This window comes from Schistocerca serialis, chromosome 2 (assembly GCF_023864345.2).
Source record: "Schistocerca serialis cubense isolate TAMUIC-IGC-003099 chromosome 2, iqSchSeri2.2, whole genome shotgun sequence".
Classification (NCBI taxonomy): domain Eukaryota; kingdom Metazoa; phylum Arthropoda; class Insecta; order Orthoptera; family Acrididae; genus Schistocerca; species Schistocerca serialis.
In genome coordinates this window covers 263,603,056-263,747,234 of record NC_064639.1, presented here as the reverse complement: position 1 = coordinate 263,747,234, position 144,179 = coordinate 263,603,056, and positions in this window count along the sequence as shown.

Genomic DNA, 144,179 nt, shown 5'->3' with positions numbered 1-144,179 from the left:
AGGTTAGTTAGGTTTAACTAGTTCTAAGTTCTAGGGGACTAATGACCTTAGCAGTTAAGTCCCATAGTGCTCAGAGCCATTTGAACCATTTTTGAACTGTCTTGTAGACCTTTGATGACGACGCGGAATGCCAGGCGGTAGTGACTCACTGTTTGTAGTCTCAGGCGGCAGAATTTTACAATGAAGGTCTTTCAAAGCTTTTCCACCGCTATGATTAGTGCCTCAATGTGTTTGGTGACTATGTGGAAAAGTATTATGTCCGTCGCTCTTTCAGATGTATATAATAAAATGTATTTCTTATACTTAGTCTTTTTTTGATGCCAAAACGTTCCATAGTTTCTGAATAGACTTCGTATTTACTCGTATGTAGATACAGGCAGTTGTACAAAGGAAATCACTATCCACAAACAAGAGTTACATACAAGCAAATTTTGTTAGTCCTTTTTAATATAGAAATTTAGTAGTGTTGAAGTCTCAGTCACATGGTTTCTGGAGTGATCTGATGTTCAATCAAGCAGCTAGTTTCGATGTTGGTCGATGTCAAACTATCCCGCTGGCTGTAGTTGCGCAGAGTTTCTCGCTAGGGCGTGTTTGTATATTTTGGACCTGAATCCTTAGATAGTGTGTGCCTCTCGCCTTTAGCATACCAATTCGCAAACAACAAAGGTGAAATCTGTTGTTTTTTATACGTATGAGCTCATACCAAATTGGCGAAGCCAACTGGATTTTTCCAGAGGTACAGTATGTTTGAATTTCAATCCAGTGAATGACCCAATATGACACTACAGCCAGATTACTCTATTCAAAGTGTAGATCATGAACCACTGAAGTGAATCACTACATGTGAACACGTTGAATTATAAGTAATATTTTCATGATTCCATGATTCTGAATTTTCTTGAGATACTGTACATTATGCCCTCTAATCCCCACGAGTGCCCTTAGTGCCAATATTTTAGATCAATGCATTCGACCACATTAACAAGTGTATGACACTAAGTAACATGCTGTACATCTAGGAAAATCCTCTCGGTATCTGAGTAACAGATCTCTTCTTTTTCCAGTTTGGGTGTTGATAGTGGAACGAATCCCCGAAAACAATCTGCACTTCTCTGGAATTTTCGACTGCTCTATGACGTCTTGAATAATAGACTGCTGCTGAGTAGTAGAGTAGTTATGCAGTTTTCTGCATGAAATGCCTATGATTTGAATGCTATAGTTCCCGATATTCCAAAATGGGGGCACTGTTAATCGATGTATTTACAATTATGCTTTCAATCTATTTTTATGAGTAGTCATGCACCGAACTGTTCGTAAGAGGTCTGGTAACAGAGTAAGAAAACTTACGAAAATAAAGTTTTTCCTGAACCATGTGAATGTCCTGTGGTGGCACGAATAACAGTATTTCATATCTGTCAAGTACTAAAGCCATAGTTGATATCTCCATCTGTCGGTGTTCCAAAGCATCCTCAAGCTGCATGTCCTCAATTCCACTTCAGCCCATATTTTATTCTGATGTACTATTGTATGCAATACCAATAAATGTGCTAATGTTGGGAGAGAAGTCCAAATGTTTATAAACAAGTTAATATATTCGTCTGTCACGAGCCATTTGTGCATCAGCTTTCCGATTCCTCACTCACTTGTCAGGAAGTTAGTCTTCATCATCTTCATCATTTGAGTTATCAACTGTGTGTAATAAATATTAAAATTATTTGATGTAAGGGCCGTTTCTTGTATACAGGGTGAAGCGAAATTCACACACTCGGGCTTCGCACTGCGACTCCTCACATGCCGGCGTTAAAAAAATGTCTGTCACAAAATTTCGACTGGAGAGTACATCTGGCAGAAAAAGGACGTTAACGAGTAGCAATCTGGCAACACTGTAACCACATGTATGGAAGGTACACCTGCCAACACATGGTTCAAATGGCTCTCAGCACTATGGGACTTAACATCTGTGGTCATCAGTCCCCTAGAACTTAGAACTACTTAAACCTAACTAACCGAAGGACATCACACACATCCATGCCCGAGGCAGGATTCGAACCTGCGACCGTAGCGGTCACGCGGTTCCAGACTGAAGCGCTTAGAACCGCACGGCCACACCGGCCGGCGCCAATACATCATGCTCTAGAATTGGTGCAGTCGACAGAGTTTAGGGTTAGCAAGCAGGAAGTCGATTGTTCGATCCTGGGTTGAGGCATATCATTTTATTTGATACACGTAGTCCATGGTGGTACGATATATGTCATCTTAATCGTCAACAGCAATTGGAGCGGGTACTCTAGAAAACATTGGCACTTACATACTACAGTCATGGAAACGGAAGATTGGTCAGCTTTGAAAGAAGCCCTGTCCACGCTGTGGGCATGAATTTATTCGTACCACTTCATCTACTAGATGCAAAACCTGTTTTCTTTGTACCCTCCTCCAACGGTCCCATAGATTAGTACTAACCTCGTTCAGGTCCATTACATTTTGTTAGGGCATTAAGTTATGAGTTTGACTAGCAACATGCTTTGTGAATAATGTCCAAACTCGGTTACTATTTGTATGTGTTATCACCATGGTCCCACTAATTATGCCTTTCAACGTTGAGCCTGGTAACTCCATGCATGTCAGTGCATTATTATTAATACATAGATGGCATTGTGGAAATATCACATCTGTTACCAATAGGGAAATAGTGTAATTCGAAACTGAACATTTCAAAATTAGCAGTGTCGCAATGACTCATGCAGAACAATATCTGTCAGAGGGTTAATGCACATTAGGCGGAACAGTGCACAGGACTGATGGCTGTTTACACGGTATGCGCTGTCCACCAGACATGGACTACTTGCGAATGGAGTAACGCACCCGCAACAGACTCCAGTTTACATGCGTACATGTATCGAATTTTCCCATTGTAAACCTCTAAACCAGTGTGGCAGATGTAGGACATTGAGAAACGATGAATATGTTGATATGCTTCTGGTTCTTGGTGCATTTGATAATCGGGCTGGTGTTGCCATTCGTGAAAATGCTGCTAGATATCCTCGTTATTGCCATCCAGATAAAAATGTGTTTCGTCATCTGGAGCTGCACCTTCAGCAGTTAGGTTCTCTTCTTACACCATTACGTGACATAGGTAGTCCACGGACTCACCATACTCAAACTGCTGAGGAAGCTATTCTGGAGGTCATACACCAAGAACCTCAGCAAAATACACGTTGCATAGCACGGCACCTTCGTGTCTTGCAACGCACGGTCGTTAACGTGCTCCACGCATGGGCTGCATCCCTGTCATTATGCTTTCATGCAACACCTGCATCCTGCAGATCGCCATCAGCAGATGCAATCTTGTGAATGGTTCTAACAACAACAGGTAGCCAATGACGACTTCGTAAACTGCGTAATATGGTCAGATTAAGCAGCAGTCATTCGTGGGGTGTCTTCAATAAGCACAATGCCCACCATTGGTGTTAGGTTAACCCGCACATCACTCGCGACCTTGGATATCAAGTTCGATTTGGTATCAATGTCTGGGCTGGAATATTGGGCGACAGGTGTTTGGGCCCCTACATGTCGCATGACCGGTTGACTGCACGAAGGTATGATGAATTCCTCTCAAACTATCTGATCGATGCGCTGGAAGATGTTCCACTACATGTTCGGCAGAGAATGTGGTTCCAACAAGATGGTGCACCTCCACAATCTGGAATTTATGTACGACGGTATTTGGACAGAACATTTCCAGGGAAATGGCTCGGACATGGAGGTCCTGTTGTACGGCCACCGTGTTCACCTGACCTGAATCCCCTGGACCTCTTGTAACCTCCTCCTCACTTATCGTCCTTAATGACAGTAAAAATTAAACCGCGAGTACCTAATGGAAATTTGGTAAAAGCAATCATCACCGAAGTTAATCTGTCGGTAAAGAGGGAGGAAAGGGTTACACCTTAATGAAAGGAAAAATGCAAATGAAACTGGTGGAAATTAATTTTGAAAAAGGATAAAGTTAATAATGAAAGTAAATGTGCGGTCGTTACGTTAACAATTAACTGGCGTTAATTAGATATTTGATATTTGGGGAAAATTACGGTCGCCAGTTCTATGACAACTACTATAATAACTAAAAAATAAAGGTTATCGCACATATAATTAGCACTAAAAGTGTAGCAACTGACAGTTGACACGTGTTGTGTGAAAACTGAATGTTTGTCAGAAGTAATAAATTTCGCTCCACTCGGACTTAATTTAGCAAAAGAATTAATAAAACCCGAAAATTGAAAGTTAATTTAGTGACTGAAGTTAATAGTGAACTTTGTTTCTGAAGCACTACGAAATTCAATAAAATAAGGTTAGTCTTGGGCTACCTCGACAATCATTTCAAAAGCTACTTCAATCTACGCAATTTAGAAATAAGAGACTTAACTTTGAACTTGAATTAAATGATTCTGAACAATTAAAGGTAACAAAATTTAGTACGTACCAAGGTGTGTTGCAGTCACAGGTAAGCTAAAATATGGTAACAAAAGTCGTACTCTTAATTTGTGCTTGTGTAATTTAAATATTGTAGCCAGCTATGAATACCTTAACTGAACTTTGAAATTAAAGCAGTGAAATGGAATGATATTACTTTAATACTGGCGTTTGAATTTCAACGACACTCGAGTTCGTTTCTGAAAAGGAAGGGACCCTGCTTGGTAATGCAATTGGGACAATGAGCAACAAAGATTCATGCTAAGTTGCTGTATTTTAGTGATGCTAATGGAATAGTTTGAAAAGCTGAGGTCTGCCATACAGTTCTAAAACTTTACATGCTTTCAGTCTTCCTTGTTGGTTGAATGAAGGTTTGAAGTCGTCGATCGAGCAGGTGGTAACAATCACTCATTGTCGGCCGTAGCTGTTGCACAAGCTGGATGTTGGCGCGCCTTCTTCTCGACACGGTCACCAGGCGAAACGGGCTCTTGATGTGTGCCTGCTAATCTTTCCCATCCGCGACACCCTGCCAGAAACAATCATAGCAAGTCGAGCGCAACTACATGCTGTCAAACTCCGGAAGCGCGGCAACTCGCGGGAGCGTCACTCAACACACCTGCTCCACCACCCTACTCCAGCCAGACTCCGCTCTGCCCGCGCTCCACGCGGCAGAGTTAACACTACCAAAGATCCTAAAAACTTTGGTTCTCCACACGACCTATCGATGTAAACGTTCGATAGCATAGTTTTCCACAGGCAGGACCGAGAGTAAAATTACAAATAGTATTTACAAAACAAACCAATTATACATTGACATAAATGCATATATATATATATATATATATATATATATATATATATATACATATATATATAGTAAAACGATAACAATATATAAAGACACAGAAATGTCATATCTTCAGGTAACGAAATAAGGAAAAAAAATTATAGTACAATAAATGGAAATAGGAGGATATGCATTCCCGGCGTTACACTCTTCCTGCGGGACATCTGAAGGAGCATGTATACTCTGCTCCGCTGATGAATATGGAAGAATTGGTAGTGAGTGTTCATGCAGCTCTTGTTACTGTGGATGCTCCTTAGCTGCGAAGGGTCCAAAGCTGTATGATCTGGCAGGTTGCGCAATGTGCGCACGTGCAGGGAGTCGCTTGAGCATCTGTTGTTCTGAGGACAACATATTCAGTTGTGAAAGTCATGCAGTCATTAATACGGACATTATTATTGTCACTGGTTGATAATGTGCAGCATCTGAACGTTCATATTACATGTAGTCTAAACAAGAAGTTGATGTGTTATTGTACTGTGCTATCATTTTTAGCATCTCGAAACTGATATCATTTTTGTAGTTAATCTGTCCTATGACAGGTCATTTGTTTCAACTATCTGTTTCTTATTTGTCTAACGACGTATTTGTTACGTTCACCGTTACAAAATGTTGTAAATTTAGGATACTTGTGACATAAGAACGGTGTATACTACAGTATGAAATTAGCAAATAAGAAACAATGCGCTCCAAGCCAGGATCGAACCCTTGACCTGCTGCAGGCTAACCCAAAACTCTATCCAATGCTCGAATTGTTCAGCACGACTAATATGTGCTGACAGACGTAGTTACCATACAAGTGTTTACAGTGTTGCCATATTGCCACTCTTTAACGTCCTCTGGACGAAATTTTGTGAGAGAGCTTTTTTTTCCGCTGGCCTGTGACGAGTCGTGCTTCGAAGCCTGAGTGCGTGAATTTTGGTTCATCCTGTATAAACACACATTATTGGCCGATAGGCATGCTGTCGGTGAAGGTGATGGATTAGGCTACGTATTATACGTGTGGTACTACATCGAAAAAACAGTCTGGATGTTATCCACCAATAACTGTACCCGGAACTGGGTTATTACTGATCAAAGTACGGATAACTTACATTAGACCACCCTTCCGCTGTCTACAAATTATTATTATGGCTTACTGACGTTTTTATACAAGTAGGGTGGTGATTGTATTACATGAGGCGGTTTGGAAATGTGGTTTGAGCGTTTCTACTTCTCAGTGTTTTAGGTGTTCAGAGTATCTTATTCTGAAGTTTATGCTTGTGTTCCACACGTATGTTGAATGGCAGCCGTTAATTACTGGTTTGATGAATTTATTTGAGGTTGTGCAGAGCCTTTTTAACCTTTCTTATTAGTGTCATCGCGATTCGTCCGGAGCGTGTAACAGAACGAGTCTTTTGTCGTCTCATATACTCGTAAAACTGGTCTGGTTATTCTATTAACTGAGACGAAAGTGTACAGTACTCATCACGTACTCATTCACACGTATTCGGCCTCTTTTTAATAGCAAAAACTGTAAAGCAGTCGCGCCGGCCGGTGTGGCCGTGCGGTTCTAAGCGCGTCAGTTTGGAACCGCGTGACCGCTACGGTCGCAGGTTCGAATCCTGCCTCGGGAATGGATGTGTGTGATGTCCTTAGGTTAGTTAGGTTTAAGTAGTTCTACGTTCTAGGGGACTGATGACCTCAGTAGTTAAGTCCCATAGTGCTCAGAGCCATTTGAACCATTTTTTGTAAAGCAGTCAGTTGAGTCCCATAGTGCTCAGAGCCATTTTTTGTAAAGCAGCGCTCACCTCGTAGCACTGATACGTCGTGCCATCCACCCCGATCGGTATGGTTAAAATGTAACCTCCTTGATGGATTCTCACCTAAGCTAACCTGCCTTCCTTGATCCCGTTAAAAGCTGACGAAGGAAATCGTAGACACTTTGTCCAAACTGTCGGCCAATGTTATCGGACGAGCTGTTACGACGGCGTCTGCCTACCGTTGTCGGTATCACTGTGAACACAGCCTAACTCCTACACAGACGACGACCAGAATCACTGGAGATGTGGCCAACGACGTGACATCTCTTGCAGAACCGGCAGCGTGAATGAGAACATGTAGGTCAGTTGTGTGCGTCTCCCAGAAAGAGCTGGCTGTGGTGGATCCTTTAAATCCAATTGATGGATCCCGCTGGATGAAAGCGCCAGCTCCCATGTGCTCACATATGAAGGCTGACACGCGGTGAGTTCTGAATTGTCTGAGGATGGTATGGGCTTCCTAGAAGTAATTTTTTAGAGTGGTAGCATGTTGCCCCCTGCAAAAAGTATTCACTTGCACAGGCGTAAGTGACGTTGGCGTATTTCATAGATGTAGAATTTTGCAAAAGTGCCCTCCTGGGGAATATAATCTCCATTCCCTTCAGACGTTCCCGTGATTAAGGTAAAGAACCGCCAGTAAGTTAACTTACATCTCCGTCGCGTTTTGGTAGCACAACATAATTATAAATGAAAAAGGTAACGTATCCCATGTGCGCCACTTAGCAAACAAAGGAAAGGCCAAACACTTCAACAGCTGGAAACCCAAGAGATCAAGAAACATCTGACCCACAGTCCTGATTTAACACTAAGTGACCAAACGCAGCTGAGTACTTCTAGCCTCCTAAACTACATTTAATCCTCATAGTTTGTCAAATGTTTCCCACGCTGCTTTTTCCTTTTCATTCCTTCATTTTCCTGTATATATTTATTTCATTCTGTTTGCCTATGTATTCCATGTATTCTGTTGTTACCTTCGTTAGTCATATCTTTTACTCTTGAAGCCATTCATTGGTACTCTTATCAAGTACTAATCTTATTTTAGTGAAACTATTAACTTAATTTTAGTTGTTGTATTGGCACTCTATTTCTTTGTTAGTATGAATGTTTTCTCTTGATCTGAACCGTTTAGATTCATTTAACTTTCTACACCTTTAGTTACATTACGGCTGCACTGCCATAAATGACGTTTACTGTGTGTTCGTTCCTCATCCTAAATGAGTTACATCTTTTCCTATGCTTTTATAAATATTGTAACTTCCTTGACGACGATAGTTACCTAAAGTCCGACAATGTCCTTGTGTGCCTAAAATTGGATAGCTAAATCAATTAATCTTGCGGAACATACGTAATACTTTGTTGTACATTTACAACTGTCAGTAAACCACTTGCTGCGAAGGTAGCGTAGACGATCATAGAATGTAGTGGTACGGTTAACGGTTTTGGGTACTTTTATTTTGTATTTAATTTCATCTTTAATTGTAAATGCTTAAACTACGTTATGAATCAGAAAGCGAATGTTTGATTACAGTTTTATAAAACTTTCTGTAATTATGTAGACATACGAGTCACAATACATTCCACGTGATGGATATGGAGAGTGTATGCAAATATATAACTCCTTACATAAGGTTTCTTAATTTTATTATTATTAGTTGAAAACAATCTTGGTTGCAATTTTAGTGTTTTTTTTATTTAGTAACTACGCGTTTCACCTTATCTAGGCATCTTCAGGCTGATCATCATAGAAAACAGAGAACAAATAGATCTATTTAAGGATCGCGATCGCGTTGTGCAGACTTGGATAACCTAAAAGCATATATAAACAAATCACGTACTGAAACAGCAATTACCTTAATTTAGTATTTTTTAGGACGATCGTTTAGGAAATATAACTAAAGGGCATCGTCGAGTACACCAGGCCAACATCGCCTTTGTTAGTCTCAGTAAATACTAGAAATATAAAATAGTAAACACGGATAAGAGAATTGACCAATGATCAGTCACTCAGAATTGCCGAAGCCTTATGATAAGACCATACCTTTCTAGATGGTCGTGAGCTACTCCAAGACCTGCATAACGCGTACACGTTCACAGGAGCAAATAATAGAATAACATGGGGCTTAAGTAGTACGCATAATGCACCACAGGGTCGTGTGCTAGTACTGACGCCTAATGCAGAATCAACTCATTAGATGGCTCTGCCACGCAGATGCTGGTAAGAATAAGAGATCGTAAACCGGATATACATTGCCATTGGAAGAATTTTGTAATCTTACTTGAAACATAATTGATTATAATACATAAAGAGCAAAGGCTGTTACCAAAAATGTTTAGAAGTTCCTGGTCGATTTACTTCAAATTTCTACGCGATCCCCTAATGAACATATAGGCGGACACAGGCTATTTAATTCTGTATATTTCCAAAAGTCAAAACCGGAAGCCTAGAACATGATTTTTATGAATGCCACAGATAAAGAGGTATTCATTCCTCACATTTCGTTGACACACTGTGATTCAAATATGCCATTCGATTGAAAGTGACTGTAGTTTTCCATGCGGCTTGCGTTCGTTATTAATATCGACAAGGCACCTGGCCAATCACTTCGTGAAGCAGATATTAAACACCCCGGTCAACACTGGGTACTGCCGCCAGTAAATAATTAATAATAAGCTACTCCGCACCAGTATTCTATTTGGAATTTGTTCCATTAACCGAAATCGTATGACAGAATAAACAGAAGCAGTGTAAATGTAACCGATTGCCTGCAGCTGACCATCGTTACGTCTATAATCTAAGATCTAAAGTATACGCATATCCACCCATTGACAAACTTCGTTTCTGCACGCATTGCGCTGTAACAGAATTTACTCACCACAAGAAAAGAAGGAGAATCAGAAAATTAATGAAGCCTCACAGAAAGAGACGAATAATGAGATAAGCTGGGAGCCTCATTAGAGAAGACAGCTTTGCTGCTCTGCGTCGGTGAGGCCGGAGGAACCAGCCCCATGCGAATTCATTAAGAAATAACTATCGCCCTCCACAAGAATAACTGAGGACATGCACAGAACGTCTCGCAGTGGTATCTGTCACTACACTTTAGCGCGTTACCGCTGTATATTCCAGGTTTCTGTAAACCGTTTGTTTTAAAGCATGTCTAGAGGGTATTCTTCATCCAAACAAGTCTCACTTCTTTTCTGACATAGATTATTTTTCTTTAACTCTTTGCCACATTTTTCATATTCACCTGTTTCTATTTATGAAACCCCATTTCCGTGCACCCTACTAATTTCTTCTAAGAAAACACCTACACCGTGCAGTTGCAGCGTGATCTACATAATTGTAAGTTTGGGTGCTTGTTTTATTTTTAAAATAATAGTGTACCTATTCATAAATATGATAAATGTAAATCGTACTGTGAACTCTACAATTTATTGTTCTTCTAGAAAAAAGTTGAAAACATTAAACCGTTAAGTTTGTGGATCATGCACCCTATTTTTGATTCGAAAATCGTGCCTTAATGTTGGTTTCATGCAGTTTTCCATTCCTGCAGCTTGCCAGCTCTCCTCACGTTCGACAGTCCAGTGTTACCTAAGATGTGCTTTATGTACTATGTACGTCTAGTTCTGGATCCTTCCCTTTAACTAGTCTTTCAAACTTTATTTTCAACATTGTTTTCAATTGTAACCCATGTCGATCGATAAATGTGACCAATCGATTCGTTATGAGCCCTGTCACTGGCGTGATCAATAAAGATTAAGCTTCTGAAACGAACTTACGCCATATTGGATAATCACTTAAATTCTTGGAAGTTGATAATTGTGTAGAAACATGCAGAACAGTTCTCTAGATCCTCAGGATGGTAATGATACGGTATATCAAATTTTAATCGTGACAATCTCTACAAAATTACTTTATCAGTTTACGTGAATTGTTGCCTAAACACTTAATAAAAATGTAATACAAGTGCTCTCCTCGGCTTCCGTTCTCCAACATTATTTACAGTTTTTAACTTCTGACATAAACCACTGTTTACATTACGTTGACACTTTTTTCGTGAATAACAATAATTATTTTTCTCGTCGTAAGCTTACAGCAGTTAAACAGACGTGTTTCGGTTTTACTTGCAAAGCAGTGCACACTTCGTTGATATGTGCAGATATTGCAGTTTCACTGCTTGTATTTATGAGACCACAGGACTTTAATGCTAGCACTGATTAAAGTCATGCAGTGACTGAAATCGATCTGCAACAGAAAAAAAAGATTTCTGCTTCAACGACGAATGCTGACTTTCCTTTTGTTATAAATACATGCATTTCAGGTCTCTAATAAAGATTTCTAAATAAAGAAACCGAAACGCGTTGACGGACAGTTTAAAGCAATTTATTTAATCGTGTATTCGTTCTCTGTATCCAAACAGATAATCAACACTTATTTCGAAGCTAAAGAATTCCAGACGTACTAATTTTCTTAAGATATATACCATTTTCCCACGAAGAGATAGCTATAATATTCGTGGAACAGTGTCTAAATGTTAGGGTACCTAATATGCCTATTAATTAAGTGACCATGATAAGTTCTTTCACAGAATAACCGTTTGCCCTTGTGACCAAGTCTTCGCGCCGCTCAAGGTGCGATCTATTTCCAGATGATTACGGATGTACGCTGCAGTTAGCAGTTGAGTACGTTGATCGGTCACTATTAACGCACACGCAGCATTCGAGTATTACGCTGACTGGGTTCACTGAATTGACGGTAATTACACGTCCCAGTTCGCAGCTAATAGCGCCCTAATAGTACCTCTGTCAGGCAGGATCAGAACCTGACAAATACAGACATGTTCGCCAGTAGCCATAGTATGGAATGTACAATATTCAGCCTACTGCTTCTTTTATGTATTGTGTGAAATCAAAAGTAGACTTGTTGATCATAAGGGAGTGTCCGTGATTCTCATTTTATACAAATATGTCCAATTTCAGTCTTCAGATCGATTTTACTTATTTTTAAATAACCGGTGTCTGGTCAGCTGCCTGTCTTCAGATTATATTTTATAGTTACGAAACAACCTGTCTACACAGATCCGTAATTTCGCTGTTATGACAGTGAACTTGCAGTTCCGAATGCGTTGTTTCCAAATCGTGACGTTTCATACAGGATGATCTACCAAAAATATTACATTTTAATTTGGTTATTGCGAGGTTTAGCGTATATTTACACCAAGATAACTTATAGATTACTGTTCAACACACTTTGCCTTCAGTGAAATCATAAACACAAGTTAGTTTCTTATAAAGTACAGCACACAAATAGCATTCACCATTGGCAATTGTATGGTGAAGAAGTTCGCATGAGCTCCTCGTTACATTGTCGGTTATTTCTTGGGAAATGGCCTTTGTCTTTTTCCGGATTGCGGCTTTCCACTCATCAGCTCATCAGCATTGTGCAGTCGCCGTAACTTTGTTCTTCAGATGATTCCATAGAAAAAAATTACGGGCTGGAAGACCCAATACAACCAACATTTGCTATATCACCCATGTCACGACAGCCTGTAGGGGACGTGAAGCTGAAGTGTGGCATTCCCCCGGCAGGCTGCTTCCGCTGCTCCGTCAAGCTGCCTCATTCCCCTCCATTTCCGCGTGTCCAGCGATCCAGCAGAAGGCCACCTCTTTCTTCTGTCTGCGCACCTGAGCTACCGTATCTGCTGGAAAAATTTGCTGAATAGTCTGCAGAGCATTAGGAGAGTCAGCGCACACAAGGAACTTCTCTGCACCAAGATGTATCATTTGTTCCAGTGCCTTTCTGACCGTACACAGCTCTGCATAGTATATCGAGAAGTGGCCTGGTACGCAGCTTTTAATTACAGAATGTGGGCAGACAATAGAACAGCTATCCCGTTTCTTCGAGCCATCCGTAAAAACCATCATGTGCTTCGGATAGTCCGATGAAATGACGTTAAAAGCCCGTTTTAAAACCAAAGGCAGAGTGGTGAGCTTGCCGTACTCCATCACGACCAAGTCATGGGTCTATCCAGGGAGGAGATTTGCTCCATCCCTGTTTAAAAATTGTCATGTACTCTACACCAAGTTGTTCAAGATATGTTTTGCACGAACAGCCCTTTAGGTAGCCGGGCGACCGGTAAACCTGCGACACATCGGTTGTTCAGCTCCAATACCGATGACAGAATGGTCGGAGATGTACTGCACTTTGTATACACGCCGCTCCAAGAAGGGTTCGCTCCGGACGGTAAGAGGCTGCTTACCAGCCTGCGCACAGAGTCTATGAGTGGGACTGGTTTGAGAGGCACCTGTGACCAATCTAGTGCATGCATGGTGGACTGTGTCCAACATCCGGTTGTCACTGTTGGGCCACTTGCAGCTTATAAGGGTGAAACTCTAAATCCTGTTACACAACCTTCTGCAAAGATCTGTGAGGAATAACTTATGTTCTGAAATGGCGACTGAGAGCTAGCTATCGGTTCCGTTGCAGAAATGCACGAACTCGTCGGATGTATTCTGGCGTTCCGCCTTGTAATTCACAATGGTTACAGAATCCGTCCTAGGTCATTCTTTTGTCCTTCTCTTTGGAAGGCGGAAATGTTGGTTCCTGCCAAGGCGCTTTGTGTGTTGGACAGGTCCAACGTTAAGCACATGACAAAAGTCCTCCACAGCGACAGTCACACCTGCTCTGGCCACGTTCCCTACTGAAATGCGCCGTATATGGGCCCGGTCAGATGCGGCAAACGGTGTGAGCGCAGCTACATGATAGCAGGATGGCAATCTGAAAGTTTACTATTTCCTGTGCGCCACTCTGTAATATAAAGTAAAATATTTAACGTTAATGAGCTCAAGATGTGTATCGTAGTCATATAATCCGACGTTATTGATACTTTCTCTGGATCGCCAACGAACAGTCTGATAATGCTGATCACCCTGTATAAAAAATTCTGTACACTGGATCGCAAACACTGTGTGATCAAATTTCTCTGGACACCCCCTAGTGTAATGCAGGATTAAACACTTTACGAGGTGCGAAAATAAAGTAATGAGACTAATGTGAAAAAAAAGTTGCTTACCGTTTCAGTCAAGTTTAGAGCTGTGTCCTTCAAAGTGGTTCCCTTCTGATTGCACACACTTATTTCAGCGCTTCTGCCTTTGATGGTAACATTTCTGGAACTCATGTTCTGTAATATCCTCCAAGACCCTCGTCACAGCTTTTTGGACATCTTGTGTTGTTTGAAAATGGTGACCCTTTACCGCCGTTTTGACTCTTGGAAATAGAAAAAAGGCGCACGGAGCGATAACTGGTGAATAAGGTGGCTGTGGTAGTACAGAAATTTGTTTTGAGGTTAAAAACTGCTACAATAACATGAGCAGTATGGGATGGTACATTGTCGTGATGCTGTATCCAATTATCAGCAATGTTGGTACGGACACGAAGAACTCTTTACGATGTCTTTCTAAACTTTCTTTGTAGTAATATTGGATAACTGTTTGTCCAGCAGGTACCCACTCTTTCTGAACAATTCCCTTGGAATCAAAGAAATATACAACCATGCATTTCCGCTTTGACTTTAACAAGCGAGGATTTTTGGTCTGGGTGATGCCTTTGAGTATCACTGCGAACTTTGGAGTTTAGTCAGTGGATCGTACTGAAAAAACCAACTTTCATCACCAGTGATAACACGGCTCAACAATTCTGGATTCATTTCCGTTTGCTCTAACAGATCGGCTGCCACATTTTTCCGTGTTTCTCGCTGTTGTGGTATAAGATTTTTGGGGACCATTTTTGCACAAATCTTTATCACACCAAGATCTTCCGTTATCATTAGACGAACCGTTTATGTTCAGTTCTTCTGCAATAATTTTCACGAATAATCTTCGATAAGATCGTAGGAGTTCACGCACCCTGGCCAAGTTGACATCTGTCCGTGGGGTTGATGGTCGTCCACTGTGGTCTTTATTTTCAATATTCGTTCTGCCTTCACTGAACATTTTATGACAATGAAAAACTTGAGCTCTTGGCATAACCTCCTCTCCAAAAGCCTTCTGAAGCTTACTGTAAGTTGTCATCACGTTTTCAACCACTTCAACGCAAAAAGAAATGGAATACCGTTGCGCAATACTATGCTGTTATATTTCCGTGACGAGAGACACAAACACGTGTTAACATATTACAGCACAACTCACGACTGAGCAGTTGTATCGATGTAACGCTTGGACTAGAAGCAGCTTATAGACCAAGGTCAAAGATATTGTGCCTATGCAAGCCTGCAGGGTTGCCACACCTTGCAAAGAAAATCAGTATCATTACTTTATTGTCGCACCTCGCATGCCATAGAAGCATACTCGTCATAAAGATTACAGAAGCAGCATCATCAAATGGATTGGTCCGGACAGTTCAGTGATCTTAGACGTAGGTTGGTCATAGGATGTCACTCGAGTAACATACCCATAATGGACATTTTAGCCATTCCAGGAGTGCCAAAATCGACTCCTGATGATGTCACTGTGAAGCGGAAACGTGGAGGAAAAACAACAACTAAGACCACGCAGGCCTTATTCAATGCCAGACGGAGGGTGCTGGTAAAAAAATCACATCAATGAGCGGAAGGTATCACTTGTGATGAGCAAGGTGCTACCTGCAGTTAAGTTACACAATGACTGTGCGAAGGGAGTTAAAAGGCACGGGGCAGAATGGTCGAGAAACTCACCAAAAGTCGCACATTACTGCACTGTGAAGAGCGACGCCAGTGGACAGTGAATGACTTGGAGTGATGAATCACGCTGTAAGCTGTGACAATCCGGTATACTATCTGGGTTTGGGGAATGCCTGGAGAACGTTAGCTGGCCATCAAGTGCAGTGCCAACTATTAAGTACAGAGGAGGTTGTAATACATTTTTCTTGCTTAGAGTGTGGCCCCCTTTATTACGCTTAAGAAAACTTCAATTGCAGAAGAATGTGAATACATTTACACCACTGAGTACTGCGTACAGCAGAAGAACATTTCGGACAGCTGGACTCCCTCATTTAGCGGACGTGCTTCGAGGAGGACAACACTACGGACTGATTGGCTAGTGCGTTATGGCTTGCGCAACAAAACTTTGCAAGTGGGCTGCTTCTGTGTTGGCACCACTTTGTAGCGATTTGCATTGGATCTCTGACTGCGCTTTCTTTGTAAGAGACTCTGTGGCTGGTGGGACTCACTGTTGGAAGTTAATCGCCAGTAGTGTTGGGCAGTTGGAAGTTAGTCGCCAGCTGTGATGGAAGTAGTGTTGGGCAGTTGGAGGTGAACAGCCAGCAGTGATGGATGCTAGATGTGAGAAGTTAGCATTGATGGAGGGTAGAGGTCTGAAGTGTTAGCGTAGGCTAACGATCTGTACATGTTCGACTTAGAGATTGAATATTATTCATGATTGTATACCTCTGTACTAGATGTAAATGACGATTTGTATTCGTGTCGGAATTGGATGTCACATTATTAAGGCAAAAAAAAAATACATTATTTCGTTTGCAACAAAATCTTTCCTTTGCTAACCACGTGCCTATTAGCAGTTAATGGCTTTAGTAGTTGGAATCTTTTATTTATCTGGCAGTATTGACGCTCGCTGTATTGCAGTAGTTCACGTAATGACGATTTTTGTGAGGTAAGTGCTAAATGAAACGTATAGGTTATTGTCACGATTGCTCCTTATTCAGAGCCATTCTTTTGTATTAATTATATAAAGTCAGGTTACCTTCTTTTGAGCAATCAGATTGCGTTGCGCTAGAATATTGCGGGTCAGTGTTGAAATGATAAAAAAAAGTAAAGAGAAAAGGCACAGTACGTTCAGTTTTGCTCAACTGTTTCAGAATCGAATAACGTAGAAGTTTCATCTTCTCAGTCATACTGCAGTTTAATTACAGACACACTCATTTAAATAAAGAAGTTTCATCGCCCATTACCAATATTCATGTCATGAGTCAGTACTGTGTTTCCGTTGGGAGGACAACACTTCTTCAACACTGCATGGTGATCCATTACTTGCGAGTGCATTTCCTTTTGTTGCTCAGACTTTTTGCATAAAACTGTCAGAGACTACCACTCTGATAAATGATTAGGACTGTCTTTAGGAAATGAAAGGGCAATTTTTGCTTTTGACTAACAGTGCATTAATAATTGTGTGCATTTGATCTATCTCATATTGATAGTATAACAAATTTTTAACAAATAGATCCTAGCTACTGCCCAAAATAATTACTAAAATTTTTGTGGGGAGCAAGGGGTCTATGGATGTGGGCTGCTTCTGTGTTTGCAGTGCTGTGTAGCGTTTTGCGTTGGATCTCTGACTGCGCTTTCTTTGAAGAGACCCTGTGGCTGGTCGGACTCGTTGTTGGTAGTTAATCGCCAGTACTGTTGGCAGTTGGAAGTTAGTCGACAGCAGTGATGGAAGTACTGTTGGGCAGTTGGAGGTGAAGAGCCAGCAGTGGTAGATGTTAAATGTGAGAAGTTAGCATTGATGGAGGGTAGAGGTCTGACGTGTTAGCGTAGGCTAACGATCTGTTCATGTTCGACTTGGTGATTGAATATTATTCATGATTGTATACCTTGGTACTGGATGTAAATGACGATATATATTCGTGTCTGAACTGGATGTCACATTATGAAGGTAAAAAGAAATACATTATTTGCTTTGCAAGAAAATCTTTCCTTTGCTAACCCCATGCCTATTAGTAGTTAGTGTCTTTAGTAGTTCGAATCTTTTATTTAGGTGGCAGTACTGGTGCTCGCTGTATTGCAGTAGTTCGCGTAACGAAGATTTTTGTGAGGTAAGTACTTAATGAAATGTATAGGTTATTGTAAGGATTTCTTTTTAGTCAGGCCATTATTTTGAGTTAATTTGGTAGCAGTCAGATTGGGTTACTATTGTATATTGAAAGTAATTAATGAATACGAAAATTCTGAGTTCTGTTTCCCAGGGGAAATTCAGTAGGTCCGTGTAATAAGGATAAAGACTAGCAAAGTGACACTTGCATGCTATTTGACTCAGCAGTTGAAACAAATATTTTATTAAGAAGTTTCAACTTTTAAATTCACTTTACTAGTTAAACACGACTTCATATATAAAGTTGCAAGAGGGTAAAACGTCTCTCATCAATGCACTAATTAACATGTAGCCTAATTACAAAAATAGTCTGACTACAGGTATAACAACTGATAAACAGGAGAAGATATTAATAGCCTGAAACACAACTGCATTGTCGGTGTCGCAACTGCATTGTCGGTGAACAACACCAGAAGGAAGTGATACGCGCTGGCGGCAGTCGTAGAGCGAGAGCTTTTCCGGTAGACAGAGAGGAAGCGTGTTGCCACGGGTCTTCGACACATGCCGATCAGTTGTATATTAGGAAAGTTATTTGTCGTTTGTTTGTGCATGAAAACTATATTTATAACACAAGTGGATTACTCTGCGTTTGGATCGTAGATTGTTGATCGCACGTGAGCGCACGATTGTGGTTTTACATTTTACCTATGCCAACGTCGTGAACAAAATAACTGACATCCATTGTCGTAATAAAACTGACCAATGGCCCATTTTAGCAACTTGTACCCCTCGATACACTCAAATAAATGTATGATTCGATATACAAACATTCTACATTAACCATAATTTTTGTTTTTTGATCATAATAAAATAAATTGTTGTGACCAGGTGTAACTACTTTTGTCCAGCGACAACTGTGGGCTCTTTGACTGCTCTGGGAGATGGTTCATTTGTAACTGCAGCAGATGAAATGTAAGTGGAGTTTATTGTATAAATGAAAATAAAAGATTTACTTAACTTTAACACAGTGCTTTGTCACAGCATAAGTCGATAAGCTACAACTGCTATTGTCTATTAGAGCATCAGTTGACGGACTGATTAACTAACTGTTCTCTTGCAGGGCAATGTCTACCTTTAAATGTCAAGTCCATCAGGAACTTAAACCACCACGTTGGCGCTATAGTATGATGTAACCCCTCCAGATCGTCTCACGAACTGAGGCATAGCTGCGGCTAACTCGGCTGGCTCGGCACTGAATTGACCTCAGTGTGTGGGCGCTACTACACTGCAGCGAGGAGAGACGTGTTCTTCAGGAGCGCCTCACGTCCGGCGTTGTGGATTGCAGCGAGCCCTCGCTGATGTCTGTGGCACTGATTCGCGTTGCCGACTATGGTGTGGCCATGCTGTCTCTGGACGATACTATATAAATTGTAGAGTATTTTCCACTAATGTACACACGAGGGTTGGAACTTTAATAGTGGCAACTATTTATTTACAGCTCTTACAAAATAGATACGTGTTTCAAAGTTTTATTGGCCTTCAAAGTAGTCACCAGCATTGTGTATAACCCGTTGCCAGTGATGTGGAAGTCGTAGGATACTATCAGTAATGCCAGTTGTGTTGACAGTTCGAGCTGCGCGGTCTATTGTCCGACGAATTTGTTGCAGTTCTGAAGCGAATTCCGTGAAGTGTCTCCTTCAGTTTAGAAATCGAGTTGAACTTACGAGGGCTTAAGTCAGGGGAGTGCAGTAGGTCGTATAGCACTTAGCAGTCCCATCAGTCAAACCAATCAGTAATGGCTTGCATTGTACGTGCTTGAGCATTGTCCTGCAAAATGATGGTCAGGTCCTCCAGAGAGTGTCATCACTTCTGTCTGTGTTCCAAAAATGAACCGCATTTTTTGATTGTATAAACATAGAATAGCACTGTACCACAACTGCAAAAATTAAACAATCTAAGCCTGTACGAGACATTATCCCCACCACGATCCACTTCCAAAGATTAAAACAGAAGTTACTGAATGGGTCTCCTAGAAGTCTACACACTTCAGTTTTATCGCCCAAGTGTATTTACTTTAAATATTTGTCTTTACTAAGATATGAGAATTGACTCTCAAGGTGTATCGCAGAATTTAGAAAAAAAAATGGCTCTGAGCACTATGGGACTCAACTTCTGAGGTCATTAGTCCCCTAGAACTTAGAACTAGTTAAACCTAACTAACCTAAAGACATTACAAACATCCATGCCCGAGGCAGGATTCGAACCTGCGACCGTAGCGGTCTTGCGGTTCCAGACTGCAGCGCCTTTAACCGCACGGCCACTTCGGCCGGCGCAGAATTTAGAACACCAACGTTACTGTTAGCAGTCAAAATTTATTTCATTTTACTTCTATATCTACATCCACACTCCGCAAGCCCCTGACGGTGTGTGGCGGAGGGTACCCTGAGTACCTCTATCGGTTCTCCCGTCTATTCCAGTCTCGTATTGTTCGTGGAAAGAAGGATTGTCGGTATGCTTCTGTGTGGGCTCTAATCTCTCTGATTTTATCCTCATGGTCTCTTCGCGAGATATTCGTAGGAGGGAGCATCATACTGCTTGACTCCTCGGTGAAGGTACGTTCTCGAAACTTTAAGAAAAGCCCGTACCGAGCAACTGAGCGTCTCTCCTGCATAGTCTTCCACTGGAGTTTATCATCTCCGTAACGCTTTCGCGATTACTAACTGATCCTGTAACGAAGCGCGCTGCCCTCCGTTGGTCCTTCTCTATCTCTTCCATAAACCCTATCTGGTACGGATCCCACACTGCTCAGCAGTATTCACGCAGTGGGTGAACAAACATTCCAGGGGTTTAAACCTCCATCATCAGTTGGACCTCCATGAATTAATACGACACGTATATATTCTCCTTACGACTTTCGAGTAACATGTGACACCGTCCAGCCGACGAAGAAAAGAGCTAAACACCGTATTAATACATGACCAACAGTTTCTTGATTTTAAAAAATCAACAAAACTGTAAATATAAAAGGAAAAGTACCTACAGTGGTCATAGGCCCCTTTTTACATTTTTTACAAAGCATGCAAGATAACATGCACATTTTTCGAATACTAATTCGAACTCTGATGGCGTCTATAAATCAGCAAGAGCTATGAAGATATAAAATAAAAATAGCAAAAGAAGAAACTGTATTTCGAAGCAAGTCTCAAACCATTATGAACCGCCTAAGTTGCAGAGACGAAAAGAAACATAATCGTAAATCCCCAGTGGTCAGTGATCTTTTTCCTTCGCGTTTGTATAACTTATTCCCTTGTATGGATTGAAGTAATCAAGGGTGGCGTTATGCATACATTAAGTAAAAGGAACGTATAAAATAATAATGTGACCAGAACTGTAACTGCCGCTCGAGTATGAAAAAAATGAGCTTACGCACCAGATAATATGAGCATTTTCACATTGGTGTTCACAGTCTGGGTAGATAACCGTTCGGTGGCTGGATGGAAACTCGCCTCGAACGCTTAGCTTTGTCAACAGTCCTGGAAACTATCGCTACGATTGGCAATGAACGCCAGGACGCATAAGCAGCACCGGAAGGGCCAGACTCAGAAAGGAAATAAACGAAATAAAAAACCGGGGCCAGAATTGCCTATAAAATTTTAGGCAAGAAACAGAATTTTATTTTAAAACCGAGACAATGACGTGGTCCTTCTCCTCATGAATTTTAAAGTACCTAGCTACGCAGCTCACTTGCAGTTTGCATACAATAATCGACCAACCTGCGTGCTCCGCCACATTAGTGCGCTGCCACGTTTTACGGCATCGCGAAGTGCAGGGTATAACAAGCATATTTTTGAACAGTCTACAACGCGTTTTGTTTTAACTCGTATACTGTTGTTTTGGTCTTCTGTCCAAAAACTGTCAGAGCAATTGCATCTTGTGCAAACCTCTTCTCCTCTGAATAACTACTTCAACCTAAAGTCATCTGAACCTGCTGCAGTATTCACGCTAATGTCTCCCACTACAAATTTTACCTCCCCCATTTGCCTTCAGTACAAATCTTACTATTACTTGATGTCTCAGAATGTGTCCTACGAACAGATAGCAGCTGTTAATCAATCTGTGCCAGAAGTTTCCCAGTTCGATTCAGTACCTCCTAATTAATTATTCGATGTACCCATCTACTCTTCGGCGTTGTCCTATAGCACCACATTTCAAAAGCTCCTACTGTTTTTTGAATGAATTGCTTGTCGCCCATGTTTCACTTCCTTACAAGAGAACACTCAGGACAAAAGAAATTCAGGTAAGACTTCCTAACAGTTACTTTGCATTAGATGTTAAGAAGGTCCCATTTTTCAGAAATGATTTCTTTGCTGTTGTCAGTCTGCATTTCGTATCCTCTCTACTTCAGCCACCATCATTTATTTGGCTGCCCGTATACCAGAACTCATATACTACTTTTTTGTGTCTCATTTCCTAATCTAATGCCCTCAACATCAGATGATTTAGTTTGACTGCCCTTGAAGTACTATTTTGATGTTCGTATTACAACCTCTTTATAGACACTATTCATTCCCTTCAGCTGCTCTTCCATGTCCTTTCTGACAGAATCGTAAACCGCTCGTTGAACGTTAATTCACTAACAACATTTTTCCTTTGTTTCTTTTACTGCTTACTCAGTGTACAGATTGAATAACATCGGAGATGTGACATAACCTTATCTCACTCCCTTCTGAACTACTAGTTCCCTTTCATGTAGTTCGACTCTTAAGGCTGCGTTCTGGTAACTGTAAATGTTGCCAAAAGTCTTTTGCACCCTGTTTTCTAACCCTATGCTCAAAATATCTAAGAGTTTAGTTCGGCAAACATTGAATCTACCAATATTAACGCAGCTTTGCCTTTCTTTATATCATCTGTTGAAAAAAGTCGTAGGCCCAGTATTGGCGCGTTGTTTCTTACCTTTCTTCAGAACCAAAATCGAGCTTACTTGAGATCGGTTTCCAACATTTTTTTTCTTTCTTCTGTTAATAATTCGTGTCAGTATTCTGAAACCATGACTTATTAAAGAGATGGCCCGGTAATATTTGGATCTGCCAGCACCTATCTTCTTTGGAATTTATTGCGTTCTTCTTGAAGCGTGAGGATATTTCCCTTTTTTACTTACATTACACGCGACGTGGAATAGTTTTCCTATAGCTGACTTTCCCCAGGACCTCAATAAGAGGGAATTTACACTCTCTGGGCCTTATTTAAACTTACGCCTTTCGTATGTCTCATCTTATCTTCACCTATGTCTTTATCACTTTTTATTATATTGTCATCAAATTTGTTTCCGTTCTACAGAACTTCTACATAGTCTTTCCATCCTTTAACTTTCACTTCTTTGCTTAGTGCTGACTTACGATTTAAGATTTTGATGTTCATACCGTTGGTTCTCCATTGTCCAAAAGGTCTCTTTCATTTACCCATATGTGGCACCTATCAGCTAGTCAGTAATATTTGTGCAGCCATGCATTTCTAATCACTAATTTGTGTCAGTCTCCTTTTTTGGATGTCATTATTTTCTTTCACTTCCATTTACTGCAATGACACTACTACGTTCGAATATCTTTCCATCACCCAAAACCTTCAAGTGTCTCACATACAGTGAACACAGCACCTCCATTAACATTTCGCCGCTGGGATACTGCTGTCCTCATAGACAAATCTGAGTCAAGTGGTACGAAATCAGTGGTATTAGAGGATGTGTGTGTGTGTGTGCGAGCGTGCTTGCGCCCGTGTGTGTGTGTGTGTGTGTGTGTGTGTGTGTGTGTGTGTGTGTTGTGTGTGCGTACTGGGCGGGGGGAGGATTTACACCAGAATCCTATATCAGAGTTAGGATAAAATCTATTCTGATGCAAGAGAGTCAGATGAAGTACCAATAAGCTGGAAAAACTGCAAGTTATTCCAGCTTTCTAGAGAGGTCGTCGGTCAGAAGCGCATCACTCTAAGTCTGAATCCCTGACGTCAATATACTGTAGAACTGTGAAACGTGTTATATCCTTCCATAATGCAATGTTTTTCCAGTCCGAAAATCTCTTCTGTGGGCCGCGCGGGATTAGCCGAGTGGTCTTAGGCACTACAGTCCTGGACTGTGCGGCTGTTCCCGGCTGTTCCCTCGGGCATGGGTGTGTGTGTTTGTCCTTAGGATAATTTAGGTTAAGTAGTGTGTAAGCTTATGGAGTGATGACCTTAGCAGTTAAGTCCCATAAGATTTCACACACATTTCAACATTTTTTTCTTCTGTGGGAACTATTAGAGATTCCTGTGAACCAGTTTGTGAAATTCAACTCGCCTGTTCGTGCATTAAATCCACAAGGCAGTCGATATACTCGCACAAGTTGATGTACTATGTGATGGTGAACTTATATACAATGACGCGCGAAAGAAACTGGTACAGGCATATGTGAAGACATTTGTAAAGACGCAGAAGACTTATGTATAAGACGACAAGCTCCTGGCGCACTTGTTAAATCGGTTACTGCTGAAGCAATAGCAGGTTATCAATATTTAAGTAAGTGTGAACGTGGTGTTATAATCAGTGCACGAGCGATGGGACACAGGATCTCCGAGGTAGCGACGAAGCTGGGATTTTCCGCACGACTATTTCACGAGTGTACCTTTAATAACAGGAGTCCGGCAAAACATCAAATTTCCGACATCGCTGCGGCCGGAAAAAGATCCTGCAAGAACGGGACCAACGACGACTGAAGAGAATCGTTCGGCGCGACAGAGTGCAATCCCTTCCCCAAATTGCTGCAGATTTCAATGTTGAGGCGTCAACAAGTGTCAGCGTGCGAACCATTCAACGACGCAACATCGTTACGGGCTTTCGGAGCCAAAGAACCACTCGTGTACCCTTGATAACTGCACGACACAAATCTTTACGCCTCGCCTTTGCCCGTCAACATCGACATTGACTGTTGATGACTGGAAACACGTTGCCTGGTCGGACGAGTCTCGTTTCAAATTGTATCGGGCAGATGGACGAGTACATGTATCGAGTCAAACTCATGAATCCATATACCCTGCATGACAGCAGGGGACTGTTGAAGCTGTTGGAGGCTCTGTTATGGTGTGGGGCGTGTGCAGTTGGAGTGATCAGGGACCCCTGATACGTCTAGATACGACTCTGACAGAGCATATCTGAGAAGACTTGCAAACGTGCTGTTCAGAAGATGTCTCCACCCCTTAGTACTCCTACGGATTTATGGACAGCTCTGTACGATTCATGGCGTCAGTTCCCTACAGCACTACTTCATACATTAGTCGAGTCCACGCCACGGCGTGTTGCGGCACTTCTGCGTCCTCGCGGGGGCCTTGCACGATATTAGGCAGGTGTGCCAGTTTTTTTTTGGCTCTTCAGTGTATTACTGACATAACCACTTGTTTTCTAAAATTTGAGGGAGGTGTTCTTAATGGACTAACACGATGACTGGTTCACTCACGGTTTTCGTAAGTATTCAACTAGTCATATTTTATGGCGCCTCCCTTTTTATCTTTTCTGCCGCCTTACTTCTGTTTTAATCCCTGATATACCATTCATCCTTTGTGAGGTCAACGCGAGTGAGGTGGGAGTGAGTGAATGAATCATATTTTTAAGGTTTCCTCCTCAATGTGTGGCAGCAATTTTATTCATTTTATCCACATTTGTATCTTTTAGTATGTGTGAGGGCTCTGATCACCACGCCTTTGAGCGCCCTTAAGCTCCATAACAACTAAGATGTGCGTGGTCGTCGTAATACATAGGTTACGTACTCTTCCGGATCACGTTATCACCGGACGTTAAGTGGCCCTCGCCGCCTTGCACCATATGAGTTACTCGGAGAAAATAATATTTCCTTGGAGGAAACTGATATTTCTCTTCCGTAGGAGGAAACTAATATTTCTGTGTTGCACCAGGGAAGGAAACTCTCCCTGGGTATTACTCTGACACAGCATTACTTCACCCAGCAACAGCGAGCTGAAAAGAAAGATTTGTCGAAACACGTGAGAGGATGTAACACCGCGGTTCAGTTTACAGTGATAAAAGCTATAGAAAGAATAATTTAAAATTAAGAATAGAATTTTTAGAGGGGAAAATAGTATAGAATCAGAGTTCGGTAATTGCAGGTCAAAATTATAGTATATCAGCATGTAGTTTAACGTCTAAGTACAGCAAAGCCACGGAAGCTCCGTCATGGAGAAGGCAGTGACGTTAAACTCTTGTGATGAAAAACCTATAAAAAGGCCTGGTCGTCATTATTGCCGCCTTTTTTTCCTTGATTGTTTCGTTTAAGGGCTGGGAACGCGTGTCAGTCAGCGAGACAATAATTAGATCGAACTTTATCGTGTTAAGATTCACGATAAACTGTTAGAATATTACGGAGATTAAAAGTGATGTAGTTTACGATCTCTGACTGTTGGTAGCAACGGAGTGTTAAGGGGATCTTAGGACTTTAGTGCTAGATCGTAACTTTACGGACATTTAGACGACAGAAACTCAAATTATCTGCTGATACGAGTGAATTCGGAGGTACCGGTATTCAGATATTAACGTGTGGACTTCTGAAAGTGTTGTATGCCGTTAGTTGCGAATCTGGAGGTAGTGCGCGTGCATATCGGCATTTGCGGACTATTTAGATTCCTCCAATCTAGGAACCTTTGAAATAGACCTTCATCCATCACCATCTTAATCCTTGAATATAGAGTGAAAGTGAAATACAAGAGTGTTGTACTTATTTCATTTAACTTGTACTAATCAGTGAAGGTTGTACGAAACCAAAGCTATTCAGCAGTAAGTCAGCACCATCTAGCGGATAGCGTAGGCATTAACTAACACGCTAAATGAAGTGAACGTTTACGTGTTTTACGGATTGCTGAATATGAACTTTTGTGACTCTTTGACGTCCCCACTCCCTCCGAAAGGTGGAGCAGGCTGTCTTAATCATAAAAGTGGAGAGTTTTAGGCCGGCAAATTACTAAATAAAAGCGATATTTACAAGACTCGCAGTAATAGCAAAACACAAGGCCTGCACCTCATCGGAGAGTCGTCGCTGTCACGTCGGGAGTAAAGCCGGAAAACCTACCGATGATACGTATCTACGAGCAGACGTCGACGTGGAGTACCTAAAAATGGAACCACAAGAGAGTTGGGGATGCTTCAAGGAGCATTCAGATGTAGCTTATTTGAAAATTTAGCGCAATAAAAAATAATTCATCTGTAGAGTTTTAATGCAATTTAATTTTCTCATAAAATAAAAAAAAACTCCTTCCGGACAGGCCATGAAGGCCCAACGGTACCGAGCGGCCGCCGTGTCATCCTCCGTCCACAGGCGTCGCTGGATGCGGATACGGAGGGGCATGTGGTCAGCACACCGTTCTCCCGGCCGTATGTCAATTTCCGAGGCCGGAGCCGCTACATCTCAATCAAATAGCTCCTCAGTTTGCCTTACAAGGGCTGAGTGCACCCCAATTGCCAACAGCGCTCGGTAGACCGGGTGGTCACCCACCCAAGTGCCAGCCCAGCCCGACAGAGTCATAAAATAATGCTTTATAATTTATGTTCAGTAGCTGTATTGCACAAAGAACCATGAAGGTTTTCCACTATTAACAATTTTTGTAGCCGCGTAAGTGATAAATGTGAGTGTCCGTCAATGTAAGAGCTTCTTCTACGTTCACTGGCGACGTTTATCCATCAGAAAGGGGACTGAAATCCTAAGCGATAAGTCGTTTACATTTTGCTGTCAGAGAGTGTCTGCTGTGTTGTGGTTTAGAGACGGAAAAAGCAGTTATACTATAGAAGAAACACTAACCTTGGTGCTAAAAACCTACGGAAGGCTTTAAAGATGCGGCAGCATCGTACACCAAAGAGTCGGACATAATTCTCCTGAAATATTTCACGTGGGTAACAAACTGGATGTCATGTACGGTAGGTGTTGAACCAGACCACCGAAACCATATTCAGCATATTACTGAGGTGTGGAGAACTGTGTCTGAATACATGAATGTTTTGAGAATCGAATCTGTGGTATTTGTATGAATAGCATTGTTGTCTCTGAAATAATTGATTCACATACAATGGAATATATCGTAACTCGTATTCCTATTATACGTCTCCGGCTTGTGTTGAACTGTGACTAGACGGTGCTTAGTCAAGTCCGACGATTAATTTCACCACAGCATATTTTTAACTTTCCATGAGCCTGCTAATCGACAACAGTATCTCGAAAAACTTTACAGACTTGGTTCGGAAACCATAAGAATGTCAGAAACAAACTTGATGCAAAGCATCGTGTTACGCAGCACCTATTTGACATGATATTTATATCAAGTTTGTTTTGCAAATTCTGATGATAGACTATGGCTGAAAGGGCTCAATGGAGTTCTAATAATGAGTAAATCCTCGTTATTTACCGAACTATGGTAGTCTCAACGTCGTGCTGTTAATCGTCTAGTCACATACCTCCCGCGCAGCTTCGTATCGCAAAATGAAACTACAGGTAATGAAAATCTGAAACAGTTCGTCACCTCCACGCAGCACCAGCAGAAACAACACAAGGGTGAGTAAACTGAGTTAAACTGTGCTAGCAACGGAAACCAAACTGTTAATAGCTGATTGCGCATTCAAAAAATGGTTCAAATTTCTCTGAGCACTATGGGACTTAACATCTGTGGTCATCAGTCCCCTAGAACTTAGAACTACTTAAACCTAAATAACCTAAGGACATCACACACATCCATGCCCGAGGCAGGATTCGAACCTGTGACCGTAGCAGTCCCGCGGTTCCGGACTGAGCGTCTAGAACAACTAGACCACCGCGGCCGGCTGATTGCGCATTAAGAACTCCTCATTTAATGGTTGACTCGCGTAAATTTGGTTGTTAAAAGAGATTTAGACGTAAATTTTATTAAATAATATTACTTACTTAATAACGTAAAGTCTATAAACTGTTGATACATTCAGTAGCTGGATGGTAGGCTATGGTAACGACGTTTGTTCAACTAAAAGTAAAGCCAAAACATAAATTCTTCGGCTAATCAGGAAAATTTAAGTCACAGTTGCTTGAACTTCGTGAAGGTACATTCAGTTTATTGTGTAGCAGGTAACTGTTGCTCCTTATTGTGTTGATTGTATTCTGGCATTCACTGAGCTGCGAGAGAGTTCTAATAATGAGTAAATCCTCCTTAGCACGTTTTCAGAAAGCAGTATTCGCTACTTTTCCAATATGCGACGAAAGGTACATTGAATACTAAGCACTTGTGTCATCTGTCAGAATACAAAATGCATCAGCAAACGAGTAAGACTAATCTGCAATATGTTTTCCGGAGTGGTCGCGCGGTTAGATGCGCCATGTCATGGATTGCACGGCCCCTCCCGCCGGAAGTTAGAGTCCTCCCTTGGCCATGGCGGTGTGTGTTTTTCATAGCGTAAGTTAGTTTAAGTAGTGTGCAAGTCTAGGGACCGATGACCTCAGCAGTTTGGTCCCTTAGGAATTCACACACACTTGAAAATCTTTTGTGTTTTTCCGAGTAAACAACTTAAAATCGTAGTTCTTCATTTTTCTAGTCCATATCCGACGTTCATGAATGTATCAAGAATGTTATTGTATGCTGTAAAATTTTTCCCAAGCCTTTAAAGTTATTTTCCAAGTTTGTGAAACTACACTCCTGGAAATGGAAAAAAGAACACATTGACACCGGTGTGTCAGACCCACCATAATTGCTCCGGACACTGCGAGAGGGCTGTACAAGCAATGATCACACGCACGGCACAGCGGACACACCAGGAACCGCGGTGTTGGCCGTCGAATGGCGCTAGCTGCGCAGCATTTGTGCACCGCCGCCGTCAGTGTCAGCCAGTTTGCCGTGGCATACGGAGCTCCATCGCAGTCTTTAACACTGGTAGCATGCCGCGACAGCGTGGACGTGAACCGTATGTGCAGTTGACGGACTTTGAGCGAGGGCGTATAGTGGGCATGCGGGAGGCCGGGTGGACGTACCGCCGAATTGCTCAACACGTGGGGCGTGAGGTCTCCACAGTACATGGATGTTGTCGCCAGTGGTCGGCGGAAGGTGCACGTGCCCGTCGACCTGGGACCGGACCGCAGCGACGCACGGATGGACGCCAAGACCGTAGGATCCTACGCAGTGCCGTAGGGGACCGCACCGCCACTTCCCAGCAAATTAGGGACACTGTTGCTCCTGGGGTATCGGCGAGGACCATTCGCAACCGTCTCCATGAAGCTGGGCTACGGTCACGCACACCGTTAGGCCGTCTTCCGCTCACGCCCCAACATCGTGCAGCCCGCCTCCAGTGGTGTCGCGACAGGCGTGAATGGAGGGACGAATGGAGACGTGACGTCTTCAGCGATGAGAGTCGCTTCTGCCTTGGTGCCAATGATGGTCGTATGCGTGTTTGGCGCCGTGCAGGTGAGCGCCACAATCAGGACTGCATACGACCGAGGCACACAGGGCCAACACCCGGCATCATGGTGTGGGGAGCGATCTCCTACACTGGCCGTACACCACTGGTGATCGTCGAGGGGGCACTGAATAGTGCACGGTACATCCAAACCGTCATCGAACCCATCGTTCTACCATTCCTAGACCGGCAAGGGAACTTGCTGTTCCAACAGGACAATGCACGTCCGCATGTATCCCGTGCCACCCAACGTGCTCTAGAAGGTGTAAGCCAACTACCCTGGCCAGCAAGATCTCCGGATCTGTCCCCCATTGAGCATGTTTGGGACTGGATGAAGCGTCGTCTCACGCGGTCTGCACGTCCAGCACGAACGCTGGTCCAACTGAGGCGCCAGGTGGAAATGGCATGGCAAGCCGTTCCACAGGACTACATCCAGCATCTCTACGATCGTCTCCATGGGAGAATAGCAGCCTGCATTGCTGCGAAAGGTGGATATACACTGTACTAGTGCCGACATTGTGCATGCTCTGTTGCCTGTGTCTATGTGCCTGTGGTTCTGTCAGTGTGATCATGTGATGTATCTGACCCCAGGAATGTGTCAATAAAGTTTCCTCCTCCTGGGACAATGAATTCACGGTGTTCTTATTTCAGTTTCCAGGAGTGTATATGCTGCCATGTCCGCTACAACTCCAGAAATTATCAAAAGAATTTGAAGTGATTACATTCGCACAATAGCAAAACCCAAGTCACCGACAACACACAATACATCTTACTTCACTGGTTGTAAATGGAGACAATTTTTTGCAAGCTAATGCCACACAACTCTTTAACCAGCAAGCAAATCCCTGAAGTCGGCTGTTCTGCGAGTTAGATAGGTTTTTATGCACTTGCACACACAAAGATCACAAGTATGGATGTAATATCTTGATTTGTTTGAGCAGGTAGTGAACCATCTCTATATTTATAACACACAATAGACTCTTGTGGACTCGATGTGGAATGTCAAAGAAAGCAACGAGTGACTACGCTGTCTTCCTTCGATGAAACGGTAAGATCCGTGTTAATTACTGTCACTCCTCAAGCACATCTTATACAGTCACAACGTGACAAGAATCTCAGAAACATGTAAGGTTACGAAAACAAACATTATCAAAGGTTAGTACCAGCTGCGAGAATATTCATCGTACTGATCACCGCATGAATTCAACCATATGATTCATCACGTATCCTGACTTCGTTTTGGAATGAGCATTAAATTTACGACACGTATATGTATCAGTGATACAAGATCTGCATTAGACTTACTTAGTAGTATTTAACAGCTATCATATCTACACATGCAGTGACACCACTCACTTTTTTCTATGTTTATTATAATGCCAAATATTTTCACTTCCATAGGTAAAAGGTTATTACCTCTGTGTGCAAAAGTTCATCTCAGACACTGCTGAATATGTCATGTGCTTAACACAGTTTAATACTATGGCTGGTTTTTGTGAAGAGAGTAAAAGATAGTCATGAACTGATAAAACTGAGTGAGTAGTAAAATGCCAAAGAATGATGACTGTCAATAAGTGAAAACATTTATGCTGATACAGTGCACTGTGTGCCATTAAATCTAAATACAACACAATCACACATACGTACGTGATGCACTAGCGTATATACAGAGTAAACATGAGTGGTACATTCGCACCAAAATACCATTGAGCAACATTAATGGTAGTGTGCTGCTGAGGCGAAACTTATGACTACAGCATTTTTCCTAAACTCCGTCTGATGAGTGGTTCAAATGGTTCTGAGCACTACGGGACTTAACATCTGAGTTCATCAGTCCCCTAGAACTTAGAACTACTTAAACCTAACTAACCTAAGGACATCACACACATCCATGCTCGAGGCAGGATTCGAACCTGCGACCGTAGTGGTCGCTTGGTTCCAGACTGAAGCGCCTAGAACCGCTCGGTCACCCCGGCCGGCGTCTGATGAGTGTTTGTATTGTAATTATATCAGTTCTAAAAGTGAGCACTCTGGTATTTGGCACTCATATAATTTTCGTCATGACGTGTTGTAATGACTTTCCTCTAACCTGACTTTCGTATGTATATACATATTAACTTCATGATGTAAGAATCCTAAACCTAGACAGCAAATCCCATTTTGAAGGGCTGTAAGCAAGTTACGTCAAATTCGTAAAAACGTATGAGTAATAAATGAAAATACATGAGTATATAAAATGATACGGACGGAAAATCTTTAAAGATAAAAGCCAATAGTAAATAAGAAACTACATACATGCACAAGTACGTAGATTTCTGTTATAGTGAAAACCAAACTAGTGGTGGGTTTGTGATAAACAGTGACCTGTCGTGCGTTGTGGTAGAGGATTAGTGCACTGTGTGTAATCCTGATCCATGGTGGTGTACTAAGCGAACACTGGGACAAGTAAACAGCAGTTCTGCCGTATTCAAAGATGTGCACTTACCTCGTGAAAAAATTGAAGCCATTCCTTCAGGAGGGTGTGCCACATTGATATTCGTGTGGACTGAATAAGTTTTGACCTTCGTAAATAATGTTTGATCCAAGTAAAGAACGAACTTTTAGCTCTTTATGAACATACATTGATCTTATGATATGAGCAACGTTCAAATTCTTTCGCTCGACAAATATCTTATGAAGAGTAATTGTACATTGTGACCTTATGTGGTTATCTGTTGTAGAGGAATGAACTCTAATTTTTATATATTGTATAAGTATATATCCATGCAGTTTAATCCTATATGCACCATACAAGTACATACTTTAACAGGGATACCTCATGTCAAGATACAAATGTTCCAAGAATCACAGAGCCTGCACGCATGCTAGTGGACACTGGGGTGAGAAACAACAATACAACACCATGTGCCTGGTAGTGCCTGGATGACGTCCCGCAACCCGCGTCTGATGGCATGACCCGTCTCTGACGTCACAATTCGAATATGATGGTGGGCTTGCAGCTAGCATCGTTTGGAACCAACTCTCACTCCCAGAACATTGTGTTGCTTATATAAGTTGTTGATACATACAAAGCGACAAGCCTGTGCCAAGGACTTCACTGTGGACTATCTGTACACTAATTGGTACTTCTCTCATCGAACAAGTAAAAAAAAATGTATTATATTAATTTTTTTCCCGACATAAGAAGGCTGAATGACTGCTGCCAATGAAGCAGAAAATTGTGTTGTAGCCACTCGTGGGGTATTGTAATATCCTTTCTAAAGATTATTCTGTATATAAAATTTCCTGTAAACATTTGCCACCAGACTGTCGATGTTCATATTTACGTTATCTCTGTAGTAAAGGAATGCACAGCAGCTAGGAGAAGCCTGGCTGTTCGAATTTGTCTTTCTGCCTCCAGCTATCATAATGTAAGCATCTTGGGCAGTAACTGTAAAAGACACCTAACGTACGAACTAATATATATATTTTTCATTCACCAGAACTATATTACGAGTCCTACGTTTCAACATATCCCGCAGGGAAGGGGCAACCCTTCGATATGGTACCGATCCGCCACCAGCGTGATTGCATTACTAATTTGCAATGGTCATTTTTACTTGTTGCACTACCACGGTCTGCAGTCATTCCCAGAAGAAGCCCAAACGTTTCAAATAAACACTACAGCATAGAGCCGTTATCTAATCGCGATATGCAATTCACGTTTTCTAAAAATTCCATCGTTCTCTGTTGCTCCACTCCCGGCTCCAACCTGCGACACTCACAAACCTCACCCTTATAAAATTTTGAAATGTTTTAGCTGGTGGAGGAAGAAGGCAACTCATGCACTATATTAAGTATGAACTAATTTTTTGCTATAGTTATTTTAACAGTTCACCAATATTTTTTAGGTTTCTCTGAGATATGGGCTTGTCAGCTTCTCTGTTGCACCACTCTCGTCTCCAACCTGCGACCCTCACAAACCTGTCTCTTGTAAAATTTTGAAATATTTTAACTGGTGGAAGAAGAAGCCAACTATCCCATTACATTAAGTATGAACTAATTTTTCTCTGTAGTTATTGTAACCGTTCACCAATATCTTTTACGCATCTCTCAGATACTGACTTCTCAGGTTCGAAGGAGAGTAGTCTCGCAAATAAAATAGTAAAAGTAGAATGAAAACTACTAACCTCATCCTTATTTCACTGCTTAATCAACACGTTCGTTTGGCTATCCTGACATCAGCCGCAGAGGACACGAGGACTGTTACGAGTTATGTCATATGGTCAACTATTACTGTGATGCTAAGGTGCAAACACGAAGTACGGAATCATTTGCGTACTTCAACACTACACGTCTTCCTAGTATATCATTCACAAATAAAACGCTTTATCGTCGCTTAGCTTAGTATCTCTACAGATAAATCGAAAGAATCTTCTTTTAATACGAATTAGTATCCTTTGTGGATGATGTTCTATGCACAATTTCCTTTATCATTGAAATTCCCATCAGCAGATGATTTAAGCAACATTTGGCACCAGCGGTGGTCTTCTCCGTTTACCGGAGAACATGCTGCCCAGCAGCGGGTCGGTTCCAGTATTGAATGTAACGCACTGCTGAATATAATGATATTTCTGTACAGCTCGCATCCATATCATCACATCGTTTGTATGAATGCGAAGATATTCTATCTCCTGTCCAAAATTGAATCTGTTACGAATGTGCGAATAATATTTAGGAAGCCCGTAACACAAGTAATGTTAAAAGAAAAAATCTGCAGTTTTACACAGAAAGCTCTGGTACGGTTTAGATACTTCAAAGCCGCTGATTTTAATGAAGACCCTTTGTGTGATATTCAATCCAGCAGATTATGGGATTTTGCCTATAGTACGTCTATCTGATATTCGTCGTTCATTTCATCACTGCCATAATGCGTTTACCCTGTACCTGCTGATTTCGCTCTGTTAACAGTGTATGTAAACTTCACTACTTCGTAACAGAGTTCTTTAACACAAGCTGAAGCATTAGCTCTAATGAAGCAGTTAATTCAAATCCCAGCAGTAGGCTGAATATACACTTCTTACCACAACGGTCACTGAAGTAGATAATGTTAAGTTGCCACAACGAAACACTGAAAGAGAAAACAGTCACTATGCATGTAGAACGGAATTCTTCCCTTTCTAGACTGCAAAAGAGAGTACAAAAATTTTCCTTATTACATTTTACTTTCATTTTGCCCAATAATTGTGATAACATTTTAAATTTTTTATTTATTTTTCTTTTTTTCTCTAGTGCATATGGCAATCACATGCTCGATCACTTATCGTTACGTAGCTTTTCTAACATGTTGTGCTTATGATAACAACACTCAATCTCTTGCAAGTGCCATTCCCTTAATACTGACGGTCTTACATGCAGCATACTTAAAAAGAATGGCTTCCATTTTAACAATTAATATTTATTAGTGAACACTTGCTCATGTATAAGTGCAAATTGTAAACTATGAAACCCTTAATAGTTTACTATCTGCCGGCCGGTGTGGCCGAGAGGTTCTAGGCGCTTCAGTCTGGAACTGCGCGACCGCTACGGTCGCAGGTTCGAATCCTGCCTTGGGCATGGATTTGTGTGATGTCCTTAGTTAGGTTTAAGTAGTTCTAAGTTCTAGGGGACTGCTGACCTCAGATGTTAAGTCAATAGTGCTCAGAGCCATTTGAACCATTATTTTGTTTACTATTTATTATACTACGTTTAGTTATGTTTATAATTACTCTATAATCTGATTACAAAAAGTTCTAAATTACAACTTAATGGACGTTCCAGGATAGACAAATGTGTAGATATACTCTGACGGGACAATAATCAGAGGATACCTCCTAATATAGTGTCGGATGTCCTTTGACCCGTCGTAGTGCAGTAACTCGACGTTACTTGGACTCAACAAGTCGTTGCAGATATACTGAGACGTGTTTCCCTTATAGCCATCCTTAGTTACGAAAGCGTATCCGGTGAAGATTTTTTGCACCAACTGACCTCTCGATCATGTCGCACAAATGATCGAAGGGGTACATATTGGGCGATCTAAGTGGTCGAATCATTCGCTCGATTTGTCCAAGATGTTCTTCAAACCAGGCGCGAACAACCGTAGCCAGGTGGCATGGTGCATTTTCATCCATAAAAATTCCAGCATTGTTTGGGAATATAAACTCCACGAATGGCTGTAAATTATCTATACTACTGACCATTAAAATTGATACACCAAGAAGAAATGCAGATGATAAACTGGTATTCATTGAACAAATATATTATACTAGAACTGACATGTGATTACAATTTGGGTGCATAGATCCTGAGAAATCAGTACCCAGAAAAACCACCTCTGCCCGTAATAACGGCCTTGATACGCCTGGGCATTGTGTAAAAGAGAGCCTGGATGGCGTGTACAGATACAGCTGCCCATGCAGGTTCAGCACGATACCACAGTTCATCAAGAGTACTGACTGGCGTATTGCGACGAGCCAGTTGTTCGCTCACCATTGACCAGACGTTTTCAATTGGTGAGAGATCTGGAGAATGTGCTGGCCAGGGCAGCAGTCGGACATTTTCTGTAACCAAAAAGGCCCGTACAGGACCTACAACACGCGGTAGAGCATTATCCTGCTGAAATGTAGGGTTTCGCAGGAATCGAATAAAGGGTAGAGCCACAGGTCGGATCCCATCTCAAATGCAACGTCCACTGTTCAAAGTGCCGTCAATTCGAACAAGAGGTGACCGAGACGTGTAGCCGATGGCACCCCATACTATCACGCCGGGTGATACGGCAGTATGGCGATGACGAATACACTCTGCCAATGTGCGTTCACCGCGATGTGGCCAAACACGGATGCGACCATCATGATACTGTAAACAGAACCTGGATTCATCCGAAAAAATGGCGTTTTGCCATTCGTGCACCCAGGTTCGTCGTTGAGTACAGCACCGCAGGCTCTCCTGTTTGTGATGCAGCGTCAAGAGTAACCGCAGCCATGGTCTCCGAGCTGATAGTCCATGCTGCTGCAAACGCCATCGAATTGTTCGTGCAGATGGTTGTTGTCTTGAAAACGTCCCCATCTGTTGATTCAGAGATCGAGACGTGGCTGTACGATCCGTTACAGCCATGCGGATAAGATGCCTGTCGTCTCGACTGCTAGTGATACGAGGCAGTTGGGATCCAGCACGGCGTTCTGTATTACCCTCCTGAATCCACCGATTCCATATTCTGCTAACAGTCATTGGATCTCGACAAACGCGAGCAGCAATTTCGCGATAAGATAAACCGCAATCGCGATAGGCTGCAATCCGACCTTTATCAAAGTCGGAAACGTGATGGTAAGCATTTCTCCTCCTTACACGAGGCATCACAACAACGTTTCACCCCGCAACGCTGGTCAACTGCTGTTTGTGTATGAGATATCGGTTGGAAACTTTCCTCATGTCAGCACGTTGTAGGTGTCGCCACCGGTGCCAACATAGTCTGTATGCTCTGAAAAGCTAATCATTTGCATATCGGAGCATCTTCTTCCTGTCGGTTAAATTTCGCATCTGTAACACGTCATCTTCGTGGTGTAGCAATTTTAATCGTCAGTAGTGTAAAAGTAGCCGAGCATAACAATTGCCCGTCAACAATCGGTTAAGTTGGACCAGGAACCCAATACATTCTACGTAAACACAGCCCATACCACTAGGGAGCCACCAACAGTTTGCACAGTGCCTTATTGACGGCTTGGGTGCATGGCTTCGTGGGGTCTGCGCCACAGTGGAACGCAGCTCTTACCAACTGAAATCGATACTCATCTGACCAGGGCACGGTTTCCCAGTCGTATAGGGTCCAACCGATATGGTCATTAGCCAAGAAGAGTCGCTGCAGGCGATGTCGTGGTATCCGCAAAAGCACTCGCGTCGGTCGTCTGCTGCCGTAGCCCATTAACGCTAAATTTCGCACCACTGTCCTAACGGAAACGTTCTTCGTACGTACCACACTCATTTCTGCGGTTATCTGCAACATTGTTGCTTGTCTCTTAGCAGTGACAACTCTAGGCAAACGCTGCTTCTCTAGGTCGTTAAGTGAACGCTGTCCGTCACTGCGTTGTTCTCTAGTGATATGTAATGCCTGAAATTTGGTATTGTCGGCACATTCTTGACGCTGTAGATCTCAGAGTAATGAAATTCCCAACGATTACGGAAACGGAGTGTCCCATGGTTCTAAATCTATCAACCCGTGTTCAAAGCCTGTTAGTTCCCGTCGTGCGGCCATAATCAGGTCGGAAACTCGGAAACCTTTTCTCATGAATCACCTCAGTACAAATGACAGCTCCGCCAATGCTAGCCCCTTTATACCCTATGTACGTGATACCACCACCATCTATCCCATTGTTTACGGAAGTGTTGCCGGTGCAGGATTTTGTACACTGACTGACCTCTCGATTATGTCGCATAAATATTCGAGGGGTATGTAAAAAAAAAGACTTTTAGAACGTCGCTTGTTGGTTATTGATCTACTGGTCGACTTTAAAATTTGAATTAGAAGCACAATGGCGTCCGCTGAAGGAAGGATTATGTTTATGCGTCAGTAATTCTACAACCGTTAGTAAGTGACTGTGGTCATGACGATTTTCGTCACCGTTAACAGCTTGTTGATGTTATCCATAATAAGACATAATGTTTGTGCAAAAGTAATACTCCAGATCTACCTCGCACTTCTAATGTAGGAATCGACAGAAAACTTACCAGCTGTACCAATGAAAGGTTGCTCGAAGAGAATTTTGTACAAAATGTTTGTACAATGTTCCACCCGTAAATATAAATGTTAAACTCAGACCATTTTTTAAACACCCTGTATTTTTACTCAGGCAGCATGAGGCGCAAAAATGTAAACCTCGTCGCCGTGCAGGCCCTAAAGTCAAGCCTAAATTTGCTATCTTATACTGATTAGGCGAAACATCACCACTGCCCACCGTCAGACTGGATGCGTCTTGGTGGCCTTGTGCCGGGTGAGAAGAATGGGCAGAAACGAATGCTGTTCATGTGCTGCTGTCATCAGCATTTCTGGAATAGTGACTGAAGACAAGAGTGTACTACAAGACGTTAGATGTCCACGCACCGTCACATAAGTTGGAGGGCGGACGCTTTCCAGCTCTGTAATCTAGGACAGACGCCAGTCTGAGGAATGTCTGGCAACAGAGCACAATTATGGTTGAGGCACAAGTGTTTCGAAGCACACCGTTTAGCATACATTGTTCAACATTTTGCTCAGCAGTTGAAGACCCCTACGTGTTCCCATGCTGACTCAACGACAACGTCAGTTAAAATTGCAGTGCGCATGGGACCAACGAGACTGGACCGTAGATCTCAGCGTCCGATTTCACGGTAGCGAATGGGAACCGCTACTTGTGAAACGCGTATGTATTTAGTACAGCGATGGCGAGCCATGACAAAGTCTTTGACCAGAGAGTTATTTATCATTGCTAGTCTGAGCTTGACCGCGCGAGAGCAAGCAGTTGCAGTCGAGTTGCGAGAGAGTGCAGTAGTTGTACGTAGCGAGTCGCGAGTGCATGTAGTAGCGCGCGAGAGACAGTCGCTGTTGTGTGTGAGGAGTCGGCGGGCGTCGACATGGGGCTCTGGTCAAGATTCAGGACGAGGTATATTTTTTAAATAAGGTAATGACGCAGCATTGCGCTCATCTGATAATGTAATGCATCTTAAGTGTAATTAATTTGTTCAAGAATCGCCCCAATAATAATTTTGTTTTCAAACCAAGCATTTTTAACAAATGAATCATTTAATAAAAAGAATATTTCCCATGCATTTCCTTAAAGAAAAAATTTGCTTAAATTCAAAGAAATTTTGCGATGCATTTCCTCCAAGCTATGGCGAAAAATAAGAGCAGATGCAGTTTTACTGAGGTAAGAAATCAATTCTAATTTTTTCACAGGGCCAAAGATCGACATTTCGGTCTATTTGCGTTTTCATTGTCACTGAGATTTAATTATCATTAATTTGTCTTTCATTATTTTGTGGGGAGCTTATACTTGGGTCAGATTGCTACTTCTCATATAATTGCCATTGTCAATAAATTATTTTATTTGCTGGGAGGTTACACTAGGTTCTATTCTCGTTAACATTTAAATATTGTCCATTCAAATTTCTCTGGGGAGGTTACACTTTAGCTTTATGTCCACTAACATTTAAATATTGACATTTTTCAAAATTTTTGTGGGGAGGTTACACTTGAAAGAGATATTCCGTCACGGATGGAGACCACCGAGGCCAGTTTAATGCCATGGGTACATTTACCTGGGTGTCCAAAGGAGACATGTTAGTAATAGAAGGCACCACGACTGCTGTGGTCTAAGTGGTCTTTGTTGAAAAGGAAATGCATTCGTTACTGCCATCAACGAAGGCGATGGCATCTTCCAACAAGATATCTGTTAGTAGCACAAGGCCAGAATCGTGTTACACGGTTTTGAGGAGCGTGATAGTGAACACATGTTCATACTTTGCTCTCCAGTTTCACCTTATCTGAGCCCGATGGACCACATCCGGGACGCCATCGGGCGCCAACGGTAATTTACGGGGATTGTGCTACGTGTGATTAGGCAACTGGTGCCACATTGCCCAAGAAACGTGTCAAGGGCTTATTGAGTCCATGACGGGCATAACAGCTGCTGTACAACGTTCCAAAGGTGTACCAACACGGTATTGAAAAGCTGTTCGTCACAGTGAGGTTAAGGTTTTTGAAGGAGACTTCTGTGATCTAATCCCGATTGAGCTGTTACTGAAGGAATGGTATTAGCATTTCTTTTGTAAACAACTATTACACGAAGTTGTGTATCCACAAACATATCCTGTAATTGTACACTGACATTGGGAACTTGATACCATTATTAGAGATTTTCTATCATGTTTCATTTTCGAACAGAGGAAGGCGAAAATGATTGTCTACACAACTGTGTACGGAGACTTTCTCCCTCATATTGGTATGACGAGATGCGCCTTGCCGACAATACAAAAGTTGCACTGTTATTTTAAGATACATGTTATCTAAATTTACCCGACAGGGTTATTTCTAATCTACATCATCACCAGTTTGCATTTATCCACATTAGAATTCGTTTCTAATTTTGGCTGCTTCTTACTTCCTTTCGTTGAGATATTCTTGTTGGAGGAGATCTAAGTAGACCTAATATACCAAAGAAGATGATATTTTAATTAAAATGAATATAAAGAACATAGCCTCATATTGTTTTTAACCTTGATTGGAAACGAAAGCCATATCTCTGTGCTCGACGATTTGAAACTAACCATTGTGTTACACGGCTCCATGATCGTGAAGTCTTAATAAGAAAGACCGTCTTTCCCAGATCCTTGAAGGACTTTGAGAGAAGTAATCTTCGCCTCCAAGCCGCTTATAACGTAGCTGGTCCATATTAATCGATTACACAGGAAAGCGCGAGTGCAGCTTGGAAATTAGTGGAGTAAGACTGCAGTAAGTCATTATTCGATGTACAGGGATTGCCCTAAAATATGAAAACATCGCGAGAAATACATGCTTGAATATAAATGAAGGTGCTGACCCAGTCTGTAGGTTGCGTTGTTCTATTTGACTACTAACGGCACCTGTGAAATGTTCTCAGTACCTTGAAACTGTTAGTCTTCTGAGTGTGAGCGCATTATATCGGAGTTAAGTGACTTCGAACGTGGGCAAGTTGTTGGTGCTCGTATACTGCGTGCTTCCATAACGAAGGCAGCCGAAGTGTTTGGTGTTTCAAGAGGCCCCGTAACGAAGATTTATATAGCATGCAGGGTAAGCGAAAAAACGGCAACCACTTAGTCACAACACGTGCTTTGAGTGTGCTTTGAGTGGCTGTGAGACAGGCTCATTGAAGAGGACTGTCACGAGTAATATGAGGACGAAAGTGCCATAATTTACTGCAAAACTAAATTTCGTACTCGCGAACCAGTCAGCACCAAAAGAACACGAAGCGGGCTCCGTAAACAGGGAATTGCAATGCGAGCTGAATTTCCAAAACCACTGATCGTCGATGCAAATTTCCGTAACAGGAAAACGTGATACCGAAGCCATTAAACCTCTATTATAGAGCAATGGAAGGAAGTCATTTGGGCGGATGAGTCTTGTTTCACACGGTTTCCAACATCTGACCGAGTGTATCTCCAAAGAGTTGAGGATGGTGGGAGTTCGGTGATGATTTGGGCAGCCATACAGTCGTCTTCCATAAGCCCCATTGGCACACCGCAAGAACGCATTACTACCAAGTACCACGTGATCATTTTGTCTGTCAGGTCCATTTAGAGGTCAACGTTCTTCCCCAAATGGTGATTGCTGTCTTCCAAACCGACGGGACACCTGTTTACATATCTCGTTTGTCCAAGACTGATTTTGTGAGCACAAGGTTGAGCTGTCACATCTCTTCTATCCACGAAACTCAGGTCTCATTATTAATAATCAAAAATGGTTCAAATGGCTCTGAGCACTATGGGACTCAACTGCTGAGGTCATTAGTCCCCTAGAACTTAGAACTAGTTAAACCTAACTAACCTAAGGACATCACAAACATCCATGCCCGAGGCAGGATTCGAACCTGCGACCGTAGCGGTCTTGCGGTTCCAGACTGCAGCGCCTTTAACCGCACGGCCACTTCGGCCGGCTATTATTAATCCTATCTGGTCTAAATCGGAAAGGATGGTGCGTGATTTCTTTCCATTTCCATCATCGTTATCTGAACTTGTCATTGGTTTGCAGGAAAAATTTTATAACATTCCCTTTAAAATCACATATAATCTGTATTTATCCATACCGACACGGAATTGAGCTGTTTTGATTGCCAGTAGTTTTCCTATGCCGTATTTGGAATGGTAGTGTGTAATGTTTCTGGTGTTTCCAGATTTTTGTTCATCCCCTGGTACCACTGCAAGTTATCTTTGAATACTGCCCACATGGACTCTTTAATAATGGTAAGCAGGGTTTTATTAGTGTGACAAGAAAGTCATGTGATTCGGTGGTGCTTCTACATTTTAGCTCACAAAACACGACGCAAAATGTTAGTGTGTTGTGTAAGTTGGCACTTTGGGACTGATGGGAGGCGTGCTATGGTAGTCCGTGCATTTGTGGTGACCCTGTGTCCAGATGGAGTAGTGTTCAGTGCAACTGCCTAGTAAACAGAAGACCTGGGTTCGGACTCCAGTCTAGTACAAATTTTTAGCTTGCACCATTGATATAGATCACTGGCCACTGGTAGATAATGTCTTACTGACTTCAAACGAATAAATACTCCGGCACAGCAAACTAAATGGTGCTACATCACAAAATTTCTCTACTACCAGAAACTAATGTTTGCAGATGATCTTGCAGTTTTTTCCTGCTTCTCTAGACACAATTGCAGAACAAAGCAATGAGCCAAAGAAACAAGCACGCAAATGTTTTCAGTTTTCTGGCTTTTGTTAGGTGCGTTTTCAGCTAACTCAGCAGCGTAATGTCAAGACCCGAAGGAACCAAGTTAAAATACATTATGATGACAGGCACATAACGACAACACAACACCACGAGCTGAGAGAATCTCAGATCCGACCGAAAATCGAACCTGGGCACCTTCTCTCAGCATTCCGCTTCCCTGACCGTGCAGCTGCCGAGGCGCCCAAGCACCGAAGTTGGAACGCCCCATCTCCTTCGATAGAAACCGACTGAGGAACTGCGACATCTGGAAAAGTGGCAAGAGTCCAAGATCTTCGAGAAGGTATCCTCTGCAGTATGGACTATGGAAATAGCAACGGTATATCTAGTAACCAAAATCTATTGAAGCAGAAATAAAAGTTCGTTATAACAGTATATGACAGTACGCTCAGTACCCACGACAGCAGACCCTATATGCCGCAAAATGCCATGGTATATAGACTGTGATGACAAAAATCTTTGGATACCTCGTAATATTGTATCGGACATCCTTCTTCCCTGTGTAGTGCACCAGCTCGATGTGGCATCGACTTAGCAAGTAGCTGGAAGTCCTCTGCAGAGATATTAAGCCGTGCTGCCTCTACAGCCATCTATGATTGCGAAAGTGTTGGCAGGGAAGAATTTTGTGTACGTACTGGCCTCTCGAATACGTCGTATAAATGTTCGATGGGATTCATGCCGGATGATTTGGGTGGCAAATCATTCGCTCGGTTTGTCCAGAATGTTCTTAAGACCAATCAGGAACGGTCCTGGCCATGTGACATGGCGCACTGTCATCCATAAAAATTCCATCTTTGGTTCGGAACATGACCATGAATGGCGGCAATGGTCTCCAAGCAGCTGTCATTGATATACAGGGTGTCCCAAAAACAATGACCCGATTTTGAATAGAATTATTTAGTAGGAACAAGGGCTTAACACCAACAAATTGCATACTAAATTACTCAGAGAATACAGAAGTTTATAAGTATCCATCATAAATGTTCAATATGTCCTCCATTGGCTGCACGAACGATAGCTATCCGATAGCCGAATTCATCGCAAACTGAGCGTGAGGTGTCTTCTGTCACTGAAGCTACAGCAGCTGATATTCTTGTTTTTAGTTCATCAATGTCATGAGGTAAGGGAGGAACGTCCACACATTGTTTAACATATCCCCACAGGAAGAAATCGCATGGTGTTAAGTCAGGGGACCAAGCAGGCCTGGTCTCGTGGTCCTGTACGCCATATCCAACATTGAAGCATGTTGACCTTGAGGAAACTGCACACGTTTTTTGTGCCAGTGCATTGGTGCTCCATCTCGCTGATAGATGAAATTGTCAGAGTCAAGTTGTGGGAATAACCAGTTCCCAAGCATTGCAAGATATGATTTTTCTGTTACTGTTCTTCCTAAAAAAAGTAGAGTCTATAAACCTTGCTTTGCGAAACAGCACAAAAAACATTCACGTTTGGTGAATCACGTTCGTGTACAATTGCTTAATGAGGATTTTCAAGCCCCCATATACGCACATTATGACGCCGAACCTTACCTCTAATATGGAAAGTTGCCTCATCGCTGAATATCAACCGTGACATACAAGTGTCATCTTCCATGTCCTCTAGAATATCGTTGCTAAAGTCCACTCGCTTCACTTTGTCAGTATCTCGAAGAGCCTGTAGCAATTGTAATCGGCATGGTTTGAGGGCTAAACGACGCCGTAACACACGGCACACTGTCATGCGCGATAACTCAAAAGTTTTCGGCTAGCACGGATCGTAGAGTTGCGGGGGGCTCCGCTCAAATGCTCGTCGGATTTGTTCAACTGTTTGTTCAGGAACGCGTGGCCGGCTAGGACTTTTGCCTTTACAGAGGCACCCTGTTTCTTCAAACTGTTTATACCACCTTCGAATGTTCTTTGGTGATGGTGGTTTCGCACGAAATCGAATATGAAACGCCCACTGAACTGCGATCACTGATTGAGTACGACTAAATTCAATAACACAATACGCCTTCTGTTGCGCAGACGCCTTATTGCGCGAGACTGGCTGCGCGCTCCAAGTCAGCGCTCGTAGCGACAGCTAGCGGATTTCTTCTGAAACTCTAGACCATGTCGATTACATCTAGCGCTGTTTCAGATACATAGTGACATTTGTCTCAATATTATTACAAGTTAAAATCGGGTCATTATTTTTGGGACACCCTGTGTATTTCCAGAGAACGATGGGTGCAGTTGGACCAGAGCACCGAGTCCATTCCAAGTAAACACAGTCCACGCCATTATGGAGCCACCGCCAGCTTGCACATAGCCTTGTTAACAGCCTGCGCCTATCGATTCATGGGATCTGCGTCCCACTATCACCCCACCATCAGCTCTTACCAACTGAAGTCGGGTCTCATATGGCCAGGCACTGATTTGCAGTCGAACTGATATGGTTACGGGCGGAAGAGTCGTCTGCTGCCACAATCCAATAACGCCAGATTTCGCCGCACTGATCTAACGGGTAAGTTCGTTGTGCGTCCCTCATTGATTTCTGTGATTATATGAAGCTCTTTGGTTAAATTCTCCGGAGGTAAAATAGTCCCCCATTCGGATATCCGGGCGGGAACAACTAAAGAGATACCAAAATTCAAAAGCATTAATGTAAGAAGGATAGCAACATGGAACGTCAACTCACTTCTTAAATGTGGTAAACTGGAAAACTTGAAAATGGAAATGAAATGAATGGCTATTGATGTACTGGGAGTCTCAGAAATGAGATGGCCAAACGCTGGCGACTTTTGGTCATGGTATTACAGAATCATACACACTGGAACAGCACAAGACAATCCCGGGATTGCAGGAGTGCGAATTATCCCCAGTAAAGAGAAGGGGTTAAGTGTAAAAGGATTTGTTCAACATAGTGGGAGGATAATTTATGTCCGATTGGAAACTAAACCAAGAGACACAATCATAATCCTAGTATACATGCCAACTACGAGGCACGAGGATGATGAAACCGACCTGATGTATGACCACCTTGAATAAGTAATTGGCAGAATTAAAGGAGCTGAAAACCTTGCCATCATGGGAGATATGATTGCCGTTGTTGGGGAAGGTAAAGAAGAGGATGTGGCAGGGAATTTTGGATTAGGATTAAGAAATGAAAGAATTCTGCCAAAGAAATAAACTTTGCATTACAAACACCTTCTTTAATCATCATCCAAGAAGAAGATATACTTAGAAAATGCCTGGTGACATTAACCGATATCAAATTGACTTCATATTAGGGAAGCAAAGATTTAAAAACCAAGTTAAGGACAGCAGATCATATACAGGCTGTGATGTAGAAAGTGACCACATACTCGCTATGATAACGACTGAACTAAAATTCAAGAACATTAAAAAAAGAAGTACATGTAAATGGGATTTGACAAACCTGAAAAACGAAAATACACTGAAGCACTATCAACTAGAAACAGACAAGAAAACAAATACACAGGGCTGCAATGGCATCCAAAGCAGCTGGGAAAAAATAAAAACTGGTATTTTAGAAGCAGCAGAAGAAGTAATAGGAAAAGAAAGGGCAGAGAAAAGGAAGGAATGGATCACTAATGACCTACTAAATATGATGGAAGAAAGAAGGAAATTAAAAATTCTGTTAAGAAGGAAGACCAAGAGAAATACAAGAGTCTGAAAAACAGAATCAACAGAGAGGCAAAACAAGCGAGAGAGAAATACCTTGATGATCTCTGTATTTTAGTTGAGGACAACATAAGCAAGGGAAATATCGACAAGGCCTATAAATGTGTGAGACATTGCTTTGGAGACAGAAGAAACAAGTGTAGGGCTGTGATGGATGAATATGGCAATATGTTGGATGACGATGATGAAGTTGCAAGAAGATGGAAACAATATATAGGAAAACTGTACAGCGGACCAGACCTGTCTGAAAACATCATGGAAGAAGAAACAGAAGTAGATGCACACAACATAGGTGAACCTATATTAAAGGAAGAGTTTGAACTAGTTCTGAAAAAATTGAAAAACAACAAATCGCCTGGTAAAGACAATATCCCAGCCGAACTTCTGAAATCTGGAGGAGCAAAACTGAATCAGGAGTTGTATAATCTTGTTTCCAACATGTACGAGCAGGGTAAAATTCCTACAGACTTTGAGAAAAACATTGTGATCCCCATTCCAAAGAAGGCAAATGCTACAAGATGTGAAAATTATAGGACGCTCAGCCTAGTTACGCACGCCTCCAAAATATTAACCTCAATTATCCTAAAACGCATAGAACAAAAAGTCGAAGGTACACTCTCTGAAGACCAGTTTGGATTCCGGAAAGATAGAGGAACCAGAGAAGTAATATTTGCTCTGAAACTAATAATAGAGAAACGGCTGGATAAGAACCTGATAATATACATAGCTTTTGTAGATGTAGAGAAAGCCTTTGATAATGTTAAATGGGATAAGATGTTTGAGGTACTCAAAAAAGTAGGAATAGACCATAAAGATAGAAAAATGATATGGAACCTGTACAAAAACGAGACAGCAGTTATCCGTGGACGGACAAAACAAGAAGAGGTGCAGATACGGAAAGGTGTCCGACAAGGTTGCGCACTATCCCCTGTTATCTTTAACGCATACATTGAAGAGGCGCTGAAAAAAGTAAGGGAAAATTAACAGACAGGTGTAGTAATTCATGGCCAACGAATAGATATAATAAGATATGCCGATGATATAGCTATCCTGGCTGAAAGTGAAGATCTTGTAGTCCTACTGAATAGAATGGATAAAGTTATGGGTGAAGAATATAATATGAGAACTAATAAAGCAAAAACAAAAGTAATGGCATGCGACAAAGAAGACCAAGTAAAAGTCCAAGTTCATGTAGGCAATGAACTGCTTGAACAAGTTGATAAATTTACTTATCTGGGCAGTAATATTACCAGGGACGGAAGGAGCAAGGCAGAAGTGAGAAGTAGAATAGCTCAAGCAAAGGCTGCTTTTAACAAGAAGAGAAACATATTAACATCTAAGAGCATTAGCCTTGAAATCAGGAAAAGATTTTTGAAATCATATGTGTGGAGTGTGGCATGCTATGGGTGTGAAACATGGACTCTCGGGACAGAGGAAGACCAGAAGCTAAATTCTTTTGAAATGTGGTGCTATAGACGCATGCTCAAAACAAAATGTATCGACAAGGTCACAAACGAAGTGGTTCTGGAAAGAGCAGGTGAGAAGAGAAGCTTCTGGAGTTCCATTGCCCGCATCTCGTGGTCGTGCGGTAGCGTTCTCGCTTCCCACGCCCGGGTTCCCGGGTTCGATTCCCGGCGGGGTCAGGGATTTTCTCTGCCTCGTGATGGCTGGGTGTTGTGTCCTGTCCTTAGGTTAGTTAGGTTTAAGTAGTTCTAAGTTCTAGGGGACTTATGACCACAGCAGTTGAGTCCCATAGTGCTCAGAGCCATTTGAACCATTTTTGGAGTTCCATTGTTAAAAGAAGAGTGCAATTTACAGGCCATCTATTAAGACATAAAGGACTCCTGAACACAATCATAGAGGGATATGTTGAGGGAAAAAGACCAAGAGGAAGACCACGACTGAGGTACATGGATCAAATCGTGAAAGATGTGGGATGTAACACCTATAAAGAAATGAAGAGAAAAGCTGAAAGACGCACAGAATGGAGACAAGCTGCCATTGTAGCTGTTGCAAACCAATCCTTGCATTGACCACTACAGAAGAAGAAGAAGATCAAGCAGTATCGCTTGTCTCTTAGCACTGACAACGCTACGAAAACGGTGCTGCTCTCGGTCGTTAAGTGATGGCCGTCGACCACTGCCTTTCTGTCCGTGGTGAGAGGTAATGGCGTGAACTTCGGTATTCTCGGCATACTCTTGACATAGTGGTTCTGTGAATACTGAATTCCTTAACGATTTCCGAAATGGAATGTCTCAGACCCCCTAGCTCTAATCACCATTCCACGTTCGAAGTCTGTTAATTCTCGTTGTACTGTCATAATCATGTCGGAAACGTTTTCACATGAATCACCCGACAACAAATGACTGTTCCGCAAATGCTCTTCCCTTTTATACCTTGTGTACGTGATACTAGCTCCGTATGTGTAAAAAATGGCTCTGAGCACTATGCGACTTAACTTCTGAGGTCATCAGTCGCCTACAACTTAGAACTAATTAAACCTAACTAACCTAAGGACATCACACACACCCATGCCGAGGCGGGATTCGAACCTGCGACCGTAGCCGTCGCTCGGCTCCAGACTGTGGCGCCTAGAACAGCACGGCCACTCCGGCCGTCCGTATGTGTAAAGGCATATGGCTGTCCCATAGCTTTCCTCACCTCAATGTATAGAGACTGTCTGGCAGAAAAATTAGAAATTACAGAAAGGCAGAATGTGAATAAAATACCTTGCCTACTCAGAGAAAATAGTGTTTTCAGTAGACGACAAACATAATCTCTGCTCACATAAAGAAAAGATCACAGATATGGATCATATGTGGAATATTTTCTATCATCGCCTTGCTCTTGTGAATCCTATAGTGTCGAGCAATATGATTTCCATTAATTTCTCAAACACATATACAATGAGGCATGGATCACAATGTATAAAAAGATTTGCAAGAAGTGGGGATACCATATTATGACATCCAGACACGCATTCAATAGCACTTGCGTTTCGAGGAAAAGTCAATAATAAACACTGCCGAAACGTGGACTCAGCCAGAAAGAAACAGCATAGCTGAATTTGGGTTCAAGGCGAAAGGATAAGAAAAGCAGAGTTGGAGCAGCACAGCCCGTACACAGACGTAACGTCAACGAGAATTCAGAAGGTAAAATCACTCATATGTAGGCAAAAAGTATAAATGTTAAATGTTAATGAATTCTTCCGTCGTTTCTCCGTAGAAGAATTTTATATTTAGGGCCGGAAAGCAAACAAATATGTGTTACAGTCGAATTGAGAAGTATGATAGGGCCGAAACTGTTAAAACTAATGTGACTGAGACCGAATAATAGTTACCTTCTCAGAAGTGTCAGTATCTGAAAAGAGTAGTGGTTCTCCAGCCTGCAGATGTGAAGCACTTCAAGCACAGAAGTATCTTCTTATTTAGATTACTGATGACATCGTTCTCACAAGAGAACAAAATCTTCTGAATTAGGTCTCGATTGTCGTCGTATTGTGAATGAAATCGATGTCATCTAAAATTCCGCAAGTAATTCATGAATCAAATGTTAGTATCGTTAACTGTTTATTGTATTTCTTGTTTAGAATATAAATAACAATCGTTGTTAGTTTTTATTAACGGCGTTATGCGTGTAATACAATCTATGATCAAAGATACTCGGCCACAGCGAATGTTTCGGCACTCACTTTACTAAGAGGCCGTCTTCATTCAGTTGGTATATGTTGAGAGAGCAGACCGATTTCAGAGCACTCCTGCTGGCGCCAGGAATCAATGTGGATATAAAAAGCAGAGTGCTGCCGGGGGCAGGAACTGAATTCAAGTGTAAAAGGAGGTGCGCGATAAAAGTGCTCAAGTTATCACGCAGATAAAGCCTAATAAAAAGTTTACCACTTTCTTCAAAATTTTTGCGTTATTTCCTTACTCAGACCATTAAAAAAAATCCGTAGTACTTATGTTCTGAAGGCTTTCGTAACGAGAAAACTGTTAATGCTAAGTCAATGGAATTTTTTTCTTCGATACCATACATAAAGATACCTGTGATCAATGGGGCAGCAATTTGAGGCTTGTTTACAATACAGGGTGGCTTTTTTGACGCCCATAACACATGTGACTGGTTCTGACGCTACAGTTGTATCTACGAATAAAAGTAACATGATTGTACATCGTAGTTACTTATAGCAAATAAACTATTTACATACCAGCTACATTCCAGCAAGTACGTTAGTAACGACGAAGAGTGGGATGAGATTTCAGAGGATCAAAAATGGTTCAAATGGCTCTGAGCACTATGCGACTTAACTTCTGTGGTCATCAGTCGCCTAGAACTTAGAACTAATTAAACCTAACTAACCTAAGGGCAACACACACATCCATGCCCGAGGCGGGATTCGAACCTGCGACAGTAGCGGTCACCCGGTTCCGGACTGTAGCGCCTAGAACCGCACAAAAACATAACTAACCTAAGGACAGCACACAACACCCAGTCATAACGAGGCAGAGAAAATCCCTGACCCCGCCGGGAATCGAACCCGGGAACCCGGGCGCGGGAAGCGAGAACGCTACCGCACGACCACGAGCTGCGGACTTCAGGGGATCAGCAGAATGTGTAAAGAAGCACGGACGAATGATGATGAGCGTTTGAGATTCGTTGAGGTGATAATGAATACCATAGTAAATAGTTAAGTCTAAGAGCGATGAACTTTCCTAAAATGGATAATGACAAGAGGCTGAGTAAATAGATACGCGTACAAGGAGGATAACTGCGACGAAACTATCGATAATAGAAAAGATATTGCAAGTGATCGGCTTAAGAATAAAGTACAAAACTATTCAGGAAAAGAAAGTAAAACAACGAGATGAATCACTTACGAAGCAAACCAATTGGCAGTGCGAGGAAATATTTGGAAAACGTCCAAGGAAAATTTGAAGAGATCGAAAACGAATTTGGTGTCGGAAGGATTTATTGAACACATAGAAAAGTCAGAATAACAATACGTGTATCTAGAAACAAAAGCTTTGGGGATAAAAGAGCAAAAGAAATTTCTCTGTTAGTCGTCGCGGAGTCTATATTTGGAAAGAGTACATTCAGAGAGCCTACGATGAGAAGAACTGTGTGTTGACATTGTTGGGAGAAACAAAAGGATTGCAGTTTGGATCACAAAGAGTATCTAGTATAAAAGTCTCATTTTGACAAGGTTATGGATGGTTTGCGGTCATACAACGCACAAGTAATTGATAACATGCGTGGGGATTTTATAAATTCTTTAGTGGTGAGGAGCGCAAATTCTTATTTAAGTTAGCGCGTGAAATGTATGAAACTGGAAACATAACATCGGACTTTCAGAAGAATATCATTCACACACAGCAGCAGGTAGCAAAGAGGCAGAACAACAGGCATTGCACAATAGGCTTAACAGCTCATACATCGAAGTCGATGACGAGAACAACATACATAAAAATAAGGAAAAAAATTGAGGCTCTGTTAGATGACAATCAGTTTAGTTTAGAGAAGGTAAAAGCACCTGTGAGGCAGTTCAGACGTTGAACTCGATGTGGATGGTAATAGTTTCATTTGGTCTGTCAATCTATAATAAGTATTCGACAACGTAAAAGGATGGAAGGTGTTTTAAATTATTAGAAAAAAAGGAGATATAAAGAAAGACGAATCATACTATATATGCATGAACCACGATGGAACAGTACGAATGAAAAATTAAAAGAGGAGTATATAGATTAAAAAGGGCCTAAGGCAGGGTTGTAGTGTTTCTTCTCTACTGTTCAAACTGTATATCGAGGAAACAATAATGCAACAAAAGGAAAGGTTCAGGAACAAATTTAAAATCAGAGTGAAAGGAAACCATATAAGATTCGCTGTAGGCATCGATATCCTGAGCGAAATTACGTAGTAATTGCAGGGCCTGTTGAATGGAGTGGACGTCTGCCAAGCACAGTATTTAGTTAGAGAGGAAGCCAAAGTTATTTGAAAGTAATGAGGACTAGGAGAGATGAGACAGCAATAAACTTGACATCAGAATTGGAAACCAGTGTGTACATGAAGAGAAGGAGTTCTTCTGCCTTGCAAGCAAACGTATGACGGATAAAGCAACGATGATACAAGAACGAGAATAACATAGTCAAAAAGAATATTCATTCCTGAAAGAAGCCTACTAGCATCAAAAGTAGGCTTCAATTCTGAGAAATTTCTGCCTCGAGAAGATCACTCAGTGAAAATGGATTATGTACTGAGGGAAAACCTGGGAAGCAGACAAACGAAACATTTGTCACGTGATGTTAAGCAAGGATGCTAAAAACGAAAGTACTAAACGACCAGTCCACGGGTATACTGCTGGTCCATAGTGTCCAACGGGCACCACATGAGGGCGATTTGCTTAAGAGCTTGCAATACACTTTTCAGTCTTTTGGCGTACGTCTTATTTCTTTGTTTATTCATATAAGTGCGATTTATCATTTTTGTCAAAACAAATTTTTTAACCAGTATACATATTTAAATTCTTAGACTAGGATTAAATTTAGTACTTATTTTAAGTCGTGTAGATCCTTCTATCGCGCCTTCCCTGGAGTGTTTGTTCTTTCTTGGTTTCCTCCTCAAGGATTGCAAACTCACTCCCTTGTAAATCCATTACGTATGGGCTTAATTCTATTTGATTTGATTTTAGAGGCTACTTATTCATGCACGTTGTGAGGAGTGGGCATGAAGGTATTTCTTTATTAATTGCCTGACAAGCAAAATGAGAACTTCGTCCTTCGTCAAGACTGGAAAGAGGGTACACAATGGTTAACGCTCATTGCAATTGCTTACATTCAGAGAGGCGTCCACAGGGACGCTAAATTTTTGGATTTGTCCATCTGCTTCATTCTTTAATGAACTATTTCAATCTAGATCTCAAATTTATCTTTGATTAGATGACCAGGCACCTAATTTGTGCCACACTCAGGAGGTATTCCTTAGGTAGTGGCTCGGTTTATTTTAAAATAGGGACCAGTGTGGGAGATTCGGATGTAATCACTATTTTTTGTTTTGTTTCAAAAACATTCCTTGCGCTCAGTTCACTTTCTATACACACAAAATAAATGAACTTTTTTAATTAGCTCTCAAACTTCTCTTTAATTATGTAACTTGCTATTTGATTTACGCTACTCGCAGCACGTATATCTTAGGTAATGGCAGGGCTTAAATTAAAATCGGGATAGCCACTGTTGATTCGGGTATAATCACAGTTTATTTTCTATTTCAAAAACATACCTTGTATTCAGTTCACCTTCTATGTATCCAAAATTAATGGTTCATTGCTTTAGGTCTATTGTCAGTGGGTCTCCTAATCCCGAATTAAATACGTAACACTATAAAGGAATCAAGGGGCATACATAATCATGTGAAAGAAGCTTTCAGAAGCAAGACAGCAAACCTCACGGTAATCTAAGCTACTGCAATTGTGAAATAATCATCCAAGAGCTGCCCAAGCACATAGAATCTAGCAGAATAATGCGTCATAAAATGTTTTGGCGCTCAGTATAGTATGTAACACGATAAAACTCAGTTATTTTAAAATAAAGGAAAAAAAAACTTTGGTTTGTACCGTCCAGTTGCATCTGACTGGTTATGCGATCACTCTCGGGAACACCACCACGCGCGATAAACTACAGTGGATTGGAAATTATTCATACGTTCAACAAGCTATAATTTTATTTTTAATCGCTGAAACTACTACAAACATTTCAAGCGTCTTGCGTCAAGAGGCGAATTTACGTATGGGACAACTAGACACAAGCTTACGGGCGGCAGCTTTAGAGGGCGGCATATTTTTGTACTGTATTTATTTTAAAATTTTACGATGTAAAATAACAGCCCTTACAAATGACAATAATTATTAATATTTTTAATATTTTGAAATAACTTAGTAGTATAAACAAGACATAAGACAATCGACGAAGTAAGCTTGGTGACTGAATGGATATTCAAACATTCAATTTCCGTCTTAAATCGTGTCTACGAAACTGTTTAGTAGTATTTAAAGTAAGCTATCAGGAAGACAATCGCCATACGAGCTTTGAAACATTATTTAGTCCGATAATACTGTCGGCTTCTGACTTCTGTTCATTGAGAGCAGAGAAAGAGGCGACAGTGAAATTATTCTGCACTGCCGTTCCTGTCTAAACGATTCTATTTCTTAGTACAGTTTGGTCAAGTAATCCAAGCTAGTCCGCCGATCATTGTCGTGTTTAAAGTAAAAAGCTTTCAGCTACTGTGCTCTGTGGTACTATTTTTAACGGGGTATTTTTTTATATATAAACTTATTTTCTTTTGTGTTGCTACTGGCTGACTGTCGTGCTTAAAGTAAAAAGCTTAGTGCTCGTGTGGCATGTCGAATGATTTTGAACTGGGTACTTTTTATTTACAACTTATTGTCTTTTGTGCTAGGGTTGGTTGACAATTTCTTATGCGTGTTTAACGTAAATAAGAGTGACAAAATGGAACATGCAAAATTGGCGAAGGAAACCCCAGAACGAGAAGCAAATGATCTAAAAACGCTTGGCAGAGTGGACAGACTTGTCTGTACAGCTTAGTGAAAGAAATGAGTACCAACGAAACAATGGGTAAAATGAATGAAAACAAATTGGTTCTGAATCCGAGTCTGACAAAAACCTAAGTGCCGAATCAGGTGTTACAATAAGAAATAATCTAGTTAGTGATGATCCTGCAGAGCATGAGTTAATGAATCAAAAATCGACATTCTTTTACACCGTGGCAGTAATCAAAATTGTGACGGTGAATTTTCGAATTCAGGAATGTCGTAAGGCGGTAAAACCACATATTTGATCAAAAATTTGTGTGTCGTTAACTTTTAAATGGTGAATAAACTTTACGTGGTTAGTTAGTATATGATTGTAGCATCGGTGCTATTTCTTGTGCTCCATGTAAATTGTTCAGAGGTAAGACTTCGATTGCTACTGCAGGTACTTCAGATTGAAGAAATATTTCTAATAATTTATCTCTTTACGAAAATTCACTAGAACAGAAAAAATGAGTTATTACTTTTAACAAGAAAAAAAATCACTTTGAGCGGTATAAAACGATTTAGTCATATGGTGAGATCGAAAAAAATGTACTGGCGCAGGTGTGTTGAATAGGGTGTTCACAATAGTAAAGAATATAACAAGTCATGGACCTTCCCTACATGGACAAGTTGAAAAATTCCGTTCATTTCATAAATATTAATTTATAATGTCTCTTCAACTTACAGGCGAGTTCGATCCTTTTCTCAGAGAGTACACTGAACGAAATGGAAATCCGGGCAGGGACGTAAGTTTTCTATCTTCAACAATCTGTGACGGATAACAGAGCTTTTTTCTGAACAAAAAAAAATTATCGTAAGTGATATCAAACTGGCCAAATACGGTAGGAGATTCTACTGTGGATATTTCAGACACTGTTCAATTTTCTTTCATATTAAGGTATGTGAACGAGACTGGTAAGCCTGGTGGACGTTTCCTTCTGTTTTCAACAAGCCCGGGATACAAGCCTGAAAACCTAGCAGGGTCCGTACTGAAAGTCCCGTCTGCAAATCATATAAGATATTACTGACCTTAGAGGCAAATCATACAACAACGTAAGCAACTTGTCAGGAGTGTACACTGGATTGCAGGCATGCATTAAAGAACGAAACCCGAAAGCGTATTATGTGCCTTGTGCAGTAGGATTTTTTAAATTTTGTTGGCACTAGTGCTGCAAGCTGTTATCAGGAAGCATGTTTATTTTTCTATCTAGTGCAATTCTGGTTCTACACAACAGTGAGACCACCTTCTTCCTTTCATAGAACCAGGAAGTAGTACAGTTAGAAGTTTCTCAAAAACACGGCGGTCAGCAAGAGAGGAAGCATGCGTAAGTCTAAATGTAAATTGGGAGAGGGTTATCATTGCCCTCACACATACCTGTGTCGTACCACTTGTGTAAAATGAGGCTTCAGCTTTACTGCCTCAAAACACTGTTCTTGATCACAGTTTGGAAGAACATACTCAAGAGATTCAATGGTGTAAATGCGAAATTGTAAAGTGTAAAATTTGATAGTGAAATAGTGCATGAATTATATGAATCACTTGTAGTGTTTGTTAGTTCTATTCGTGGAATGTTCGACTATTACGAAAATAAATCCGTTGAAGTTACGACAGATACAGACTGCAAATGCACCTATGAAAGATCAAGGAAACGCAAACTTCACGTTGATGAACAAGCGGACACTGAAGAAGTTCTTCTGACTCGTAGGGAGAAATTTAGAGACGAAATATTTTTCAAGATACTTCATAGTTTATATCCTGAATTAATGAGGAGGAGAGGAGGGAAGATTGTAAATCAAAGTTAGACACATTCATAGATTTCAATAAACTTACGAATAGTTCACCAGATTTCATTTCTGAACGCCCAGAAAAACTCAAAGCGTTATATGAAACTGATTTAGAACCTTCCTTCTCATCTCAATGTACCCTTTTCGCAGTACTTCTGAAATGTTGTCGCATTAGTGATGTACCAATCGAAGCGAGTAAATTTTTACGAAAGGTCTACGTTTCCGAATGTTGACACTGCTGTTAGAGTGTTTCTATGTACGGCACTTATAATTGTTCAGCAGAATGATCGTTTTCGGCTCTTCGAAGGCTGAAATGATACTTGCGTTCTGCCTTGTTCGAGAACGGATAGAATGCCTTGTCTATTCTTCACAGCAAAGCTGACCTACCTGAAGACCGTCCCAACTATGAATTTATGATTAAAGAGTTTGCTTGTCATCAAAGTCAGACGCAAACTTTGCTGACCACATTTATTGTGATTTTAGAACTATATAGTCATTATTTAAAACATACTTTTGGAGAGGCGCATATATTACGGTGTGCCTAGCGTCGCAAAAGTTTTAAATCTCCCATTGCTTGTGTCCATCATGCTACTTAGAACAAGCTAACACAAATGGTCAGAATGTACGTATGAATTTTACACACGATACTGCATACCCACATCGATTTATGCTATTATGTTCTCATAGCGAAAGTCTTAGCGTATAGTGCGCGTAACGCAAGCCCACATCGTGTAGGGGGGGGGGGGGGGGGGGGGTGCACGTGTGGAAACATTCTTCACAAAGATATCGCCCAGGATAGGCATTATGAAACTATTTAAACACACTCAATGGGCTGTAATTGACATTAAACAATATCTAAACTTATACTAACAAACGCACTGAGGGATATGAGTCAACTTGAAGCCTTTAACGGATTTGGCGCGAAGTGCACGTCCGTAAGTTAAGTATAAATAAAAGGATAAGAAGTAACGAAAATAATCCCACATTAATTCACAGATATTTCCGCTAACTAATCAGTTATTTCGTACTTAATGCCCAAATGCATCTCCGGGTGGTGTAGTCGCGCGGTCTTCAGGCGCCTTGCCACATGGTTCGCGAAGCCCCCCGCCCCATGACCCCCCCTCCCCCGTCGGACGTCGGAAGTTGGAAGTTTGAGTCCTCCCTCGGGCATGGGCGTGTGTGTGTGTGTGTGTGTGTGTGTGTGTGTGTGTGTGTGTGTGTGTGTGTGTGTGTGTTGTCCCATAGGAACTCAACAAAAATTTCCAAATTTTGCCGAATGTGCCCTTCATTGCCACCACGTGACACAAACCGTTACACTAGTAACCAAAACAAAGGAATTTCAACAAACACGCAAAAAACCTTTCTAGCACACAACGGTGAAAGAAACATGAGAATTTTCATGACTTCAAGTCCTGGTCCGTTTTCGCGCCACTCGTACTCCGTACTATGATACAGAGAAAGGTAAAAAATATTATCATTAAACCATTATAAACTGCGCACGACATTGCACAATTTCACTTGAGCTATGATTTGAAAGACCTTTAATTATTAGTTATTGACTTACTTGAGTACCAAGCTTTTGGGCAGTATTCCATCTCACGAACTTGAGTCTCTGTCTTAGCAGCAGTTAATTACCCCAAAATTGCCGAAACAAAAACCAGTTATCTAGCTCATAGTTACCAAAAATCTCGAGTTTCCCCACCGATACTGACTACAAAGCACACATTGCTCGCAAGATTAAGGATTTTGTTGCTCATTTGCAGGACAATTTTCCTACCTTCGTGATCTCGAGCGTGGAGACGTCTTCCTTCTCAGCCGGCCTGGAACACTCTCCCAAGAATACCGTGCCTGAACCCTAAGTTCTTTGAGTTTCAAACCTCCCGAACAAGAAGACATCTACTGGCTGAGCCCATGACTCCATCTCTGTCCACCCTTATCGTCTACCAATTTCTTTGCCCAGTCTTCCGAACAGTTTCATCTTTCCAAACTACCAACCTCACTGTATCTTTCGATAGTCTTTTTGGTAATAGCATAAACTCACCAACATTCATATTTTCGCACGGTATTAACAACAAAGGGAAAAAGGAGGTGTGACCATTGAAATAAAATATCACTCTTTGCCTTCCCACATCCTCATGGCCGTCGTGTGTGAGAATCTTTACGTGTAGCTAAACATTCTGTTATTACGAAATTATTTTTACACATTAGTATTAACGTCATATGCAGTTAGCCTCACGGGCTTTAAATGGAAAGAAACTAGTAGTTAAGTTTCCTGGTGACCAGCCTTCTTCCGTAGCGGACCAGGATGTTCAGTACGCTTTTGTTGGTCATTCCCGGGCCTTGCTTACGTCCGCCCAGGTCGGCTGCTTCGACGGCTGGCATCGTTTGTGCCGCTCTATCCACGACCATCTTCTTCAGGCGGCGTTTTTGCTCCGATCTCTGGGTCGTCTGCGTCTTTTTTTCCTGGCTCTGCTGGCTTTTCCTCGGTCTGTTAGGGCGTGGATGTGGTGGTGCGCTGGACGGTCTGCGCCACTCGCGACTCTGTTTTAAACAGCCGGCGGTATGTCTTCCACAGCAGGAGGCAGGGAACCTCCATCTCTGCGCGGAGTGCTGTTCTGAATCTGGACGCGGAACTGAGAGGTTTTTTTTTTTTTCACCCTGACGGGATGGAGCGGTATGCTTGAGAGCTTGCGGTGTGCTCTTTCCAGCCGATTGGTGTATAAGATAGTTTATTTACACATGTATTTAATTTTATTGCATTGACTTAACAAAATCTTCATTTTAAAATTAACTTTCTGATTTGACATTTTACGAGAAAGATGCGAAATAAAGATTCACATCTTCATATCTAGTACGTTGCTGATATTACGCGCATATTACAGATTACATAGATATTAAGCTAATATATATAATTATGCTCCAAAGAAACTGGTACACGCATCCGTATTCAAATACAGAGATATACAAACAAGCAGAATACAGCACTGCGGTCGGGAACGACTATATAAGACAATAAGTGTCTCGCACAAATTGTTAGATAGGTTACTGCTGCTACAACGGCAGGTTATCAAGATTTAAATGAGTTTCAACGTGGTATTACAGTCGGCGCGCGAACAAGGGACACAGCATCGTTAAGGTAGCGATGAATTAGGGATTTTCCCGTACGACCATTTCACGAATGTACCGTGAATATCAGGAATCCGGTAAAACATCAAATCTCCGACATCACTGCGACTGGAAACAGATCGTGCAAGAATGGAATCGTTCAACGTGGCAGAAGAGCAACCCTTCTGCAATTTGCTGCAGATGTCTATCTATGCTGGGCCATCAGAAAGTGTCAGTGTGTGAACCATTCCACGAAAGATCAGCGATATGGACATTCGGAGTTTAAGGCCCACGCGTGTACCCTTGCTACCTGCATGATACAAAAAGCTTTACGTCTCGCCTGGGGCCGTCAACACCCACAATGGACTGTTGATGACTGGGAACATGTCGCCTGGTCGAACGAGTCTCGTTTCAAACTATATCGAACAGATGGACGTGTACGGGTAGGGCAACAATCTCACGAATCCATGGACCCTGCATGTCACCTGCATCGATTCGTTCCCTATGTGCATTCCGACGGACGTGCGTAATTCCAGCAGGACAATGCGACACCCCACATGTCCACAATTGATACAGAGTGGCTCCAAGAACACTCTTCTGAGTTAAAGCACTTCCGCTGGCCAGATATGAACATTATTGAGCATATCTGGGATGCCTTTCAACGTGCTGTTCAGAAGAGATCTCGACCCCCTGGTACTCTTACGGATTTATGGACAACCCTGCAGGATTCATGGCGTCAATTCCCTTCAGCACTACTTCAGACTTTACTCGACGCCATGCTATGTCGTGTTGCGGCACTTCTTCGGGCTCGCGGAAGCCTTACACGGTGTTAGCCAGGTGTAACAGTTTCTTTGGCTCTTCAGTGTATGAATAAAGAGCCCGCGGCTCTGTCTGTCCTGCTCGAGAGATCGTTGTGTTTGCTGAGTGTCTTCTTAATTTAACCCAGGTCTGGTTCCCAACTCCTGTTGAGATTATAGCCGCCGTCACTGATAAGATTCCCCTGGTGTGAATTTTGATGGCTCCATGATGACACTGTCACAGTATTTGGAAGTCTGCCCTAAAATCCTGGTACTTTAGTATTCCATAGCGATTGTCGACGTGGCTGCGTGGCTGACATTACTCGAGTGTGCCGCTGGTGTTCGCGGCACCGATATTCTATGGTGCGCACAAACAGTGCGGCGAGGAGATGTATGGCAGTATGAATAAATTCACCAAGCTGCGCCACCGAAGACACCATTTGCTGAGTGCTCTTGCATTTCTGAAGAAATAACACGCAGAGAAAGTTGTGAAGGACTTTGCTAATGTCACGCATCACTTCGATTCTGCGGCAGCCAAGAGTACAAAGTAACGGGTCAGCCTTACCATGTTACCTGTGAGGGTACACCTTACCCACCGAAGTCTTGAGTACAAATCTCAGGAACTTTTTAAACTACATTTACAACTGGTTAATCATTGTAGCACTTGGACCTGGCACTGAATTGATGGTGTTACCTGGGTGACACTCGATTCGGCCTATAGGAAGGCTTTGGGACGTCAAACATCAAAATTTTCACGTCTCGTTCAGATACCGTCTCTGGAGACTCTGAGTAACAAGAACGTAACTGATTATGCAGAATCGGAGTTACCGAAGGAGTTGATGAGGAAGTTGACATCACAAGGACCTGTACCACCAAGACTTTATGGACTCCCCAACGTCCACAAAGATGGTGTGCTGCTATTGCGCCTCATTGTCAGTTACATGAGAGCCCGTACATATTTGCTGGCAAAACCCCGACACAGATACTAAGTCCTTATGTGGGTAAATGTCCACCTCACATCGACAGTTCTGTGGACTTTGTGAAACGCCTCAGCAACATACGGCTCAAGGACTCAGACATCATAGTGAGCTCAGACGACGTTTCGTTAATCGCCAGTGTGCCTGTACATGAGTCACTAGAGTTCATTAATCAGAAAGTTGACGGTTAGGCCACTGATCATTCAGGCTTGCTGAAACTTCCACGAATTCTCTGCTTAATGAAGAATATTATGAGAAAACGAAGGCAGTCGCAATTGGCAGTCCACGCCCACTAGTGGTTGCCAATCTTTACATGGAGTACTTCCAGAAACAGGCTCTGACTTCACCCACATGGAAACCCACCTGCTTCTTCCGTTATGTGGATGACGCATTCGTCATCTGGCCCACGGAAGGGACAAACTCCTTAACTCTCTTCTGCATCTGAACTCCGTACACCCACTATGGACACCGAAGAAGGAGGTACACCACGATTCCTGGACGTCAGGGTCAAGAAAAGAGCTGATAGCATCCTGGGCCACGGTGTGCACCACAAGAAAACGCACGCTGAGCTGTACTTTCACACAGACAGGTGCTACCACCATGTGCAGAGCAACAGTGTACTAAAACAGTGGCACACAGGGCGCGCACCACCTCAGACGAGAAGAATCTGCCGAAGGAACTGGAACACCTCTGAACTGTGTTCTGAAAAATACTGATACCCATAAAGGCAGATTAAGCGCGTACCCCTCCCCGCACCCACCACTAGAGTACAACCTGTGGAGATGGAAGAAATCATGGATGAAGAGGTAGCCACAGCCTTTGTTCCACACACCACTGGTAAAAGTCGGATGCATACTGAAAAAAGTTAAGTCCCATAGTGCTCAGAGCCATTTGATCCATACTGTAAAAGCACTGCATAAGAACTGTTTACTGCCCACCCAACAAAAAACACAGACATTATTTGGGAGTGTCAAGAATAACCTCAGTTTCGGAAGGCTAGGGTATAATAAATTCCGTGCCAATGTAGCTAGACACATCTTGGACAAAAGTGAACACTGAAACGCGTATGTATTCAGTACCAGCGATGGCGAGGCATGACAGAATCTCTGACCAGAGAGTTGTTTATCATTACTAGTCTGCGCTTGACTGCGCAAGGGTTCAGTTGTGAGTTGGACTCGGTCGGAAGTAGGATGTTGTGTGTGGAGTCGGCAGAGCGAGTAGGAAGTTGCGAGTTGTACTTAGTCGAGGTAGTGTGTGTGGAGTCCGCGGGCGTCGACATGGGTCTCTGGTCAAAGTTCGGGACGAGGTATATTGTTAAATAAGGTAATCAAGCAGCACTGCGCACATCTGATAATGTAATGTATGTTAATTGTAATTAATTTGTTCAAGAATTGCCCCAATAATAATTTTGTTTTCAAAGCAATCGTTTTTAACAAAAGAATCAGTCCAATTGAAACAATATTTCCTATGCTTTTCCTCCGAGAATTAATTTATCAGATTAATTATTGCACAGGGCCTAAGGTCAGCGCTGCTGCCCTATTATTGTGGGTTTAATGATGAATGTTCATTTCTCAATTTTTGTGTCGAGTTTACATTGGGTCATTATTATTCAGTAATCTTATAGGGAACTAACTTTTGGCACATTTTCATTATCATAGACTTTTCTCTTATTTCTGCTGGGAGGTTACATTTAGCACGATGTCCATTTACATTTAATTATTTTCATACAAATTTTGTGGGGAGGTTACACTTGGCGACCCTGCCAGGATCGTATTTCGTTGAGAAGCTTCTGAAAAATAGTCAGATATCTGCTCTTATTTACTAAAATATAATTAGCATTTGGCGCAACACTTTTACTAATTTTGTGACTTTCTTTCCTCAGATCATCGGCAATTCGTTGCCCTTTGTTGCACTTGTATTTGTTGAATTTTGCATTGTCTTTGTTTCATTTGTGAATAATTGTGATTTGTGTTAAAATGCCGCGAAAAACTATTAATAGTACATCGCGAGGTGTAATGAATGAAATTACCGATTTAAATAACTTCTCCGATAGTACTTGTGACACGCAGTGTAATGATATCAATCCTGCGTTTACTGACAGTGAGTGCGTTCCAACCACTAATGATGATTTTTGTCTTAATGATGAACAAACGAACTCGGTTGTGTCCTCTGTTGATTTGACGACAATTGATGACGCAGGGCGTTCTGTTGTAATGAGCGCTGCCCAGCTTAACACACCCGGTTTGCAGGATTTACGTGACGAACAAATAAATTTTTCTAATGAAAATGAACAGGATACTCAAAGCACGACAGATTTGTTTAATTCCGGTATAGTGGCTAACAGTGTACATCCGATTGGTAAACCTTTTTGTAAATTACAGAATGACCAAATGGTCATACAAAACGCGACAATTGCAGATACACCATCAAACAGTACAGAGAATAAAGCCGGTAATATTGACTTTGAACAAATTATGGCAAGATTGCTACAACAACAAAGTGAAAATCTTAAACAACAACTTAATGAAATTCATGAAAAACAAGACAGCCTTAAAGAAGATTTCAAACAACAACTTAGTGAACAGAACAAACACCTTAATGAAAAACTAGACAATAATAATGAAGATCTCAAACAACGTAGTGAACAGGTCAGACAACAGAGTGAAGATAACGAACAAGATAATGAAAAACTCAAACAATACTTTAATGAAAAAGTAGACACCAATTCCAGACAGCTTAGTGAACAAATTAGAGCCGTTGCCGCGCGTTGTCATGACACTAAGGAACAGTTACGCGAGGAAAATGAGGCTTGTGCTAGGAAAAGTAGCGAAGAAATTAGGTCTGTTGCACAGGAATGAAGGGATATGTAAACAGCCACAACAGAAACACTTAGAGAGGAAATTAGTACAGTCGGTAAACAATGCTCTGAGATGGCAACACAATTACGCGACGAGTTTACATTAATGACAGCAGAACTTTCGCGCACAATGGATACAAAGATAGACGCGAAATTCGACCAACAAAACACTCAGATTGACGAACGTTTTAATCACCACATACAAAACAGTAATACGCGTTTCCGAAAATTTATACAGGATCAAAATAAAGTAAAACGTCAAGTCATGGAAACAATCACTGCACAGAGACAAGAAGATTAACGTAAAATGTTTGCGAAGGCAAAAACATACGTAGACAACAATATTGCTACAGTATCGGACAAAATTAATACCATCGAACAGTTGAACACCGAATTACGTGATGAAATTTCTGATCTTAAATCAAAACCAGATACACACACAGTAGATATTCAAACAGTGACCGAAAGACTCGAACAATTAGAACTAACACAGGATTCCGATGACATCAAAGCTGACGTTAAAAAACTGAACGAAACCACACGTAAAATGCAAAAACAGATTAATGCCTCTGACACTAAAACCGATGATCAGGGAAAAATACTGACTGAAAAATACGTTGAATTGGCCAGTCGTATTGATATTATTGAAAGTAATAATGACAGCAAATCAGACGATACTGCACCGATTTTGTTTAACCAAACACCTGAATTCCAAAATTTACAGCAGACAATCAATGAGATCGATTCGTCTAATAACACATTGCGTAGAAAATTGTCAAGTTTACCGCAAGAGATAACAGAGATAAAAAATATTTCAGTTAATAACACATCACAGCAGACGCCACTTTACATACATTTTTCAGACTCACGCAGCGCGTATAATTTGGGTAATCTACAGAGAGTACAGGACTTAGATTCCGAACAGACACAGACAAATAGATTCTCTTACAATACTGAACCTGTTCCGTCATACAGAGACGATAATTTCAATTACAAACATTTTCTATCAGTGAGAAAATTTAAAGTATTCAAATACGACAGAACTCAGATTCACCCACTGGATTGGATACAAAAATTTAGCTTTGCTTTTCAACCGACTTGGCCTGTAACACACAAAGTTGAATTTATTTGCAGTTTTTTGGAAGGCGAACCGGCAACTCGAATGAGACCGATCGCGAGACAATGTTACTCGGTAGAAGAGTTTCAGAATGCTTTTCTGTCAGCGTATTGGTCGAAGACGACACGGCGCGGAATTAAGGATCAACTAATTAGTTTGCCAAATTATGAGAACTCAAATTTTCCCAGTGTGACGCAAATTTTTGAACACATGGTCCAACAAAACCAGTACTTAAGTGAACCATATAGTGAATCTGCACTCATACAATTATGCATTTCTAAATTACCACGGTCATTAAGGGTGTCACTTCTAACGGGTCTGCAAAAAGAAAACATTTCGGCATTCAGAGATCTGTTACAGCTTTTGGAAGTACAGCAATCTGATTATTCCTTTGTAAACAAAAATTTTTCATATAACAACCAAGGCCAACAAATTAACAGTAATTACGATCAACCACGCAATTTCAATAGCAAAGCTAATAGACGCTTTAGGAACGACAACCACCAGAACCTTAATAGCAGACAAAATTTTGATTATCAGTATCGACAAAATTATCAGCAGGAACAACCACATTTTAATAACGATAGACGTTTTTCACCACAACAGCATGAAAGCCAGCCGGTTAGGATACATGAGCAACAATGTAATGCACAAGGTCAACCAGGCTTTAATGTTTCGCCGCGTGCACGTATAGTCCCAGGTACATCAAATAGTAACGCACGGCAGCAAGGAAATAACTACGTACAGAAAAGACAGTATTTCAATTCCTATCGCAATGCACCGTATACGAATGACTATCACGACAGACGTAGAAACAATGAGCATAATTACCAACATACGTTTAATAACAGTCGGTCCTACCAGCAGCAGAATGATCAGCTACAACATATTCTGATGAATGAACCAGACAGTAAGTATCATCCAGAGCGTAATACGTCTGGAAGAAATAGTAGAACAGTTCAAATAGTCGAAATGCCACAGAATCGTCCTGACAATAATGACACATCAGATAGAATTTGACTAGATACTGTACAGATCACATCTTCCAGTAACACAAGCACTACTTTTGTCACGCAGAATGCTGTTCACGAAAATGTAATTACTTTTGACGATATCAGAGACACTCTTTTGCAGGAAAGACCAATTGTGCAAAAATCCATTTCACATCCTGTCATCGAAATTAAAATTAGTTCATCGAAATTTTCAGCAGCAATCGATTCCGGATCACCTATGTCAGTAATAAATGAAGAAACGTTTAACGAGTGTAACAAAAAGAGAATACCTATCCTACATAACCATTAGGCAAAACGAAAGTGAAAGGAGCAGTGTCAAGTAAAGGAGTAGATATTAAATTACAGACACATTTATCATTTTGTATTGCAGGTCACACATTTCACTCAAATTTTTGGATTGTTCCTTTATTGACAACAGACGTTATGTTAGGTACGAATTTTCTGGTACAACACGACGCAGTTATTGATTTTCAAAATTCCAATTTAATGTTAAAGGATGAAAATGTACAACTGGCTTTAGAATTTCAGCACTCACTATCTGCGGAAGAACAAACAATTAATCGCACAGAGGTCATTTCCGCATCACATAACATAGACTGTAATTCCACATTATTCACAGATACGTACGTACATAACTATAATACTCCAGACGAAGCTGGCTATGATGTAATGCAGATGATATCTGATATAGTTAAGCAAAGCAGTGCAAGTACAGACGACGAACGCACGCAACTACACAAAATTCTTTTACAGCAAGCTCCAGTTTTTGACAACATTCCTGGTACTATGTCCGGTTTTATGTATGAATTTCAAGTCAAACAGCATGATACATTTAAAGCCAAGCATTATCCCATTCCATATATTCACAGAGAACAGGTCAAGAAAGAATTGCAGGACCAAGGAATTGACCAAGGAATTATTGAACCGGCAGTTAGTTCGTACATAAACCCGCTACATATTGTTAAGAAAAAGGATGGCGCACTTCACCTTGTACTTGATTCACGTCACATCAATGACATAATTATTAATGAAACAGATCGACCACAGACACTAGAGGAACTACTACAGAAATTTCACGGTACAGCTATTTATTCCACATTAGATTTGAAATCGGGATTTTGGCAAATTCAACTTCATCCGAATTGCAGAAAGTACACAGGTTTTCTCTGTTTTGGTGACTGTTATCAGTTTTGTAAATTACCGTTCGGCTTAACTATTTCCTCTGCAGCTTTTATTCGCGGTTTGAACACAGTACTTCCGACAGAACTTAAAGACAGAATTACAACGTACGTAGACTACATTCTTATTGCAGAAGCTAACTGGACTGAACACAATCTGATTCTAGAACAACTGTTGCAAACTTTTCATGCTCAAGGACTCACAGTTAATCTCAGTAAATCGCACTTTGGCAAAACTTCTATAAAATTTCTTGGACACGTAATTTCAGCAGCTTTTTGGGCTTAATTAACTTTTTTCGTAAATTTATTCATCACTCTGCTTTAGACACACCTAGATTATGCCAACTGACAGGTAAAAACACTATTTGGTCCTGGGATAAGCAAGCACATTCTGAATTTATGAACCTGAAACATGCTTTGTTGAATGCACCACTTTTATCGCACCCAGATCTTACCAGAAATTTTTCCGTTGCCACCGATAGTTCCAACACCGCTTAAAGCGTACATATTTTTCAGGAAATTGAAGAAGATGGCTCTACAGTAATTAAAAACATCGCATTTGCAAGTCACATTTTGTCACCTGCTGAACGAAATTATTCTGTTACAGAACTGGAAACATTATGCGTTGTATGGGCTTTTACGAGATTTCGGCACTTTCTTTATGGAAGACACACCAACGTTTACACAGACCATAGAGCTATACAATTTTTACTTTCAGCTAAATTGACTCATGACAGATTAAGCAGTTGGAAGCTTTATTTACAAGAATTTAATTTTACAATAGTTCACATTCCCGGCACACAAAATATTGTAGCACTATCTCGTTCTCTCAGCAACAATCAGCAAGACATCGCAACCAACTTCTGCAAAGCAAATTTCAGCGTTATGTACATTCAACAAGTTGCATTTGAAAATTTTATTTCGTCGTCATTATAGGACATAGCAAAAGAGCAAAATAAAGACAAAGTGTGGAAAGAAATTAAACACCTTTGGCAAGAAAGGAATAATGTTACGATTAGAAACTATTAGACTGTACGCAATGACATTCTGTTTCGCCGCTCTCATCCTGACAGCAACAATTGGTTATTATGCATTCCTGACGAACTGGATAACAAATTAATCTGGTATACTCGTTTAAGTTACGCACATTACGGAGCTAGAAAATGTTTTCTTATACTGAGACAGAACTGTTATTTTACCAACATGGAAAAACGTATACGACGAGTATTAGCGTCATGCAAAATCTGCCAGAAAGCTAAGTCAGACACAACTTCACATATTCCTCCATTATATCCCATTGTACCTGTTAAATTAAGACATATGGCCGCTGTAGACATTTTTGGTCCGATTCCCAGAACTAATAGGGGTTTTTGCTACATCTTTGTCGCTGTTGAACTCACTTCAAAATTTGTTACCTTCACTCCGTTACGCAAAGCTACTGCTAACACTGATTCGAAAGCACTTGTAAAACATTTTCTATTTCATGTAGGGCATGTGATGAAAGTAATTTCCGATAATGGATCACAATTTCGTTCTGCTATATGGACATGTATGTTACGAGCTAGAAACATTTCTCCGATCTATATATCCAAGTACCATGCTTCTTCAAACCCTTGTGAACGATTAATGAAAGAAATTAGTAAACTGTGTAGAATATACTGCCATAAAAGACATATTGATTGGGACACACACATACTCTCATTCCAAGATGTAATTAATTCCATTCCAAATGAATCCACTATGCTATCACCGTCTGTTATACTGGAAAATGTTGAACCACCTAACAAAATTAAAGAATTAGTAACATTTCCTACATCTCGTCGACTACGACACCATGAAATAATCGACATTGCGCTGAACATCAAACGTGCCGCAGAGCGCCGGAGAAGACAGCAAAAACAGGTTTGTACACGCCGTGACTTTCACATTGGACAGAAAATATTAGTACGTACACACTATTTATCCAACAACGGAAAAGGTAGGTGCAGTAAATTTGAACTTCTATGCGCAGATCCATATCGGATTCGCAGCATTCCTCACCTCAATGTTGTACACGTCGAAACTTTGAGAACCAGAAAATCCAAAGGCAACCACCATTGGTCAAACATCAGACCTTTTATTGAATGAAGACACTTTATGATTTAACATGCTATAATGCCATTTTGCTAGTTTATGATCACTTATGCAATTATATTCACATGACTAATTACCAATGATTATCGTATTTTTTCTTGGCAAGTGCCCGGAAAGGTAAGGTTAGCAGGTCGCTCTTCTTGTCGTTACATATCAGACTGTGCACATTTTTTTCCAGAGAAACTTACGTATCTTACGAATAATTATGCAATGCTATCTAGTGACATATTAATTTTATTAAATTTTCTCTCCATTAAAGTCTTTAATTCTCGCCTCTATTAACTACACAACATACAAGCTGAACACAACGAACATCACATTTTTTGTCTTTCTTAGGTATATACGATTGTTTCATGCACTATGAAATAGTTAAGACACAGCAAACACCAGTTGACTTTGACAATTTGCCTTATGATATCTCAACATCGTGACTACTTTACTGTTACATTGTGATACACTGAGTACATTTTTGCCTTTGAACACTATATAAGTTTTTCACATATTTCGTTTTCTGTCATGTTATGCTGTATGCTTAATCATGTTACCATAAACCAGTCATTATTTAATGAGTATATGATTTAAATGCAAGACATTAATCTCCCTTCATCAATTTCAGAAAGAAATGATGCGTGAAAGAAATAAATTAAACAGAAATGGGAATTTCACCTTCGGAATGAACGAAAGAGAATGCAATACTTCGTGATGAAGAGTAAATGGATCAGAATTAGCAACCATTAACAAGAATATACTATACACATCGTAGAATAGCAGTCTTAACTATTTTTTTCTTTCGGAATACGAGGCAATTGATGCAGGCTGTCAGACAGAACTACACATCTTAGTTTTAGTGATGAAATATGATAGAAATAAGGGATAGTTGTATAATGAGTAATGAAGTAATTTTTTGCAGATGGTAATGAATGCTGATGAATAATAATGAAGAATATGCTACTATGGACAATGAAGTTTTTCTTTACAGGTGATGATAATATTGGAGTTATGATAATATAAATAATGAAGTGATGGATAATGAAGTTTTTTTCTTTACAGATGAGGATAATGTGGAAGTTATGTATTCATGCTATGTAGTTATTTAAGTATTTGTTGCAGTTCGCTTTGACAGCAGGTGTTATATTGCATAGTATAATGACTGAAGGTTTTGGAAAGGACAGCTATGGAATACATTTTTATACACATTTCACTACCTGTTAATTCGAGTTCACTACTTTTCAGCTTAAAATGGGTTTCTTCCTTCAGATTAATAATCCATTTTTTTGTATATTTTTTGCAGTAGAAATTATTTATGAAATTAATGTGCTATAAGCAGTTGTTCATTAAATCTATGTCATTTATGAATGTGATTACATATACTCTGCTTGTTTCATAACCATGCTACAGCTGACTCATGACGAATGACGTTACACATTTTCATTTAAAGGAAGAACCCAGAAGCAATTTTTTTCTTTTTCTCTTCTTGCTTTCCCCTATAATTACCCAAAGCAATGCACTGCTAACAAAAAAATGTATTACCATTCCCAAATAATGATACCAGTTTAAGAGAGTTCTGAGTAATACTGATTAGCTCTGAATAGTATGTCACTTGAATAATGAATGCTACTGATTACTGTATTGAGATGACCAATGATTAATTAATAATGCTTTGTAACTGGGAAATGAATGCTACTGATTACTGTATTGAGATGACCAATGATTAATTAATAATTCTTTGTAACTGGGAAATGAATGCTACTGATTGCTGTATTGGGATGACCAATGATTAATTATCATCATTATTTTGTAATACTATGTTATTGACTACCTCCTGTTTTAAGTAATGACTTCTGATGTTTTGTAATTAGGCAACGAATTTCAATGTTCTCTGTAAAACTAATGACATCTGATGATTTGTAATTAGGCAATGAATTTCAATGTTCTCTGTAAAACGAATGACTTCTGCTGATTTGTAATTACGCAACGAATTTCCATGTTCTCTGTAAAACGAATGACTTCTATGATTTGTAATTAGGGAATGAATGCCAATGTTATCTGCAAAAGTTCTCTGTAAAACAATTAATGAACATTTTTCTGTAATACTACATACATGGTACAGAAATGTTCAATAACTGGGCTATGAATGCCGCAAACTACTAATGTAATTCTCAATGAAGACTAGTATGTGAGTTAATGTCCTTCACCTTCTGACCTAACTACCCTGAATTACTGCAATATCCATTGTCCTGTATATCCTCTTGATCATGGAGCACTATATTTGGTTTTTGCACTAATTCTACGTTGGTGTGCCTTGTAAGAGCGTGGTGTTGACACGACATGCTGTCCACCACCGTGAGTGATGGAGACGTTATTATGGTCCCACTGTTTGGTGTACCTGATGTACTGCCAAAATGATAACATGGAATATTACTACAACATTTCAGAGTCTTGGGTACGCTGATAAATACTTCTGGGAAAAGAACTTCAGATTGTCTCACTTGGTGCTGTACTTCTGTGGAAAGATACGGACTTTCAGTGCAGCTGCGTGCAACCTAATGTGCTACAACCACGATGCAATCATTCCATTTCCTATCCTAATTCTTGTAACATAGTGAAAATCATTTTTTTTTTGCTAACATCATTTGTATTCATGGCCTATACATTTTTTTTTCGATTTGCTGATATATTCTACACTACAGTGCGTGTGCACATTTGTCATTTTTCTAACATGATTGCTACTTATTGTATATACATTTTGTGATTTGCTGATATATTCTGAATTTCAGTGCGTGTGCATGTTTCTAACATGATTTCTACTTATCGTATATTCATTTTGTGATTTGTTCTGACCTATAGTACATATGCACTTATGTCACTTGTCAACATGATTTTTTTTTGCCATTACGTTTATTTGTTGTGAAAATGCTAAAGAGTTTTTCAGTGCGTGTGCACTTTTGTCATTTATCTAACATGATTGCTACTCATTGTATGTGCATTTTGATTTGCTGATATGTTCTGAACTACAGTACATGTGCACTTATGTCATTTGTCAATGAGAGTTGTACTCATTATGTTTATTTGTTGTGAAAACGTTGAAGAATTTTTCAGTGCATGTGCACTTATATCATTTGTTAATATGTTTTGTACTCACATTTTGTTATTGTCTAATATGTTTTGTACTCGGTGCATGCGCACCACATTTACTTCATGTTCTACATCTGTATATTCTGTGATTGTAAAGTTAATTAATCAAGAAAAAAATTTGTTGCTCATGGCAAGTCCAAATGACTCACCATGGCTGCCAAATTTTTGCCCCCCCCCCCCTCCAGTGGAGGATTATGAAACGCGTATGTATTCAGTACCAGCGATGGCGAGGCATGACAGAATCTCTGACCAGAGAGTTGTTTATCATTGCCAGTCTGCGCTTGACTGCGCGAGAGTTCAGTTGTGAGTTGGACTCGGTCGGAAGTAGGATGTTGTGTGTGGAGTCGGCAGAGCGAGTAGGAAGTTACGAGCTGTACTCAGTCAAGGTAGTGTGTGTGGAGTCGGCGGGCGTCGACATGGGTCTCTGGTCAAGATTCGGGACGAGGTATAATGTTAAATAAGGTAATCAAGCAGCACTGCACAATCTGATAATGTAATGTATGTTAATTGTAATTAATTTGTTCAAGAACTGCCCCTATAATAATTTTGTTTTCAAAGCAATCGTTTTTAAGAAAAGAATCAGTCCAATTGAAACAATATTTCCTATGCTTTTCCTCCGAGTATCAATTTATCAGATTAATTATTGCACAAGGACTAAGGTCGGCGCTGCTGCCCTATTATTGTGGGTTTAATGTTTAATGTTCATTTCTCAGTTTTTGTGTCGAGTTTACATTGGGTCATTATTATTCAGTAATCTTATGGGGAACCAACTTTTGGCACGTTTTCATTATCATAGACTTTTCTTTTATTTCTGCTGGGAGGTTACGTTTAGCGCGATGTCCATTTACATTTAATTACTTTCATACAAATTTTGTGGGGAGGTTACAACACCAAGGAGATCGCTGATGAAAACACCAGCGGCACTTTCGACAAATCTACCCCAACAAGTCGGCGGTCCCAGAGCACCATTTTTCGCAGAATCATGCGATCCAATATGAACGTAGGAGGATTTAATTCAGACTTCCAAACACTGGGACTGCGTCGTCAGAGAAGCCATCTAAATTCGCACCAGGGATAAGCTTAACAATCGAGACGGTAGCAATAATGTCATCAAAGCTCGGGAACCAGCACTGGTTCGGATTAAGAAGACGCTCAGCAGTCACGACGATCTGGCAATAGAGCAACTTCATCGTCACTACCACAGACGCCGTTGCTTGTGTCTACGCCCACGGGTGCGGGCCGCGGAGGAAACGGATAGCCGGCGGGGGCTGGGGGGAGGGGGGGGAGGCTATAAGTCGGCAGCGTGCCTGAGAAGCTCAATACGCTAGTCCATTTGACGATGTAGACATTTCTGATCGCCCAGATATTTTATCCATTGAACACGATGGTCCTTCAGTACAACAAACACGCTGGGAGTATGACAAGCTTGAGTAAGACGAGTCTCAGGGTAGGACGAACGAGTGTTTTGCAAGCAATCACCGTTGTATAATTGTTCGAATTTGTCAGTATCCTGCCCATTAAACGAAATCTTCCACCTGGCTTACCCACGACTGAGCCTCTGTTGTCGTTCTATTTCATACCCTTACAAATTGTTACAGTAGGTGTATGCTTGTGTTGAGTGTTTCCAGTTGTGACTCATTGAGATTTTAGTCATGGAATACTACTCTTTTGTTTTGTAAAGTGCACGCTTTTATATTTCTTATTATATAAACCAAATTGGTAATCCTTACTTTACTTTGTAATCGCAACAAGATACGATCGAAAATTTTTGCAGTTTCTTTTAGGCTGTAAATAGAGTCTACTTGGATGATATTCCAAAAGTTAACACACTCAACTGAGTCTATTTTGAGGATGATGCAGTTACGTAAGTAAATTATATAACGACACCTGTTCACTACCTTCTCGATCAATTTACTTATGACACTTTCTCTGGCGACAGACAAATGTATCTATGTTCACTAGGTGCTAAAACTGTCTCAAATGTCATGTCTCCGGCGACAGATGGAACCTTTCGTGATATGTCTCGGTCAAGTATTTCGAACAAAATTGCATGTGTAGAATGTTCTTACTGTGAAAAACATCAAACACTGACAGTTTACTTAACTTTCCGTTTATTTGTCACAGATACACAATAAATACAAAATGCTGACACGCTGAACCCATTTTCAGATGACACTAAAAAAAGAAATGACTATGCTACTCGTAACACTGAAATAGGCCTACTGGGAGCTTGTTATTTGTATTTCTGGAATTTGTACATACTTTGGATGTCTCAAACGCTAAGCAACAATTTTGAATCGCTTGTTATTCGCACGCAGTCTTTGGTGAGAGTAGCTGTGTTGGTTTTTGTCATCGCTGTTTTGCAGCGAGGAGCGCGGGAGTTCTGTCGTTAGTGGAGTTGTGAGACAGACGCCGAGCAGAGAATTCGTGGCAGTGTAAAGTTAATTGCATCTGTGTTTAAGTAAAATGATTTGTGTTTAAATATTGTGGAACGGAGGAGAAAAATTCGATTAGTGATTTAGAATGAAGTGAGATGTAATGAGATTAGAAAAACATATGAAGAGGAATGAAGGTAATATTTTTTATTTATTTTCATTGCAGTCGTGCCTAGTTTGGAAGCATTGTTGAATGAGACACCCATATCAGGGAACTTTAGATTTTCTTGTTAAAGATAGTGTAATCTTCATTGTAAGGTGTTTTTTGTGTTTATCAATTATTTGTCTAACAGTTGTGAGAGTAAGAGTTTGACATCAATGTTACCCTTTGTCATTGTTAATGAGTATCGTAACGTGAATTTCATACAGTTAATAACATATCAGATAATTTAAAAACAGTTCGTCAGTGCAATACGAGCATTGTGCACATCCTTGATCCAAGTCATTTTTATTTAGAGTGTCTCATCCAATGACGTAACGAGAGAGGTGACGCAATGGTCAGCACACTGGACGTCTGAATGACAGTTCAACCCAGTGTCCGGTCATCCTGATTTACATTTTTGGTGATTTCCTTAAATCACTTCAAACAAATGCAGGATGGTTCCATTGAAAGGGCTTTGCCTTCCCCACCCTTCATGGAATCGATGACCTCGCTGTTTGGTCCCCTCCCCCAGACCAGCTAACCATCCAACTCGCTTATGTGTATGAAATAGTTTACTTGCTGTCTTAAGCCTTGCACTAAGCTCTTAGCAATTGTAGTTAGAAATGTGGTGCTGGGGCACAGAGAGCAGCAGGCACCATTTTTCCAAGCTATTAGATTACGAGATAAAATGTTTTCATTTCAGCATCAGTTTACTACGAAAATTATCAACGTACGGGGAACACTTTACCAACATCATTATTGTGCATATCCTTAACGCATAGGGACCACTTTCTTTAAATAAAGAGGCCGTGCAGCATTTAATCAGACTGCACATTTTTTTTGGAAAATTTTAAGACAGGTCCAAATTAATGTTGTATGCTCGCAACTGGAAATGTACAAAGTCACACAAAGATTAACAAGAGCCAAGTTACAACCAACCCACCAAGCCAGTACAAAATAAAAAAAATTAATGAAAATGGTTTTTAAAGGAAACTTTAACACATCTCTCAGCTTACTGACCATATCGTCGTAACATACGGTTATTGTCGCATCAGTAATGACCCAAAATAGGTATCTGACACAGGAATAACCAATACAGACGAATGTTTATCCTCTGTTGCTGCCACATACATTTGCCCCTAAGTAAGGAAATTTATGAGTGTCTTTAGACGGAAGATCAATTTAACTTAGCCAAATATTCTACGTAAAACTATGTTACATGTTCCGATACACAAATTAAGTGGTTAAACCTATGTTTAGCATGTGATACGAATTAACAGCCGATGGACAGCGATATTAGCGCTATCTCAAAAGAGGCTCTAACATCTTTGATGTCCAAAGAGGATGGCGTTATGTTGTTAGGCAACGACGTTGCATAGAATGGACTCAAGCTTTGTCTCTTCCTTGTTACGATAACGAAAGGCTGTAACTTAAGGGACACCTGTTCCTTTGTCCTGTTGTGGATTCCCACATAACCGGGTAATAATGACTCAGATTGTTTTCAGCGGTGTGTTTCCTATGTGTATTGGTTCATTAACACCCAGACCAGATTTCAAATGCTTTAGTATCTTCAAACTGCCCTTGAATCGTATTCTGAGTTGCATCGCCTCTCATTACAAACGAAATCGGTAAGTAAACCATGTATTATTACACACATACATTTATTTTCTTGAAAGTGTATGGCTGTAACAGTAACAGAGACCGGTAGTGAGTGAATATGCACCTATCTGTAGCATTACCAGCATTAGTATGTGTCTTATTAGGAGACTCATTGGCGTGTAAACCATTTATTGTTTTGGTAGTATATTCAGATCAGGAGGAATATTCCTTTCTAGTCGTCGCCTTTGACCTTCACGTCATCTTAGTGAGAAATCACATTTTGGGGAATTTTTTGAATTTCAATTCTTTATAGCGTTATTTTCTGTCGTAATTTCGATAGCATAGAGGGAAACTTGTTTTTTCATCTCTGATGTTTATGAAAACAAAGTCGTGTCTTTTATGTATGCACGGGAATTTTATCAGTTCGTTTATACGTCAATGTAGTAGGTAAATAAGGAAGCCGTTGCTGTACTGCACTTGATTTAGTGGACAATTTTTAAGGTAGTGCGAGTGGTGAAAATGAATTTTCCTGCGGACATTTCAGGGTGGTGAAGCTGGCGGAAGAATTTTTGCCTGCAGCAAGGGCGGCTGAAGTGCACTTACTGTGTCTTTTCCGAAAAATAGTTGCATAGGCTCCTAGCAGCTAAAATGTATTTTGCGATACTATCGTCCATTTACTTACGACAAATATTTATTTTCAGTTCATATGGTGTGCCGTGATGTCCATTACAGCACTGTGTGACTTATTGTGATATCTATCCTTCTTATTTCTGGAATTATATCTGCTTTTTTATCTTATTTATTAGAATATTTGTAGTACGAAGTATTTCTTTCACGATGTAATATATTTTCATATTCAAAATTGTCCACGTTTAGAACATTCGAAAAAATCGCCACTGATCTTACGGCGTTTGTCGCATGTTTAAGACGTTCTGGTCAAAGCCGACAAGTATCGAATAGTTTTCTTTATCAGTATTCTCATTACTGCGGGTAATCAACTTACCACCAGTGCTAAACTATTAATTTGAAGAATAGTAATAGTCCATGTTACGTATAATCTGTGTTTGTGGGAGTTGGGTTACGTCTGAAGACACTTACATAGAATAAGAATACTAAAAACTATGTCGCTTAAGCCAGCTACTGATGCACCGATCTTAATACAATACTCATCTAACAGAACACTAATATGTTTCGCTCGTAGGAAAAATCTCGTCAATTTTGTCAAACATTGGAAAATACCTTTTATGTCTTCAACAAAAATCAGAATATTAAAGGTCTTACTTTCTATCATATTAACTATCCAGATCTGAGAATTAGGTTCTATAAATGACAACATTTTCCACCCTTATTATTGTAACATGTATTAATTCTACATCGCCGCTTCGTCCTATTAAGTCAGTCTCAGAGTTACAGCTCGTAGTGATGGTCACATGAACACAGCCCTTAAAGAAATGATGAAATATGTTACCTCACACACTGTGGTTCGGTACCTCGAAAACCGTCTGTGCAGTTACATATCGTTCGAAACCTTACTGATCATCAAAGATTGAGGTCGTATTACTTGGAATGTTCTGACATCCTGGTGCAGCTCTGCCCTATTGGAAAAATATAATCAAGCTGTAATTGTGCAAAACAGTCATGGAAGCGTTACGTGAAGAAAGTCATCTCTCTTAAGTATAAAAAATATTTCAAAGTGATTTTCTGAAGGAAATGTTTCACGTTGTCTATGAAAAATCTGACAAAACGTCTATGAACTGGGAATTCAAATCAACGATATGAGAGAATTCAACTTGTGAATCGCAGGAATTGTATTTTAAGCGCTTTGTAACAAAACGTAAGCGATAAGCGAAGCTCCTCTCAGCAACTCTTTTCTCTTGTCACCACCGAACTGAGCAGATGCATTTTATGTATGTGTCTCTGTATAAAAATTAGTTTTGCTTCATAATGAGATATTTTAAAAACAGGTTACATTTATGTTTCACTTAAAAAGAAATGAACTCTCCGCAATTATTAAGTGGCATGTAGTTTATGATTTGTTGTAAAATTTGTTTCAGAAAGCCAGCCGAATCTGCGAGCTCAGCAGGCCATTGTAAAGAGACGCAATGTGCCGAATACAGTTCGCTTTCAGGCATTGATCCCATTCTTCTATAAGCAAAGCACGACCCTGAGATTAGTTGCATATCATTTATCAGTGACTTGGCGATCATTCTGAGCAAGCACAAATTACGTATGATCTGGCCACTGTTAACCTTCTTCACGGATCTGATACAGGAGCCACGGAACTGATAGTGGTGTTACATTATTACGCCTCGTAAACTGTAAAAACTTCAGAGTCAACTTTATTTTGAAATCAAAATATTCTTTTTAGATGCGTATCAGATGCAGGAGGAAGAATGCACGCCACCAAAAATTGCTCAATAAGAAAGAAACCATACTCATTTGATAATTTGATTTTCACTGATGTTGCCATTTTATTCAATTACCGGAGCCAACAGCGCATCACCATTTCCAGAGCATTTTCAGGTCTGTCGTTCATGCAACAGCGTCAGCCACAAACAACTAAGGGCCAAGCACTTCACTGTGAGAAATCACGCTAAAAGTAATGCGTTGGTCTTCCATGCTGCACATCTCCACATTGTTAACCATAAGCTTAAATTCTTAGATTTCGACTGTTCATCTTGCCTCTTGGATAAAACAATTCCTAATACTGGAAACCAGTTCTGGATAAAAATATTCGTCCGCTGGCTCCTTCTAGATCCAAAATTTACACGGCGCACCTTAACGTCAATGCAGAGGGTCTATGATTGTTTAATCCTAAGTAAAAAACTTCCCTGCAGTTGCGTACTCTGACATGCAAGGAAGCATCAGTTCTTTACTCGCTAGACAGGTGAACTTCCTGGGAATAGCGACAAAGCATTGTGTAATGCGACAACACCGAATACGTTTTCAGCGGCAGAAGGTTTGGTGACATACTGTCCACGAAGTCACGTGCGACTGTTGTGATAGTTTCATACACGTCAAGGTGTAGTGTACTGAAAGCCTATCCTTTTTCATCACCGCCATCTTCATTGAACTTGCACCTAAAAGCCATCATGTGAACTTCACAACCCTTCTCAACGCCAAGTTCATCAGTGTGCCTTAGCGGTAGATAACTGAATCAGTTGACTGCTGAATCACATAGTATTTCTTAAATAAACCGCACTGTACTAAAATGAAACACCCACTTCTTAGAAATGCCTTTATATGGCATGGATTCTTTCATTGCTTCGTGTCAGAAAAATTTCGTGGTGGATTGTCAAAAGTACGAAAACTGCGGCTGATTTTGTTGTTACTTTATAAATTACCTGTTGCTACCTCACGATGATATTAAAATCCGGAAACCGGTCAGCACTAAAAGTGTAGTTGGAACATAATGTAGTTTGTGTGTGTTTCTTTGTTAAACCTCATAAAGAAGACAAAGTGGATGGCAGAGTGCAAGATTACTGTAAATGTTTCTTCAGTAACAAAAGTCTGGTGACTTTCTAATTTACTGCCAGATCATCACCCATTGAGTTTGGTTTATCAAGATTGCAACCGGTGAAGAGATATTCTGGGCTACACCTCTCCGAATCATGAAGAGTTATCATCCAACAGAAAACAAGTACATGGTTGTGCGCTGACACTGCAATACACTGCGCCATTAGCCATCTAATGTAATAGCTAGCAACACATATCCTCCAGAACGCTTATTTGTCTTTGAGGAGCGAGCTGTGAGAAGGTGGCAAACTTGATCCGCGCTGCTTCGTAGGTACAGTAAGTATTATGCACAGAGATTATGAAATGCAGTATACATCATGAACGGTATTCTCTCGTCATTCTTCATATGACAGAGCCTTCGACATGTCAAATGATTGTCGACCCATGACCACTTGTATCCCCTCCGCAAACAGTCAGTTAGGCTTGTAAGTAGGCTGTTTAGGCTTTTATGTTGGTAAGGCCACGTAGCGCTCTGTATCAAAATCACTGACTGTACTGTGTGCAGGCTGTGGCTGGTTTGTATTGTTGGAATATTTGCTATTGTAGTGTTTGGCAGATGGATGTGAACAGCGCGTAGCGTTGCGCTGTTGGAGGTGAGCCGCCAGCAGTGGTGGATGTGGGGAGAGAGATGGCAAAGTTTTGAGAGTGGACGATCTGGACGTGTGTCATATATATATATATATATATATATATATATATATATATATATAATGACTCTTGAAAACTATTAAGGTAAATACATTGTTTGTTCTCCATCAAAATCTTTCATTTGCTAACTTTGTCTGTCAGTAGTTAGTGCCTTCAGTAGTTAGAATTTTTTATTTAGCTGGCAGTATTGGCGCTCGCTGTATTGCAGTACGTGGTGACTGGGTGTTGTGTGCTGTCCTTAGATTAGTTAGGTTTAATTAGTTCTAAGTTCTAGGGGACTGATGACCAAAGATGTTAAGTCCCATAGTGCTCAGAGCCATTTGAACCATTTTTTTTATTTTGTGTTTCAGTAGTTCGAGTAACGAAGATTTTTGTGAGGTGAGTGATTCATGAAAGGTATAGGGTATTGTTAGTCAGGGCCATTCTTTTGTAGGGATTATTGAAAGTCAGATTGCGTTGAAAAAAAAATTGTGTGTCAGTTTAGTGTTGATCAGAATAAGTAAAGCGAGAAGTGTCTGAGTACGTTCAGTTTTGCTCAGCTGTTTTAAAATCAAATAACGTAGAGGTTTTCCAGCACTGTCATTTATAAATTTTTCCAAGGGGATGTTACAGGCTAAATAGAAACTGAATGTTTCGACAATCGGCTTGAACGAAATGTTTCGTCTTTCTACGGTGACCAATATAATTAAAAGCTAGATCTGCTTTAGAGCACAAACAATCGGTGGAAAGTTCAGTGAATATTTCCGAGTGCTGCCTCTAACGGACACCGAGAATTGGTAGGAAGCTACAGAAAGACGAGGCCAGCGGGAATGAAAACAATAAGCCAGTTAATTGGGAGGAACTGAAGTACCTCTGCACATTTTATATGGAAGCTGCTGAGACCCAGGAGGAGGAGGAGACATCAGACTATGTGAAATACTATCATTCCATCAGCATTGTTGTTTTCTTTCAGAATGAGAGGTAATCGTCATGACAGAGGAAACACTATAAAAATAAGTGTCACGTCCTTTTACTGATTCGCTATTTTTTCTACAGAGTTGATCAGTTCAACGATTCATTATAAACCTGTAACTTGACATTTTTTACGTGGAATCCGGATGAGCAATGCAATAAATAAGTTAATTGACCACATATCGAAAGAAATACTTCCACTCACGAAGTGGCAAAACTCGAGTCGGTTTTACAAGAAATTATAAACTGATTATGAGAATAGGTTAGAGAACAAACTAGCAAAATAAACCCAACACATTACTAAAAGTAACACTGAATATCAGTATTAGTCACATGGAGAAATAGATATCGTAACGTCTACTTTCGCACCCATCAGAATGGCACATTCACGGTCTGAACGTAATACTGAATTTATAACGGTGCAACCAGAAGCACAGGGCAGGAACAATTATTCTAACGGTCTCTTCTGCAGAAAAAGTCTTCCTATAAGAGTAACTTAGTGCAAGACAACTCATCTGTACTTGTGTTATAGTAAACAATACTGCATAAAATTAGTAATGGAAAAAAAATCCTGGCATGAGTCCGTGGTCTTAATGGAAAGGAGATGACTTTGGTCTTTTCAAAATATTATTCCAGGAAATCTGTCACTATTCTTCGCGCCTTCAGAACATAGGAGACCGCAGGAATTTATCCGAGAGAGTGGGGCTGGGGGTGGCGGGAAAGACTCTAAAATTGTAATTTTTAATATAAAAGACATTTTGAAACCTAAGCAAACGTAAGTTGTACAGAAACTGCTAAAGCCAAGTTACTGTCTCACTGCGATCAGCCATCTAATGCTATATTTGAAGAAGCGAATGGTTCAGCGAAACAAAAGAAAAACGTGTCTAGAATGAATGAGAATGCTGTATTACGGATTCCATGAGGGGGCAGGGGGGGGGGGGGGGGTGGGGTACGGCAAGTGCCATCCTCTCAGTCTCTAATTCCCCCCCCCCCCCCCCCCCCCCCTTCCTGCTTGCCGCTTTGCGGAATCGTAAGCTTCTGATCATACGCTAACGAGGTCGGAATTAATAAACGATTTTTACTTAGTTCTGCTTATTAGTTTCATTTTTTTCTAAATACTGTCACCCATATCTCTGTACTGTCTTACGAAAAATGATTCAGTATTTTCAGATGCTTTTGTACAAAAACCCGCAGCTTCTGCAGTTGCTAGTTAACACTTCTGAGGAGCTGATCAACACTTTGTTGACCAACTATTACGTCTGAGTGTTCTCCGTTAGTTTTGTAAGTAACAGTTTTTACGATTTATCCAATAAAGCCCATTAATTTATTACCTTCTTTAGAAACATAAAATTTCGAAATCAAGGAGAAACTTTTCCCATTTATTTTGAAATTTTTACCCTGCTCTGTTAGACAATGGGTAAGTAATCAAAAATTTTTTTTGCATCGTTGTGCACCGTTTCTGTTCTGAAGACAACCTTAATGTTAAGTAACGAATGTCAATTTTTCTTCTAATATTGTAATTGTGTACCTTATTGTTCGTTTTGAACTATAGTGGATTATTTACAACAAACTTCATGAGGCAACAAATATACTGTAAAGTAGTACTCAGAATGCCCAACTCCTTAAACAGTTGTCTAAAACATGATTGCAGGTGAGCACCACATATTATTCTTCCTTCTTAAAGATGAGTTACCCCAGAACATTATTCCATATGACATTACTGTATGAAAATAAGCAGAATATGTCAGCTTACTGATTTCTCGCTCCCCAAAAGTTGCTGTGATTCTAAGTGCAAATGTGCATGAAATAAGTTGTTTTAGGAGTTCCAAAATGTGTTTTTTCCAATTTAACTTCTCATCAGTATCGACAACCAGGAATATTGAAGTTTACATTCTAGGTATTATTTCATCACCATGTGCAGTACCGCTTCAAGTGCAGAACTGAATATGATGTGTCTTTGTGAAATTCAGGGTGAGACCATTCACCAAAAACCAATGATACTTTTGAGAACTTTGTTCACCATTTTCCCATTTCTGTATGTATACCAGGAGTAATTACAACACTCGTGTAATCGGCAAAAAGAACTAATTTTGCTTGTTGTATATTAGACAGGAGATCATTTACATTTATGAGAAACAGTAGTGGACCTAAGATTGAGCCTTGGGGAACCCCATATATGATTTCTCCCCACTCAGAATTATTTCCTTGAATTCTGTTAGTTGAATTACTACTAAGTACAACTTTCTGCATTCTTTTGGTTAGATATGACATAGTCATAGTGCTAGTTCTGCAAGGTTCGCAGAAGAGCTTCTGTTAAGTTTGGAACGTAGGAGACGAGGTACTGGCAGAAGTAAAGCTGTGAGGACGGGGCGTGAGTCGTGCTTGGGTATCTCAGTTTGTAGAGCACTTGCCCGCGAAAGCAAAGGTCCCGAGTTCGAGTCTCGGTCGGGCACACAGTTTTAATCTGCCAGGAAGTTTCATATCAGCGCACACTCCGCTGCAGAGTGAAAATCTCATTCTGGGGGCATCTGGCAGTTGTCGAACGGGAGTATATAAGTACCGACTTGTTAACAAGAGATTTGTCTGGCAGTCGTGTTTTTTCAGCTTGCGTGAAGTAAATGCGGAAAGGTGAACTGTGGCGACATTATTACCAATTCCGTCCAAACACGACCAAAGTGCTGCTATTATTTTGCTGGTTGCTGAAGGGCAGATGCTGGTGGACATCTGTCGGAGAGTGAAGAATGTGTACGGGGCAGCATGTGAATCGAAAAGCACCGTAGTGAAATGGTGTGACACGGGGTGTCGCTCCTTCATGATACCGCATGTCGCATGCACAGGTTGTAACGAAGAAGTTACGCCAACTCAAGTGCGAGACACTCGAGCACGCTCGCTGTAGCCCTCATCTCTCCTCATGCGATTATCAAGCGTTCGGTCCTAAAAAAAAAGGCCTTGAAAGGTTGAAGATTCCTGTCGAACAAGGGCGTACAGCAGGACACGCTACATTACCAAACGGGTGTCTTCAGCCTGGTGCGTCGGTGGGATAGTTGCTTCAGTGTACACAGCGATTTTTTCTGTGTGGCATACTGATTCTGGACTGTAGGGCTTCAAACTCAAACTTTTTGCTCTGCCCTTATATTTTTATTTTCAATTTTACGACGAAAAAGGGATATGCTCTACCTACGGAAAAAAGGCTATCGATGGGTTTAATCGATAAATATACTAACGGCCATTAAAATTGCTACACCAAGAAGAAATGCAGATGATTCACGGGTATTCATCGGACAAATATATTATACTAGAAAAGTTATGTGATTACATTGTCACGCAATTTTGGTTCATAGATCCTAGGAAATCAGTACCCAGAAAAATCACCTCTGGCCGTAATAAAGGCCTTGACACTCCTGGGCATTAGGTCAAACAGAGCTTGGATGGTGTGTACAGGTATAGCTGCCCACGCAGCATCAACACGATACCACAGTTCATCAAGAGTAGTGACTGGCGTATTGTGACGACCCACTTGTTCGCTCACCATTGACCAGACGTTTTCAGTTGGTGAGAGATCTGGAGAATGTGCTGGCCAGGGCAGCAGTCGAACATTTTCAGTAACCAGAAAGGCCCGTACAGGATCTGCAGCATGCGGTCGTGCATTATCCTGCAGAAATGTAGGGTTTCGTAGTGATCGAATGATGGGTAGACCCACGGGTCGTAACACATCTGAAATGTAACGTCCACTGTTCAAAGTGCCGTCAATGCGAACAAGAAGTGACCGAGACGTATAACCAATGGCACGCCATACCATAACGCCGGGTGATACGCCAGTATGGGGATGACGAATAAACGCTTGGTGGAGTGAGGGGAATTGTGGAAGTAGTAAAATAATATCCTCTTACATAATGAAATAGTGGTAGAATCATTACATTAAACCATCAAATGATGAACAAAACACTTTGTAGTATACCTGTTGAGTCCGTTACTTCTGATCCGTTAAAATGCGAGAGCGGCTGCCCTAAAACTGTGTGTATTTTCGTTGTCTCATTAGTTGATTTTACCGGTAGATATCCAAACACCCGTGGAGTGTTGATTAATTTTCACAATACCGTGGAGGGAGAGGGGCGATGGAGGGGAGGCGTTGAGGGCACATTATGCCCACCTTTCGAAAAAAATTTTAATCTAGTGATTTACTTTGCATTATAAAATTGTGTAAAAATATTTATTATTTCTAATGGATTCTTGTACTAGATTCGATAAATGTTTTAAATCTTAAATGTTGAATCTTTAAGTCTTAGTGTAGATATAGCTTTCTCCAGTGAATGTCATTCAGAATTTTCAGGTTCAGGACTTTTCGCATAAATGTGTGCTTAAAAATTATGTTGTGAATAAAAGTCGACAACAGTGGACAAAATTTACTTTTCGTTATTTTTTATATTAATGAAGTATTACGGTGGTGGTGGTGGTGGTGGTACGTTCGTATGGGACCAAACTGCTGAGGGTGTTATGTATGAGGCGGAACTATGGGCCTCATGGAAAAAGAGTGACCCGGCTGAGTCACGCAATTTGACTCTTAGTCTGATCACGAGGTGTGGCCATTAATTGCACACGTTGTTCCCGTAGGCTGACGTGAAGATCAATGAACTATACTTGACGGGATGTATCTGGAACATCTTAGGTGATTAGAAAGTTAGTAGACAGGAATGCCGTTAAAAATTTAGCTTCAATTCAGCATCAGCGGTGAACATCGATCTTGACTTTGTACAATAATATTTACAAGTGCAGTTATAGACCGAACTCCGAGTCCTTCTTTACAATTCTGTTTGCTTCACAAATATAGACCAGTTGTCAATGTATAAACTGTATCTGGCGCCTGGCTGGGTCGTAGCTACTGACTTAGCTGAAGGCTATGCTAACTAGCGTCTCCGCATATGTGATCTCTGAAGCTTTAACAACTGAACCATTCCTATTAAAGTCGGCTGTAGATGACCGCTACGGTCGCAGGTTCGAATCCTGCCCCGGGCATGGATGTGTGTGATGTCCTTAGGTTAGTTAGGTTTAAGTAGTTCTAAGTTCTAGGGGACTGATGACCACAGATGTTAAGTCCCTTAGTGCTCAGAGCCATTTAAACCATTTGAATCGGCTGTAGAACTGGCCAGTGCGCTAGCTTGCCTCGTAAGCCCAGCCGGGTGGCGGCGCTCGGTCTGCTAGCGTCGACAGTGGCGACTCGCGGGTCCGATGTGTACTGACGGCTGATTTGAAGCCTACATCCTAGCAAGTGTGGTGACACCACAGAGGTCATCGGTACCTAGGCTTACACACTACTTAATCTCACTTAAACTAACTTACGCTAAGTACAACACACAAACCCAGGCCAGAGGGAGGACTCCAACCTCCGTCCGGGGGAGCCACATGAACCGTGGCAAGGCGCCTCAGACCCCGCGGCGAAGTTCAACCAACTTGAAGGTACACCGTTTCATTTTTTATTTGATTCCAGGATGCTCGAATCAACCATATTTTATTGGTAGTAAACGTTAGTGAATGTGCATCGATAGTTCTAACAAGGTTTTTTTTTTTTTTTTTTTGGACATGAAGAAGTATCACCCGCCTCTTCCCTACCCTCCTTGCCGGCCGGTGTGGCCGAGCGGTTCTGGGCGCTTCAGTCTGGAACCGCGCGGCCGCTACGGTAGCAGGTTCGAATCCTGCCTCGGGCATCAATGTGTGTGATGTCCTTAGGTTAGTTAAGTTTAATTAGTTCTAGGTTCTAGGGGACTGATAACCTCAGAAGTTTAAGTCCCATAGTGCTCAGAACCATTTTTGAGCCTACCCTCCTCGTACGTGCCCGTTAGGGAAAATGCGCTGGTACTGATAGGGGTAATGCGAAGGGCAAGAGTTAACAAGATCATTTCTCCTAAGAAAGCTCTAAATGCCTCAAATCTAACTAAGGAAAGAAGTGTGCAGACTACTTTTTCGACTCATGTGAATGTTGTCATATTTCTCAGGAAGGTGACATCTCCTGACAAGACGTTTCAGGATGTTCACCGCCGGTTCTGATGTACTGCGCAGATTCCTGAGACCTGAAAATATGTGGTGGTCAATCAGTGTGTCCATCAGTGTTCATGCTTTACCATGGAAAGGACTAATTTTCTAAGGACTTATTGTCTTACTGTTGTTCGTCCTTTCGAGTTTATGGATAGTCTAATAGCTATACCACTGCGGATAACCACTCTGTGAATGGCGGTGTGTCATAATCATTCACTTTACAAGTGACACTAACTGTTTAGAACTAATCAGTGTCGTAACATATACATTGAGTGACGAAAAGTAATGGGGAGGCAACGGATGTGATGTTTGGTTGCCGTATGCTGAATCCTGTGTGGAAACTGGTAGAAACGGGTTCCTGACGCTCAATTATCAATTCAGCGTCGATCTGATTCGCAGCAGACCGTAGACCACCCTGCACTGCTCTGCGGATATCGATGTGACGCCCACTAGTCAACACTTGTGGTGATCCTGTGAGGTGGTCTGCGTTTGTGGTAACATCATGTCAGCGATACTGAAGATAAACGCCAGGCTCTGCTGACCTCTGAAACCGGCATTCTTATTCCATGTCCAGTATGTTATGACAATTGTCTTACACCGATTACCACGTTCACGACCTCTCAACATGTCACTACACATTTGTCTCTAATAGACAGCGCAGATTTCGAAATTAAACTCAGGAAATACGCAGCATCTAGACGCAACATTCGGGCCTCACTGGTGACATACTTTCTGTTGGGACAACACTTCCTGTGACTTTAGACCACTCTGTACCTGACCCTAGCAAATTGTCGCAATACAGTGGTTATTGGTATAGCCTGAGCGTCTGTAAAATTTCTATCGATTAACCCAGTCGATCATTAAGACCACTACCCACGGTGAATGCAACCGGGTGAAGCATTGCTGGTACGTGACGGGGAAGGGAAGAACGTAAGCGCAGTAGAGACAAAAGAGAAATCATTCTCGCGACATTAGTGGTCTCAAGTGAGGAAATCCGCTAACATAAACAATTTTGAGGAAGGAAGATGATTGTGGGCCGGTGCTTGCGAACGAGAATCTCTGAAACAACGAATCTTTTCAGCTGCTGATATTTGGCGAGCGGCGGTGAAACCACGAGTAGATGACACGGTGGCCTCAAAAAAGGACGTGAAGGTCGCAGGCTTGCTCACTCTGTGAAGCAGGATGGGAAGAAATCTGTGGCGGACCTGGCGGCAGAGTACAATGCTACTGCAAGCACAAGTGTTTCACAGCACACCGTTAGCGCATGATGATGAACTTGGAGTTCCGCAGCAGACGATCCCTACGTGTTTCTATGCTGATTCAACGACATCGTCATTTACTACTGCTGTGTACACGGGATCATCGATATTAGGCCGTGGATCAATGGAAATATGTCACCTGGCTGAATGAATTATATTTCTCGTTGCATCATGACGATGGACGTGTCCGGATACGCCGTCATCTGGACCAACGGCATACCGTGGACATGATGCAACGAGAAATGTAATTCATTCAACCAGGTGACACATTTTTATTGACATATCTATGGGAGACATTGGTCTCAGTTTCCCTAGGACCTGTAACATTATTGAAAGGTACCGTGAGAGTCGTGGAATACATGAACATTGTTACAGACCGCGTCCGTTCTTTCACGCTTGATATCTTCTTCTATGGCAGGGGCATCTTCTAGCGCGTAGCTTTCAGTGTAACAAAAGGCCAGAATAATGGTACAGTGGTTTGAGGGGCGTAATAGTGAGGGCACATGGCTATCTTGGCTACCAAATTCTCCTAAGCCCGATGGAACGCATCTGATGCACAGTCGGCTGCCTGCAGCTGGTCCACGAACCACCAGCCCGTAATTTGAAGGAATTTCTTAAGCTGTGCGTTGGCATCTGGTGCCAAATACCTCCGAAAACTTACCAAGGGGTTGTCGGATCCATGATATGGGAAATGGCTGCTGCATTGAGTTCCTAATATATTAAGCTACTGAGCGAATAAGCAGACGGTCATAATACTTTCGCTCGTTAGTGTACGTAAGTAGTAAATTTTGTGCCGCAGTAATAAATAACAACAATTAACAACGAAATTTCAGTGGCTTACCGTATTATCGTAGTATATTGTGAGGTTTCTTTTCTTTTCCTTCGGATTAGCATATACAGCACTTTTCTATGGCAGAGCACAAAAGAAAAAAAGCTATAGTTCACTGGAATTGCCTCGTTGCTCGTTTTGTAGCCACTAGCACTCTTTGCTTCTCCGTTTAGATACCGCAGTAGATACCGTCGGGTAGACGCCATACGTTCCGGTTTTCGCTACACCCGTTTGTAGCTCTTGTTGATTATCGCACTCCACCGCCGTAAAGGAATAAAATGGGGACGCTGGATTCAGGTCTGCAGTTCCCCCTATTCACATGCCGCCCACTGCCCAAGCTCATGAATATTACCGCATAAAAGAATTGGCTGCTTTCAAAATAACTCTTTGACCAATGGCCTTCACCGTTTCTCTTGAAAGCTCTTTCAAAGCACTTTGCAAGTAGCAATACATTAGCCTAAGTAGCCGACTACATCGCGACCAGCAACATTTTACACAACCGAAACGAAATTCGGTGTTGGTTGAATGAAAATAAGGTTGAAACAATAAGTATAAGTGGACAGCCTTTGCAGTGGAAACCAACTGCTGTCATCAGTCTAGCATATCTGAAAGTTCTTTGCCACATTAGGATTACGCTGAACGCTGTAACCTTACCCTCCCACACATATCACTACTAAAGTTCTCTGTTTATAAAAGCTTCGAAAGCTTCAAGAGGTATAAGATATACAAATCAAGAAATTTTTACTTAGCTTCATTTTCTCTTCTTGTTGTTGTTGGCTGTAGTGGCTCTGAGCACTATGGGACTTAACATCTGTGGTCATCAGTCCCCTAGAACTTAGAACTACTTAAACCTAACTAACCTAAGGACATCACACACATCCATGCCCGAGGCAGGATTCGAACCTGCGACCGTAGCAGTCGTTGGCTGTAGTTATTGTGTCTAGGAGTACATTCTTGCGGCTCAAATTTTGGTTTAACGTTGTGGGTTCTTGTTGAACTGAACGACTGATGAAATTCTTTCTGTTGATATGAGTATCTTTTTATTTTATCCCATTCTTCTATATCACACTGACTTCACTACCTCCATTTCAGAACACTAGTTCACATTATTGTTGACATAATTAGAAATAGACGTTCTTTTCCATCAGATTCATGCCCAGTACACCTAACACTCTGCGGTTCTCAAATATTCCAAAGAGTTTACAAAGCAAAAGGGCTTACTAACTTTCTCGACCAAAGAAGAATCTTCACTGAAATATGTCATTATTTCGTAAATGAATCCAGAAATAAATTTAACGATTCGCGTTAGATTGAGCAATTAATACACTCCTGGAAATGGAAAAAAGAACACATTGACACCGGTGTGTCAGACCCACCATACTTGCTCCGGACACTGCGAGAGGGCTGTACAAGCAATGATCACACGCACGGCACAGCGGACACACCAGAAACCGCGGTGTTGGCCGTCGAATGGCGCTAGCTGCGCAGCATTTGTGCACCGCCGCCGTCAGTGTCAGCCAGTTTGCCGTGGCATACGGAGCTCCATCGCAGTCTTTAACACTGGTAGCATGCCGAGACAGCGTGGACGTGAACCGTATGTGCAGTTGACGGACTTTGAGCGAGGGCGTATAGTGGGCATGCGGGAGGCCGGGTGGACGTACCGCCGAATTGCTCAACACGTGGGGTGTGAGGTCTTCACAGTACATCGATGTTGTCGCCAGTGGTCGGCGGAAGGTGCCGTAGGGGACCGCACCGCCACTTCCCAGCAAATTAGGGACACTGTTGCTCCTGAGGTATCGGCGAGGACCATTCGCAACCGTCTCCATGAAGCTGGGCTACGGTCCCGCACACCGTTAGGCCGTCTTCCGCTCACGCCCCAACATCGTGCAGCCCGCCTCCAGTGGTGTCGCGACAGGCGTGAATGGAGGGACGAATGGAGACGTGTCGTCTTCAGCGATGAGAGTCGCTTCTGCCTTGGTGCCAATGATGGTCGTATGCGTGTTTGGCGCCGTGCAGGTGAGCGCCACAATCAGGACTGCATACGACCGAGGCACACAGGGACAACACCCGGCATCATGGTGTGGGGAGCGATCTCCTACACTGGCCGTACACCACTGGTGATCGTCGAGGGGACACTGAATAGTGCACGGTACATCCAAACCGTCATCGAACCCATCGTTCTACCATTCCTAGACCGGCAAGGGAACTTGCTGTTCCAACAGGACAATGCACGTCCGCATGTATCCCGTGCCACCCAACGTGCTCTAGAAGGTGTAAGTCAACTACCCTGGCCAGCAAGATCTCCGGATCTGTCCCCCATTGAGTATGTTTGGGACTGGATGAAGCGTCGTCTCATGCGGTCTGCACGTCCAGCACGAACGCTGGTCCAACTGAGGCGCCAGGTGGAAATGGCATGGCAAGCCGTTCCACAGGACTACATCCAGCGTCTCTACGATCGTCTCCATGGGAGAATAGCAGCCTGCATTGCTGCGAAAGGTGGATATACACTGTACTAGTGCCGACATTGTGCATGCTCTGTTGCCTGTGTCTATGTGCCTGTGGTTCTGTCAGTGTGATCATGTGATGTATCTGACCCCAGGATTGTGTCAATAAAGTTTCCCCTTCCTGGGACAATGAATTCACGGTGTTCTTATTTCAATTTCCAGGAGCGTAGTGTGAATCTTAAGTATACTAGAAACTTCGTAATTTCTAGTATTGTTAAAGGAAGAGTAATTTTAACTGTACGTACAGATTAGTAAGAAATTAATTTCTTTTCACATATTTTAGCACGAAACATAACAGATCTTATACAAAATCATACGAAATTCATTCAGTTAGACAGCTGATATAATGTTCTCCCATACAAAAATCGATAGTATACACGGTATCGGTTATATCTAGAAAAAAAAGGTAATCTTAGAGGAGGGGTCCCATTAAAACGCTCTCGTTTCATTAGTTGAAAAAGCGAAGATACGAATAATTTTAGGCGAAACTGACTGCCCTATCTGTATTTGGCCACAGTTCTATTGATGCAGTGGAATCCTGGGTCATTTTAAAAGATTAGACATTAATTACGTCCCTTTGGTATACATTCTCAGATCTTAACTGGTTTACAAGCAGTTTCAGTGATAGATTGCCGTTCACGTCTAAAATTACATTTAACTTAGTCTATACATGTGGATAGGTTACTTTTCGTTGTGAAAGTTACATGGGATGTCGGTTGCCCTGCAGATAAAACACTGCACAAAAATGATAATGGTAAACAAGTTTTTAAGGTAAGAGCAACGTTAATTTTGTGATAAATCGAAAATCCTGAGTCATCTTATTACATTGTGGACTGCTTTATAGACTTCCATATTTTGTGGAATAGTAACCAAAATTTAACAGTTCCCTGAACTGTGAAGAGGCGGACAGTATAGAGCACCATATATGCATCTATGTATATTTGCCATATGGATGTACATGTAGGAAAGTACCACTTTACAGAGACAGTGTGTCTGCCAGATGTGTATGTAAACAGCATTGTAAACAGTGACTGGTTACTGTTCATAAGTGTCTGCGAGGGACGGCAAGACGCGACATTTACCCCCTCCTCCACCTTTCTAGAATCAAATTTTTTTTTTTTTTTTTGAGTCATTAGTCTTCTGAATGGTTTGATGTGGCCCGCCACGAATTCCTTTCCTGTGCCAACATCTTCATCTCAGAGTAGCACTTGCAGCCTACGTCCTCAAATATTTTCTCGATATATTCCAGCCTATGTCTCCCTCTACAGCTTTTATCCTCTACAGCTCCCTCTTGTACTATGGAAGCTATTTCCCGGCGTCTTAACAGAGTCCTATTATCCTCTCCCTTCTTCTAGTCAGTGTCTTTCACATATTCTTTTCCCCTCCGATTCTGGGCAGAACCTCTTCTCAGCTTCGTTGTCAGCCCAGCTAATTTTCAACATTCGTCTGTAGCACCACATTTATCCTCCTATGTTCCCACCGTCCATGATTCACTACCATACAATGATGTGCTCAAAACGAACATTATCATTAAATTCTTTCTCAAATTAAAGCGTATGTATTGTACTTGTAGACTTCCCTTCGCCAGAAATGTCATTTTCGCAATTGCCAGTCTGCTTTTGACGTCCTGCTTTCTTTGTCCGTCAATGATTATTTTGCTGTAAAATTCCTTAACTTCATCTACTTAGTGACCATCAATCCTGATGTTAAGTTTCTCGCTCTTCTCATTTCTGCTACTTCTCATTACTTTCGTCTTTCTTCGATTTAATCCCAATCCATATTCTTTACACATTAGACTGCTCATTCCATGCAACAGATCATGTAAATCTTCTTCACTTTGACTCATTAGAGAAGAACCCATCTTTTCTTACCACCATTGCTTCTTCGATGTACAGATTGAAAAATAAGAGCGAATGTCTACATCCCAGTCGCACACCCTTTTTAATTCCACCACTTCGTTCTTGGTCTTCCACTTTTATTAATCCCTCTTGGCTCCTGTACATGCTGCAAATTACCCATCTCTCCCTATAGCTTACCCATATTTTCCTCGGAATTTCGAACATCTTGCACCATTTTACACCGTTAGACGCTTTTTCCACGTCGACAAGTCCTATGAACGTGGCTTGATTTTTCTTGGTGTTGCTTCCATTATCAACCGTAACGTCATATTTGAGTCTCTGATGTCTTAGGTTTTCCTAAAACCAAAATGATCGTCATCTGCCACATTCTCAATTTTCTTTTTCATTCTTCTGTATATTCCTCTTGTCGGAAACTCTGATACATGAGCTGTTAAGCTGATTGTGAGATAATTCTTGCACTTTTCAACCTTGTAATCTTCAGAAGTGTGTGGATGATAGTCTTCTGAAAGTCATATGGTATATCCCCAGACTCATACATTCTACACACCAACGTGAAATGTCGTTTTGTTACCACTTCCCCCAATAATTTTAGAATTTCTGATGGAATGTTATCTAATACATATGCCTTGTTTGGTCTTAAATCTTCAAAAATCCATTCAAATTCTGATTTTAATACTGGATTTCCTAACTCTTTTAAATCGCCTCCTGTTTCTTCTTCTATCACTTCATACAAATCTTCCCTCTCACAGAGGCTTTCGGTGCATTTTTTCCATCTATTCGCTCCCTCCTCTGCAATTAACTCCTAAAGTTGCCACCCTTGCTTTCAGCTTCACTGACGGTTGTTTTGACTTTTCTATATGCTGAGTCACGCCTCCCGACAGTCATCTATATTTCGATTTCTTCATATTATCCCGTAGCCATTTCGTTTTAGCTTCGCTGCACTTTCTATTGATTTCATTCCTCAGCGACTTGTATTTCCGTATTCCTGAATTCGCCTGAATATTTTTGTACTTCTCTTATTCTTCGATCAACTGAAGTATTTCTTCTGTTACCTATGGTTTCTTCGGGGTTACCTTCATTGTACCAAAGTTTTTCATGTTAATTTCTGCGACTTCCCATTTTAGAGGTGTCCAACTCTGCTGAGCTATTCCTTATTGCAGTATCTACAGTCTTAGAAAACTTCAAGTGTGTCTCTTCACTCCTTCGTTGTTCCGTATCCTACTTCTTCGCGTATTGATTCTTCCTGACTACTCTTTTAAACCTTCACCTACTCTTCATCACTGCTACATTATGATCTGAATACTTATATGCTTCTAGGTACGCCTTACATTCCAGAATCTGATTTTGGAAACTCTGTCTGACCATGATGTAATCTAACGGAAATCTTTCCGCATCTCCAGGCCCTTCCCAAGTAAACCTCCTCCTCTTGTGATTCTTGAACAGAGTATTCGCTATTACTAGCTGAAATTTGTTACAGAACTCAGTTAGTCTTTACCCTCTCCATATTCTACCTCAACTCCTTCTTCTACTCCTTCCTCTACATTCACAGTCCAGTCCCCCATTACTATTAGATTTTCATCTCCCTTTACATACTACATTACTCGTTCAATATCCTCATACGCCTTCTCTCTCTCTTCATCTTCAGCTTGCGACGTCGGCATATTTACTTGAAGTATCGCTGTCGATGTTGGTTTGCTGTCGATTCCGCTGAGAGTAACCATATCAGAGATCTGTTCACAGTAACACACTCTCTGCTCTACCTTCCTTCTTAACTAATCCTAGTCCTATTCTACCATTTTCTTCTGCTGCTGATGATATTACACTGTTCGCATTGACCAGAAATCCCTGACTCTCCATTTCGCTTCACTGATCCATACTGCATCCAGATTGAGCCTTTGCATTTCCCTTTTCAGATCTTCTAGCTACCCTACCACGTTCGGGCTTCCGACATTCCATGCCCTGACTCTTAGAACGTTGTCCTTTCGTTGGTTATTCCATCTTTTCCCTATGGTCAACTTCCCCTTGGCAGTCCCGTAGCGGAGATCCGAATGGGGGACTATTCCGGAATCTTTTGCCATGACGCTTTCTCAGTTACAGGCCCCATGTCCTGTGGATACACAATATGTGTCTTCGATGCATTGGTTTTTATTGCGTTCTGTATCCTCAAGCCGTTGATCATTGCTGATTCTTCCACCTTTAGGGGCAGTTTCTTACCCCGTGGGCAAGAGAGTGCCCTGATTCTCTCTCAGCTCCTCCACTGTCTTTGACAAGATCAGTGGCAAAGTAATGGTGACTTCGTATGCCGCAAGTTTCCGGCCGCTAATGCAGATAGTTCTTCAAAATGTAAGCGTTGGCGGGATTCGAAGCATCGACCGAGAACTATTTGATTACTAATCAAAGGTGCTATTATTTTTTTTGCTGATTTCATTTTCTTCATTTGTGTCCGGCACATTGGTTTGGAGCAGACATCCCATGACACCCGGTCGAGTTCATTGTTGATCCATTCGCTCAGTTATTTTATTACAGAGGGCAGTGAACCCTCTGACTGAGCACTCTGAGCTACCCTAGTGACACATGTAGACCCCTAGACGACAAGTCGAGACACTTTATTCAATACTTGTAAGTAGACTCTTTAGTTTTTTTATTGGTAACGCCACGTAGCGCTCTTTATGAAAATCACTGGCTGTGCTGTGTGCAGTCTGTGGCTGGTTTGCATTGTTGTAATATTCGCCGTTGTAGTGTTGGGCAGTTGGCTGTGAACAGCGTGTAGCTTTGCGCAGTTGGAAGTGAGCCGCCAGCAGTGGTGGATGTGGGGAGAGAAATAGCGGAGTTTTGAAATTTGTAAGACTGGATGTCATGAACTGCCATGTATATTATGATTTTTCGACACTATTAAGGTAAATAAATTGTTTGTTCTCTATTAAAATCTTTCATTTGCTAACTATGCCTATCAGTACTTAGTGCCTTCTGTAGTTTGAATCTTTTATTTAGCTGGCAGTTGTGGCACTCGCTATATTTCAGTAGTTCGAGTAACCAAGATTTTTGTGAGGTAAGTGATTTGTGAAACGTATAGGTTAATGTTAGTCAGGGCCATTCTTTTGTAGGGATTTTTGAAAGTCAGATTGCGTTGCGCTAAAAATATCGTGTGTCAGTTTAAACACAGTCATGTATAATTTTTCTAAGGGGACGTTTCATAAGTCGACCCTTAGCCGAGGATACCTCACTGGAATCTTCTGATTTTTTCTTTTAGTTTGTGTAATTAGTGTAGATTTTGTTTATTGCTAGCGCGTAATTGTAGAGAGAATCTCCTTTGTAGTGGCAGTCTTTCGTTGTTGTACAGTAAAACAGGTGTGGCACGCATGTAAATTTGCACCAAGTATTTCGCAGCTGCGCTTGCTCTTAACTAGATATTATTTTCAGTGCTATGTTAATGTGTTCTCTTATTTTTTCTCTTCAAATTGCGTTTTTCTGTGTTATCGTGTGAAATATCGTGACAATAATGGCGTGTGAAAAACGTAACACTAGGCTCCAAAGTAAACTGAGAATTAATAGTGACAACGATCGTAGCTTATCAGCGCCGCCGAGTAATGAATTTACTAATGTTCAAAGTAGTAATTTGGTAACTGTGCATAGGGAAATGGAGCGGGCGTCAAATAATGGTGTAGACAGTGAAACAGGTAGTGAACAGGGAAGCATTATCCATCGATCGGTCGGCAACAGCTTGCCTCAGGAATCGGGAATGACAGAACACAATATTGCATATACTGTAGACTCAGGTTTTGGGTTCTCACCGTTTTCTCAAATGAGTCAACACACATTTTCCGCTTGTCAAAATGTGAATGTTGCCGGTGCAAATTCACCGCTGAAAAGCACTGAGGAACATGTTTCAGACACCAATGCATTGTTATTACAATTAATACAACAAATGGGACAAACACAGCAAAAGCTCCAAAAGTTAGACACAGTGGAACAAAATCAGAGACAAATACAGCAAAAGCTTCAAAAGTTAGACACAATGGAACAAAATCTTCGGAAGTTAGACACCACGCTTGAACAAACACGTGCTGATTTAACTACTGAGTTACATAACATTGAATCTAAATGTCAAAAAGTTTGTAATGACGTAGAAACACAAATTTGTGAGCATTTTCAACCTATTTTTTCGCGGCATGAAAATGCATTACAGAATCACGAAGCAGCCATAAGAGAACTGCAAACTATTGTTCATGAAAATCATGAGACCTTGCAAGCTAAAATTGACTCAGTTGCATCTACCGATTCGGTTACGCAACTTGCAAAAACTCAGGAAAACTTAAAGGACACAGTAGATACTCTGAAAATTGGTTCAGAAAGACACATGGAGGAAATTAGTTCATTATCAGAGAAAGTAGTTGAACTTTCGGATCAGCTAAATAATTTATCTACGAAGGCAGATGATAATCTGAATGACACAAAACCGGTAGTCTTTAATGACACAGAAGAGTGCGAACAAATTAGGAAATTCAAACAAAATCAGAATCAAATTAATACGCACACCAAAGAGAAATCCGGGAAGTACAAGATCAGCTGACACAGGTAATACAAGAATTACGTATTTCAGAGGACCCTCGCGCCCCAATACGGGAAGAGGGACATAGAAACACGGAACAGCCACAAAATAATAACACAGCGCATTTCGTAAATTATGAAAGAAATTGGCAAGGTGCACCGAATTTTGAAATGGAACTGCTGAAACGACGTAACAATGACCGATATGCGACTCGCCGACATGATGATTTTGACTATAAGCTGTTCATTACTACACGTAAATTCAAAACATTTAAGAATTCTGGCAACGACATTCATCCACATGCGTGGCTCCATCAATTCTCTCATTGTTTGCCTCCCAACTGGTCATTAGAGCACAGATTAGAATTTGTGTGTGGCTATTTAGAGAATGAACCAGCTGTGAGAATGCGATCGGTCATTCACGATTGTCACAGTGAAGGAGAATTTTACCATGCCTTCCTCTCAGCATATTGGTCTCAAGCTACACAAGACCGAGTAAAACATAGCATCATAATGATGAAATATTTCGAACAATCTGAATTTTCCAGTCTTGTGAAATATTTTGAAGACATGTTGCATGAGAATCAGTACCTGTCTAACCCATACAGCCCCTCAGAACTCATCCGCATTTGCTTAATCAAATTACCTGAACATTTACGACATATTATTTTAGCAGGACGTTGCAAAGACGACATTGAAGCTTTTCAGGGACTCTTACAAGAATTAGAAATTGACACTGACAATTGCGGAACGCGAAAATAGGAACACAACAATTACAGGTCACATCCGTCGCAATTCCGTGATGAAAGAAATAATAACTGGACACGACAAGGCTATTCTCACAACACAAATCATGACCGAAACAGACACCACCCATTTGTTAACCATTGGCAGAGTAGTAATAATTACAGGGAAAGATCACCTCTCCGCAGTAGTGACTACCACAGAGACAATCAGAGAAACAGACAATATGGGAACCAAAATAATTATTATCAAGGGAGACAGAATAACTTTAGACGCAACGGTCCAGCGCGCAGTTACGATTCAGGGAGAAATTCTCCACCACGTGACCGACAAGAAAGAAACTATGGAATCTACCGACATGACGACAGACGATATAATCGTAACGACAGAGCTGAATTGCATCAGAACTGGTGAGATTCAAACAGAGCAGGGCACTCTCGACAAGGTGAATTTGTAGCAGTTAGGTCTCCTAATCCCAATAACGACGCACGCCAACAAAGAGACAGACAATGACTCGCACCGCAGGCAGCCACGTACGCCGGCTGGCTCAGGGAAAAAATACATAGACGCTAACCTTGAGAAAAATTCCAGTATACTTTACCGACGTATACCACATGATAATTGTGTCGAAGTTGAAACACTGCATACTAGGAAGAGTAAAGGTTTACACCACATTTCAAATGTAAAACCGTTTATTGAGAGATAATCTGCTTTTTAACTTTGTCTTTGCCATATAACTTTTCACTTTACATTACTAGTATGCTTTGTCAGACTTAGAATCTGTTAACATGCAACAATGTTTGAAGTTAAATATCCAGTCAAGAACCAAGAGAACTTATTTAAACAGAAATTACTAATGCATTGTTATTGTGAACAGACGACTTAGTGTTATTGTGTGTGTACATTCTTGCTTGTTAGTTGCATGATTACGTAACGACTATAAGGCTCACATACTTAGGACATTTACCAGTACTGCTAATGAGATTTTAATGCAACATTTTGGTTTACTTGAAAATACATTCTGGATTTAAAGTACTTTCTGTGATATACCAGACGACACAGTGGTTAGTTTATGTGACAACTACACAGTTTTATCATGACACTAATAATGAGTGACAATTTACAATGTTGCTTTTGCGGTGTTTCTGTTTTATATCTGCACAGTTTTTCTGCATTATTCTGGAAAGTGAAACATGTTTTAGTAGTAACTTTTGTGGTATAGCAACAATGAGACAGGCTTTTTCGTGGCATGACAATACGTTACTGTACAGTGTTTCTTCATCACGCCAATAAGCATAATAACTACGATATCTATAAGCAAAGCATTTCACTTTTGTTTATCATGAGGTAAGTACATTGACTTCTGCAGAACTTAGCTTTCGGCGGACGATAACTATGACACTTCCACAGAGATTATGTTGCAACAAGACGCACAGTTTAGCGCTACAGTACACGTATTTGAGTGATTAATTTTATACTTAAAACATTTATTTTTAAAGATTTTTGAATTACAAGGAAAGTTTTCCGTGATACATTTCATTCCATTGCTGTAATCTGTAACACCTGAGGGTATAATTACATTAATCCTCAGGGGGGTACACGTTTACTTTGTGTACCATGTGTCTGGCAAACACAAGGAGCCGTAGCTAATATGGTATTTGCTTATACAACTTTACACATCGATATCATATTTCTCTAACACACAAATTACACAGCTATCTGATCATTTAACTGAGAGATAAACATTTTTTTTTTGCTACATCAGTGACACATGTTTATGTAATTACACAGTTGGATAACTTCACACTTATGAAACTGTATTTTGTCTGTACTTTGTGAACTGCTCATATTTTTTCAGAACCATTGTGATACTATGCGAGCTTTGAATGATGTATTTGGTAAGGGAACATGATTTTAAAGTACGTTTGAGGTAGATGACACTATTTAAATGAGCAGAAAATTTTTTTTAGGTTTTGACATTATTGCAGAAAGCTACAACGTTTTTGAGATTTGACGGAGGTGTTATGATGTTATTTTTACGACGACGATGTGTATTATGCTGTTCAGGTATGTTCATGATCAATAAGCTGGTGTTATATGAGGAATTTGATTATGCTACCTATTTATTAAGATGAAATATTGAAGAAGTGTCGACGAATATGTATATTTGTAATAAAGCAAGGATTAATGAGTAGTGGTTAGGGACTCTGGTTTGTGGAAAAGGATGTTGGAAACCAAGAATCGTACTTTAAGAGTTATGAAATGTGTGTAAATGCGTGAATGTACCACAATGCCGCCGAAATTTTTTTGGACACTGTTTTATTTACAGGATTTTGTTTCTACAGATTTGTAACGCAAATTCTAGACCCGTGAAATTTTTTATATGAGACTGTCACTGTAGTGCAAACTGGTGTCGTAAATATTTCGGTAAGAAAGCCAAGTGACCTTGACGTAATGCGTCTTGAGCGGCCAGCTGTGTCAGACGCCTGGAGAAAAAGCCATTAGTGTGTGCCTTTTCAGAGGCACAGGTATAAAAAAAAGGGGGCCATTATCCTCGCTATTGACATTTCTTTGTAGAAAGCATCGCAAATACGACACACTCAAACTTGAAAACATATTACTACACTGTGGAGCTCTTAATTTATGATATTTACTAAAATGCCTAATGAAATGATGAGAAACAATTTACATCTATTGTCTTTCTAGTTGAGAGATTTTTTTGCCTTTGGAGACGCCTTTTGCCTAGTGAATGACGTTTCATATGTTGCTTTATATATATATTTGCTCATTTCATTTAATATCTAGTTTCTAGCTGCACTGCAGCATTGGTTAAAATAATATTTAATAGATGTACTAATATAGATATTTTATGCCTACAGATCCAGTAAATAACCATTTTAAAATCTACATCAAAAAAACGAGGGAGTACAAAAAGACATTTCCTTTCACAGGAATTGCATACATAATTTTTGTCAATGACTGGGTAACTTATTTAGTAGTGTAAGTTAAGGTGATGCATCACCCTAGTGTTAAGATGTGACATAGGTATTAAACATGGCCATTTTTACTGTAATAATTTTTCTGCTTGAGCTTTGTCATGTTTAGATATAAGTTATTGCATTTGCTGCTGCTGTTTGCCATGCATAGTGCTACTAAATTTCACTTTGTAATACTCTGTTAAGCTAGTTTTACTACTGATTTATTTTGCTTGTGGCTGCACATTGGCTCATATTAGTTGTAATGTTGCATTGCTTGGTAATTTAGATTTACTGTAGCTTGCTTTGCCAATTTCCATTTTTTTATCATTGCTGTTTGTGTTGATTGTTTTGTGCTGCTGCATTGCCTCGTCCCTTGGTATATATATATATATATATATATATATATATATATATATATATATATATATATATATATATATATATATATATATATATATATATGAGCTCAGTAGATTTAAGTTAGCTTAAGAGGGGGTAAACTATATAAGAAACTAACTATGACGAATTGGAAGAAATGCATTGAGAATCTATAAGAAAATGGTTTGGCCAAAAAAGTAGTGTACAGTGGAGAGAAACTAATTTTGAAAGAAATGTGAATAGAATACAGAAAGCAGGCATAGATAGGACTTTTTGGGAATAATGATGAATGGAGGGAGATCTCCAAGAAGTAAAGAAAGCTTTGTTTGCAAAATACTGCAGTAAAACAAACCCTGTCCTTTCCTTTGGTATTATTCCGCTATATGTTTGTGTACCCTTGTGTATTTGTGTTCATCCTGTCTTTATGCGTTTATCTGATATGATTTATGTTGTAGAATTTTTCTAATACTCAGCTACATTCACTATGATGAGGAATACTGTTATCCTCAAATATAATTTGCATTAATAATATGTTATTTACTTTGTAAAGATGCTTAGACATTATTTATCTGTTCTGTTTTGTTGCTCATGTGTGAAGTTGATGTTTCAAAAGTTATTCTGATCTTTTATGTAGGTACTTATAATTCCTGTAACACTGATGTATATGTTGTTTCGATTCTTTTGTAAAGCCTGTATTACTACAAATGTTATCTGTATTATTATGTTTTTAATGATGTTTTCTGTATCTTTGTAATTGTATTCTCATGTTATAAAATTGTGATTGTCACCATTTCATCATATTATTAACTTGTAAGTTACATTTCACTGCACATGTTTCTGTTGGTCATAGTATATGGACAATATGTGAGAAGTTGGGACTGTTTGTGCTTGCATGTGTGTTAATAATTCAGCAAGGGACTGGTTAACAGCATTGCTGGTTCTAAGGACAATTCCAAAAACTTTGTGAGTGTACAAGTGATGGTTTATGCACTTGGTTATGACGTCTTTAAATGTACGATAAAACAGTAACGGAAACCCATCGGGCCCCAGCGACTTGTTCGACGCTCTCTTATCGAGCGCTTCTATTATGTCGTCATCTGTGACTTCTCCCGCTAACTCTGGGTCGGTCGTCGCGTCGAGGAACGCGGACAGCGTTCGTGGGACCTCATTAAAAGCTGCCTGATCGTGTTCCCCTTCTTCATAGAGATGACCGTATTGTTCCACAAAGGCGTTGACAATGTCTTTTTAGGTTGTCATACGGCGACCGTCCGGCAGTACGACCTCGTGTATTAAGGTCCTGCGGCTACGTGTTTTTCTCTGATAACGTGATATATCGACGGTGATTCTCTACAGACTTGTTGAAAGGCCCTCGCACGGACTGCGACACCCTTCAGATGACGTCGCGTTGTAAGGTTATGGTTAGGTGGTTTCTTATTCTATGACTGAACATAACTGTGTAAGCTGTGATGACATCGTTTAATATTGCAATCTTGTCACGAAAATACACGCTTTTACACAGTTTACAACTAGACAATGTTAAGACAGTTGTCAAAATGACGCATCTTGTCCTCTGAAAGTGAACTAATCCTAAACAAAACAGTCTTAAATTTTAACTCTTGGAAAGTTTAATAATCCTAAACACAATAATATTAAATTTTAACTGGGAGTTTCTTTACAAAGTTATTCTTACGATTACGTTATAATGTTGGCTAGTACCACAATAAATCATCCGATTCCGGTTCAAAGTTCAGTATTGTTTTTAGGATGACAATCAAGTCTACGGAGGATGGTTAGTTCTGTGACAAGTTGGGCAAAAGATTATCCAAGGTCGCTCGAGTTTACAGTGGATGCACGCTGGTGAACCAACAAGTTTACGCCTCTGCACGTGATATTTACCTTAGCTGCGTCGAGCTGTTGTCTACCTGTCTGCTCTTGCTCTCTCAAATTCCTATAAAACTAATTAAACCCTTGCTGAATTTTCCAGAATATGTACTTCACTTTAATATTGTCAGCTTTAAAATTCAAAGGAAGTGTTCCCTTAAAGGTACCTCTAACAGTTTTTCAAAAGCTAGTGATCTGGAGTAACGTCCACCCAGCTGCTCAAGACAATGGCAGCGAAAATCATTCACTGTTGAACATAGCTTTGCTGCATATACAGGGTGGTCCATTGATAGGGACCGGGCCAAATATCTCACGAAATAAGCATCAAACGAAAAAACTACAAAGAACGAAACTCGTCTAGAGCTTGAACGAGGAAACCGGATGACGCTATGGTTGGCTTGCTAGATGGTGCTGCCATAGGTCAAACGGATATCAACTGCATTTTTTAAAAATAGGAACCCCCATTTGTATTCGTGTAGTACGTAAAGAAATATGAATGTTTTAGTAGGACCACTTTTTTCGCTTTGTGATAGATGGCGCTGTAATAGTCACAAACGTATAACTACGTGATATCACGTAACAATCCGCCAGTGCGGACGGTATTTCAATTATTCAAAAACAGTCTTCATCGCATTTATTATTATTGTTATACCGCCAACCGGTTTCAACCGGAGCACGGGCTATCTTCGACTGCTGGTGGTTGTCACTCCCGTCTATATAACGGCAGGAAACTATCAATGGTGTAAACGCCCAGAAGATGACCCCTATGTCGGGTTGAAAGCGGTTGGTGATATAGTAATAATAATAAATGTGATTAAGACTGTTTTTGAATAACTGATTAATCATACTAATCGCTGCTTCATCTCCACAACCATGTTGTCCATAAAAACGGACGGTATTGGCTTCGTGATACATTACCCGTGTTAAAATGGACCGTTTACAAAAGGTCGATATCGTGTTGATGTATGGCTATTGTGATCAAAATGCCCAACGGGCGCGTGCTATGTATGCTGCTCGGTATCCTGGACGACATCATCCAAGTGTCCGTACCGTTCCCCGTATAATTACGTTACTTAAGGAAACAGGAAGTGTTCAGCCACACGCGACACGTCAGCCACGACCTGCAACAAGTGATGATGCCCAAGTAGGTGTTTTAGCTGCTGTCGCGGCTAATCCGCACATCAGTAGCAGACAAATTGCACGAGAATCGGGAATCTCAAAAACGTCGGTGTTGAGAATGCTGCATCAACATCGATAGCACCCGTACCATATTTCTATGCACCAGGAATTGCATGGCGACAACTTTGAACGTCGTTTACAGTTCTGCCACTGGGCAAGAAGAGAAATTACGGGACGATGACAGATTATTTGCACGCGTTCTATTTAGCGACGAAACGTCATTCAGCGACAGCGGTAACGTAAACCGGAATAATATGCACTATTGGGCAACGGAAAATGCACGATGGCTGCGACAAGTGGAACATCAGCGACCTTGGTGGGTTAATGTATGGCACGGCATTACGGGAGGAAGGATAATTGGCCCCCCTGCTATTGATGGCAATCTAAATGGTGTAATATATGCTGATTTCCTACGTAATGTTCTACCGATGTTCCTACAATATGTTCCACTGTATGACAGAATGGCGATGTACTTCCAACATGATGGATGTGCGGCACATAGCTCGCGTGCGATTGAATCGGTATTGAATAGCATATTTCATGGCAGGTGGATTGGTCGCCGAAGCACCATACCATGGCCAGCACGTTCACCGGATCTGACGTCCCCGGAAGTCATTCTGTGGGGAAAGTTGAACGATATTTGCTATCGTGATCCACCGACAACACCTGACAACATGCACCAGCACATTGTCGATGCATATGCGAACATTACGGAAGGCGAACTACTCGCTGTTGAAAGGAATGTCGTTACACGTATTGCCAAATGCATTGAGGTTGACGGGCATCATTTTGAGCAATTATTGCATTAATGTGGTATTTACAGGTAATCACGCTGTAACAGCATGCGTTCTCAGAAATGATAAGTTCACAATGGTACATGTATCAAATTGGATCAACCGAAATAAAATGTTCAAACGTACCTACGTTCTGTATTTTAATTTAAAAAACCTACCTGTTCCCAACAGTTCGTCTAAAATCGTGAGCAATATGTTAGTGACTATTACAGCGCAATCTCACACAAAGCGAAAAAAGTGGTTCAACTAAAACATTCATATTTCTTTACGTACTACATGAATATGTAATGAAAATGGGGGTTCCTATTTAAAAAAACGCAGTTGATATCCGTTTGACCTATGGCAGCGCCATCTAGCGGGCCAACCATAGCGCCATCTGGTTTCCCCCTTCCAGCTAGGCAAGTTCTGTTCTTTGCAGTTTTTTCGTTTGACGCTTATTTCGTGAGATATTTAGCTCGGTCACTATCAGTGGGCCACCCTATAATATAGCTTTGAATGATACGCTCAATGGTTTCCATTGCATTGTGAATTTACACATATAATAAAATTGTAACTTGAAGACGTCTGTACGTAGGAAATATTTAAGGAAACTGAATATGAGGGTGTTTTTTATAAGAGCTATTGAGACAAAAAAATTATTTTTAGAATTTTTTTGTGTATGTCGTTACGCACACAACACAAAAACTAATGCACGGAATTGGATGCGATTTTCAGTTGTATTTTTGCAGCTCAAACTTAAAATGTTATAAAGCATTCGTTTTGACACTCCGGGTAGAATCAAAGTTACCGCAGTTTTGCCATAAAAGCATGTGTTGTTACACACCTTAGGACATTGTCGCTTGCTGCAAACAATCGAATGTGCCGGCAGGACTGCAAAGCTTTGTGAGCCGCCGCCCGTGCCGGCGTCTTTTATGCGCGGACAAAGTCACGGGTAAAAGTTAGTCACTGTATAACAATGTACAAAGCAAACATGTCTCTCGGACCAGTTACAGTATAATACAGCACGTGAACAGTCTCAAAACTATATATCACGGAAAGTGGTGAAAAAATACGTGTATAGGAGAGCGGTTGCGTGTTTGGCACTGGCTTCTTTAAATGTCCTTTGAAGGAAACTACGCGCACAATTTTCACCATTTAGGAAATTTTTAGCAGAGTGTGTTTATTAATGTGTTGTTTTCAGTCATTGTAATTTGTCCGACAACAGAAACAAGTCCGGACTTTTGTCAGATAGTCCCTCCGGGCAATGGACAGCCTTGGATACTGTCAATGCGAAGACACATCCGGAGAAGGCCAGATTTGTGACAACTCTAAACCAGTAGACAATCTTCTTCCACCTGGTTGTATCGTCATTCCGGAAACGAGAGACTCTTTAGCTCCATGTTCTTCATTCATTGACAACGTTTTGTAACCTTAAAACTATTACGGAATGAAAACTAATCTACTGTAATCTTGTATGATTTCAGAAAAAGCGTCTTCTCGCGACATCCGTCAGTATTCCTTGTCTATAAAATGACCTTTCTGCTGAAATATGATACCCATAAAACGAAATTTGCTCTAATCTACTGTAATCTTGTATGATTTCAGAAAAAGCGTCTTCTCGCGACATCCGTCAGTATTCCTTGTCTATAAAATGACCTTTCTGCTGAAATATGATACCCATAAAACGAAATTTGCTCATCTCTTTCCCCTAGCGTGTATATCTGTTCATTTAAATGTAGAAACAGAGGCGACAGCAAGAGTCGATCTGCAGATGCCGTTTGCATGTTGTGCAGCCTTATATAGTCTCACTGACGCACAGACTGCAGGAGCGTGTCGTCTTTCGTCTGTTTCAATAAGAAGACGACCATACATGATTTCTAAAGTGAAAATACCCTTATACATATTTTGTCTATCGAAAACTCACGTAGGCATAGTAGCAAGGATTTTGTTGAAAAATTCTTCACACAGTACATATGACTGTGTGGTTAGGATACCTAGTTGTTCTGTTGTAGTAAGATGCGTTAATTTTCGCACCACAATAGAACGCTTATTGAATACGTACACCCACGCAACAGATTATATTTAAAAAAATTGGGCCCACTTGTGGCTATAATGTCCCATTGCTCAATATGTTAAAGTCGCGTGAAGTCACGTTATAATGGCATACGATATTAAAGATATGTAGATCGATTATGACGACCTCTGGAGAGGCTGTTTCGTATACTCCTTCGCTATCATCTTGAGCTATTACTGACGCTTTTAAATCTGCAGAATAGTCTTCATTATCACTTCCTTCCTCATTTTAACGTCCATTGTCCTTACCACCGTTGGAGGTTGGTAAAGAAGCATCTAACGTTAGTCCATTATTAGCTTCTTCATTCGGAAAGTTCCCTATATCTGTAACGAAACTGAAACATATAAATAAGAGCCCATATAAAAGCCCATACACTTCCATTTGCACGTGAAAAAGCCGGATAACAATGATTTTAGTCATGTCTTTACTACCTCTAGCTATTTTACATTCAACCGTTTCAATTTGACCGTCCTTCCATTTAAATCTAGGAACTGCCGCACTGTAGGTCGTGGGAAGCTGGTAAGTCGAGATTACGTATGTACTTCGCGCTTAGGTTTAAAATGGCTGCAGGTTTAAAATGGCTGCAGTGTGGCAGAGCGAGTGACGAGTAACCAGTGCGTACGAGTATAGTCAGGTCTTAACTGCATACTTTCACTATATGGCCCACATTCTCAATCTAGCTCGTTTGTGGGAGCCGATATTTTACCAGCATGCTTCCCTTATTAAATATGAAACATGAAGCAAAGTGTTTGATGTTTTGTTGAGAGCCGGCCGGAGTGGCCGTGCGGTTCTAGGGGATGCAGTCTGGAACCGAGCGACCGCTACGGTCGCAGGTTCGAATCCTGCCTCGAGTATGGAGGTGTGTGATGTCCTTAGGTTAGTTAGGTTTAAGTAATTCTAAGTTCTAGGGGACTGATGACCTCAGAAGTTAAGTCGCATAGTGCTCAGAGCCATTTGAACTTTTTTTGTTGAGAGCGCTAGTTACGAATAATTTAAAGATGTACCTTAGTTTGTATTTTTGGGTAGATAACAGCTGAGAGCTCATTCTCAACTCGTTTTATTCTTCTTCCTGCATAATTTTTATGAGCAGAGATTCAAAGGATCTCGATAGGTGGGAAGCTGTAGTACTCTAAACTCTTGAAAGGCGACTGTCGGTTTCGCCCCACTCTCGTGTAGTGCTAGTGAGCAAACTCTCGCTTCTGCTTACACAGCGCGTATTATTTGCAAAAGCTCTGTGGATGAAAAATTCTCATATATATAGCTGACCATTTGCTAAGTCAACTGACACTAGCTTCAATAGAAAATGGACGTATATGATACTTATGCGTTACACAATCCGAATAAGTAGTAGTGTTCCATTTTATTTTGTAATTTATTTTCACTTCTACACAAGTAGAGCTAACCACCATGAGCAGCAGACAGAGAGATACTGGACGCCACTACGTTTCTGGAAGTGCAAAGCGGAAAGCAAGAGATAAAAAGGAGAGAAAGACACATGCTGTTTTATCTAAAACAGGGAAATTATGTTTTTTAATGTTCAGAATGATTTTGCAGAATACACAGAAAATGAAGTACAAAATGCAAAAGCTGTAGTTGATTGTAAGGATGATAGTTATACTACAGAAGATTCATCAGAATATGCAACTTTTTTCGATGTAGTGACGTTTTGCACAAGTGATACAGCAATTGAACAGAGGCAAACCTTCCCAGTTCAGCCACAACGTCTCCAAGCCAAACTGAACTGAAAAGCATAGGAAGTCCTATCGGTCCAGAGACCTCGTCTTCAGGATAAAAGAGAAGTCTAAAAAACGTTACAGGCCTCTGCTGTTACTGCATCTTGTAGAAGTGAAACACAAAGTGAAAGTGAAATGTCTGACGATATTGGTGAATGGCCCAACAACTTTGAGGGAGATTATTGGATTATGAAAGGAAGTAACGAAGTTCAGCATATGAACAGTAGTGTTTTGTCTTCAATCAAAAAAGCCAAAATTCTGTAGAAAGTCGATTTTCACATATAAACATAAACTAACGAATAAAATTTACGTGAGAGATTGATTGTACTATTCAGAAAGCAAAGGGCGACTGTTCTGTTTTGTTTGTAAAGTTGCAGCTTCTGAAAGCTCGCCACGGTTTACGGAAGACGGATTAGATGACTGGAAGAATGCAGATATGTTGCTGAAGAGACATGAAGAAAGCGGTTCACATAGAAAAGCGATAATTTCCCTGTTAGTTTTAAGAAACAAGGATGAACATATCGATTTTCAACTTGTAAGCCAAATTGAGAGTGAACAAATGTTTTGACGAACGACTTGTTGCAGTTGTATGTGTGTTTTTTTTTTTTTTTTTTTTTTTTTTTTAGGCGAGGGATAGCATTTCGATGTAGTGATTAAGTTGTTCGTTCATCTCACAATGGAAATTATTTGGTGTTATTAGGATTACTAGCCAAATTTGATGTGTTTTTGGCCCAATATATACGTATTCATGCAAATAAAGGAAAGGGGTATAAGTCATATGGTCAAAAACAACGTGCGAGGAATTTATCTGTCTAATTGCATCAGCCATATTGGATTACATTATCTACGAAATTAAGAGAAAATACTATTCGGTCTCATTGGATTCTACTCTTGATATGTCTCACGTAGACCAAATGACTGATAGTGCGCTATATCCTACCATCCGGACCAGTGAAAAGATTTGTGAAGTTTTCGGATATGGAAGGCCATACTGCTGAACAGCTCTCACAAAGCTTAATATCTTTTTTAACAGAGAGTGGCATTAATATCAAAGATTGTTGTGGGCAAGGCTATGACAATGCCAGTAACAAGAGTGGCGGGTACACTGGCTTAGAAGTATGAATTAAAGATATAAATAAGTAAGCTGAAAATATTCCCTGTTTTTCAAATTCGCTAAATGTGGTCGCCAAGTGTGCTGCAGAATGTTGTACAGAGAAGCACCCATTTTCTTTGATTTCGTTGAAAGCCTCTTCACATTTTTTTCCGCTTCTACTATCGATAGGGCCTTCTTTGAAAGCAATGCAAAATGGTACAATTCAGATTTTGTGAAGGTTATCGGACACTAGGTGGTCGGCCAGAACTGATGTTACAGAGGCGGTTTTATTTGATTTTCATATGATCGAAAAAGTTTTGAATGACATATCTACTAATATGCATCAACAGGTTTGAAAATGAGTGAGTTGGAAACGGGAATAATGTGTGTCACGTGGAACGGAGTCCTAAAATGCTAGAGATTAGCGTTTCGCTGTAGTCGTCTGATCAAGATCTGAGCACCGGATATGCACTTCATAAATCCTTACATGAATATATCCAAGCAATGAGGTTCACGTCATCAGAAATTGAGGCAAAAGCCAAATCCCTGACTAGCTGTGAAGTATCTCAGCAACAAACTTCAAGACGACACAAGTGAAATACCAGTACGACCAACTCGACGAAGTTGTAGAAAATCAAACACCTGGAGAACATTTTGAATCACAGATGTTTATTGTGATAATTTACTATACTGGCTGCATTGGCTAAGCACATGGAAAAATTGGAATATTGTGGGACTTTAAATCTCTTACAGCTGAAGAAATCTTGAAAAGAACTCCTAATATCGTGAATGCTTAACCAGATAATTTAGAAGAGTCGCTAGGTGACGGACTGGTACAGTTCGCTGAGTTATTGAAAACGAATATCGCTGCTGCCATTGCCGGAAAAAATGATAAAGCCTTGGAACCACAAATTTACAAATTTTTGATAGAAAATTCGTTAGGATCCTGTTTTCCACATGTAGAAACAGCCTTACGCATTTACTGATCTTTAATGATCACCAACTGCAATGGAGAACCTTCTTTTTTAACGTGAAAGCACATTAAAAATGAATTAAGAAATGCGATGGGATAGGAAGGTCTAAATGACTTCAATATAACAAACACTGAGTAAGATATGCTCAGATCCATTGATCTAAGTTGAATTACTTCTAAATTTGCCGAAATTAAATCGAGAAAAGTTTATTTGTATCAGTCTTGTTTCATTTTATGCCCTAACTCGTATGACCTAACCAGATAAAGCGCCCATTGTCAGAATTTGCTATTTCTTAATCCAGCGCTGTATTGTATTTGAAGAAGTTAAATAAAAATTTCCCCAGTTCTCGATTCGAAGTGGACGTTGAGGCCACTGATCCCCTTTCCAATGTTCCCTCAGGAATGAAAACTGCATATACGATGGTGACTGGAAAGGAATGCCTCCGAATTTCTTATTCTGTTCTCTTTATCATCTGAGACATTGCACGTCATGCATACTACTCGGTCGACTTCTCGGCTTCGTTGATTTGTAACTCTCCACCACTAGAGTACTCCGAATTGTTACGTATAATGACACGATGTGTAACATAATTACATTGGTGCAGGACAGACCCTCAGAAAAATGAAAGAAGGAATTCGAAGAGTTTGTCCACGGAGCACTCTGTCCTCCAGCATCATAATGCCAGACCACATACGAGCACTGCGACATACGCAACAATCTGATGTCTTGGGTTTAATGTCTTCGATCATCCTCCTTACAATCCCGACTTGGTCTCATTCGATTTTCATCTGTTTCCGAAAATTTGAGAAACATCCTCCACGACTTCACTCGGATAGTGATAAAGCAGTGGAAGCAGGGATATAGCAGTTGTTACGTCAACAAAGCGAAACAGTGTACAGTTACGGTATCAACAAACTGATCTCTCGTTGGGAGAAATATATTAGTCGCTAGAATGATTGTCATGAGTAATGAATATGTAGACCAGGAGAATAAAGAGGCAGAATCAGATTTTCACTCTGCGGCGGAGTGTGCGCTGATATGAAACTTCCTGGCAGCTTAAAACTGTGTGCCGGACCGAGACTCGAACTCGGGAAAAATTTATTTTAATACCACATTCGTATGGAAACTAGGAGAACGCTGCCAAGTTACAGATCTTCCTTTATATTTCAAGTTTATAACGCATGCATGTTTCTTCTTCTTGTGGTCTTCAGTCCTGAGACTGGTTTGAAGCAGCTCTCCATGCTACCCTACCCTGTGCAAGCTTGTTCATCTCCCAGTACTTACTGCAACCTACATCCTTCTGAATCTGCTTAGTGTAATCATCTCTTGGTTTCCCCTCTACCTTTTTTACCCTCCACGCTGCCCTCCAATGCTAAATTTGGGATCCCTTGATGCCTCAGAACATGTCCTACCAACTGGTCCCTTCTTCTTGTCAAGTTGTGCCACAAATTTCTCTTCTCCCCAATTCTGTTCAGTACCTCCTCATTTGTTATGTGATTTGCCCATCTAATCTTCAGCATTATTCTATAGCACCACATTTCGAAAGCTTCTATTCTCTTCTTGTCCAAACTGTTTATCGTCCATGTTTCACTTCCATACATGGCTTCACTCCATTCAAATACTTTCATAAACAACTTCATGACACGTAAATCTAAACTCGATGTTAACAAATTTCTCTTCTTCAGAAACGCTTTTCTTGCCATTGCCAGTCTTCATTTTATATCCTCCCTACTTCGACCATCATCAGTTATTTTGCGCCCCGAATATCAAAACTCCTCTACTACTTTTAAGTGTCTCATTTTCTAATCTAATTCCCTCAGCATTACCCGACTCAATTCGACTACATTCCATTATCCTTGTTTTGCTTTTGTTGATGTTCATCTTATATTCTCCTTTCAAGACACTGTCCATTCCTTTCAACTGTCTCTGACAGAATTACAATGTCATCGGCGAACCTCAAAGTTGTTATCTCTTCTCCATGGATTTTAATACCTACTCCGAATTTTTCTTTTGTTTCCTTTACTGCTTGCTCAATATTCAGATTGAATGACATTGGGGAGAGGCTATAACCCTGTCTCACTCCCTTCCCAACCAGTGCTTCCCTTTCATACCCCTCGACTCAACTGCCATCTGGTTTCTGTACAAATTGTAAATAGCCTTTCGATCCCTGTATTTTACCCCTGCCACCTTTAGAATTTGAAAGAGAGTATTCCAGTCAACATTGTGAAAAGCTTTCTCTAAGTCTACATATGGTGGAAACGTAAGTTTGCCTTTCCTTAATCTTTTTGTAGACAACCATATTAGTCATGACAACGTGGAGGCAGCATGGTGCGCAGAACCTATGCTAATACAATATCACATATATTGGTTGAAATATTCCTACATGAAATATGTCTGAATTCTCGGAAGCCACAGCTTCCTGAGCACCTGCATGGCGAGTACTCGCTGGTCCTCTAATAACTTACATTATGTCCACTGCACGCAATCTGGTCACACCAAATAACATCAGTGGGGTCTGAGAATCAAGTTCAGACTCCACGAAATAATTACCGTTATTAGGTCTTGTTGTTGTGGTCTTCAGTCCTGAGACTAGTTTGATGCAGCTCTCCATGCTACTCTCTCCTGTGCAAGCTTCTTCATCTCCCAGTACCTACTACAACATACATCCTTCTGAATCTGCTTAGTGTATTCATCTCTTGGTCTCCCTCTACGATTTTTACTCTCCACGCTGCCCTCCAAAACTAAACTAGTGATCCCTTGATGCTTCAGAACATGTCCTACCAACCGATCCCTTCCCCTCGTCAAGTTGTGCCACAAACTTCTCTTCTCCCCAATCCTATTCAATACTTCCCCATTAGTTATGTGATCTACCCATCTAATCTTCAGCATTCTTCTGTAGCACCACATTTCGAAAGCTTCTATTCTCTTCTTGTCCAAACTATTTATCGTCCATGTTTCACTTCCATACATGGCTATACTCCATACAAATAGTTTCAGAAACGACTTCCTGACACTTAAACCTTAACAGATTTCTCTTCTTCAGAAACGCTTTCCTTGCAATTGCCAGTCTATATTTTATATCCTCTCTGCTTCGACCATCATCAGTTATTTTGCTCCCCAAATAGCAGAACCCCTTTGCTACTTAAAGTGTCTCATTTCCTAATCTAATTCCCTCAGCATCACCCGACTTAATTCGACTACATTCCATTATCCTTGTTTTGCTTTTGTTGATGTTCATCTTATATCCTTCTTTCAAGACACTATCCATTCCGTTCTAATGCTCTTCCAAGTCCTTTTCTGTCTCTGACAGAATTATATTGTCATCGGCGAACCTTAAAGTCTTTATTTTTTCCCCATGGATTTTAATACCTATTCCGAATTTTTTTTTGTTTCCTTTACTGCTTGCTCAATATACAGATTGAACAACATCGGGGAGAGGCTACAACCCTGTCTCACTCCCTTCCCAACCACTGCTTCCCTTTGATGTCCCTCGACTCTTGTAACTGCCATCTGGTTTCTGTACAAGTTGTAAATAGCTTTTCGCTCCCTGTATTTTACCCCTGCCACCTTCAGAATTTCAAAGAGAATATTCCAGTCAACATTGTCAAAATCTTTCTGTAAGTCTACAAATGCTAGGAACGTAGGTTTGCCTTTCCTTAATCGACATTCTAAGATAAGTCGTAGGGTCTGTATTGCCTCACGTGCTCCAATATTTCTACGGAATCCAAACTGATCTTCCCCGAGGTCGGCTTTTACTAGTTTTTCCATTCGTCTGTAAAGAATTCGTGTTAGTATTTTGCAGCCGTGACTTATTAAACTGATAGTTCGGTAAATTTCACATCTGTCAACACCTGCTTTCTTTGGGATTGGAATTATTATATTCTTCTTGAAGTCTGAGGGTATTTCGCCTGACTCATACATCTTGCTCACCAGATGGTAGAGTTTTGTCAGGACTGTCTCTCCCAACGCCGTTAGTAGTTTTAATGGAATGTTGTCTACTCCCGGAGCTTTGTTCCGACTCAGGTCTTTCAGTGCTCTGTCAAACTCTTCTCGCAGTATCATATCTCCCATTTCATCTTTATCTACATCCTCTTCCATTTCCATAATATTGTCTTCAAGAACATCGCCCCTGTATAGACCCTCTATGTACTCCTTCCACCTTTCTGCTTTCCCTTCTTTGCTTAGAACTGGGTTTCCATCGGAGCTCTTGATATTCATACAAGTGGCTCTCTTTTCTCCAAATGTCTCTTTAATTTTCCTGTAGGCAGGAGCTATCTTATCCCTAGTGAGATAAGCCTCTACATTTGTCCTCTAGCCATCCGTGCTTAGCCATTTTGCACTTACTGTCGATCTCATTTTTGAGACGTTTGTATTCCTTTTTGCCTGCTTCATTTACTGCATTTTTATATTTTCTCCTTTCATCAATTAAATTCAATATTTCTTCTGTTACCCAAGGATTTCTACCAGCCCTTGTCTTAATACCTACTTGATCCTCTGCTGCCTTCAACACTTCATCCCTCAAAGCTACCCATTCTTCTTCTACTGTATTTCTTTCCCCCATTCTTGTCAATTGTTCCCTTATGCTCTCCCTGAAACTCTGTACAACCTCTGGTTTCGTCAGTTTATCCAGGTCCCATCTCCTTAAATTCCCACCTTTTTGCAGTTTCTCGTTTGCAGGTCTCGTATCAGATAGAATTGTCCCTATAGTCTTAACCAACATAATGCACGGCGACTTAACTTCTGTAAAGCGAGTACCAAGCCAATTATTTCTTAACCTTATTTCTGATATCGAATAAAGAACTCCCAAGTTTCCTAAATCCGACTAGGTAAATATCGGGCTGGTACCCACCACCCTCCCCATTTGCACGATTAGTAGGTATTCCGAATACGTTCTCATTCTTTTTACATGGCTAATACTATACACAAACAGATGGGATACACAAATTCTGTTCTGGCTGTTTTGGCGGAAGGGGATTCGAGTTGGGGAGTATGCGTCCACCCTTTATCACAAACATGATTAATTCAGATTAACAGACCGTCCCCGTGTAACTAAGGGATAAAGGCCAAAGCAAAAGAAGAAGAAAAGAATAACTCGCAACATAACTATTCTTCCTGAATGATATTACAAAACATTGGAAACCAAGGTGCTGGCAAAAGCGTCCGTACGCTTTACCAAGTTCAACATGCAGAGTACAGCTGATAGTGGTTCCAGTAACCACACTTCAAACAGCATCTGGGAAGCATGTGTATTCCTTTGCCTGATTCTGATTATTATCTTGGCAAGAAAACTTCGGACGTCAGCTATTTTCTTCCTCGCTAAACCAAACACAGTTCTTTGGTTGGGTTAACAGACGACAGGGAATGCTGTAGGGGCGAATATGTGTTCACAACTAAGACTACGGTCGCCTCTTAGATGTATAATACATGCCGTCAGATATCTTATGAGAAAACCAGTTAATCGTAAATCAGCATCAAAACAGCAGAAAGTTCCACAGAGTTGGGAATGTGAGAAGGTTTGACACGTATCCCCTTTCAGACGTTAAAGAGAAGTAATACTGCCTCAGGATTGAACGGTAGTGCGAAATTAAAAAGAGCTATGACGATCCAAAAGGCATTCAAAATCATATCGAACTAATATAGCAAAGAATAATATAGTGAAGCGAGAAATAGCGACGTTACAAGAAAGTTCTTGTTATCGGACAGACTGTACGCATCAGAGAATAACTTGCGAAGGCCATTCTGGAGTTGCAGAGATTCAGAAACAGGAGCAGAAGATTCTCAGGAAAATGTATGGACCCACATAAGGGAACGGAATCTGCATGGAAAGGAGAATATGTGTCATTTAAATTGAAATAGACTTGTTTACTAAAATCATGCACATGGGGTGCTTGAAACTTTATCTCCACATACGTAGCATTGCGAACAATACTATCGCCAAAAGATTACCCAACACTAGTAATTTGAAGGAAATCAAAATCAGCTGGTTAGAAGGAGCTACGGAAGATTTACGTGACTCGCAAATCACAGAATAATACTTAATAAACCACCTACCCTTTGGAAGACTGGTAACAAAGCAGAAACTCGCCGAGAAGCCTAATGACAAGTGTGGCAAGAAATGGTCAGAGGAAAGGAAGATGTACAAACGGAAGTCAAGAAGATATTTTGGTAGGATAAGATAGCAGAAGTAACCAATTACCAAGATGAAACGCGCTCCACTGTTGAGAAAAACGAAGACAGAAAAATGACATACAGGATGTCTGGGCGCTTTGCTGCAAACAGCAGTTCTCCTCGAGCTAATACGTTTCCTGTGTCCCTAACAAAATTTAGTTGTTATGCGGTGACACATATCCAATAAAAACAAACTTTGTTGCATAAAATATTACAATTTTTGTGTCTTGCCCCCCCCCCCCCCCTCTTGTAGACTGTAATAATCTCTGTAAAATTCTGTAGGTAACAGTGGTAAAATACAAGGAGCGAAAAGCAGTTACAAGAGCCGAGGGACATGAAAGGGAAGGAATGGATGAGAAGAGATTCAGGCAAGGTTGTAACCTGTCCCCGTTCCTATTCAATCTGTACACTGAGCAACTACTAAAGGAAACCAAAGAAAAATCTGTAGGAGGAATTAAAGTTACGGGAGAACAAATAAAAGCTTTGAAGTTTGACGATGGCTCTGTAATGTATTCTACACGATGTTGTAGTGCCTGTGTTATTATGAATTACGATGCGAAGTTCGTAAGGGCATGCATGCATGTCAAAAGGAACACGCACTGCGGTAACTACTACAACTGAGAATATGGACAGCTATCAACTGTAGAATGGAATGACGACAGTGAAGATTTGTGCAGGGCCGGGACTCGATCCCGGAGTTCCCCCAATCGCAAGCGGGAGCTTTATCATTTGGCTATCCATGCACGGGTGATCGCCACACCTTAACTTCCATATGTCGTCAGCCATGCTTCTATAGCCTGTGTTAGTACATCCATTATTATTTTATATTCCAGAACAGCAGAGAAATTTTACTTTAAAGTCACGTGCTCGACATCGGAAGATACATACGATATTGCAGTGCCTATGTTATTCTGAACTGCGATGGGTAGTTCCTCTGGACATGCATCACCAAAGAAAATTTTCATCGTAATTAAAAATCGTATTTCTCTGCCAACTTCGAACAAAGAATGCAAAAATCTGATGAATACGAAGTAGTAGGAGATCTCGATCGATGTGGTGTCGAGGCTGTGGCAGAAAGCGATGTGAGTGTCTCCAGCAAAGATAGTGAAGGCGAAGAAGGAAGGGGAGGCGTCAGCTGGAGCGAAAGGTCAAGGATGATGACTTTCTTTCTTCATAACAGTTTGGTGGTATGAATTTATCACTGTGAAGCAACCACAAAAATTCAGGTTTCATGTATTATTCAAAGTTTATAACATGTCAACAACATTATAGGCTCATCAAGCAAATTCACATTCTCTTCCAAGACACATTGTGGACGTCTTATCCTTATATGATGTCGTAAGTTTATTGTGCTCCTCCCGTTTTTAGTCTTTCAAAGCAAGTGGAGCACTGAATTTCATTGCTACAACACCTTGTAAAATATTTGCAAACTAGGGAAGTGCTATTCTGCAATACAACCGATGTCCAAGGATGACAGCGAAGAACTACCGTGTAGACCAGGTAGGGACAAGTGTTACACGCTCCACGTATATACGTACCGATAGCAGGCCACGCCACATGGACATTATTGTCTCAACAATGATGTAACGATCTTTCTGCCATATGTTTGTTGCTAGTTTCGAACTGTCGGCGTTGTAAATAAAATAGCACTGATCGCTTTTCCCACTTTCTGTAATAACGCAATATCTCAGAGAAATGGGGATTTTTCGAATTAATATGGCTCGTGTCTAGAAACGCTTTAGCTAAAAACAAAAAATTTCAGCACTGCTGTGTAACACCACAATTACATAAACCCTGATAAACAACGGACAACGGCCTTGCGGCAGTGGATACACCGGTTCCCGTCAGATCACCGCAGTTACGCGCTGTCGGGCGTGGCCGGCACTTGGATGAATGACCATCCGGGCCGCCATGCATTGTTGAAATTTTTCGGGGTGCACTCAGCCTCGTGATGCCAACTGAGGAGCTACTCGACCGAATAGTAGCGGCTCCGGTCATAGAAAACCATCATAACGACCGGGAGAGCGGTGTCCTGAACACACGCCCCTCACACCCGCATCCTCAGCCGAGGATGACACGGCGGTCGGATGGTCCCGATGGACCACTTGTGGCCTGAAGATTGAGTGATGTAATAAACAACCCTTTGTTGTAATAGAAGTAGGAAAGTTAGTAATCCTGACAGTGACAGCAGCTACTGACGACAAAATTTACACTTGTGATAATTTGTTATACAGGAATGTCACGTGAATAATAACATTTATCGTGAAATAGCGGCGGAATGAAAGAAAATGATAGTATACGCAAAAAAAAAAAACATCAAAGAAAGAATAGCAAAATTATTAATAACGAAGGTTAAGGCCCAGATGGTAAACTGGGCAAAGATAACATTTACCATAGAAGAGAGTTGTAGCCGCAGCGAAAAGGAAGTTCGATGTGACTACAATGTAACTCGGAAATGGAAATGTTAGCTTCAGTTGCTGTCTAGTCGCTCTCTAGTACTATTGCGATCGTAGCATGTATGTGAGTGCTACTAGATTGTTTTAAGCTAATCGGAAGTTTGAAAGTTTTGCGATATAGATTGAACCATTATTCAGAAGTCATACTGAAGCAAAGTCATCTTTGCCATTAGCAAGATAACGGGATACTGAGATTCGCGACGAAGTTAAATGGTGTGAAGTCTGTAATGGGACTTAGCCTTCGTGCCTTCGTGATACTGAAAAAGCACGAACATTGAATGACATTGAAAAAGAAAGATCGCCGACAGAAAAACAATTATTAGTCTCGAGTAGGTAACATATAAACTCCAACACGAAGAATTGCAAGGGACAATAAAATTGGATCAAACTTTAATTCTTCGTGTCGCCTACATAATTAATAGACGTTATCAAGTGTATTAGTGACAATTATTTTACTACTACAGTATTATGAAGTGAAAAGTGAATCTATGATTTTAAACAGTGAACAATCGTCGATTTGTCCCAAGATTACAACGCATTCTAAACATTGCCTAAGTACATGTTATCCCTGGAATTACGTCGTGTAGTTATTGAACACGCGACGTAGCGACGTCTTGACGACGGAATAACAATTTATCAACTTAACATCCTTGCAATTCCATAATTTGGCCACGACTTGGGTGATGAATTAAATATTCAAGACTTTATATTATTAATGTTCAACATCCATTATCTAACAGGGCATAATACAAAAACGAACTACAGTTAGCCAGTTCGCGCAAGCTGAAGAGTCTGTCGCGGACTCACAACAAAAGAAAACCACAAGAGGAGTTTGTGCTTTTCTACTAGTTACAGGGTGGCGTTGTCGTGAGCGACGGATGCCGTTCCACGTCATACCGACTAGGGTAACCATCACCACCGAGTCGTGTCAACTCGAAGGAGACGCAGACGCCACAGCTGCTATGAGAAACTAATATCCCCGTATTATTACCCAGTCATTAATCCTCTTGTGAATGCTGCTGTTGTTCTCAATTCCGTGCCTGCCAAGAAAGCTGGAGAGGAATTCCGCCTTACGCAAGTCACATTAAAAGTTTTGTTTTCAGCGCTGTTCGTCCTAACTCCAACGGGTTTATTTATTTATTTTCGTTCTGACATGAAGCTTTGGATGTTTCTGCTGGTAGTTTTTGGTCTACTACACAGCCCAACAAGTGCTGATATATGGCTGTGTAAAAAAAAAAAAAAAAAAAAAAAGTCTTGCAGAATGCGGAATTCCATTTTCAATTACCCAGTTATTTGTAAAAAATAAAAAAAAGACCCGTCATAATCGAGAGCGAGCAAGCAGCGGTTGTTATTGTTGTTGTGGTCTTCAGTCCTGAGACTGGTTTGATGCAGCTCTCCATGCTACTCTATCCTGTGCAAGCTTCTTCATCTCTCAGTACTTACTGCAACCTACATCCTTCTGAATCTGCTTATTGTATCCATCTCTTGGTCTCCCTCTACGATTTTTACCCTCCACGCTGCCCTCAAATGCTAAATGTCTGATCCCTTGATGCCTCAGAACATGTCCTACCAACCGGTTCCTTCTTCTTGTCAAGTTGTGCCACAAACTCCTCCCCATTTCTGTTCAATACCTCCTCATTAGTTATGTGATCTACCCATCTAATCTTCAGCATTCTTCTGTAGCACCAAATTTCGAAAGCATCTATTCTCTTCATGTCCAAACCATTTATCGTCCATGTTTTACTTCCATACATGGCTACACTCCATACAAATACTTTCAGAAACGACTTCCTGATACTTATATCAATACTCGATATTAACAAATTTCTCTTCTTCAGAAACGCTTTCCTTGCCATTGCCAGTCTACATTTTATATCCTCTCTACTTCGACCAGCATCAGTTATTTTGCTACCCAAATAGCAAAACTCCTTTACTACTTTGCTAATCTAATCCCGTCAGCATCACCTGACCTAATTCGACTACATTCCATTATCCTCGTTTCGCTTTTGTTGACCTTAATCTTATATGCTCCTTTCAAGACACTGTCCATTCCGTTCAACTGCTCCTCCAAGACCTTTGCTGTCTCTGACGTTATTCAGAAGAGAAACACCGGTATCGGTCTTAACCGGTCGTTTGTTGCTATCCCTAGTCAGTAGACGGCATTAGAATTTTTCCGTGTTTCCTCACACATCCAATAGGCGGCACAAGCCCTGATCCAACAATGGCGCACCAGTAAGGTCCCGTCGTTTCTCCAAACGGGGTGCTGTTGCCGCTACCGGTCCATTGTGCGCGGTTTGAAGTCCGGCGAGCACCGCATCGCCCCCAGCACGGGCGTATCTGACGCCTGCTAGGCGGGGCACGTCCTGCGACGTACGCGCCAAGAATTGCGCGTCACGGGAAAAATAAAACGCCGAGGGGCAAGGGGCCCGGGAGAGGATGGAGGAGGGAGGGGCAGGGGCATCCCCAGGGAGCGCCAGGGAGACGCCGTCTGTGGCAGCTAACCCCGTCTAAAGACGTCAATCAACTGCCGTCCAGGGACAACACCAGCCCCGGTAATACACGTCTTGTCAATTTGCGTCAGTGCTGTTTTCTACTCTGCAGCTGCAAGGAATGAGCAAACAGTACCTGCAGCTATTTTGAGAGCACGTGTCCGGCGTTCTAAGAAAGTAGCTTCGGCACGGTGAGGTATAAGATGCGCATAACGGCCGATGTTCCTTTGGCACTCGAAACCGAACCTGCTTACTGTCCAATTGGGAGGTGTCAGTACCGATACGAATTTTACTGGTAATTCTATTCTCACAGACCCACTACTGTAAAGAGTGTATGCGCTCGAAAAGGAATACTGTAACCACTCATGTCTGCATTGTGTTGTGTAGCGCTGTACTGAAAAAGAAACTCACTACAGCAGTTACGTTAGATCAGTGATTAACTTGCAAAATTCGAGTGACATAAATATATTTAATGAAAGCCGGACTTTGAAAGCTTTACAGCTGGGAAGAGTGTTGTAGCTTGAGGAGAGTCTATTTTGTTTTCTGGTACCTCCCATAATTGTTCCGGCAGCACTCAAAGACGAAATATTGCGACAAGTGCATGACTATGTGTTGTCAGGCCATAAGGGACGCCGGGCAGTGAACAGACGAATAGAGAAGAAGTTGAGAACAAGAAGGTCTGATGTTCAGCAGCATGTGAATGACTAGGTACCTTGTACAGAAAGAGCTGACCTCAGTTATCAAAAACTCGCTTTGCAGAGATTACCAGTGGACTCTGAACGCTTTCAAATGTTTGAAGTTGGCGTCTTAACACACTGTAGTGGGACACCTGCTGGAAATAAACAAGAACTGAAAATTTTAGATCATGTATCAAGGTTCTTGGCTAGGGTGGCACATCCCGGTCAACGGGATAGTACAGTAGCTCATGCATTGGCGGGTTGCCTGAAACTTATTTATGGATCAGGGTACAAGTTTTGTCTAAGACTTGATGGCGTAGTTCATATCCAGAAATTGTGGACAAACCCACTGTATCCAGAAATCAATGGAAGAGTGGAACGATTTCAAAGGGCCTTCTCTGAAGTTTTGAGTTACTGTGCTGATAGCCAGCATAGTGACTGGGCTACATGTCTGCAGTATGTAGTTTGTGTTTATGAATCAAACGTACATCAATTAAGACATGACCTTCGCTGCCAGTGGGCACTGAGTGAAATCAGTGAGGAAAGTTGGAAATTTGTGCCAAACCAAGATGCGAACCCGGGTTTCCTGCTTACTAGGAAGATACACTGACCAGTGCACCATCCGGACACACTGGTCCTCGCAACTACACAGACGTCTCCAGTCAGGTCTATTTCTCAACTTGTTCACATCCTCACTCTACTATTGTAGTGACCATTGGCGATTTTCCTCATTACTCGAAGCGTTTCTCTGACATCAATGAGCGTTCGAGTATGCTGTGCATCCCATCCTCACCCCGTTAATACATGTGGTGCCTGTTCTTTCAGGTATATCTGAAAGAAGAGAAACAATTTCGATCCTTATGAATCAGTCAAGACACAAAGGAACTAATGACATTAGCGGCCACCGTGCATTGGTTTAGATCGCTGGGGAAAGTTGAAAATTTGTGCTGGACAGCTTACTACTTACTAGGCAGATGCGCTGATGGATGTGCCATCCGGGCACAGTTGTCATCAGAACTGCACGGTCTACCGTAGCACGCCCCCCATCAGATCCTAATTTTCAACTTATCCATACAATTATCCATTATCGTCGGTAATCGTACAGCTTCACCAATTCCTGTGAGATTTCGAGCGCGTTGTGCATATGCTCTGCAGTGATCAATAGTTAGTCGTCCTCACCTTATTTATACACTGAAGCGCTAAAGAAACTGGTATTGGCATGCGTATTCAAATACAGAGATATTTAAACCTGCAGAATAGGGCGCTGGTGTCGGAAACGCCTATATAAGGCAAGTGCCTGGCGCAGTTGTTTGATCTGTTTCTGCTGCTACAATGGCAGGTTATCAAGATTTAAGTGAGCTTGAACGTGGTGCTATAGTCGGTGCACGAGCGATGGGACACAGTATCTCTGAGGCAGCAATGAACTGGGGATTTTCCCGTACTACCGTTTCACAAGTGCACCGTGAATATCAGGAATCCGGTAAAATATCAAATCTCCGACTTTGCTGCGGTCGGAAAAAGATCCTGCAAGAACGGGACCAACGACGACTGAAGAGAATCGTTCAACGTTAACGAAGTGCAGCCTTTCCGAAAATTGCAGCAAATTTAAATGCTGGGCCAGCAACAAGTGTCAGCGTGCGAACCATTCAACGAAACATTATCAATATGGGCTTTCGAAGCCGAAGAACCTCTCGTGTACCATTGATGACTGCACGACACAAAGCTTTACGCCTCGCTTTGGGTTGCCTGGTCGGACGAGTCTCGTTTCAAATTGCATCGAGCGGATGGACATGCACGGGTATGGAGACAACCGCATCAATCCATGGACCCTGCAAGTCAGCAGGGCACTCACTGTTCAGGCTCGTGGAGGCTCGGTAATGGTGTGGGGCGTGTGCAGTTGGAGTGATATGGGACCCCTGATACGTCTAGATACGACTCTGACAAGTGACATGTACGTAAGCATCCCGTCTGATCATCTGAATCCATTCACGTCCATTGTGGATTCTGACGGACTTGGGCAATTCCAGCAGGACAGTGCGACACCCCACAGCTCCAGAGCTGTTTCAGACTAACTCCAGGAACACTATTCAGAGTTTAAACCCTTCCGCAGGAATCTCATTGAGCATATCCGGGATACCTTGCAACGCGCTGTTCAGAAGAGATCTCCGTCCCCTCGTACTCTCACGGAATTATGGTCAGCCCTGTGGCATTCATGGTGTTAATTCCCTCCAGCACTACTTCAGACGTTAATCGAGTCCATGCCAGCCGTGTTGCGGCACCTCTGCATGCTCGTGGGGGCCTTACATGCTATTAAACAAGTGTATTACTTTCTTTGGCTCTTTATTGTATATGTGATGTGTGTTCTTTCGGACATGTCTGTGAGTTTGGCTCTGAGCACTATGGGACTTAACATCTATGGTAATCAGTCCCCTAGAACTTAGAACTACTTAAACCTAACTAACCTAAGGACATCACACAACACCCAGTCATCAAGAGGCAGAGAAAATCCCTGACCCCGCCGGGAATCGAACCCGGGCGTGGGTGTCTGTGAGTTTATTGCAGACGATAATCAAAGGAAAAATTCGGGAAGAAATTTTAGAAACAACGGAGGAATCTTTCACGGAAGAACAATAATACTCTGTAATCTTAAATGTTCAGAATTTCTACCAGACGAGCTAAGGCAGAGATGTGCTAGTCAGAATTACAGTTACCGCCCACGTAACGGAATTCAGGGCACCAGGTGAGCATTGCCTTACAACCTCCGAGCAAGGAAAGTGGAAATGCGAAGGAGCTGGAGTGCTACATAACAGGGTAATGTGAAGTAACACTTCATAATTTCAGTATCAGAGCGCCACTACCAAGTCAGTCTTAGGCAGAAGGACCTGAGCTCAGCGACCCAGAATAATTACTCAGTTAGCATTATGAGGGAAGAGGCGCTGACGAGAGTAATAAACGAGGGCAAATGTCTTCACACACTCAGAGCCGACACCTCTCGGACACGGTTTCACCCCTTTAAATAACGAGGCTTTCGTAGCTCAAAGAGACGTTCAGTCGTGCTGCCGTTCTGTCTGTATCGCAAGAACCATGGAAGACTGATCGATGATGGTCTGCCTGCTTCCTGACTTAACAACGAGACGCGGCCAAACTGATGCATAACACAGCCATGGTCTCTTATTTCTGTCTACTGGAACATCAGAGATGAAGAGAAAACTGGAATATGTCCTGGCCTAACAACCCCCCTTCAAGGGGAAACTGATTCGTAATTACTACTGAACTCGTGTCTTTGTGATTATTGTTTGTTCAGCTGCAAATCATTAAGAAATCAATTCCCAAGTATCTGACTGTGAGTTTTAAAGTTTTCTCAAACAACTACTCGCAACTGTTCCGCAATGCTCCTGTACTCAATGGACAACTACCTCATCTTGCCGTTGCAACTGCACGATCTGCAACATGCTAAAAATAGCTCAAAAGCAGTACTGCGATCCATGGAGTGTGCAATGCATGGTCATGATAATTGGAACAAGTATTGCCATATTTTTTTGTATAGAGAGATTAAATGATCAAGAGGAGCATGGCCAACCACCCTCAAACGACGTAAAAAAAAGAAAGAAACCAATTGGGCCGTAGTAAAGTTAGCTTTGAAAAGCGCGCCTCAGCGCGTAGCGTGAAGCAGTCACCCTCCGTTTTCTGGCGGTGGCCCCATTCTCGCAATTGAAGGCTTGGGTGTCTCCCTCTAGCGGGAAAGAAGAAAAGTGGGCTGTTGGCGTGGGTTTGTGAAGTGGCTGTATGGGCTCTCGTGGAGAGTTGGCAGTCGAGTAATCAAGAAGCGATTTCTCTGCCGGTGCAAGAGGGACAGCATGCAGACCGCGGCATCAGCGTAAGCGACGCGAGCAGCGGCTCCGTCGTATGGGGCGTTAACTGCTCGTCGCGAAAGGGATCTTCCTGAGCGTGCGTCCGCGAGGGGCCTAATCTGCAGTTCGGCCGCATGCTGTCGACCGGCGAGGAGGTTCTGAAAACTGGCGCGCCTTCCTGCGTCCGTTGAAACGGCTGGTAGCGGGCGGCTCGGCAGAACATTTGGAGGTGCTCCGTTGATTCAGTCCTGGGAGTCTTAACGCACCAGAAGTTAAGTATTGATTGTTAGCAGATTTTATAAAATTTAACTGAATTCAATTTACTTATTCTTGTTAATTATACCAGCCATTCATTATCGTCTGCCCATCGGCGGGAAGGTGGTAATATTAGAAAGGGTGGTCAGTTTGTCCCCTTTTGAGGACGAAGGGGGGAGTCAGAGTAAATCTGTGGTTCGGATTGCTTCCTTCCCCTCCCAGCTTACCTACGGGTTTATTCGACTTTTAGCCTCTGCCATGGCTGTGAAAGTCTAAGGCACCAATGACTGTACTGTTTAAAATGCAAGACACTAAGACCTGATCCACACCCTCGCCTGCCATAACTAGTATTACTAGACTCACGTGTGAAAGTACTCTAAGAAAGAAGAAAAATTTATTTTGCTTCGTGGTAAGAACTAGTCAATTGCATAACGAGTTCCTGCTCATCTGGAAGCTGTAACTTACGTAAATTTGTGTTTATATATTTTTGGCTATAATCAAGCACGGTTGTTAATGTACGCGATAGAGGATTTTTTATATTGTTTCTAGTTAGCAAAAACTGTTGTGTATTTTTCCAATTCAATACCTTTTAAGGCTTTTACTCAACGTGCTTATGTGCTTTATAGAGGTAGTTGGTTATTAGTGAATTTTCTTGACAGGCAAAAGTTTGCCATTTTATTACAGATAGAAATTGTTACCTTGAAAGTAGAATGTTGTAAAAGTTCGCAAGTCCTACCTGGCGAGCGTGTATGTTTGCCGTAAGTTAACTGGCACAAATTTGTAAAATTTGTTTTTTATATATTTCAGAAATGTTGATGTTATTAACTGTGAGTGACCCCCCGTGTGCATGACTCAAGCATTTTGGTGTTTCTATTTTGAGAACTTTTGTAAACAGGATTGTCTTTATATGTTGCTGACAAATTCGATTCGGCGCCATTTAATGAATGGAGTGAAATTCACCTGTAATTTAGCTGAGCTTCAAATATTATACAGCGTCGTGTTGTATACGTTAAATTGTTTGCTTGTACTTGCCATTTACTGACGTCAAATTTTTTATAATAATTTAATAATTCAAAAGTCCTTTCCTATCGTAAATTGTGAATTATTTGTTAAATGATTGGTGGTTTTTTTTTAATATCGTTTAGTCTTGTACAAAATTTGAATAAAGAGAATTACTGAAAATTATGTGCCGGCCGTGGTGGCCGAGCGGTTCTAGGCGCTAAAGTCTGGAACCGCGCGACCGCTACGGTCGCAGGTTCGAATCCTGCCTCAGGCATGGATGTGTGTGATGTCCTTAGGTTAGTTAGGTTTGAGTAGTTCTAAGTTCTAGGGGACTGATGACCTTAGAAGTTAAGTCTGATAGTGCTCAGAGCGATTTGAAACATTTGAAAATTGTGTGTAATTTCACCAGTTATTCCTTGGCACCTACATCCACTTTACATTTTGTGTGTTGTTTGAGATTTAAAACCTTTTGTGAACCAGTAGTAATTTTACAGTTCACTAATAAACACTTTAATTTACTATATTCGCAAAATAGGTTATTTAAACACAGACAAATTTTACACAGACTTTAATTATTCCACAATTTCTATACTCAATGAACACATATCTGGCCACAACAAAGACACGAATATTACTCTCAGTGTGTGCATACACAAATCTGACAAAATCCCTCCAGTGCGGAAACAAGCAACATTTACGTGTAACGAAAAGGCAAGTTGCCAAAAAACTTGTATTTATACCTCTTGTGTACATAGTTCCGCGTAGTCAGCGTGTACACAACTTTCCCACTAGACCGCGCCCCGCTAAGCACAACAGCGCAGGCGCAGCGCTTGTCCGTCTCCGCACTACGAGATGGCGCTGCCATAGAGACTGACCAAATTCTGCTTCCGCCGATCCGCATATTAATATGTAACGCAGCCGATGACATTGCTGCTAACGTAGAACCTTTTCTCCTCGCGGATCACACTCGCGCAGTGATATATGAACGCGCGAGGTATTAAAACAAGTGTACAGACCTCCGATTGGTCAGTCTACATTTGTCTGCACCAGTCTGTACCAGTCTGCATTAGTCTGTACGAGTTCTACACTTGTCTGTACCGGTCTGTAGTCAAGTTTCAGTCTGCGCCTAATAAGATTACCATATTCCTATACATAGCCATGAAGATAAATTTATAGACACTTTTGTCAAGTATCAGAGATATATGTGAGAACAAGATTAACGTACCAATACCAAAGGAACTTCAGATTGTCAATTGTAAATATCATTCAGAACCAAGTTAAGTAATTTTTATGCTTGTTATTATTTTAATAAATGTGTGTGAAAATTACTCAAGTTCTGTTTAAAGTTGGTCACCGTCAATCTGCTACTCTAAGGGTGCAAGTGGCATTTCTATCGTCTGACCTAATGGCAGAAGATAAACACGCCACTATAAGACCACGAGGCATATTGCTGACGCTCGCCCACTTCGTTGGAGCGACAAGTCAAATAATCTGATGGCGTGTGTACTGAAGGTCTTACAGCACGCACACACAATACCGAACTCACCTCCGGCGTTACTACCACGATCCCGGCGGGCTGCCACCTCTAATGTTGCGCAGATTCTACCAGCCGCTGGCTGCAAGCGATCACTTCCGACTTCTCCTCAACAACTGTTCGCTTATTGCTACTCGCGATAGTAATATATCAGATTCAGAGTTTGTGTGTGCAGACCACAGCTAAATCATTGGTCAACTTTGCAAAGAAGTATTAACGTTCAACTATCACATTCCAACTTAGATGATCTGCAAGCTGTTATCAACATATATAGATCAGGAGTGGTGTGTTCGTGCAGCCGCCTGGCTGACTCGTGAGCATCTTCTACAGTCTTAACTGATGCGTAGTGGATGACCAGGTCCTAGTCTTAATGACAGCTGACAACCTGGACCACAGTCGGCTCTCCTAATCTGAGCACACAATGGGCTGTCTACGACAGTGCTCAGGTGGGAGCGGCACTGTACTGTAGAACGTCTGGGCGGGAAACACTTTCTCATCCCCTTGCTGCCAGCACAGCACGCAGCTGTGGCGCACTGACCCGTGGCGGCCATATCATGGTTCAAATGGCTCCAAGCACTATGGGACTTAACATCTGACGTCATCAGTCCCATAGACTTAGTACTACTTAAACCTAACTAATCTAAGAACATCACAGGCATCCATGCCCGAGGCAGCATTCGAACCTGCGGCCGTAACAGCAGCGCGGCTCCGCACTGAAACGCCTAGAACCGCACGGCCACAGCGGCCGGCTGCCATGTCATGATTCACTGACCCGGCCTTAGCACTTCATTGTCGCACATGCTCAAGCCTAGCTGCCTATGTAAAAGCATTTAATAACTATGTAAATTCAGTATGATAAATAAATGTTATTGCAGACACCACTGTGTCACTGTCGCCTCCATGCACATACTGCACCATTCATGCTCAGTGTGTCCCCTGCCTCCTGCCAACAACGCGACCCCAGCCTCCCTGGTCGCAACGGAACTTCACAACACCGTCGCTTACGAAATACTGATTGCACTGATAAATCGCTCACGTGTGGTGGGATCAAAAATGGCACCTGATTACGGGCGACATTGGTATGCTTAGATATCCAGCGATATTTCGCTCGTGTGTACGGTGCTCTGACAGGATTTTTTATCGGGCGATTAAGCGTGTTTCTGTTGCTATGTAAAGATTATACATCTACTGCTGCCAGAAACTTAATCTGTATACAATTTGGAACGAAAGATTTCCAAAAGATTGTGCAAAAATTAAAATATCTAGTTTAAGAGAAACTTGAAAATTATGTTTTGGCCCTATTTACGATAACGTTGTTTTCAGGTTGAAATCAATAAACAGTATCGGAATACGCTACATGGGCAAAGAAAAAATATGTCCCATAGCGGTACTCCTTTCGAATGTGACATAGGTGAGAAATGTCTTTTATCCTGCAACAAATTTTGTGTAGAAACTACGTTAGTTGAATGGTTTGCTGAACTACTGAACACAACATGCTGCATTATTCAAGTACATCAAATGCCCAAGAATTATCCATAAATATAACTGAAAGTTTTCGTTTAAAAGTTAGAAGACAGATTGTGAATTTGTGAGTTCTTTCAGAAAACGTATTTGTGTTGCAGGCTATTTCTAGGGAGAACAGAAACAATTATCCAGTAATTAAATTAAGAAATATGACTCATCCCCATCTCTCTTTTCTGGCCACGGTGTGGAAAGATGTCAGCTGAACCGAAGATAAACGTCGGAATATGAGTCCATCTGCTAAGCTAGGAACGAAAGTTTTCCTTAAACCATACGAGTTACGCGAATTCCAGGTAGAGAACTTTAAATTATGTTGAACATTGTTATTTGTTGTTGAATTGCGTGTGAGGAAGGAATGGGTTAGACATCACTGCCATTTTAAAGTACGATGAAGCGGCACGGAGTTGAGAGTGTGTATAAACAGAACGTAAATGTAATTCTGGTTATTCTCAGAGTTGATTTTTACAGTGCTTGATGGCGTAAAGTAAATATTCATTGAGCTGGTTTGTAGAAATAACACACTTTCGTGGAGGTACGTACAAGACTGCGAAAATATTTTGTTGACACCGACCTACATAGGGAGCAACGATCACCACGATAAAATAAGGGAAATCACAGAGCTCGTACGGAAAGATAGAGGTGTTCATTCTTTACGCGCGCTATACGAGATTGGAATAATAGAGAATTGTGAAGGTAGTCAGACACTTGAATGTGATTTGCAGACTATCGATGTAGATGTAGATATAGATAGATACACTGATGAGTCAAAACATAATGACCACCTGCTTAATTGTTTGTTTGTCCGTCTTTGTAATGAAATACGTCGCTGATACTGCGTATCAGAGATCCGACGATTTGTTGGTAGGTTTGTGGAGATACGTGGCATTAGATGTCTACACACAGGTCACGAAATTCGCATGAACGGCCTGCTGATCGTGGTGGGCAGTGATAGCGCCCGATAGTGTCATAGATCAGGCGAATCCGGTCGCCGAGACATCAACATGAGTTCAGTATAATGCTTCTAACACCACCAAACACTGTGGCACAGTCAGTTATAGAACTGAAAGATGACATCGCCGTGGAAGACATCAAGCATGAAGGGATGCAGGTGGCTCGCAGTTGTCAGCGCGTCTGTGATTACCACCACAGGTCCCATGAACGCGCAGGAGAATGTCTCCCATAGCATAATAATGCTTCCAGCGGCCTGCGCCAGTTGCGTTTTGCGCGTTACGAGTCACCGTTCACCTCGATGACGGCGTTTGTGGAGACCACTACCATTGATCTAGTGTAGCAAAAGTGGTTCACCCGAAGACCCGAAGCGTTTCCATTGATCGACGGTCGAATCCCATAAGTGACGATGACGTTCGGTCAGCATGCGAACACGAAGGAGGAGTCTGCTGCGGAGCTCCACATTCAACAATGTAGATGAACAATGTGCTCCGAAACACTGGTGCGTGAACCAGATTTGTGTCTTTCGCCAGAGATGCCGCAGATCACCATCTATCCTACTTTACTGGACAGACAAGCCTCCGAAACTCATGTTCTTTGTAGAGTTGTCGATATCCAGCCATTTAGCGCCTAGTAGTAGTTTCACAGTCCTTCTTCATCTTTCCGTAGATGCTCAAGGCGGTAGCACGTAAACATTCCATCAGCTTCGCCGTTTTCGAGATACTCGTTCAGAGGCTCTACGTAATAATAATCTGCCCTTTGTCAAAGTCGCTTATCTCAGTGGATTTCCCCACTTGCAGCCCATACCATCTCTAGGATGGTCTCCCGTCCGTGTCTGCTCCGCTTACATACATCTGTTCCCGCGTCACGTGCCCTCAACGACACCAGAGGGCATCCAACGTCGCGGCGGGCAGTGGTCATTATGTTTTGGCTTATCAGTGTAAATACACTATTTGTCATTCACTGATTCTCATAATTCTACGATAATTAAAAGTATACCAATAAAGTGAGAACACTTCAAGCTTTAATGTGTTAATTAAGTTACACTTTTAATTAAAACTGAACAATGGAAAGATTGCCATGCACGTCACGAACGACAGACTTTACCCAGTGACCTATTTCTGTTGTTAATGACTAAGTCAGTTTAGTATCCCTACAGGTCAGTTTGTAGGTGCGTTTTAAATTTTATAGTGTTTATTGTTTGATCGTGCCCCGGTGTAGTTCTTGAGATGATGTCAAGTCATTTGTCTGCCGCTGTTTTAGTAGTTGTTGCCAGCACATCAGCTGTTACTACTGTCCTAAAGAAGTAGTAACTAGGGTTTTAACGATGTCTAGATGAATATAACTGCAAGCCGTTGTCGGAGTTGTGCCACTAAACTTGACAAAGTTTCGTCAAATTATAGTCTCTTTACAGATTATGTTTGTTTAACGTTTCTATGTACGAACCTATGAATTTATTGGAATGAACATAATAAGACATTAAGTAGCAATATTATCACCTACAAGTGACGGTGATTTAATCGTTCATTTGACCTCTATTTGAATGAATAAGGATTGCCAATTTCTATAAACAACCGTGTGTCATTACATCATATTCCCACTAAGGACTGCGGCGCAGAAAATGGTGCGAGTGGAAAGTGGCTGGGAGATGTGTGGGCCGGAATCCTTAACAAGCTGTAAATATATTTATTAACAAATTTCAGCAACTCGCACTTACAGAAGGAAGGTATTCAGTGCTCAATTTACCAAAATACCAAACGTTACATGTAACGCAATAGAACACGTGATAAAATAATCTGTCCCTTTGAATTTCACCAATTTTATATTAAACGGGGCAGGAAATATTATCCAGATAATTAGAACACAGCAGTAAAAGTAAGACAACAGACACAAAACTAGTTCTAGTCCACAACACTAAAACTTAAAATACCCGCAATCAAAGCCAACACTCTAACTAACGCTACACAAGTAGTCAACAAGGGAGCAAAGATCAGCGCTGGAATACACTAGCCCAAGTCGTCCCCTACTTTGCACAATAAATAAAAACAATAAAATAAAGCGAATTCCGCCGGCCGCGGTGGTCTCGCGGTTCTAGGCGCGCAGTCCGGAACCGTGCGACTGCTACGGTCGCAGGTTCGAATCCTGCCTCGGGCATGGATGTGTGTGATGTCCTTAGCTTAGTTAGGTTTAAGTAGTTCTAAGTTCTAGGGGACTGATGACCACAGCTGTTAAGTCCGATAGTGCTCAGAGCCATTTGAACAAAAGCGAATTCCAAGAACAACACCTCGACAGTAGCCGCACCATAGTCTTAATTTGTGATCCCTTGGTACCTTAGTTTAGCCAAACCAGACATAATCCGCTGCACTACAAGGTAGCACTGACCACAGCCAGCACCATTTTCCATATCTATCGGAACTGACAACACACCACAGCCAATAACACTACATTCCTGCCGCGTGTGGTAGCCGCGCGGTCTGAGGTCTCTTGTCACGGTCCGCGCTGCTCTCCCCGTCGGAGGTTCGAGTCCTGCCTCGGGCATGGTGTGTGTGGCGTCCTTAGCGTAAGTTAATTTAAGTTAGATTAAATAGTATGTAAGCTTAGGAACCGATGACCTCAGCAGTTTGATCCCACAAGACCATACCACAAATTTCCAAACTACATTCCTCGCCATGCTGCATTCCCTTGTTCCAGAAACCCAAGCACCTTCAGACGCTCCAGACTGGAGGAAGCCCTGTGTTTACAAGCAAGCCCTGACTGCGAATCCACCAGCTGGCCGCTGCGGCCGAGTGGTTCTAGGCGCTACAGTCCGGAACCGCGCTGCTGCAACTGTCGCAGGTTCTAATCCTGCCTCGGGCATGGATATGTGTGATGTCCTTAAGTTAGTTAGGTTTAAGTAGTTCTAAGTCTAGCGGACTGATGACCTCAGATGTTAAGTCCCATTGAGAGGCACCCACATGCCTTGCTCATACTGTGGCATCAAGCAGTCAGGCCTGCAAGATGAGTGGTCTGCCAAGCGAGTGGACTCATTCTTATTTATCGAGTAACATGAACTCTAGTATTCACAATTAAGTTACAAGTTATTCTTCTGTTTGAATATCACGCAACGGAAACGGAAACGCACATCTGACTATTAGTAATTTACACAACTCTGACTGTTCACTACGCACTGGCAATTCCACATTTTCTTTCTTATTTTACGACTTTGATCAACACGTGGCCACCGCACTGAATATGAATGGCGCACACATTACAAATTCTGGATATCATGACAACATACTATTCGAAGGAAAAGGCCACCAATCTTTTTCTTTTCACCATCTTTTTTATTCCGATAAATTCTATAACCTAAACACACAAATTCTATAACCTACAACAATAACACATGAGAAATTCCGCCCAGTGGGCATGGCTTTACATCGGTGATTCGCTATCTTATGGTCTCGTCATTATTTAACGCTACAGTGCACTTTCTGGATAGGATGGTGGATCTTTTGCTATATCTCACGCTTCGACTCTCACACCCATCATCACGAAAATTTCCTCCAGACCGAGTGGTACAAAAAGGAACATGCATAACCCACTGCCTCTGAAACTATCTTGTTACTGAAACTATCTTGTTACTCTCCCATGCCAACCACGCATACTTAAATTTCACGAAATACATCACACTGGCAACATACAATACAAAGAATAGTCACAACGTTATAATCACATCACTTTCAGCTTTCCCACTTCAATTAATATTCATCCCAGTTTCACACGACACTGCCCCACTTCATAACTTTTCTTTCCTACTATGAACTCTGGAGGATATATGCACATCTTCCTGTGCAATGCAAGCCAAATGGCGTTGCTGGATAGACAGCCGACTCACCTTGCTTCACTCTCTGAGTATTACAGTTTGAATCAGGCGTCACACGGAAACATAACACGCAAAGTAATATTAAGAACATATTCGTCACACACGCGAGTCCTCAACTGATGCCATGAACGAGTACTTCTCTTTATCCTTTATCTCACACACAGATTGAGACTCACACAGTACTCACCACGTGGAAGTACTCGTCTCTAATTTCAAGTCCTGCACACGCGATTTCTTAAATATTTCCAACTTATAGTACACACGCCAGTAATTCAGCTTAACTTATGCACTCGGAAGTATTTCAACTAATTGCTACACGTGGTTTCATTGTGACCGTTGGTCACTTCCGAAGATTACTACGATCCCCTTAGTATTACCTGCCTGACATTTAATTCTCCCCACAAAAGTTCCTGAAATAGAGAAATTATTATTCAAACTACTCTTAAGTATTTCACATTTGTCTTTACGGAGCACACCTAAGACAGGTCTTACCAACAATAGATCCAGCGGCAGAGTGCTGAAACATGGCCGTTTTTCAGGTCCTCTCGCACTTCTGCTGAAGTGGGGAAGCACCATGCTACCGTATTGGTCAGCCACATTTCAGACGCTCAAAGCTCAGGTAAATTTCATCTCTTTGGTTCCACCAAAGGTGACCAAAAGACCGTCTCAAAGATGATCATACATTGCACATTCACTATCCACAGTTAGCAGACGACCATACATTCATTCATTTCACATATCACACCAAATTTGATGTAAGGATGTATTTTGTGGGAGTACACATTGAAACGTCCCCTTTGAACAATTATACATGACTGTGCTTAACCTGACACACAATATTTTGTTAGCGCAACGCAATCTGACTTTCAAAATTCCCTACTAAAGAATGGCCCTGACAAACATTAAACTATACCTTTCACAAATCACTTACCTCACAAAAATCTTCGCTGCTCAAGCTACTGCAGTACAGCGAGCGCCACTACTGCCAGCTAAATAGAAGATTCAAACTACTGAAGGCACTAACTACTGATAGGGATAGTTAGCAAATGAAAGATATTAATAGAGAGCAAACAATGTATTTACCTTAATATCATCACAAGTCATAATATATATATCAGTTCATGACAAATTAGAAACCTCCGCCATCTCTCTCCCCACATCCACCACTGCTGGCGGCTCACCTCCAACTGTGCAACGCTACGCGCTGTTCACATCCAGCTGCCGCTGCCCAACACTACAATGGCAGACAACAATGCAAACTAGCGACAGACTGCACACAGCACAGCCAGTGATTTTCATATTGAGCGCTACGTAACGTTGCCAATAAGAAAACATAAACAGCCTACTTACATAGCCCCCATGCTCCCCACAAAAATTTTTACAAATGGTGTTGGGCACTGGCCAATACAGATTTGACAAAAATTTTTCACAATTACAGTAACAAAGATATAAAATGCACACACTTATTGATACATTGTTGGTCAAAAGCTAAAAATTTCTCACAGTCCATAAAGACAGTCCACATTGTTCATCACAGTGAAACTGCCGTTTCTTTTCTCAAAGTCTGAGCAGTAAAAGACAATATCCAAAACCTGAATCTACAGTATTTGCGAGATCGTGTCGTGTCATTTCGGCTTCCTGAGGCGAGCTATTGCCGACCGGTCGATCGATAATGCTTCCCTCTTCACTAATTGTTTCACTGTCCACGCCATTGTTTGACGCTCGCTCCATTTCCCTGTGCACAGTTACCAAATTACTACTTTGAACATTAGTAAATTCATTACTCGGCGGCGCTGATAAGCTACGCTCGTCATCACTATTATTTCTCAGTTTAGTTTGGAGCCTAGTGTTACGTTTTTCACACGCCATTATTGTCACAGTATTTCACACGATAACAAAGAAAAGTACAATTTGAAGATCAAAAATAAGAGAACACATTAAAATAGCACTGAAAATAATATCTAGTTAATTGCAGCTGCGAAATACTTAGCGCAAATCTACATGCATGCCAAAACTGTTTTACTGTACAACAATGAAAGACTGCAACTACAAAGGAGATTTTCTCTACAATTACGCGCTAGCAATAAACAATAGCTACATTAATTACACAAACTACAAGAAAAAAATCAGAAGATTCCAGTGAGGTATCCTAGGCTAAGGGTCGACATATGAAACGTCCCCTTTGAACAATTATACATGACTGTGCTTAACCTGACACACAATATTTTGTTAGCGCAACGCAATCTGACTTTCAAAATTCCCTACTAAAGAATGGCCCTGACAAACATTAAACTATACCTTTCACAAATCACTTACCTCACAAAAATCTTCGCTGCTCAAGCTACTGCAGTACAGCGAGCGCCACTACTGCCAGCTAAATAGAAGATTCAAACTACTGAAGGCACTAACTACTGATAGGGATAGTTAGCAAATGAAAGATATTAATAGAGAGCAAACAATGTATTTACCTTAATATCATCACAAGTCATAATATATATATCAGTTCATGACAAATTAGAAACCTCCGCCATCTCTCTCCCCACATCCACCACTGCTGGCGGCTCACCTCCAACTGCGCAACGCTACGCGCTGTTCACATCCAGCTGCCGCTGCCCAACACTACAATGGCAGACAACATTGCAAACTAGCGACAGACTGCACACAGCACAGCCAGTGATTTTCATATTGAGCGCTACGTAACGTTGCCAATAAGAAAACATAAACAGCCTACTTACAACATGTAATCAATTAAATAAATTGTCATTCTTTCCTACACTGGTATCCGATTTCGGTGTATTAAGTGAAACTGAGTTAATATTACAAAAAAATATGTTGTTTTGACAAGAATAACGAAGAATGTTGTACCTATTTTCAATGTCGGGCGGTACTGTACCCTTTCACCATAGTGCTCAGAGCCATTTGAACTATTTTTGAACAAAACAAGCTTGGCCGTTGCAACATCCATTGACCGGTGTTGAACAGAGAGACCTGTCGGCAGCTGTGCACGTCGCCCTGCGCTGGCACCAAATTGATGTTGCCTGTTAACATCCGTTCGCGAAACTGCTCCTCGCTGTGGTACCTCGCCGCTCGACGCCTTATCATGGCCCTGCGAGCGGTTATTTCGCTATAAATCGGCGGAAGGCAACACTAGCTCTGTCGCCAACCGCCAAGCGAGGCAGAGATATCGATGTGCCGTGGATCTCCTATTCACGGCGTAGGAATGTTTAAGAAAACTATAAAGTTTCGTTTTCTTAAGAACTCTTGATGTTCTCGAATAATTTTCATCCTGTCACTAACTAGCAAGAAACCACAATATTGTTGCATAAAGTCAAGGTCCCCAATTATAGTGTATGTGGACACCTGGTACGTTATTTTCCTACAAAAATATTATGTACTCGTTCTAGGCGTTTATGCTCTACAATATAGCTACGATGAATGACACACGACTTCAGTCGCCAATGTCGCTAACGTTTCATTTCAATGGATCAGTTATAGAAGAGAAACAATAACGTTTGTGTGAATAGGAATGATAACTGAAATGTTTACATCACAGATTATGTAAATGGAAAACACAAATTAATGGGATTACGGAAACGCCCGTTACCTCTTACTGTGAAATTTAATATTCTCTAAAAGTTCGATATACTGAGATAGGTTCCTGGCGATTCTCCCACAGTGCAGCAATTGTCCAATTCTACATAAAAGTGAAGCAGTAGTATGTCTCGTTCTTCGAAAAAGACTTAGACACTCCTCTCCAGACGTTTGTGGGCATTATCATGCTGAAATGACGTTGTGGTGCACCGATATGGACTAATGACCAGGAAGCTATAAAATTGGTCTCAGTGGCCTCGTGGCCAGAACAACGCCTTTTCTACGCTGAGAAACGTGCATCTGTCTCACCAGCTTCTTGCAGGCCTTGTCACAAACATATACGCCTTGTTCAAATCACTCATTAACCTTTGCATTAATAAAGGAATTTACCATATACCAACAGAGATGAAATTCTATAAAACTTTTCCTCATAACGATGTTTAACCGCTTACAGGCTTCAGTTCCGTATTTGAAATAATTTTAGATGCATTGAAAGTTAGCTAAAATCTACATTTTATCTTCCTATTAGAAACAATACGCTGACACAGTAAAAGCGTTGTTTTAAGTGCAGCACAGGCTGATTTAAACTAAACACTTTGTCGTTAGCTAGTTACCTAAATAATATTTTGATTATGATAGTGTAAGTTGCATAACGTTTCAATTATTTAACCATAGTTACTGTAATCAACATTTTGTTGTTATGTTCGATCTGAGTTTATGCTGCACCAATGTCATAACAAATTCTCGTAAAGCATTTCGATTTGCGTACTCTTTGCAGAACTATTACATCAAACATAACTTGTTACTTCTCCGCATAATAGCTTTTAATGGCGAACGGTTAACCGCCACTATCATCACAGTACACTTTTCTAGCATTTGCATATTTATGTAGCTGTAGGTTTTTATTTATGGCCATTTTATGTGAGTGGATGCTAGTCTATAAATGTCTTGGCTTGCTCTCAAGGGTAAGGCATCAGGGGAAAGATAGCCGTAAGACGAATTTCAGAGATTTATTTCGCATATTAGTAGCTTCTTGAGGTAAGCCAAGCCAGTCATTGGGGCGTGGTATTTCAAACTAGTATTTTGATAGGCAAGGTGTTTTGGATGCTACGTTGTACACTAAGAGTACTAAAATCTGTGACCTACTAAACTCTTGCTGTCAGGACATTGTAGACACCGTGGGGAGAGTGTTTTTCTCACGTCTGTGAGTTAACAAGCGGAGACCACGTCAGTGATTTATAAGTTCGACTGACTTTTGTAAAACTTAAGTAAACCAGTAATAGTCCTGATAGGCACGACGTGAATAGAGAAGATAGCACACACACACACACACACACACACACACACACACACACACACACACATTCTCGACAGTTTATCGAACCGTCTTCTCTTTTTTTTCTTTATTGTTATTTTGAAACCTGTAGTACAGGCAGGCCTGCAGCAGAATACGACGCTGCTCTTTGGCCGCAGAGAAACACAGATATACAAATGAAGACATTTAGAGAAAAAAACATGGTGGACATATA